The sequence below is a fragment of the Schistocerca gregaria genome, chromosome 4 (assembly GCF_023897955.1).
Source record: "Schistocerca gregaria isolate iqSchGreg1 chromosome 4, iqSchGreg1.2, whole genome shotgun sequence".
NCBI lineage: Eukaryota > Metazoa > Arthropoda > Insecta > Orthoptera > Acrididae > Schistocerca > Schistocerca gregaria.
In genome coordinates this window covers 612,939,827-613,061,722 of record NC_064923.1, presented here as the reverse complement: position 1 = coordinate 613,061,722, position 121,896 = coordinate 612,939,827, and the positions used below count along the sequence as shown (strand labels likewise).

Here is a 121,896-nt window from a genome sequence, read left to right as displayed (position 1 = left end):
TGTAACTTGTAAAACTCATATCAAAAAAGATTGGCTGCAGAATTTACTTTTCTACCTCTTATAATACAAGAAACAGTTGTTACTTTTCTTAAAATCTGTACCACCAATGTGGCCCTTCACTCATTGCTTTTTTACAGATGATTACAAAAAGAAAACAAGACACAAGTAATAATAATAAAATACTACACGATTACTTTATTTTGCCGAACGCAATGAGATTAGCTTAGGAGCTAACAACACTACCGGTATGTAAAAAGACACGTTAAAAAAATAATGTAGAAGACAAATAGCTCATTTCGGCAAGTAAAGATGGACAGTTTTTGACACGTCTGACCATTACGCCTAGTGCTTTAAATAGAATGGAAATACCAGCAACCCGTCGGTAATTTGTTTCACTGTTCTATCCGACTAGTACTTTCCGTCTGTTGTAATGATGATAGTTACAGTCGCTTTCAGGTATCGTATATGATATATCCATGATACTAGTAAACTAGCCTACATTGTGACTAATCATCGAATTACAGGTTGAAGCTTCGTGTGCTACGCGACGGCGCAGTGAACGAGAATCATGTGTACCGTTGCCATGGCAGTGCGATTGTAAACAGGTGGGTGTCTCTCACTTCAAGTACGTGAATGCATTTAATCAGCAGAATACACTTTTATTTTGAACGACGTTGTGTATCCAACAGGTAACTGCCTTTTGAACACTACCTAGGAAGTAAGGCGACTCGAACTAATTAGGCTTTTTAAAATAAAAAAAAACTTGGATCCAGTTTGTGTTTGTAGGGATAGCCACTATTCTATATTGGTGTTCCATCAAATGTCAATTTCCCGTGATGTATTGTGTGAAGTACAAGTCCACAATTCTCACAATAATCGTATTGACAGAAATTTTACATTTCCTATTTCGATTTATTGGGACGATATGTCGTAGTCGTTGTAATTGGGATAATGTACTGCAACTGTTTGCTAGCTACGGCGTTATGGTCCCAACTTCTTACAGGGTTCCACAAACCATGCTTACTTATTTCGTGTTCCATAACTCCAAGTTGTGAACCGATCACAGAATATAGAACGAGGCATTTTTTTAGAAATTCCACGTATCCCATGATGAACACTGGCGTGGGCAAACAGTTGCACTACTCTAGCCCAATGACAACGACTACATCACGTGTCAACAAATCGAATAAGGAAATTCAAAAATTCGTCAGCTTCGTTACTGATGCAATGCTTTCTGTTATATGCTATTAAAAAAGTCATTTTGAATTTTGATTACCTGAGATGTAAAATTATAAACAATGTTGTAAAAAATTATAACCAACGTATTCTTCCTTTAACAAATAATGTTATTACTTGAAATCAGAGTATTTTGTTTGTGGTTACGCCAGTACGACTTTGCAAAGTAGACTGTTCCCCGTACGCTTTAGAACTTGTTCTGAAAATAAATACTATCAGCTATTTGATGCGTATAACAATTATCAGCTTCTGTTGAAATCCTTCCCAACCCTTGAACTTAACTTTTCTGATGACGTAGTAGGAATGTGTAGTTCATAAACGAACTAGTTAAAATGCAGAATTGCGGTAAAGGAACTGTTCGGACCGATTCTTCTTTTAGTGAACTATTGTTCTTCTCGCCCCCCTACGTGTTGGAAGTTTGAACGAATTTCCCTCACTGATACTGAATACGCCCCACACGCAAGACCTAAGCGTCCGTCGTTCTCAACTCCCAATGGTGAACTGGGCGAACTGCGTCGGATCGGAAGACCGAAATCGTTCCTTTAGTTCACTTGGTTCCTTCATTCCACAGTATCTGTATCCAAATGTTTCTTAACCATCTTAAGAATTAATTTTTGCTAACCATGGAGAGCTGCATCAAACCAGTCTCAGGACTGAAGACCACAACAACAACAACAACAACTGTTAAACAGGACCGAGTTTTTTTTTCTTTTTCCAGACATATTTTTCTGATAATAAAAAGAAATAGGAAGCAGACAGCAGCATGAGAATACTTTAATCTTTAGTGCTTCGCACTGCCCAGGTTAACAAACAAAGACTGGGACACAGGGTTAAAACTGTAAGCTCTCAGCACATTCTGACAAAAACACTACATAAAAACATCGTTGAAATATGCACACTTGTTTTTTGCTAAAGGTCATTCAATTTTTGCGGGCAATAAAATTTTGCTTCCTTATTTATTAATGTTTTTCTAAGTGCTCTGTTTTTTGGTACTTCATCATTTAAATGGATTTATGTAGTTCATTTGAACCAATTCATCGAAGTTTTTCAATAAGAAGAGCTATTTCAAAAGGAATAGTTCCGTAACAAGAACCACTTTGCCCATTTCTAGAATTTGGCTATTTCGATAACTGAAGTTGGTGGCGCGGGCTAGGCATTTATTTGATTGTTGTAACGCGTTGTTACGTCAGTTAAGTCTGGGGCCCAACAAAGAGAACGTCACAGTTGACTTGGTGCGTTCAGTGTTTATCATTGTTACAATGATTTTACTCTGTATCAGGCCTCAGCTGATCGATAACCTGCCCCATCTGCGAGAAATTTTGTGCCTTTTCGCAAGCCAGTAAGAGATCACTTGTGAAAACCACAACGTGATCACAAATCTATTTTTTTTTAATTACATCACACTCCCTTGTAACTGTTCATGCATTTATTCGGCTATTACCATTTCGGTATTTTTGTAGTTTGGAACCATATCATTGAAATAACTTAAAAATAGCGTACTCGATTGCCAGTGTTCTCCTGTTGGTAATAATATAGTCGTTGCTTGTCATTAATAACAAAAGTAGATTTTTTTTATTGACATGTCGGTATGAGCGAACATCCAAAACGTTACCATCGAATTTAACAAGTACCTTACGGTACAGCATTATTCATGTTCACTACCAGAACCCTGTATGAAAGATAACTCCACAGCGTAACGTGTTAGATTGTGATAACGCTGCCCAGTAGTCGTGGATTTTCTCCTTCAAATGAGTACCGTTTTCGTAACATTGTGCAAATTGAAGGTGGCGGGGGTAGGAAGGAAAGAAAGGGAAGAAACTATTGATGTCAGCTGCATTTGGACTATATGTGGAATCAATGGTGATGAGTGAAAGTGTGTGCCGGACAGGTATCTGAATCTGGGGTCTCCTGTGTACTAGGCAGTTGGGTTAAGCCCTGTGCAATCTGTTCACAGTGCATAATGCAAATGTACGGACTATCTCGGTTCACTCACAAGGGATCCCACATTCCCACCAAGCACCACCTGTCATATCCACAACCCCACTCATGTCCTGCATACTTATTAATTCTATATACCCACTGGAGGTCAAACAGTATTGTGCATCTGCACTAAAGGTTGTGGATTCATTGCCCATTGATGTGAGTCAGTTATATGAATGCATGTTATCTGCCCGAAAGTACAGACATCTTGCATTCATATAATTGATTTGCCTCGATGAATCCACAACTTTCAGTGCAGATGCACAATATTGTTCGACCTCCTGCAGAAATTTAGAATTAATGAGCTCGGAGGACATAGACGGAACTGCGGATAAATGGCGCTAGGTGGGAATGTGGCTCGTGTGGGAAATGTACTGAGATAGTCTGTGTATGTGAATTACACACAGTGCCTGGCTGTTTCAGTGGTTAATGCAACTGCCTAGTAAGCAGGAGATCCTGGGTTTGAATCCTGCTGCAGAACATATTTTCACTTATTGCTGCTGATTCCTCATAAAGTCCTGATGCAGCTGACATCAGTAGTTCCTTCCCTTTCCTTTGGTTTCTCCATGTTGCTCCTTCAATTTACATAAAATATATGTCAGGTGCAGGTTCCACATGGTGTCTGTTCTTTCAGACATGTCCAGAAGAACAGACATTATACATTCATATAATAAATCTCAATAGATTAACATTGTAGCAAAACTTAATGGAATTCAGATCAAAATTTGCCAGAATTCATATTTCTCTGCTAAGATATGCAACATCTACTGCCACAGCTGTGTAATTTAAATAAGTTTTTATCTTTAGATGTACAGTACTGGTGGGTCAATCCAAATGAAGTGGTCCAATAAAAATTAAGTTGGTTGCTTGACGATTTTTAAATATTTTCATTATCTTATATGTGATTACACTATAATTGAGAAGTTCAAAACAGGTTTTTAAAATAATTTATCTTACATCTTTATGATTGTTGTTAGAAAAGTGTCCTCTACAAATGGTCTATTACACACAATACCCTAAACTCAAAAATAACCTCCAAAGTTTGCTATCCAAATTTTCAAAAATCCGCTCTTTTTATGCCCAAAAATAACTAACAAGGAGTGATTTATGAGAGTCTATTTTTGTCCTATAGTTAGATATCATGCACTACTAGCCTCATATAGAGCAAGAACACTTACAAATGTTTTTTTAACTTTTTATGAATTTTTGAAATTTGAAAATTTTCATTTTTTGTAAAGTTTGGGGTTAGTCAACTGAGATGAGACTGAATATAAAAATATGATTTTTGCACAGTTTGTACACCTATGTGGTAGAAATGTACTGTAAAAATTTCAACACTGATATCTGACTGTGAACAAAGATATGAATCTTTGAAAATGAGGAGATAATTCACATTACCGGTACTCTACAACTGATCTTATGACTGTTGCCAATTCACATGTGTGATATTGTCAGAATATAATCAGTTATTATTGAATTAAGGTACTGAATTGTATACTAAAAGTGTAAACATCACTGAAATTAACATTTATAGTATTTTGACATACTTAAAATAAATATTTTTAATTAACGTCCTTCGAGATGTGACTGTTCCTAAAAATGGTGGTGAATGTTAAGAACACTTATTTCTTCAGACAGCTTCTGTGATATAGCTAGAATAAGACCTCCCAGCTGCTGTGGTAAGTTCAAGCACTGAAAGTTTACTTAAAACGTTATTCATTGGTATCCAAACTTTGTCACTAGTAGATTTCTTGAATGATGTTCTTAGCCCCACAGAGTGGTAAAAATGCACAAAGACATCATTTTCCAAACTTATTCTTTCAACCTCTGCAAGCCACCACTGTCTGTCATACACACATGCCACTACGTCATTCAGTGTTAAAGACAGAAATGTAATTTTACTGACACAATGATCCTCATAAATTTTGGTTTCTGATGTTACATAGCATCAAACTAAGTTTTATGCAGTGCCAAGGAATTTGTGGAAATGCCTTGTTCCTTTCATTGCTATACAGTTTTCAAATCTGGTTTGAAGTGTTGTTTTCGTATACAGAACCACTTCTTCTTTCTTGATCAGAAAGTAGGTAATGCCTTTAATATCATCTTTGCAAAAGACATACATTTCCTGTACTGTGAGAATGTGGTCTGTGGTTGGCCTTTGTAGACTGGCTTTACTTACGTCACATTTTGTTGTACCTCCTACTCCATCACATGCATTTTTACCATGGCAAGATGCAAAAAAGTGCCATTCAGTCTCCAGCCCAAAGTCTACTTTGTGGTTGAACAGATTTGAAAAATTCTTTTTATTCCTAATACTGACTACTTCTTCCATCTGAAAAGTATATCAACTTCTCAACCTTGGGAAATTTTCTTTTGTGTAATTTATTACATACTTTTGAAACACGTTTACAGCCAAACTGTTGTGCTTCAAGTAGTCTCATTTTTAAAGTAGAGAATAAATGGATGCACTTTTGCCTGGTCATTGACCCAATGGTACCCTTGTATTGCATCCTGAATCACAAATGTACAATTTACTGCAAAATCAGCTAGCACCATGCATTCAGTTTCATGAAGAGTGCTTTTTTGTCCTTCAGAAACTTACTTTGGATTTTAGAAACATAGTGGTGACATTTGAGTTTTTGTAAGACATCAATTAAAGATTCCAAGTACTCTTCCTGAGATTTGACCACTGTTATCATTTCTGCCCTGCCAGTTGTGACCCACTGTTTGAAGGTAATATTGTCTGGCATTTCCTCATCATATTCATGAAACAATTCAGTAACGGTTTCCTTACCAGAGCATTTAGTACACAAACTCATCATGAAGTCATAACTGTTAGTATCACAGACCGTTAAATCTCGTAACTCTACCAATTTTGCACTCACAATCATGTTTGACATTTTGATGTTATAAACAACTTAAGATAACTGAGTTTTGCACCCGCAATCATCAGTTTGACATTTTGATGATATAAACAAACACATACGAAGTGTGTCCCTGAGGATCCAGCCAAAATACACCACTTATGGTGGAGGTCACAAAATTTTGACCTTCCAATTTTGCATTCAGGATGAGAATTTTTGAAAGCTACATAAAGTTCATTTAAATTTGACAGCACTAGTTGTTATTGCTTTGTTACTTTAACTCCATTTGTAACAAATCTTCACTGTCTTTACAACTTGGGCACATTGTACTGTTTTCATCATCTTCAAAAAACTGATGGATCTTTTTAATTGTTTCTTCACTTATACCTACTTCTTTGTACTTTCCCAAAAGTGAAAGAATGCTTTGCTCTTTCACTAATTTTTGGGTCAATTTAACCAAACGATGAGAAACATTGAATTTATGAACTATTTTTTCTCTTGAACATGAGCCAGGAAGCATACTTAAAATTTTAGCTTTTTCCTCTTTATATGTCACTGAACAATTAATTTTTAATTTCTCTATTAAGCTCAAATATTCAGTGTCAGATGGTGCTGGTTGTAGGTTTTCTTCTTCTTTAGAGATAATGTTGGTATCTGTATTATTACAGAATGATTCCAAGTCTTTTCTAATTTTGTCTGAAATTTGTTGTACCTTATTTTCAATAGCTGCTTTTCTTTTTCTGCTACTTAATTTTATTATTTTCGAAGCGGGAGACACATCTAACTTAGAACAAGCAAAATCCAATATGCTAACAGCTTCCTCATTAGCAATATAAATGTCATTAACAAGGTTACATGATTCTGGTTCTGGGTTCACAACAAATGTTTTTGAGAACTACTTGGGCACAGGGAATTTTCAGAAATCATATTACATTTCACTTCAGACATAACAAGGACAAATGTTCAAGTTTTATTTCCCTCAAATCTTTACTAATAGGCTTTTTATGAACTTTTTTGTATTTATTTTTTATTTTATTTTATTTTACTTTATTTTATTTTATTTTACTTTATTTTTTTATTTTATTTACTTATTTATTTATTTATTTATTTATTTATTTGCATGGAGGCACCAACTGGTGTCTTTTGCAAACATCATAGCATTTTTTTACAAGCTTAGTACAGTCATATGTACATATATGATTACATACACATGATACAAATGTACCATTGTACCTAATAAGGCACAATATTGGGTGTTACATCTTACCTATTTTACACAACTATATATCGGTAATCTGTTATACCATATTTGACCACTAATGCATGGACTATGGTCTGTTGTTTTTAATTTTGTTCTTTGTCTGTAGTAGCAGTCCTTATTTCTTGTATTATAGGCATACACATCAGAGCACTTTGTTGCTTTGTTTTGATGTGTCACAAAAAATAGAATTAATTTGTAAAGATACAGTGAGTAGACTGTGAGGTATTTATGATGAACAAAGATTTCCCTGCATGAATCTCTATACCCTAATCCATGGATAATTCTGATTGCTCTTTTCTGTAGGGTTAATATTCTGTTCATATTTATGTTGACAGCACAACCCCATATCTCTATCCCGTAATTAATCTGTGCAAAAATGGTTCCATAATAAATTGGTTTTTAATGTCTGATGTGGAACTACTTTTGATAACTGGCTGATTACATGTAATGAACTGCTGATTTTATTGGATAAAAATTTGATATCGTTTACCCATCTTAGATTTTCATGTAGGTGAATACCTAGAAATCTGCAGCCTTCTGTGTCCACTACTTCAATTCCACCTATGTTACTGATAGAGGTTTGATGTGAGCTTGTAAGTTTAAATGGCAATAACTGAGATTTACTGATATTAACTTTCAAACCTTGATCTTGGAAATAAGTAGTTATTTGACGTAGTCCCTCAGTTGCTACCAACATTAACTCATCATTTTGTTTACCAAGAAATAACAGTGAGGTATCGTCTGCATAGGTTACCAATTGGGAGTTGAAAGGTTGCTCTATATCATTTATGTACACTAGGAAAGGAAAGGGCCCAAAATTGAGCCCTGGGGTACACCTTGTGTGACTGTCTCATATTTGGACTGGAAATTAATGATCTGATTACTGATTTTGTAAGTCAGCTTTGAACACTGCTTGCGGTTAAATAAATATGTAGCCAGCAATTGCATGGATGCAGCATTTACATTGTATGACTCAAGTTTACTTAAAAGTAACTCATGGTTTACCAAATCAAAGGCTTTAGTAAGGTCTAGAAATATGCCAGCTGTTTGCATTCATTGATCAAGAGCACCATATGTTTTGTGAAGAAATTCCGTAATTGCTGTGATAGTACTATGATCTTTTCGGAATCCATGTTGTATTTTTGTTAGGAACTTATTTTTCAAGAAATAGTCACTAAGTTGTGTCAGCAGCACAACTTAAAATACTTTACTGAAAAAAGATATAAATGATATGGGCCTGAAATTTGAAACCTCTTCCTTGGATCTTTTTTTTTATGCACTGGTTTAACTGTGCTCCATTTCAATACATTTGGAAATGTATGTTCTCTGATACTGCAGTTAACCAGGGTGGGTGATTATTTTAACTAATTCCTTATTACATTTTTTAATCACAATACTACTCAAACTGTCCCATCCAGATGAGAACTTATTCTTTAGGTTATTTATTATCCTGCCTATTTCTTTTTCACTTACTTGTTTGAATTCAAAAGGTGGCTCTTCAAAGGGGCAGAGCTTTACCTCAGTGCTCACAACTGTGTTATTAACTGGACTAACAGTTGCAGATATAAAGTATTTATTGAAAACATTGAAGACTTTATTAGGGTCTTTAATTGTGTTTCCTTCATGTCTTATATTTACAATTTCAGTTTCTGGCTTCGGTGTGGCTTTGCGAAATTGATTTACAATTCTGCATGAGGTCTTGGCTATATTGTCTGATTGAGCTATTTCACTGCTGTATATCTGTTTTCTTAGATTTGAAAGCTCTTTCTTAAAGATTTTCTTGGCTTCGTTGTACTTGGCCTTAAAAACCTGCAGGTTGTTGGCTTGTGTAACACATCCAGGTCCTGGATGTTTTGCCTGAGTTTTATCATATTTGCTGGAAGTATTAGTCTGTTGGTTTTTGCCCTTTGGTTATGGGTGAACACTCTTTGTATTTTCTTAACAGGGCAGCATCTGTCAAAGTGTCTTAGCATAGCATCATAGAATTTGGCCCGTTTGTTTTCAGATCCTTCAGTCTGGTAAACCAGATCCCAGTCCTCTATAGCTAATTTATTTCTTAGGGCAAGGATGGTAGCCACTCTTAGGATTCTTTTATTTTCGATAACTTTTGTCGTGTTTGGGATGCTTGTGTTTACATACTCTACAAGCTGGCATTTGTGGTCAGAGTAGTGAAAATCCATATTCCAGCACCCAACACTGTCTTTAATATGTTTACATAGTATAACGTAATCAATTCTGCTAGATGTGGACTTTGTTACCCTGGTATCACTATTTACTACATTTATTATGAGATTATATGAGTTAATAGTATCTATTAACCTCATATGACACAAATTGGAAGATTTTGCCTCATTATTCAGATCACCAAGTATAGTTAGGTCACTGGGACCACAACGTCCCACTACTCTACTAAATATGTCTTTGAAGCTAACCACACCAGCCTTTGGTGGATGATAAATACCCGTAACTTTATGTTTTCTCATAACCTCTCTACACTCTTTGGTGTGGACTTCAATGCCTGTCACTTCAATCAAGCCTTCTTTTTTGTACTGGTCTAGATAGTTTATTTTCTTGTACTTGAGATTCTCACTAATGTATACTGCCACACCACCACCCTTATGTTGCTGTCTACAATAACTATTTGCTAAGGAGTAGCCCTGTAGCTTACAGTAAATAATTTCATCAGATTTTAATCCATGCTCAGTTAACACTACTATATGAGGTGACTGTTCATTTACAAAAACCTGTAATATATTAAGCTTATTTCTAAGGTACTGTATGTTTATGTGCATGAGCCTTAGTGGTATTTTTAACTGGTAACTCTGGTTATCTTCCTTTAAAATGCACTGAGTTGGTTCACTTACATAACTTCTGGATCCAGGCATTAAAAGTGTTCCTGTTCTTTGACGATCTTCCATTTCTCGATCTACTACTGAACCTGGCTTCTGTCTGTCTAGTTGTCAAGGTAGTTGTCGAGGTGCCTTCTTGCTCCGTACAGTCCGAGGAGTTGCTGAACTGCCTGGTGTTGCAGTAACTGGAGTTGTATACTCCACCACCTTTGATTGAGTAAGTGATGCTGAAGAGTCTGCAGTTGATGCCACAGCTTCTGTTGTTTTAACTTCTGGCTTGGCAAGTTGTTTTTACCCAGTCCTGGGAATTTGTTAGTTGCTTTACTTTCCCACAAAAACATGTCACTTTGAACTCTGGGTTTTATTGGTCTTGAGGATCTTCTAGGAGCACAATGTGTTTCTGGACTTTTGAATATCCTGTTGCTGCAAACTGATCTTCCTACTCCATTGTTCGTTACTGTCCTCTTGACAACATTGTGGTTGATTTCTGGTACTGTAATTTTTTCTTGCTGTGGTATTATTTGCTCAGTTCCATTGGATCCTTCCACTCAAGTGATATTGCAGGCTTAAGTTGATTTTTTGGAGAGATGACTGCAAGTAAAGTTCTGGCCATTTCTTTCTTGCCATTAGCATTTAGGTGTAGTCCTTGAGAAGTGTACCAGTCTCTGTTCTCAGGGACTTTTATAAACTGAGTGTTTTGGAAATATTTTGGCTATTTTCCTATTTGTTCGCCAGGTTTCATCATTCACACAAGACCAGTTTTCAAGATCATATCTATGAGGTATCCCTACTATGATTACATTTGTGTGCTGAAGCTTAATTAATGCTGATGTTATAGCGTTTAATGCCTTGTCTGCTTCGTTTTTGGCTACATCATTTGTGCCGCCCCAGTTTATAACTGTGTTATTGAAGTGGATCACAGCACTTTCTTCCAAAAATGTGGTTGTACTTCAGAATATATTTTTTTCTCATGATACTCAAACACTGATGTTGCAGAAGAACTCACTCGAAATTTAAACAAAGTTTGTCTAACTTCATCAAAGTCATTGACATTTTTCAAGTTTTTTGAAACTGAACAGTAAACTGTTTTGTGACACACTTCATTTACTATCTGCCCAACAGAGTACTGTTCATCCATGTTACTGCATTCCAGTTAATTTCTCAAAATTAATTAAAAATTACACACAGAACAAAGCACATAACACACTCAATGAAATATATACATCCACAAACTGAGTAAGAAATGGGCTACAGTAGTATGAAAGCAGTATTAAGTATTCAGTGAAGTTATATGCTTGGTAAAAAGAAGAAGATTTGGTGTAGATGACCTGTAGAAGTCTAGGTCATTAGAGATGGGCTGTAAGGTTGTATTACAGAAGGAAATTGTATGTATCTTTTTCATTGCACCTTTTTTTTAGGATTTACCTGATAAATTGAAAGGAGTTATGGCAAACCTTAATTTGAATGGTAGGCAGGGATTTTAATTCCTCGTTCTTTGGAATGTGAACTTGGTGTCATAATAACATTATCTCCTCGTTAACTTAAATTGCCCAAAAAATTAAATTAAATCCTGTGTATCATGTCTATAATATCATTAAAACAATAATAATACTGTAACAGCAGAATCAGGTCTGCATTACAAGTCAGAATACTGATTAATGTGATTAACAGTAAAAGGACAATACAAATTAAATATGAAGGCAGAAAAAATACAAACTTGGTTTTTTGGAATAAACCACAGAAACCAATGAAAGTGGTAAATTTCCTGTCTTATTTATTTATTTATTCGTCTTTAGACCATTTTGTGCAACAGTATTGGACAAGTCAGAAATATTACAGAAATAATATATACATATAAAATAATTAACAGAGTATGGTATGATAATATGAAGATACGGGAGAAGTCGAGCATGGCTTAGTTGAAGGAACCATCCCAGCGTTCACCTTAGCAACTTGGGGAATCCACGGAAAACCCTAGTCAAGGTCAAGCATACGGGGAATAAATCTCAGTCTTCCTGAATGTGAAACCAGTACATTAAGATTGGAGTATGCACTTTGCTCAGTACATAAGTGGAAGGGGTATTCCAAGTACATCATCTATACTGTGAGTGCAATATGTACAATAAGTAAATCAGTGATCAAGAAATTATTAAAATAAAAACACTACTGAAAAAGTGAAAACATTTGAGCATATTTCATGACACTGCTGAAATGTATACTTTGCATAATAAGTAAATCATTGACTTAGTTAAATCATGACACTTTGATATAAAACACCGCTCGAAAAATAAAATGCATGAACACATTATATAGCATTGCTGAAAATTGTAATGCATGCACTAGCATTACATCATGTCTCAGAGGTGGAGTATTTCACTGAATTTGAGGGAAGAAATGAAATAGCATATGTTGACAGAGTACAAAGAATTCAACAATAAATGAGGGTCTAGTAATCCTGTAAGCTAAAATCTTAGACTTGATGTTAGACATCTGAGGAGTTTCTGAATGTTTGTGTTTCAGTGTTTTGTAGAATTCAGTTAGAATACAGTTATACTATGCTGTCCTTCTCCCATGCAGTGTATCGTGGTAGATATAGCCATTTGTATTTTATTTTCATTTAATGGTCATTTAAGCAGTCTACCTATTAATGCCTGACAAAAATGTTTTTTTGTGTTGTAGCATCAAGAAGTAGCTGGAATAATGGAATCAGTAGTTATGAGCTTTTGGATGGTCCTCAAAATGTGCTTCTGCTGACTGCTCGTAAGTAATAGTTGCAAAACCTTAACGATATTATTGCATTCATGTTCTACGATAAGTTTAACGTTTTTGTGTAATTTATTCAATTCATGTATTAAATTTGGAACATTTTGGTTAGTGCAACATAAGAGTAAAATATCATCCACGTGTTCTTTGTGGTGAAACATTACTGAGAACATGTTAGTGCGTAGCAGGAGAGTGGAACCTCCACACATGTGTGTGAGTGATGCATTGCTGATCACTGGAACATATCATACATTGCATAGTTTGCATCTGAAAGCTTCTGGTAAGAAGCTACTTACACAGCTGATTGTCAGAAATATTCAATCTGATCAAAGCAGTGTCCATCGTAGCTGTGTGATTTAGAACATGTTGACAAGTCTTTTTTGGGGATAAATTTGTCTAAAAGACAGGACTGCAGAATAAATATAGTTACTGTTGATACAGCTGCTACTAAAATTAAATATTGCAACTTCAATAAAGTAAAGGATATTACAGGAAAAGCATTCAGAGACTTCCACCAAAACATCAGAAACCTAACAAATAAAAACTCAAACATTGGAAAATCCAGGATGGAATGTAACAATATTATGAGAAGAAAAGTTGCTGCTCACCGTATAGTGGAGATGCTGAGTCACAGATAGGCAAAACAAATAGATTTTCACACTTAAAGCTTTAGGCCAATGGCCTTTGTCAACAATAGACACAAATATGCCGCCCCCCCCCCCCCCCCCCCACACACACACACGCAGATGCCACTCACACACACGACTGCAGTCTCAGGCAACTGAAACCACACCGAGAGCAGCAACACCAGTGCATGATGGGAGTGTTGACTGGGTGGGGGAAAAGAGGAGGCTGGGAGGGGGAAGGGGGAGGGATAGTATGGTGGGGATGGCGGACAGTGAAGTGCTGCAGGATGGGTGGCAGGTAGGTGAGTACTGGGGAGGGGGAGGGAGAAGTAGAAGAAAAGAAGAGAAATAAATAAAAAATGAAATAAAATAAATAAAAAAACGCTGGGTGTGATGGTGGAATTATGGCTATGTAGTGGTGGAATGGGAGCAGGGAAGGGGCTGGATGGGTGAGGATAGCAAGTAATGAAGGTTGAAGGTTGAGGCTGGGAGGGTTACGGAAACTAGGATGTATTGCAGGGAAAGTTCCCACCTGTGCAATTCAGAAACGCTGATGTTGGTGAGAAGGATCTATATGGCACAGAATTTGAAGCAGTCATTGAAATGAAGGATATCATGTTTGGCAGCGTATTCAGCAACAGGGTGGTCCACTTGTTTCGTGGCCACAGTTTGTTGGTGGCTGTTCATGCGGACAGACAGCTTGTTGGTTGTCATGCCTGCATAGAATGCGGCACAGTGGTTGCAGCTTAGCTTAGAGACCACATGACTGGTTTCATAGGTAGTTGTGCCTTTGACAGGATAGGTGATATTAGTGACTGGATTGGAGTAGGTGGTGATGGGAGGATGTATGGGACAGGTCTTGCATCTATGTCTGCTACAGGGGTATGAGCCATGAGGTAAGGGACTGGGAGTAGGGGTTGTGTAGGGATGGACGAGTATATTGTGTAGGTTCGGTAGACAATGGAATACCATTGTGGGAGGGGTGGGAAGGATAGTTAGCAGGAAATTTCTCATTTCAGGGAAAAACGAGAAGCAATCGAAACCCTGGTGGAGAATGTAATTCAGTTGCTCCAGTCCTGGATGGTACTGAGTTACAAGGGGAATGATCCTCTGTGGCTGGACGGTGGGGCTTTAGGAGGTGGTGAGAGACAGGAATGATAAGGCACGGGAGATTTGTTTTTGCACATGGCTGGGAGGATATTTATGGTCAGTGAAGGCTTCAGTGAGACCCTTGGTATATTTTCAGATGGACTGCTCATCAATGCAGATGCGACAACCATGCGTGGCTAGGCTGTACAGAAGGGACTTCTTGGTATGGAATGGGTGGCAGCTGTCAAAGAGGAGGTATTGCTGGTGGTTAGTAGGTTTCATATGGATGGAGGTAATGATGAAGCTATCTTTGAGGTGGAGGTCAACATCTAGGAAGGTGGGTTGTTGGCTTCAGTAGGACCAGGTGAAGCAAATGGGGGAGAAGTTATCAGGTTCTGGAGGAATGTGGATAAGGTGTTTTCAGCCTTGATCCAGATTGCAAATTTGTGATCAACGAATCTGAACCACAAGAGGGGCTTAGGATTCTGAGTGTTTAGGAAGGATTCCTCTAGATGGCCCATGAAAAGGTTGGCATAGGATTGTGCAATACTGGTGCCCATATTCGTACCCCAGATTTGTTTGTAGGTAATGCCTTCAAAGAAGAAGTAATTGTGGGTGAGGATATAGTTGGTCATGGTGAGTAGGAAGGAGGTTGTTGTTTTGGAATCCGTAAGGCATTGGGAAAGGTAGTGTTCAATAGCGGTAAGGCCTTGGGCCTTAGGGAGTTTAGTGTACATGGAGGTGGCATCAATAGTGGTGAGCAGGGCACCGTGTGGTAAAGCAACAGCAATTGTGGAGAGCTGGTGGAGGAAATAGTTGATATCTTTTATATAGAAGGATAGGTTCCGGGTAATAGGTTGAAGGTATCAGTCTATGAGAGCAAAGATTTTCCCAGTGGGGGCACAGTAACCAGCCACAATGGGGCATCCTGGGTGGTTAGGTTTATGGACTTTAGGAACCATGTAGAAGGTAGGAGTGTGGGGAGTTTTAGGGGTGAGTAGACTGATGGACTCCAGGGAGAGGTTCTGGGATGGGCCTAAGGATTTGATTAGTGACTGGAGATCCTGATGAATTACTGGAACGGGATCACTGTGGCAAAGTTTGTAGGTGGAAGTACTTGACAGCTAGTGGAGTCGTTCTGCTAGGTAATCCTTGTGGTTCAGAACAACAGTGGTGTTGCCTTTGTCCACAGGTAGGTTTATAATGTCGGGATCAGCTTTTAGATGATGGACTGCAGTTCTTTCTGCGGATGTGAGGATAGTCTGTATGTTGAGGGATTTGGGGAATGATGGTGAGGCAAAGTTTGTGGGTGGATCATGGTTGGGTGGCGGAGTGAAATAAGTTAGGCAAGGTTCAGTATTGGTCTTTGGTTGCATCTGATTGGTCAAGTTGGTGGCGAAAAAGTGTTTCCACTGTAGGAACTGGTAGAAGAAGAGAAGGTTTTTAACATTCCTCCATAACCTCAAAAACTTCTCCACCATTTGATTTACCTGGTCCTACTGAACCCAACAGGCCACCTTCCTAGATGTTGATCTCCACCTTCATTAGTACCTCCGTCCATATCAAACCTACTAACCACCAGCAATACCTCCACTCTGACAGCTGCCACCCATTCCATACCAAGAAGCCCCTTCCATACAGCCTAGCCACCTGTGGTTGTCGCAGCTGCAGTGATGAGCAGTCCATCTCGAAATATACTGAGGATCTCACTGAAGCCTTCACTGACCGTAATTATCCTCAAAACCTTGTACAAAAACAAATCTCTCTTGCCTTATCTTTCCAGTCTCCCACCACCTCCCAAATTCCCACTGTCGAGCCACAGAGGAGCATTCCCCTTGTAACTCAGTACCATCCAGGACTGGAGCAACTGAATTACATACTCTGCCAGGGTTTTGATTACCTTTCATCTTGCCTTGAAATGAGAAATGTCCTGCTCACTATCCTTCCACCCCCTCCCACAGTGGTGTTCCACTGTCCACCGAACGTACACAATATACTCATCCATCCTTACACATCACCTGCTCTCAATCCCTTACTCATGGCTCATACCTCTGTAATAGACATAAACGCAAGACCTGTCCCATACATCCTCCCACCACCATGTACTCCAGTCCGATCACTAACATAACCTACCCTATCAATGGCAGGACTACCTGTGAAACCAGTCATGTGGTGTATAAGCTAAGCTGCAACCACTGTGCTGCATTCTATGTAGGCATGACAACCAACAAGCTGTCTGTCTGCATGAATGGCCAACAAACTGTGGCCATGAAACAAGTGGACCACCCTGTTGCTGAACAGACTGCCAAACATAATATCCTTCATTTCAATGACTACTTCACAGCCTGTGCCATATGGATCCTCCCCACCAACATCAGCTCTTCTGAATTGCACAGGTGGGAACTTTCCCTGCAATACATCCTACGTTTTCGTAACCCTCCAGGCCTCAACCTTCGTTAGTCGCTGTCCTCACCCATCCAGCCCCTTCTCTGTTCCTATTCCAGCACTACATAGCCATCATTCCACCATCATACCCTGCGTTTTCTTATTTTTTTAATTTTATTTTTTATTTATTTCTCTCTATTTCTCTCCATTTCCACTACTCCCCCTCCCCCTCCCCACATCTCACCTGCCCACCGCCCAACTTGCAGCACTTCACTGTCCGCCATCCCCACCATACTATCCCTCGCCCTCCCCATCCCAGCCTCCTCCTTTCCCCCACCCAGTTGCCACTCCCATCACGCAATGGTGTTGCTGCTTGTAGTGAGGTTTCAGTTGCCTGAGACTGCAGTCATGTGTGTGAGTTGCATTTGCGTGAGCGTGTGTGTGCTTATCTGTATTTTGTTGATAAAGGCCATTGGCCTAAAGCTTTAAGTGTGTAAATCTTTTTGTTGTGCCTATCTGTGACTTGGCATCTCTGCTATATGGTGAGTAGCAACTTTCCTTATCATCATATTGTAACAAATGAAAAAGGAGAAATTCTCATTTCTGTTCCAGAAAATGAAAAGATGATGGAATTTCAGCAGACTTGTTTTGCTTATTAGAAAACCACATGTAAATCACTGAAAACGATCAGATTCATTATGGTGGATACATGCTGCTACCATACTACTGCAGAACTCATGAAAAGTAAGGGGGAGTGGCTATACATGCAAAAAATTGAGTGTCCCAGGCCCTGCATGTTAATGAACATGGTGTTGAACAGCGTTTTGAGTGTTGTAATACAATAGTTGACCTGGAAACATACAGTCATATAGTACTGACGGCTTACCAACAACAATAACTACCAGTGTTTTGTGAATTTGACAGAAACTGCCAAAGTAAAAAATACACATTAAATTTCTCAAAATGCAGCACATGTAATGGAAAAAAAACCATGCTTCTAAAGAAAAGAGACCGAAACTATCATACAAGTGAAGTAAACTATAAATGCATTTATAGTCTCAGGTACTTTTTCCTAAGTCTGCTATTGTTAACAATGGCTCCCACTATTCTTGGAAATAATATTTGCTTCACAAATAAATGTAGCTTACCTTGTACTTGGTAAACATGAAATATTTCTAATAAATAATTTCTCACAAATCCGAACATATTCAGAACTAAACCAAATAAGCATCGTAGCCAACTAAGTGAAAACATTAAATTATTAGAATGTTGTCAGTCAATGACAAAAATCGTTCATAGATAACATCAGTGGCAATTTTCTACTATTGAGGCTTAACTAAACCACCTACTCCAAATATTTGACAAAGTCAGAAATACAAGTCGGTTATTGCAAAGAGGGTCATATATCTAGACATGTGATACAAATCAACCACACATTGTACATTCATGTTGACATAACCTCAACAAAATTTGCAGATTAAGCCTAACATAGATCTCTTGCTATGCTACAAGCGAGTCTCATACCGCATTTAGTTTTCTTGGCTTTCATGAGAAAACTAGTGACTTCTAAGATAACATAGACCTCAGGTTACGGCACAGATCAGACTGTCACAACAGATAACGTTCCTGCAGTCAGATCAGATTTGTTGGCTTCACCAACTCACAACTAAACTATTCCATTCCAACCTAAGCTAGACCTCAAGCTACACTACAGATCAGTCTCTCACTGCAGACACATTTATGCTTTCAGATTCGTTTGCTTCACCAACTTACAACCAATCTAACTTGTCTTAGATCTTGGGCTACACTACAGATCAGTCTGACACCACAGATACCTTCTCATCTGTGAGATTCATTGGCTTCACCAGCTCACAAGCAGACTGTTGCATTACAACCATACCGAGACCTTGGGCTACACTACAGATCGATCTGTCACCACATTAACTTTTTCTGTCAGCCTCATTGCCTTTGCCAACTCACAACTAACTGTTCCATTCCAACCAAATCTAGATCTTGCACTAAGTTACTGTTCAGCCTGTTTCCAATTATATCTTTTGTGCTGTCAGATTCATTGTCTTTGCCAACACACAACTGCCCTGTTGCATTCCAACCTAACCTAGAACTCATGTTACGCTACAGATCAGTGTGTCACCACAGACACCATTTCCACTGTAAGATTCGTTGACTTCACCAAATCACATCCAAATATAGGCCTCAAGGTAAACCAATCCATCATTGTAACATTAAGCTCTTCTCTTGAGTCACAAAGTAAATAAACACTCTCTCAGAAATTCAGAACTTCTTCCATAATTTGAGAAAATACATCTTTCTTTTCACACTACCTCCTCAACGTGTACTCAATTGCTTTCTACAAAGTTGCTAACACCAGTGTCAAAGTCAGGCTCCTGCTCTTGGCTGATATACAATTACTAGTACAATGGCCATGTTTAAGTGTTTATCTTTTCCTGTGTTTTCCTCGTAGAATATTTATTAAATTTCATGTGTGTTTCTCTGTTTAGGAGGTTTAATCTAATGGTTTTGTAAATGTAAATTCATTCAGTCTATAGCACAATAATTACTCACTGAACAGTCAGTTACATGACTCACTAACGCATCAGCACCAATTGGCAACACATCAGGAGGGTAGCAAGTTGCATCTCTAGAATTGTCTGCTTTTGTAGTTCACTTCTTCAGTTACATCTTGCTAGGAGGGCTAGGGTGTGTGAATACTGTGTGCAGATCTAGGAGGAGCTGGCCACAGTTTGCGAAAAGCTGAATCTGCTTTTGGCTCTCACTGCAGACCTTCAGGCTGCTGCCTCAGAGTGCTGTGGTGGTGCAGAATGTGGCACATCACACAGGACACCTCAGGTGTCACTTGCTTTGCCCACTGGCTCTACTTTTGAAGCACCTCCTTGTGCCCCAAACACCTTGGAGCTGCCTTCACAGCAGGGTGAGTGGCGGCTGGGATGCGTTCGCATCGCTTGAGGCAGAGGGCCAATGTGGAGACTGGCTGCTTAGGCTCAGCTATTCACCCTGTGAAGGGACAGGTGGCTGCTCATTCAGCATGGACTGAGAAGGCACATTTGGGGGAGGGGTCTACTAGTTATCGGGCGTTCCAGTGTTAGGCACGTTGTGGAGACCCATAGGCAGATAGCATTCAGGTTTGGAAAGGAAGCCAATGTGCAGTTGGTATGTCTGCCAGGGTTCCTCTTAATAGATGTGGAGGTGGCCTTACCTATGGCTATCAAGCATGCAGGAGGCAGTCATCTGCATTTGTGACTCATGTTGTCACCAACAGAACCTGTCACATGGGTTCTGAGGCAATCTTCAATTTGTACTGGCAGCTGGCGGAGGCAATGAAGACTGCTGGCCTCAATTGGGTGCAAGCAGAACTCGCAATTTGCAGCATTGTTCCCAGCGTTGATCGGGATCCTATGATCTGGAGCCAAGTGGAGGGTCTCAATCAAAGGCTTCATCGACTCTGTGACGGTCTCGGCTGCAGATTTCTAGACCTGTGTTTTCACATGGGGATTTGTAAGACTCCCCTTGATAGGTCAGGGGTGCTCTACACAAAGGAAGCACCTACTCAGGTAGCAAAGTATTTGTGGAGCGCACATGAGGTTTTTTTTAGACTAGAAAGTAGTTTGACATGCTCTGATGAACACTTGCCAGTCAGTATGCAGCGAGGGAAATCAAATGGTGATCACAATTTTATCAGTAAACTGACAAAGTATTTGTAATAAAGTTCCCGAATTTACTGTCCTCCATGAAAGTTATCGTGCTCAAATCATTCTTGGGACCAAGAGCTGGCTGAACCCAAAGTGGAAAGCTCTGAGATATTTAGTGAGTCATGGAAAGTATATCATAAAGACAGATTAGAAGCCATAGGAGGGGGAGTGTTCATTTAATTGACAAAAATATTGCCTATGTTGAGGTCGAAGTTGAGTGTGACAGTCTAGTCATCGGTCCGCATACAGCAGGTGTACGTGAAACCTAGTTAATTGTTGAATGTTTTTACTGGCTAAGTGATTCTGCTATGACAGCTCTATAGTCATTCAAAAGAAAGTCTATGGTCAGTAGTGCGTAAATACCCAGATCATGTGATACTTGTTGGACGCGACTTTAATCTGTAGAGTATAAACTTGGATGTCTATGGATTCATTGCAGGGGGTACAGACACACATTCATGTGAAATACTTTTGAACACATTTTCTGAAAACTATCTTGAGTAGCTAGCTCAGCAGCTTACACACAATGGAAATATCTCAGACCTCATAGCTACAAACAGGCCTGCCTTATCGATAATGTCAGTGTATAAACGAGTATTATTGATCATATTGTCATTATAGCAACTATGATTACTAAAGTTAATAAATCAGTCAAGAAGCCAGGAAAGTGTTTCTGCTAGATAAAACAGATTAAGCAGTTATTAGCTTCTCAATTAGTGAATTGGCATCACTTAGTTCCAGTAAGATGGACGAAAAGGAATTATGGGCAAAGGTTAAGCAGATTGTAAGTTGTGGTCTGGAGAGTTATGTGCTGAGTGAGTGGACAAAGGATGGAAAAGACCCACCATTGTTTAATAATGAAATTTGGTAGATGCTGAAGAAACAGAGGCTGTTGCACTCAAGGCTCAAAACGGAATGTACAAAAGATGACAAGCCAAGGTTAGTGGAGATTTGTACATCTGTGAAAAGGTCTGTGTGTGAAACATACAACAACAAAAATGTTCCAATGTGTGTGAAATATTATGGGACTTAACTGCTAAGGTCATCAGTCCCTAAGCTTACACACTACTTAACCTAAATTATCCTAAGGACAAACACACACAGCCATGCCTGAGGGCGGACTCGAACCTCCGCCAGGACGAGCTGCACAGTCCATGACTGCAGCGCCTTAGACTGCTCGGCTAAAACATACAACAAATAACACCATTACACCTTAACAAAAGATTTGACAGAGAAACGAAGAAAATTCTGGTCTTACATAAAATCACTAAGGCTTACATTCAGCCCTTGCTGACCAGCCTGGTGGCGCAATTGAAGATAGCAAAACAAAATCCGAAGTTTTAAATTTCACATTCAAGAAATCAACATAGGGAAACTGAACAAAAATATCATCATTTGACTATCAGACAGACTCCTGTATGGACAACATAGTAATAAGCATACCTGGCATAGAGAAACAACTGAAAGATTTGATAGCAAATAAATCACTATGTCCAGATGGAATCCCAGTTTGATTTTACAAAGACTGCTCTATGGCACTGATTGTTGCCAGCATCAGGTTCCCTTATCAACAAGGTCGAGGTTACGGGTATGAAAGTAGCTAGGATGATTGCAGGTACTAGTAGATGGAAACAATGGCAGGAGGGTGTCCACAATGAGGAAATCAAAGAAAAACTGGGAATGAACTCTATAGATGTAGCAGTCAGGGCAAACAGGCTTAGATGGTGGGGTCAAGTTACATGCATGGGAGAAGCAAGTTTACCCAAGAGACTCGTGGGTTCAGCAGTAGAGGGTAGGAGGAGTCAGGGCAGACCAAGGAGAAGGTACCTGGATTCGGTTAAGAATGATTTTGAAGTAATAGGTTTAACATCAGAAGAGGCACCAATGTTAGCACTGAATAGGGGAACATGGAGGATTTTGATAAGGGGGCTATGCTCCAGACTGAACGCTGAAAGGCATAATCAGTCTTAAATGATGATGATGATGATGATGCTCTATGGCACTGGCCCCTTACTAGCTTCCATTTGTCATGAATCTCTCACCCAGCCCAAGTCCCAAGTGGCTGGAAAAAAGTGCAGATGGCTCTGGTGTATAAGAAGGGTAAAAGAGCAGATCTGCAAAATTACAGACCAATATCCCTAACTTCTGTTTGCTGCAGAATCCTTGCACATATTCTCATTTTGAGTATAACATACTTTCTTGAGACAAGAAGCTTACACCCATGAATCAGCAAGGTTTTAGAAAGCGTCACTTGTGTGAATCTCAGATTGCCCTTTTCTCACACGATATACTGAGAACTGCGGATCAAGGGCAAGAGGCAATTCCATATTTCTAGATTTCCAGAAAGCATTTGATACAGTGCCCCATTGCAGGTTGTTAATTAAGTTGTGAGCATATGTAATAAGTTCACACATATGTGAGTGGCTCAAAGACTTCTTAAATAATAGAAACCAGTATGTTGCCCCCAACTGCGAGTGTTCATCAGAGACAAGGATATTGTCAGGAGCGCCCAAGGGCAGTGTGATTCAACTGCTGTAGTTCTTTATGTACATAAATGATTTGGCAGACAGGGTGGGCAACAGTCTGCATGCTGATGATGCCATGGTCTATGGTAAGGTGTCGAAGTTGAGTGTCTGTAGGAAGATACAAGACAACTTAGACAAAATTTCCAGTTGATGTGATGAATGGCAGGTAGCCCTAAATGTGGAAAAATTTGAGTTAATGCAGATGAGTAGGAAAATCAAATCTGTGAAGTTCAAATACAGTATTACTAGTATCCTGCTTGACACAGTCGAGACAGTTAAATATCAGGGCATAACATTACAGAGCAATATTTGGTGGAAGGAGCATGTTAGAACTGTGGCAGGGAAGGCAAATGGTTGACTTATGTTTTTTGGGAGAATTCTAGGAAGCAGTGCTTCACCTATAAAGGAGACTACAAATAGGACACTAGTGTGACTTATTCTTGAGTACTGGTCGAGTGTTTGTGATTCGTGCCAGGTCAAATTGAAGGAAGATATTGAAGCAGTTCAGAACCAGAGTGCTAGATTTGTTATCGGTGGGCTCGAACAATGTGTAATTGTTATGGAGTTGCTTTGGAAACTTGACTGAGAATCCCTGGAGGGAAGGCGATGCTCTTTTCGAGGAACGCTGCTGAGAAAATTTAGAGAACCGGCATTTGAAGCTGATTGCCAAACGATTCTACTGCTGCCAACATACATTGTGCATAAGGACCATGAAGATAAGAGAAACTGTGGCTCATAGGAAGGCATGTAGATAGTTGTTTTTCCCTCACTCTATTTGTGAGGGAAACAGGAAAGGAAATGACAAGTAGTGGTACAGGGTACCCTCTACTATGCACTGTATGGTGACTTGTGGAGTATCTGTGTAGATGTAGATGTAGGTACAATTGTCAACATCATCACACAACGCAATGACCACCACATAGTAAACCACTGTTAGACAAAACCAGTGTAGAAATGAAAGTTACAGTAATAGGATATGCGCCAGTACTTACCAATAGCAGATTAGTGTCCCCATTAGGTTGACATCCAAGAAATACTTTAAAACTAAAAATAAAACAAAATTAGTAAAACAAAAATAGTTGCAAAAATTCAAATAAAAAAATATTCACCACCATTTTTAAACAAAAACTCAACTCTCTTTCATTGGCACATACGTCCAACACCTTTAAAAAAAAATCAAACTGCTGTGTTGTCCAAACAAGACACAGCCAGAGCAAAAGCACCACAGGCATAAAGATGCAAGCAGGTTCCAGTGCCATAGAGACTCACCACTTGCATGAGTACCAACAGTGCCACATGTGGCACTGACGAGGAAGTTATCAACTTTGCCTCAGCCAATTGCTGGCTGAGTACAATCTGCCAATGACCAGACGACAACAGACAGAAGCCTACTCAAAAGGTAAAAGAGCAGCTCTTGCTCACTTGGTTATAGATCATTGTTCAGGGCTGACTTATACAGGGAACATCTTGTAGTGAACTCTTAGATATGAACAGACAGTTGCTGTAAATTGCATTTGCTATGTACTATAGTGCTTACCTAATGATTATTTGCACTTAGCCATTGAGGGCCTTTTTTGTGTTATATTGCAAGCAATGTTGCAGACTTCATTATTCATCTAGTAAAAAAGATAAATAAACCTTTTATCTAATTTGTGTGACTCGTTACTAATTTGTTGGGGTGGTGTAGAACCTTCTTTCTCCTATCCTGTTACCTGACCCTGGGGCATATCTGTGTAATAGTGGCAGGGAGAAATTGTTTTAGTGGTGTGCTGCACCAGAAGCTATTTCATGAACTCACAAACTCGGCCTACCGTAACAACAAAGGCGACTCCACAGCAGTAGTGACAAGGCATTTACAAAACTGGCAACGAGGGTTTACAAAACAGACAAGCACCAGTTTTGCGGAATATTATTCTTTTACTCATACTCATCTAAATGGCTCTGTAATGCTGAAGTTCTCCTTTTCCCTCACCCAATAATTCTTTTTATTGCCCCCAGTATCCTTAAATTGTGTCTGTACATGCTCCTGTTTCTTTTGTACCTAAATTCTACCAAGTGATTCACAGCCGAATCCATTTACCCTACTTCATCTAACCCCTTATATCTAGCCCAGTCATCTGACATTATGATTAACCCATCTGCCTTATACCTTTTTTATCAATGTAGAGCAAGCTGTCTTATCTTTAAGTACTTCAAATTATTATTATTTGTTCACTCTGTATCACTCTTTCCAGTCTTTTCATAAGTATTTGAGTAAGTGGCCTATAACAGAATACTGACTCGTTTAACTGACCAGAATATGTTAATCACTTCTCATTTTTACTTTTATACGGGATTCTCCGTACAGCAAGCAATTCTGGAGCTCAGAAATGAAGTACTGACAGCACTAAACAAGAAAAATCACCCAGCTGGTAGATTCAGTAACCTTGCCAGAGTCTTTGAATGTATGGATCACAAATTTCTACTTAGCAAACTAAAGTGTTTTGCCATTAATGGCATCCCTCTTGCAAGGATGGAATATTTGCATCACTGGTGTCCCTGCCAATGTCATTGTCTGATGTACTCATTGCTATCACTGTCTTTTTCTGTCGTCTGTGTTGCCACATATTTATAGCTGTGTCACAGGCACACTCGTTAGCAAACTCACTACCATGCTACTCCGACCATTTTCACTCCTTGTCTGTCATCTCCACTATGGTCTCTGTATTTGCCACTTTAATCACCACTGACATGCCCTGAAATCTTTACCTCTTCTCATGATTTGATTGTTCAACGCCTATATAAGCTTCACATTGTGAACAGAAATGGATTTTCTTACCACCACAAAATAAGTAGTTACTTACACCCACCTCATCACTCCTACAGCCACATATTCTTTTACACCACATTTATTATCCCCACTTGTCCTTTCCACCTTTCTCACGTATCTTGCTGCAATTACAGTTCCTCCAGCCTTTCCCCTAACGTCTTTATGACTGTCATCTCATAGAATTTGGTATATTGCTGGTGGTCTGTGTCTTCCTAACATGATATTTCAACAATGGAATTCAGCATCTTCATCAGATGTTTCCTGAGATAGGTTGCGTTTCTGACCAGGCTCCATATTTGTTCCTGGATGTTGCCTGGTGTTCACTATGCCATCTGTGTCCATTGTGGTTGTTTCTTATGGTGATATCCATCTCCAGGATTTCTCTCTTCTGTCTGCACCATTGCAGCTGTCTTCCATGGCGGCAGCCATCCCATGGTGTTCCATATTAGGTTTACATCCACCAGGCATGTTCCTAGCACTATTGTGACACTGTACATTTTCCTTGCACTGTTTGCGACTGTTGCAGTTTTCTCTCATGGCCATGCCATCCTCCTGGCATTCTGAATTCAGTATGTGTCTACAAGGTGTGCTTTCTGCAGCACCATGCTGCTGTTTGAGTTGCATATTGTGTCCACACATGCTGCAGCAATATCTTGTGGTGGTAGTTGCTCTCCGGTGTTTCGTATTATATGTGCTCCCAGGTTTTGTGCCTGAGGTGTCAGGTGATAGATGTTGTTCCGTATTTTGTTCTTGACCACTGTCCTGAGGAGGGAGTTGCTGCCTGGAGCCCTGTATGAGGTGTGATCCTGTTAATTATACCTCTTGTCATCTGAGGCTCATTACAGGTGTTTCTGTAGTGGTTCCAAAGTTGGATTCCATGCTGTACTGAGCCAGTGTCCTGCTTCTGGTTTATTAGCTTCTCCATCATCTGGATTTCAATAGATTCATTGATGACAGTTGCCCAGAATTTAGGTGTTTGAGCCAGGATCGTGGATTTGTAATAATTCATAGTGGGTCCAAGTTCCAGGCAATATTCTGCTATGCTGATTTAGTGGCCTGTTGTAACCTGGTAAGTGTTTAGTGTTCCTTATGTCTTATGTCCACACTTCTGGATGATTGACCAATGAAGACATGCCAAATTCATGAGGTATATTGTAAATACGAGATTTTCTTAACACTAGATCATCCTAGACCATTCTAAGGAGTGCATTGATCTTGCTGAGTGGGCAGAACACACTTTTAATTTTGTGTTTCCTCAAGATTTTGCTGATCTTAACAGATATATGCCCTTATACAGTAGAAGGGATTCCTTTCTGGTCTCTTCTGCTTGTTCCTCTTCCATTGTATCAAGTCATATTGTAGGATGTATTGCTTTGTGGATGGCCCTTGTTTAGTATCCACTAATTGTCTGGGCTTGAGAGTGTTGTGGCTTGGTGCACAAGTGTTCTGAGCAGCCCTTTCTTCTGCGGTGGGTGGTGGCAACTGTCTGCCTGTGGATATAAGTTGGTGCATGTTAGTTTCCTATATACACTGTGGCCAAATGTGCCATCTGCTTTGCTCTTCACTAGGACATCCAGGAATGGGAGTTGACCATCATTCTCTAGTTAACAGAATCTGGCCTCATAGGGGGCAACAGGTAGCAGTTACCTCCTTGGGAGACAGACACAATGGTCATGGATAAGATAGGGCACATCAACCATTTGAAACCATCAACATAACCTAGCAGAAGACATTGTACACGACACCAGACTGCAACTACCACCACAAGAGATTGCTGCAGCTGGTGCAGATGTAATATGCAACTGCAACAGGTGCCTGATGCTCTGGAAAGTGCACCTCACAGGTGCTTACCAAATCCAGAATGCCAAGAGGATGACATAGCCACAAGAGAAAGCTGAAATGGTCACAAACAGCATAAGGAACACCAACAGTATCACAACTATGGTGTCACCGCCAGACACAACACTTGCTAGGTGGTAGCCTTTAAATCGGCCGCAGTCCAGTAGTATAAGCGGGACCCGCGTGTCGCCACTATCAGTGATTGCAGACCGAGCGATGCCACATGGCAGGTCTAGAGAGATTTCCTAGCACTCACCCCAGTTGTACAGCCAACTTTGCTAGTGATGGTTCACTGCCTACTTACGTTCTCATTTGCCGAGAAGATAGTTTAGCACAGCCTTTAGCTACGTCATTTGCTATGACCTAGCAAGGCCCATTATCAGTTACTACTGATATTGTGAGCTATGTACCGTCAAGAGTGACGTTCGTCATTAATGGATTAAAGTTAAGTATTCCACCAGCTACATCCGTTTTTCTAAATTCTAATTTACTTGTCCTGTTCCAGACCTCACGCTAGCCTGCGTGAGCTAAAACGCATGCCTTTTGGCCTTCTCTAGTAACATGGTGTTGGCTCTCCTGCCAACCACAACAACAACAGTGTTAGGAATGTGCTTGGCAGGTACAGACCTAATACAGACTGTAGGATTCTGAACTAATATTCATTGATGTGATTCCACCCGCTTCAGTGATAGACAGTGATTCTACTGGTGTGACCAGGCCTGCTGGACCCATCACGCGTAAACAGCACACACACAATATGATGATCCAATGGAACAGTAATGGATGTTACTGTCACCTGTGGACAGAAATACAACTGATTTTCTCTTGATCTGCAATCTGTGTTGCTCTCCAAGAAACACATTTCACTGATGACTATTCCCGACATTTTGAGTTTACCATTCAGGCCGCCAGCACTGTACTGCTCTCAAGATGGCATCTAGAGGAATCTGGTTTGCACATATGTTGTCTGTACCATATTGGAAGTAATAGTCGCATGGGTGCAAATGACCCCTGTAGTCAGCATTTGTAATGTTTATTTATCTGCAGGTAGGTCACTTACTTAACTGGAGATGATCACTTTAATTCAACAACTCCCCCCACCCTCTTCCTTTTCTCCTTCTTGGGGTATCAGTGCACAGTTGTGGGGAAGTACTACTTTTTCTGGTAGAGGCTGTCTGATTGACCAGTTTCTTTCTTATCTTGATCTGTGTCTCTTCAATGATCCTACCAAATTATGTGCCACCCATGGCATCTTTTTGGCTATTGATCTTACAGTATCTTCACCCAATCTCACAGATTCACGATAATGGTCACTACATACTGATATTTGTGGCAGTGAACATTTTCCTATGATCCTGGCACTTCCTTCCCTCTGTCTGACAGACCAGTACCATAATAAGCACTGCAAAGAGCCAAGTGGTAGTTTTATACCTCTGTGGTCACCTTCACCCCCCTCTCTGTCAGATTACATTGGCAAAATTGCTGGAGACCAACACCACTGGAGTTGTTGTCTCCCTTTCTACAGGCCCCCTGCACAGCTGGCCAGTGCCATGGTGGACCAACAACATTGTAACAATTATCCAGGATTGCTGAAGAGTCTTGCATCATATCAAGCGACGTCGTTTACTGTCTACCCTCCTCACTTTTAAGCAACTTTCCACTAAGTTGCACTGTCTAATTAAAAGCAGTAAGGAGCAATGTGTGGTTCACGAGAGGAATAATCCACAACCAACCATCTCATTTGGTTAGAAATGGCAATCTGATATGTTTTTTCTAAATGCTAAGACTTCATTTAAGACTTTCCTAGCCTACATAAGGCATATAAAACCACTTTTTGCTGCCACATCTTACTTACCTCCATGACAGGATTTTGAGGCTTCCTACTGATTTTCATTTGCCAGTTCTTATCCCACTGATTGCTCTAGGTAGTTGGCACATCACTCATCTCCATGAGTCTAAGGGAATGGTGTTGCACAGGAATGTGTGCTGAATATCACACTCCTCGTTGCCATCAGAGGCTAGTGATCTATGTATCACTTTCTTTTTGAATACGAGGGACATTTGATCCCGTGACACCAGCCCTTTGGTGGAATTACCTGTTGGAATACAGCTCAAGGTCCTTTGCTGGGATCTCCACGTGACCTGTGACCTATTTAAAATGTGCTCCCCATGTTTCCCTGTTCCTCCTCCGCCCTTCCCCCTTGGTTAGTACCCAGGCCACTAATTAGGACTGATCTATCTATTTCAAACTCCTAAAGTTTTGTCATCCTCGTGACCTTTCAGCATCTATTCCTTTCAGTTATTCAGTAGTATCAGGATGCTATTGTCATTTACACTGATGGCTCTAAAACCATGGATGGCACTGCATATGCTTTTACATCTGCTGCTGGTCAGGAATGGCATTTGTTGCTAGGAACATTTAGTGTTTTTATGGTGGAGCTGACAGTCATTAACAGAGCCCTATTTTTTATCAAGTCTGTCTCCATAGCTCAGTGGTCACCATAGATGGCTGCCATGTGGAAGACCCAGGTTTGAGTCCCTCTACTGCCAAGGATTTTTCCTTGGTGGGAGGACCGGTATGTGGTGCAATCAACCTTGCGAGACAAATTGTGGAGCTACTTGACCAAATAATAGTGGCTCCAGAGTCTGGAAGGTCTGCAAAATGTCTGGCAGAGCTTTGCAAGACAAAGGATGACACAGAAGGTGGTAAACATCCTTAGGGCCTTCATGACCTGACGAGGAGATGTCTTTTCTTTTCTTTCTTTCTTTCTTTCTTTTTTTTCCCCCAGAAAAACAATATTTATAATGACTCAATCAACAGTCCCCAGACCACTGATGGATGTAACTCTTGTCACCCAGTGATATCTGCTATGATATCTGCTACTCATGACCTTCTCTCTGTCCATAGTTGGAGCGTCTGCTCAATTGTCTGCCTTTGAGTCCCAAGTCATATTGGTATCATAGGTAACGAACTGGTCAACCATCTGGCTAGAGAAACAATTACCTGCACCATGTTTGCTCTACTAATGTCAGTCATGGATTTGTGGATGCAAAAAGATATTGGTTCGATCAGAGGTGAAACAAAATCTGTTACACTACCACCCCTCTAATAAACTCTGCACTATCAAGGTGACTACTGCTACATGGTGCTTCTCCTCCCATTCCTCCTGGAAAGAATCCACCATCCTATTTTCATCCACATTGGTCATACCACACTAAGCCATAGTTTTATTTTATGTAACAAGTCTCCTCCACATTGCAGTTGCAGAGCCTAACCGACAGTAGCTCTTGTCCCGGTGGAATGACCTTTCCTTATGGCCCTCCACACTAAGCATGGTTCTCCAAATTTTTTGCTCTAATATTGGTGGAGGACTCATGGACAGTTGAACTGGTTCTTTGTTTTCTCCATGAAAGTGGTTTTTATTCTTAGTGCAAGGAGAGGGCAGTTGAGGTTGGAGCTTCTCCCACAGCTTGTAGGGCCTGGGGTCATTCAGCTCCTATTAGCACTTGAAAATGATTTTACTGTAGACTGAAACTACCCACTGATAACTAAGCAAATCAATTACTATTGTATTTGTTTGGAAGTTCAGATAACAATTTTTTCTGAACTACAAGAGACATTTGTTGTTTGAAATTATTGTAACAAGTTATATTTTTGGGACTTACACCTACTGTATTCAGGATAAGACAAAATTGAGAAAAGAACTGTAAACCACATCAATTGCTAAAGAAGTAGCAAAAACTGAAATTAGTGTCAGTTCATGACACCCTTCATCTAATTGCATACTGAATATTATTTAATGACAGAGGAAAGAAAAACTGTTTTGTTATCTATTCCATGCAAATAACAGTGTATAAAAGCACTCTGTCTTCAGTCCACAAATGGCCCATTGGGACCATCCGACTGCTGTGTCATTCTCAGCTGAGGGTGCGAATAGGGAGGGTTTGTGGTCTGCACACTGCTGTCCCAGTTGTTATGATGGTTTTATATGACTGGAGCCGCTACTGTTCAGTTGAGTAGCTCCTCAATTGGCAACACGAGGCTGAGTGCACCCTGGAAAACGGCAACAACACATGGCGGCCCAGATGGTCACCCATCCAAATGCCGGCCATAGCCGACAGCACTTAACTTCGGTGATATGAAAGGAATGAGTGTATCCACTGTGGCAAGACTGTTAGCAAATAACAGTGTATACCATTTTCCATAATGTCCTGAATCTCTTTTTCTAGTAAGTTAAAGCACCACAAAAAATAAATAAATATTATTTATTGTTATAATGTTCCAAGTGCTAGCAAAAAGATCAGCTCAGATACTACTTTAACACTCTGTACTTCATATCATCAAACTCTAACTATTCTACATCATATATGATTCAATATTATTAATCGGTAATTGATAAAGAAGGCATGTATGAATAAATAATAAAAGCTATTATTTTTCTCATTTTCAGTAATGTAACATGCACAATTGACAACAGCAGAGACTTAGATGTAGTCTGAAGAGTTGATTCACCAACATTTCTCAGCATCTGAAAAGATCTAAACATGGTAAGTTCTGAAAAAAGTAATGAAGTCATGTTTAAATACAGAAATGAATGCCATTGGGTGCTTTGTTTCTATTGTTACTTGACTGTAGTATAATTTCTGTAGAGTATTATGTAAAATAAGGGAAAGGTAGCCACTCACCTATAGTGACATGTGGTGCATAGAAACACATGAAAGAAAACATTATTCACACTATCTTTTGAGCTCTTCCTCTTTCTCTAGCAAAAATACACTCATTTACATACACAACCACACAGACAAATACACATTCCATACCCAATGCTATGGGAGTATGTCTTTGTGCTTATAAGTGGTTTTGTATGTAAACAAGTGTATTTTTGCTAGAGAGATACCAAAAGGTCAAAAGCTAGTTCAAGTGTTTTTAAGTGCCACATTTCAGTTTGCTATAAGGTGAGTGGTTGCCTTTGCTTTATTTTACATATCACTCCACCCAGGAATTTCTGTTGTTATTGTAAATTGTGTAATATCTTGTGTATAGAATAATTTTGTCTCTCTCAACATTTATTTACAATGTGTTTCTCACTGATTTTTTGTTGTGAATTCTTTTTACTTCTAGCCTCCAAAAAAGAAAGGTGGAGGTAAAGGTGGCAAGAAAGATGGGGGAGGTTACATTGTGGATGGTGTGTCAACAACTGAGATGACACATGAACAACTACAAGAATTTGCTCAGAGACTGAAGGAAGAAATTGACAGAGAGCGAGAAGAAAGAAATTATTTCCAGCTTGAACGTGATAAGTTACAGACATTTTGGGAGATAACTCGTCAACAGTTAGAAGAAACTCGTGCAGAATTAAGGTATCTAAGCACTGAAGATAAGTAGCTTCCACAGACACTTATTGTTATGTGCAATAACTTATATTTACTTGATTTCAATATCAAAGTAATCATTTGTTATCCATCCTTTCTCAATAGTTTACTATTCTAGATAGACGTTATCCATTTTAGGATGTCATATAGCTTGTCTACTATAATTATTTGTTTGAATGTATAATTATTTGTTTGAATGTGCCTCTGATCTGAAATATGGATTAAAAATCTCTGGTCATTAAATTTCGCAAGGAAGGATTGCAAATAATGAAATTTTACTTATTGCCCATATAAATTACAACAAGAAGCACATGTGATTAACTTTTTAGATCATTTGGGAGTATAGAGGGTGCAAAGTTAAGTATGCAAATCTGCATACCTGACTGGGTACTAACTGGGATGGATATCAAGTCAAACTGAACTTGTATAACAGATATGGGTACATCCATGTTGCTTCAACTCAGTATGAGAGGCCATCAGTTGTAGTGGTTGGTGAGTATAGGTATGCCAGTCTACCTGCAATCATGACAAGATGTGTTCAGTATATGAGAAATATGGAAAACATGCTGTATAGGGCAAAATTCAGATGCCTTCTGTATCCAAATAGGGCACAACATCATGGGTGATACATAGTCTTGCGTTGTATTGTTAAAAGATAACACCGTAGAGACCTTGAAGGTAGGACACAGCCACTGGCCTTAACATGTCACAAATGTAATGAGTACCATCCAAATTATCAGCTTTGTGAACGAGAGGAGACTGTGTTATGTAACCAATGGCAAACCACTCCATCAAGCTGTATCAGTGCTGGGCTATACGTACCAATGACATCAACTTCTTGTAGAATCTCAGAATATATTTTGAGCTGAAACATAATGAGATACCTTGAACAGAGTGACCTCGTCCATGCCAACCGGCATGGATTCTGAAAACATTGATCATGTGAAACCCAATTCACACTTTTCTCACATGACATACTGGCAGCTTTGGATCAAGGTAGTTGGGTAGCCACAGTATTTCTTGACTTTTGAAAAGCATTTGACCAAGTACCACAGCTACAGTTATTGTGAAAAGTACGATCATATGGGATGTTAAGTGAAATTTGTGACTGGATTGAGGACTTTTTGTTAGGGTGGACACAGCATGTTATCTTGGGTAGAGAGTCATCGTCAAATGTAGAAGTAACTTCGGGTATGCTCCAGGGAAGTGTGTTGGGACCATTGCTGTTCATATTGTATATTAATGAGCTTGCACACAATATTAATAGAACTCTCACTCACTGGTCATACCGGACTCAAGAGTCCATTACCGCAGCAGCATATTTTCGCCATCTGTCCCTGTCTTGGGCTGTTTCCTTCCATTCACCTTCAACACCTAGGCTCCTCAAATCAGCCTTCATATTGTCCTCCCATGTACGCCTCGGTCTCCCCACAGGATGTTTTCCCTCTAAGTGCCCTACCAGTGCTCTGCGTGCTGCCTTGCCTCATCCATTCGTGCTATGTGACCCGCCCATTGTAGCCTATGTGATTTAATAATACTAATTATGTCAGGGTTTGAATAGAGTTCGTGAACCTCTTTGTTATGCAGTTTTTGCCACTCTCCGCTAATGTCATTCTTTAGCCTTCATATTGTCCTCCCATCTACGCCTTGGTCTACCCACAGGATGTTTTCCCTCTAAGTGCCCTACCAGTGCTCTGCGTGCTGCCTTGCCTCATCGATTCTTGCTATGTAGCCGACGTGATTTAATAATACTGATTATGTCAGGGCTTGAATAGAGTTTGTGAACCTGTTTGTTATGCAGTTTTTGCCACTCTTCGCTAATGTCATCCTTTTTTGCTCTGAAAATTTTCCTCAAAATTTTGTTTTCAAATACTTGAAACAGCTTTTCATTTTGCACAGTGAGAGACCAAGTCTCACACCCATACGGCATAACTGGTAGAATAATAGTTTTGTATATTCTAATCTTTAATTTCGAAGGCAATGTCTATGATGAGAGTAATCTGTCCAGTGAGAAGTAGCATGCATTTCCCACTCGTAATCTCTTCTTCAGTTCGGATTCAGTCTCATTTCTCGAAGTGATGTCCACGCCTAGATACTTAAATGTGTTCACTTTTTCAAACTGCATGTCTCCAACTCTTAACATTTCCTGATCTACTGCTGTTGGCACTCTAGTAGTAACCAGGTATTTAGTTTTGTCTTCACTTATCCATAGACCTACATATTCACTAGCCTTGATTGACACATTTGCATTTGCTGTTACAGATTGTTTCCTATCGCTAATGATGTTTAGATCATCTGCATACCCTAATATCTTAATATTTCCATTTAACTCCACATCCTCTGAATTATCTGCTGCCATTCATACAATATATTCTAGGACTAAATTAAAAAGTAGCAGAGACAGGGCATCTCCCTACTTAAGTCCGTTCTTTATTACAAATTCTTCTGACTCCAATTTCCCCACACACACTTGAAGAGTGGCAGGAGTAGATTCTGATCCCAATTTTTAAGAAGGGCAACAAAATGAATTGTAGTAATTATAGAGGGATATTGCTATTACCAGTATGTTCCAAAATTTTCTCGAATATTCTGCTAAGCAGGCTTACACTATATGCAGATGAAATTGTGGGGGATTACCAAGCTGGCTTTTAGAGGAACATATCAACTATAGACCAAACATTCAACCTGTGTCAAATTTTGAAAAGAAATGGGAATACAATAAACCAGTTCATAATTTTTCATAGATTTTACAAAAGTATATGATTCAGTATTGCAATCAAATATTAATAGAAACCACATGTTTTTTGTGGACAATGCAGTTACTTATAATGACGTCCTGCCTGAAAGAACCTGCACAAATATTCAGTTAGAATTTGATAAGATTTTAAAGTGGTCCAAAGATTGGCAACGTGCTTTAAATGTTTAAAACTGTGCACTTCACACAATGAACAAATATAGTATCCTGTGACTATAATATCAGAGAGTCACTGTTGGAATCAGACTAATCATAGAAATACCTGGGTGTAACACTTTGAAAGGAAATGAAATGGAATGATCACATAGGCTCAGTTGTGGGTAAAGCAGGTGGTAGAGTTCGCTTTATTGGTAGAACACTGAGGAAGTGCAGTCAATCTGCAAGGGAGATTGCTTACAAATCACTCATGCAAAGGGTTCTAAAATATTGCTGAAGTGTGTGGGACTCACATGAAATAGGACTAACAGGGGATATTGAATGCATACAGAGAAGGGCAGCACAAATGGTCACAGAATTATTTGATCCATTGGAAAGTATCACAGAGATACTGGTGGACTCTAAACAATTACTCTAGGAACATACTGCAACCCCCTACTTATCACTCGCATAGCAATCTTGAGGAGAAGATTAGAATAGTTACAGCACACAGATGCATTCAAACAATAATTCTTCACATGCTAGAGTGAGTAGAACGAAAAGAAACCCTAATAACTCGTACAATGGGTCTTACCCCTGTCACGCACATCACGGTGGTTTGAGAGTATAGACATAGATGTAGATACAAACTGGCAATGTCTGCTCTTTGGATCCTCCACATATGGGTATGTCCATTGTTATGCTGTACACAGAATTGAGATGTGTCTGAAAAGAGGATGTACTGCCACTCCAGTATCCAGCATTGTAGTTGGATGCAACACTGTTGGCATGCCTCTCTCTGTTGCCACATCAAGAAAGGCTTCAACATTGGTCCCTGTGCTGACATTCAGTAGTGCTCCAGATGTCATTGCACATCCATACATCTGTATGAATACTTTTCTTATCTTGTTGCAAACATGCCATTTCCAGCCTCAAGGTACATGGTGGCATCTTTTGCATGATGTTGAGCATGTCCCTTCTGAAACCATTGATTCCATTTTCTCTTGAAAGTCGTGGTATAGTGACCAATGCTAGCAGCAATATCTCTGAACTATAAAACGTTGTCTTGATAGGTCATGATCCTGCTCCTATTGAATTCCAACACATGCTGTTCTTACAAGGGGCATAACATGACTCACAAACAAATTACATCCAAATGTGATTTCTGAATTAGAAACCCTTTGCTTTCCACACATACAGATTGTGGATACTGTTGCTTGTATGCATTGCATGCAGCCACACTGAAAAGGTATGCATTTACATATCTAAGCTTGTAGTACACCTCATGCCAGTTTGACATTTGGTGCATGGCACCTTTGTGATGTTGCAACTTTATTGGCCAGCAGTGTAATTCACAAAAATAACAGGGGTGGAAAAACAAAATCTACATTATGTGCAGAATCCCCATTTTTGCTGATGACACTAAGTACTTTGTACATGAAAAGTAGTTGAAATGTCTTCTGGATACCCCCTTATGCTACACAATTTTTGTTGTTTTTAATGTGATGAACTGACACTATAGTAAACATCTCTGGCATGTTACTGTAGAATTTGTCACAAATGCACATTAAATGCAGATCCTTGCGTTTCACATTTGTATTTACGTGTATAAGCTGTTGTATTGTATTTTCTTCATGTCAGAGTGAAATCACAGGTTTTAGGTAAATTTGTTTCTAAAAGCTGGATCTTAAAATTTTATGTAAAATTTAAATGTGCATATGTGCATTTTGTGGTCATTGAACCAGAAAATAAAATAAATAACTTATTAAAGTATTCAGAGAATAGGATGCACATTTTCTTAGCTGGATGTAGGAAACAAGTTTTACTTTGTACCAGAGTGATTTGCTAATGTGATTTTGTCAGTAATCAAGCTAACATCTAAATTTGAATCATTGTTTTAAGAATATGCATGTTCTTTCTTTATTCTGCTAGGTGTATCTTGTCCATCTGCTTTATATGATTAGAGAGTTAGGTGTTAAACTTGTGTCAACATGCAGTTCATTCAGTGACAGGCAAAGGTCATTATAACATTGGCTGAAGCTTCAGTGCTTGTCTCTTGTACTTTTCACATGTAAAGCACTTATCTTTAAAGATACCAGCAATTATTATCTTTATCAAATGTGCCTCAGGAATCTTGGTTAATGTTGCTCAACTTAATTACTTGTTTAAGTTAGTCCCTGTAACATATTGCAAGTGTGCCATGAAATCTGTAATCACAGCACAGTTGATTTTAACACAGGTAGCAAAGAAGCCTGGTTGCACTCTCAACCATGTTAGCTAATATTTAACAATAGTGGTTTCATAGCTGTTAATTTGAGCTCTTTCTGCAACTTGCATATTAGTGATGTTTTCCTTCCACTTGATCAAGTTTCAGCTGGTGGTAGCTCTCAAGCTTTTTGATATCTTGGGAGGGCTGTCTTTCACATTTGTGTAATGATGATGACATAAGAACAACCCTGCACATCATGATTTCTGAGTATATAATCTGTTCCTTATTCCAGAGGAGCCAGTACTTCAGTTCACAAAACAAAGCATGAGCTATGCAAATCCTTTTCTCCACTTCTGGTTCACTGTATCATACGAGACACTTAGGTAGAGAAATTAGCCACTTATTCCAGAGCTGTAGACTGACTGCTCTTGGTGTAGGCTGTGTTAGTAGCATACTTTGTGAATCTTAATGGTGAGCCCACATTGCTCATAAGCATTCTTGTGGTGGTTTACTGCCACTTTTAACTTTTTAAAATTATGGTAAGTATTGCAGAGCTATCTGTGTAATGCAACTCAGTCTTTTTGTGACTCTGATTAGTTTTCTGGAGTGGAGCTAAATAAGCAAAAAGCAATAAGCTCTTGTCAAGGGCACTAAAAAGAAAAAATTAAGCACGGTCAAACATCAGTTCAGGAATGTGAAGATACATTTGTTCGAACCACTGACATGTCATTATTGTCAGTTGAGTTGGTGAAATTGTCCACAATTTTCAGTTTTCTAGATAAGCAGCTTTATTCCTTTATAAATTCTGTGTGTGTTTGCTGTCAGATTGTCTTTAGAGCTATCGAGTCTTCTGTTGCCACTATTAAGCCTTATTATTCTTGTTTCTGTCTGAAATTTGTACAGGTTCTGGATCTTGAAGTAGCTCTCTGTTTCAAAGGGATAAGACCCAAAAGTTATATAGTGTTGTTATCAAATGCCATCTATTTATTTTACTTTATTATCAAAATCAGAGGTTTCCTACATGAGTTTGTGTTAGTGTTTCAATAATGTTCCTTTTCTTTATACACTGATAATGACTCTACTGCTTCCATAAGTAAAATGTTATCCCTTTTCAGTTCATTTTTCCTTCTGACAATGGTACTGGTATGTGGGATATTTGATTTCCCCGTATTTATCATCACATTATATTTGGGGGGCATCCCTGATCCACCACCAGAGCATGTGACCTCTGTAGATTACAGGTGCCCATAAAGATAAATCTTCCTCATCATAGTTTCAGTACAATCAATGAAAAGGATCATTGCTACTCACCATATAGGGGAGATGCTGAGACACACATAGACAAAAAGACTGTCAGAAAATGAGCTTTCAACTAAGAATGCATTTTTAGAAATAGACAACTCTCTCTCTCTCTCTCTCTCTCTCTCTCTCTCTCTCTCTCTCTCTCTCTCAAGCAAATGCAACTCACACACACATGACCATAGTCTCTGGCCACTGAAGCCAGACTGTACGCATCAGTACATGATGGGAGAGGCAAATGGGTGATGGGGGTAAGGAGAAGGCTGGGGCAGGGAGGGGGAGGGATAGCAGGGTAGGGATGGGAGACAGTAAAGTGCTGTGTGTGGGAGCTTACAGGGATGAGGTGAAGAGAGGGAAGGGCAGCTAGGTGGAGTTTGGAGGTTGGATGGAGGGGATGGGGGGCAGTGGAAAAAGGAGAGAAGTAGAAAGACTAAGGATTCATTGGTGGAAAAGTGAAGTGCTTGAATGGGAGCAAGGAAGGGGCTAGATGAGTAGGGATAATGAGGCCAGGAGGGTTACAGCGATGTAGGGTATATTGAAGGGAGAGTTCCTACCTGTGCAATTTAGAAAAGCTGGTGTTGGTGGGAAGGATCCTGCCGGTGAAGCAGTCCCTGAAATGAAGAACATTGTGTTGGGTAGCATGCTCAGCATCAGGGTGTTCCAGCTGTTTCTTGGCCACAGTTTGTCAGTGGCCATTCACGCCGGCAAACAGGTTGTTGGTTGTCGTGCACATGTAGAATGCAACACAGTGGTTGTGTTTTAGCTTGTGAATCACATGACTGGTTTCACAGTTACCCCTGCCTTTGATGGGATAGGTGATGCTAGTGACCAGACTGGAGTAGGTAGTGATGGGAGGGAACAAGACTTGCATCTAGGCCTATTACAGGGATATGAGCCATTAGGCAAGGGGTTGGGAGCAGGGGTTGTGTAGGGATGGATGAGGATAGAGGATATTGTGTAGGTTTGGTGGGCAGTGGAGTACCACTGTGGGAGTGATGGGAAGGATAGGCAGTGTAGGGCATTCCTCATTTCAAAATATGACAAGAGGTAGTTGAAACCCTGGTGAAGAATGTGATTCAGTTGCTCCAGTCCTAGGTGGTACTGAATCATGAGGTGAGTGCCCCTCTGTGACTGGATGTTGGGACTTCTGGAGGTGGTGGTTGGTTGGAGAGATACGGCAAGGGAGATCTGTTTTTCTGCAAGTTGGGAGGGTAATTACAGCCTGTGAAGACCTCAGTAATACCCTTGGTATATTTTGAGAGTGACAAGTTGTCACTACAGATGCAATGGTGGCTAGGCTGTATGGAAGGGAGTTCTTGGTATGGAATGAGTGGAGGGATTTGGGGTGATGTCGAGGCAAGGTTCACGGTTAAGAAATTCTGGAAAATTAACAGTGGATGATTTTAGGGCACTGTTGTGGATCACAGTTGGATAGAGGAGTGAACTGAGTCAGGTAGGGTTCAACATTGGTCTTTGGTTGAGTCTGTTTGGTAGGGTTGGTGGCAAAAAAGTGTTTGCAATGTAGGGACCAGGAGAAGGAAAGAAGGTCTTTAACAAGTCCTGCATGATTGAATTTGGGAGTGAGACAAAAGTTGAGGCTTTTGGAAAGGACTGGTAATTTTGCAGGGCTATCCATCCTGGATTTTCTATTGTTTTATTTTTTCATTACAATCTTCTGGATGTATTCAAGACATTTTTATTTCTGATGGGGCAGTTGAAGTGACCAAATTGCTTTCCATTGTTCCCTTTTCCAGTCATAGTTGAATTAGCATTCCACATAGTTTGCATGAGCCTGTTTATATTGGTTAACAATTTGGAAACGATCGAATAAACACTAATAGAGCATAGGAGTTAGTAAAAAGTGTATGTGTTTCTGTACAGAATCTTCATCACTGTATTCCTGCCCATTTAGAGGACCACAGTAGACTGTAGCACTTGATGTAACATGTCTTGCATTCATAGTAGTTGTATTTACATATTGGGAACAATAAATGGATGAAATGGTCCACCAAGTTATGATATGACATTAAAGTTGTAATGTGGATTGAATGATCAGTGGGAAATTATACTCCTGGAAAAATAGTCTACAACACAAGAATTGCAATACAATATTTTTCTCTGTCACAGTATGTGATTTCTTCATTACCTGTTGAGACAAGATGTCTTTTGCCCCTTTTTTGTGATAAAATACTTCATCTTTCCTCTTTCTTAACATTTACGTTTGTCCTGTATGGCTTAGCACCTTGTGATGGAAGTTCTTCCTTTGCATCATTATTTAATGTTCCCTGATATGTTGATTTTCTGTGTTATGGCTAGAACATCCATGCATCATATCTAACTAAATTTTTATTTTTATTCAGTTTTTATTTTTTTATCTTCAGGTAAAAGTTCATAAGTGATTTGGGTGTCCTGCATTTACATGATCTTGTCTTACTTTTTTTATTGTTACAGTACTGAAAATGATTTGTTATTTTATGAGCTCCTTTTAGGTATTTTAGAACTTTTGAGGTTTTTCAGTTTTGTTTTTCGAAACTAAAGCAAGTTCCCCTATATTTCCAGACTGTTAATTACTAACCTTATTTATGACAAGTAAAAGAAAGTTTACTACTAATAAAATGTGTTTGCTGAGAAAGAGATGTCCTGTTTGGATTAATTTATTTGACTGATTTCATACTGAGAGTTGACTGACTGATTGTAGTGTTCTCCAGCCAAATATTGCCATCTGTTTAGTGCTGTCATTCACTTTAAGTAAGTACTAGTGTCATCCTTTTTCCTGTCTTTTCAGAAATAAGGATCGAGAAATTGAAGAAGCTGAGGAGAAGCATCAGACTGAAATAAAAATTTACAAACAAAAAGTTAAACATCTTCTTTATGAACACCAGAATAATTTGGCAGAATACAAGGTAAGTGGTAAATGTTATCTAAAGTTGACTGTTCACAGAAACGAGCTCTATAATCAGCAGCAGATGTCTCCTTGAACAGAAACAGCCTTGATGGCTTTAAATGATGTGCCAACACGTAACTTGGAAGAAAATTTTTTATTACCATACATTAAAGATCATGAATAACGAGAACACATATAATGCATATTGACTAGTAGCAAGTGTGTCCAGAGCCATTTGTCAGAAACTCCCAAAACTGTTCTGCTGTTCACTACTGTTGTTCTTCCAGCTGAAAATGCCAAATGACTTTACATTTTAAAAGCTTACAGTTGCATTGTACAGTCTTAAAGATCAATAACAGCCCCAGTGTCTTTGTTGATTGAATATCTGTTTAGACAACTTGCTATTACTATGTGAGTCTAGGTATACATCTGGATATGACATTGCTGCGGCTCTGTGCATTGTTGTTGTTGTTCCATGTCAGATTTTCCATTGTTTGGTAAGACTGGGATGAATACATAAGCAAGAAATGCTGTGTAATTGACTAATATGTTGTTTTATTATTACATATTTTTAGTTTACAAGTTTAAAAAAATGAACATAACACAAAGTTCATGATATTCTTTAAAAAACTCATAACCTGACATATGTTGATGTTCAGATTGGTCAAGCTTGACATACTGTTGCCATTTTTTGTCTTTATTCAGCATTATATTCTTCGGCTACAAGCACAAAAAATTTCCGTATGATTTAATTGCATACCAGACTTTTATGGCAATGCAAACTGAAGTTTCTAGAAGGACTTTTTTATTGCTAAATGTATGTGTGTACCTACTTGTCTATGTGTAAATTGTCTAAAAAAGACACTGTGTCTGTTTTTACCAGGGGCTGTGGAATGAATATGAAATTTAAGTTATTTGGTGATGTGACTGTGTATACTAGTATCTAAGATGTGGCAAAGGGTACATTGAGAACATGTAAAAGTTAGAGATGTAACAAATGGTTAAATAAACAATACACTGATCTTGTCAAAAGCTGAGAAGTGATTTCTTCTTTTCTTTCTTAGCCACACTGGAACATCTCCTAAATTCCTGGCCCCTCTGAATCTCAGCTAACTCTGTGATTACATAATCCGTCGCAAAGCACCATTGTGGCCTTTTGACCTTGGCTGCTGATAACAGTACAGCTTACATGGGCCCTTGATCTTCCAGGTCCATGTACGGGATAACAACTCACGCAACATCTGAAATTATTCTAAGTCCATTACCTGCTACTTATGTCATCCAATTGGTGCTCTCCTATGTATAGAAGAAACAACAAACAAAGAGATCTAAAAAATAAACAAATGCATCAGAGTAATGGATTTGCTAAATTACAATTTTTACCTCCATAGGGGCTGAAATAATTACTGAATGAACATTACATAGACCAAAACACAGTAACAAATAACAAATATTGACATGCCTTGGACCTGCAAAACATGAAATAAAACAGATATTAGTAAAATGAACACCTGTGGTTCATGGTATAAATAATAGCAGCCTATGTTATACTCTGATCTCCGCCACCAATTCGTACATAGTGTTCAGTTATTGTATTCCACTGACAAATGAACAGAAAATCACTGATTACTTCATGGGGGTAAAAAAATGTAGCCATAAAAAATTCTATCTAAAGCACATTACTTGCAATACCATAAAAAAACCATCATGCATATTAGATCAGCACTTACTGGACATGATGGCATCACAGTCCAAATGATGAAGCTTATTATTGTCCTGCTACTGACCACCGTAACAAATATTTTCAACCAGACCTTAAGCACAAGTGTTTTCCTGGAGGCCTGGAAAAAGAGACTAGTTAAACCACTACCTTAAAAGAATGTTGCCTCAGAACCCTCTGATTACCGACCTGTTGGCATTGTTACTGCTTTGTTCCAAAATCTTAGAATATATAGTCCATGACCATCGAACAAAGTGCCTAACTACACACAACCTACCAGATGAATACCAATCAGGTTTCTGTAACTATCTTAGCACACCATCTGCCTTAATGAAGGCAACAAATGATCTGAAGCTTGCCATGGATGCACAAAAGGCAAGTATCATGTGTCTCTTAGACTTCAACAGAGCCTTTGACACTGTTGACTTTTAGCATATTACTTGCCACACTTGGTAGCCTAAATTTCTTGTGAAATGTGTTGCATTGATTTCCGTCATACCTGACATCTTATCAGCAATGCATTTCCTCCACCATAAAGTCACAATGGAGGCAAGAGGGTCAGGCATCCTCCCCATAGTTGAATATTAAGTACTATAATCTTTTCATTGTATTTTGTCCTACTGCAAATATCACTTGTCTGCTGATGACCTCCAGTTGCAAAACAAATAAACTTGAGGACAGCTATTGAGAATCTGAGTACCGCCCCGTGTGCCCTATCAAAATGGAAACAGGATATGGGATTAAAGCCCAACCCATCCAAAACCCCCTTGGTACTGGTTGGTCATTCTAGGTTCATTAACCTGAAATATCAGGAATCCCTACCATCTTGCTAAATGGGAAAGTTATCAACTTCTCTCCCTCAGCAAAGTATCTAGGAGTAGTAATAGTTGAAAATCTGAATTGGATTGAGCACGTAACTGCACTGTACAAGAAGCCATCAACATCTTTTGATGCTCTGCAAAAATATAAAAAGTTCTTCCCTCTTGACCTGAGAGAAAACTTGTACAAACAATTTTACTCCCAATTATTGAGTACAGCGATGTTATGCTGCAGGGCCTTTATCAGGAAAGCTCATGGCACCTGGAACTAATTATGAATGTCTGTGTTCATTATATCTGTGATGTTCAACTCTTTGATCATATTTCACCATCATATGAGTAGCTGTCCTGACTGCGGGAGATTTCCATACACTCAGTCTTCTCTACTCTCTTATCAACAGACACTGTCCCTCATATCTCTCATGATTCTTAATGCTCTTCTATTGACAACATGACAGGAACACTCTTTCCCATCATATCAAAATCCTTTTTGTCCCACTCAAAGTCATTCTCAGCAGCAGGAGCCTGACGTTGACATAACCTCACACATTATATTAGAGAACTGAGTAACATGTCCAGCTTCAGAAGACAGTTAAAACATACATGCTAAAGCAACAATAAGGATCACCATTGTCTCTGTACACACTCATTACTCTTCACATCCTTCTTTTGGTCCATATCTTCTTCACTTCCTAGTATTCTTAGATGGTACAGTCACCTTAATTTTCCTTTCCCCAGGACTCGCTGTATCAGAAAACATCTATTTTATACATATACAAATTCTTTTTATATCTGCCACCACCATCATAATCATTATTATTATTATTATTATTATTGTTATTATTATTATTATTATTATTACTACTATTAGTATTATCGAGCGAGGTGGGGCAGTGGTTAGACATTGGACTCGCATTTGGGAGGACGACAGTTCAATCCCGCGTCCAGCCATCCTGATTTAGGTTTTCCATGATTTCCCTCAATCACTCCAGCCAAATGGTGGGATGGTTCCTCTGAAAGGGCATAGCCGACTTCCTTCCCCATCCTTCTCTAATCTGATGAGACCTATGACCTTGCTGTCTGGTGTCCTTCCCCAACCCAACCCAACCCCAACTATTAGTATTAATATTACTATTACTGTTATCTCTGTTAGTGACATCAGCTGCAGGAGTGCAAGTACTGCCTATATTAACTTTATTTGTTCATTTACTCACATTGACACTTCAGACACTAAAATAATTTTAATACTACTTTTAATATTAAAATTGTTATTTCTTAGGTAACTATGATGTGGTGAAAACCTGGTCTGATGTAAGAGAGGGCCTGATGGTCCTAAACAGATTAGATTAAGTAAATAAATAAATAAATTAGAACCTCTCTGATTCCCTGTTGACAGGCAGAGAGCATGGTTTCTCTCAGAATGGCACAAGATGATTATACTGATCAAGAAATGGAGTTATTGGCAGACAAGAAAGACTTGAAGAGCCGTCTGAGGGATCAGGAACTGGCACATCAAGAAGAAATGAGAAATGTCAAACTGGTAGGGGGCTGTTTTGTTCGTATTTTGATATCACTGATTACTTGCTTCAGAGTTATTTGTTAGTGCATTTGTAGATTGTGACCTCAGATTATAATCTGCACATTTTTGTTTCCATTTGCAGGAGCACAGTGAAGCGCTTAGTAAGGCAAGAGAAAAATTTGAGTCAGAAGCTCGAGAAATAGAATCAAAGTATGAAAGAAAACTTGTTACCCAACGGAATGATATATGCATGAAGTATGACATGGAACTCAAAGAGCTGGAAGAAAGAAAAAATAAACACATTACTGAACTTATGAAAAATCATGAGAAAGCATTCTCTGAAATAAAGAGCTATTACAATGATATTACCTTAAATAATTTGACCCTTATAGCAAGCCTTAAGGTATTGCTGTGATTTTATTGTTGTCTTTATAGGACAGAGTCACTAATATTAAGAAATTTTGGAAAAAACACACCATGTTAATTTGTGTATGCATGTGTAATGTACAAAGTATAATTCCATGTAAGTGTGACCAAAATGGAGAATGTGTAACAATTATTGCAGGAACAAATGGAGGAAACAAAGGAACATGAAGACCGTATGGAAAAAGAGCTACGTGAACTTAAAAATGAAAACAAAAGATTAGTGCAACCTTTCGAGGAAGCTCAAGCTACTGTTGCAGATCTGACACGAAAAATGCAGACCTGTGAAAAGGACAAAGAATCCTTAATGGTAAGACGTAGAAAGGATTTAAGATTACTTATAGTATATATTTTTTTAGAACATCTTACTGTAAAATCTGTCTGAAGTGGAATTATTTGGCTTCATTATAATTTTTGGCGTTGCAGAGATTTGAAGCTTACACTGATTTATTCTAAAATATACATTTAACCATGAATGGAATTCTGTTGTGGAGTGCAATACATTGTTTTTGTGGACTTCAGTCGAAAGATGGATATGACGAAACTCTCCAGGTTGCTCTATCCTGTGTAAGCCTCTTCATCTTTAGATGTGCAACCTACATCCATTTGAATCTTCTCATTATATTCCTCTCTTGGTCTCCCGCTACAATTTTTATTCCCTCATTTCCCTCCATTACTAATTTATGATTCCTGATGTCTCAAAATGTGTCCTATCAACTGATCCCTCCCTTTGATCAGATGGTGCAACAAAAGTCATTGCTCCCCAATTTTATTCAGTATCTCCATAGTAGTTAAGTGATCTGCCCACATAATCTTCAGAATTCCATAGCACCACATTTCAAAAGCTTCTCACTCTTGTCTGGCTAATTATTGTCCACATTTCACTTTCATACAAGTCTACATCTAGACAAGTAGCTTCAGAAAAGATATTCTAACACTTAAATTTATCTTAGATGTTAACAAATTTCTCTTTTTCAGAAATTATTTCCTTGTACTATAGCCAGTGTGCATTTTACAAACTCATCACACTGAACATCATCAATTAATTTGCTATCAAAAATGGCAGAACACATCTACTACTTTTAGTGTCTGGCTTCTGTACAAGTTATAAATAACCTTTCACTTTTTGTATTTTGAGACTTTCAGAATACATTTCAACTAAGCTTTAAGTCTATAAATGATAAAACCATAGGTTTGCATATCTTTAGACCATCTTGTAAGGTAAGATGTAGGGTCAATGTTTTATTGCATCTTCCTACATTTCTCCAGAACCCAAACTGATATTTCAGGAGGTAAGCTTTAACCAGTTGTTCCATTCTTCTATCAATAATTCATGTCAGTATTTTGTAACTATGACTTGTTAAACTGGAAGTTTAATATTGACACCTGTCAGCACCTGATTTCTTTGGAATTTGAATTATTACATTCATTTTGATGTCTGAGGGTATTTCACCTGTCTCATATATCTTGCACACCAAATGCAATAGTTTTGTCATGATTGGCTTTTCCACTGATATCAGTAGTTCTGAGGGAATATCATCCACTTCTGTTGCCTTGTTTCAGCGTGTTCTGTCAAATTCTTCCCGCATTATCATATCTCCCATATCATCTTCATCTACTCCCTCTTGTGTAACACAATATCAGAAGTAACACCAACTAAGTTTCATTCTGCTTCCACATGAAGAGATTCACAATAACGCTGACTGAAGGATGGAATGGTACAAAGTCTGAGAATCGCAGAACACATCAATATACAGTCTTATAGGTGAGCATACAATTAGTATGAAAACATACTTGAGGCTGAGGGCCCAGCACACCTGGCATATATTGGGCTGTTGTGCACACAGCACAGAACTTGCTGCACTGCCTGTCCATGTTACAAGGCAACCTCTCGAGGCCAGCTGTGGAGACACTTGTGTCGTGCACTGATGGAATATGCACACTCACACTCCAGGGTTACTACACTCCTTCCCCCTTGGGGAAATGTGTTCACTATGGAGATGTCAATGTCTTCATCAGTAGGTAACAACTATTGGAGAGGGGGCATTCTGGCACTGGAGAATATGGTCTGAAATGGCACAGGTGTGTACAGGCATTGCCACTTCTGTGTGAGAGTCCATAAGGGAGCACTGGTGCTGTATCCATGTCCATGTAGACACTCAGCAATACAAGGCAGATCCCAGCAGGTGGCTGGGCATTGGCTAGAGCAGATGAAGTCGCGTATGAGGCTGGCAACTGTGAAGCAGCTCTGGAGGGCTATGGTTCCCGACTGGAGTGAACCTAATGAGCTCAAGAACCTACCAAGGGCTTCCTTGGGAGAAGATTCAGTGGTGTATTTTTTTTTAAATCTGGGTTTTGAATGTCTGGACCAGCCACTCCACCTCTCCATTGGACTGAGGATGAAAGGGAGGGGCCATAACATACTGGATGGCACTCTTTGTACAAAAATCTTAAAAGTGTTGAGACACAAAGTGTGGGCTTTTGTTCACTAAAGCATATACAACAGTCCTTCTGAGAAAAATATCTTTGAGAGGTCTGTGACCTTAGCTGCTGTAGATGTGGATGGGGAACAAACCAAATCAGGAAATTTTGAGAAAACATCAACTACTAAACGACTACAAGGCAAAAGGGGAAATAGACTGACAAAATCAGCATGAATACCTGCGGAGGTGCACTGGGGGAGGGGCAGAAGGGGGGCTGGCCTTGGCAAAAGAGAGGCCCATGGTGCCTTTTGATGGATGGTGCACTGTGGACAGGCTGTCACAATGTGTGTGATCTGATTATCAGCACCAGGCCATAACACATGGCAGCAGGCCAGCAGTTATGCATGAGAGACACTTCAATGTTCCAGGTGGAGTACTTGCATGACGTCGTGCTGCAGTGTGGATGGGATCACTATCCTGGCTGCCTACTCTTTGTGTGAATTGTTGCTTATTTGTCTCATAACATACATATTTGATTCAGATACAGGATAGATGTCAAAATTGCGGTAAAATTTCACCATGAACACAGAACAGCTGACGTTAACAAACAGCATAATAATAATAATACAATTTTGTTACATATACATACAGTAAAATCTAACACTTAATTACTCCTTGCTCTAATTATCATTTCATCTTCTATGAATTCCTCTACTGAATAGTAGCATTCCTCCCACGGAATCTGCTGTAGTCTTATTTTTAAAATTTCTGGCTTCATAATAAATATGTTTTTGCCCATTAACATGTTATGTATTGTCAACCCCATATACTGTGGAGTCCGTGCATATTATTTCAACTGGTATGTGGGTAGCATAAAATTATTTTTATTTCTCATGTTATATATGTGTTTAAAATGATTCTCCTCAAATAATTTTTGACTGCTATGTAGGAAGATTATAATTTCATAAATGTATATGGAGGGAACAGTTAGGATGTGTAGTTTCCAAAATAATGAGGTGACAAGACTGTTTGCTGTGCAGTATACATGTATCTGACAATCTTCTTTTGCAGTTTCAGTATTTGAGACACACTACTTGAATTTGCCCAGAAAATTGTCCCATATCTAATGACAGATTCAAAATAACTGTGATAAGCAATTTTTGTTTACTCATGTCAGTGGAATTTGCTAGTATTTTCATTGAAAAGGCTAAACTGCATTGTTTATTTTATAGGAAGTCAGTATGTGTATTCCAGCTTAAGTTCTTGTCCACATTGAGTCCCAGGAATTTGACGATGTCAACTTCTTTCATAAGTTGATTGCCATGTTGTATTTTAAGTTTCACACATTTTCAATGTTTGGTTTTGAAAGATGCCATATGGGTTTTTGCAATGTTCACTTTCAACCCATTTAACTGGAACCAGTTTTCCAAGGTATCCAGTGTGCTTACAATGGAGATCAGAATTTTGTCATCTATTAAAACAGAAGTATCATCTGCAAACAGAACTGATGGGGAATTTATATTTATGGATAAGTCATTTATGTCGAATAGGAACAGGATTGGCCTCAAAATTGAGCCTTGAGACATGCCTTGTAATACTGTACTCCTTTTAGAATAACAATTCACTGCATCTGAGATGATAGTTACCCTTTGTTTTCTGTTGTGTAAGTATGATGTTAGTCAATTTAGAGCGTTTTCCTTAATCCCATATTTGTCTAATTTGTAGATAAGCAAGTCATGGTTCACAGTGTCAAATGCTTTTATGAGATCACAGAAGATACATGCAACTTTACTCCTCTGGTCCAGTCATTTTCATAACTTTTCAATAAAATTATTCACTGCACCCAGAGAGTTTTTTCCTGGTTGAAATACAGATTGGTTACTTACAATAATATCATTTTTACAACAATATTTTTGATCTGGTTTGCTACTTTCTCTAACACTTTTGACTGGACTGGAAGAACAGAAATAGGGCGATAGTTTTCCATGTCTTTCCTTGAAACTTTCTTGAACAGAAGTTTGACTTTGGTGTACTTCAAAACATTGGGAAAGCATCCATCTTCAAAAGATTGGTTGAATATTTTAGCTAGGGGAGGTGCTATTATGTTACACACTGCTTTAATCACTTTAGTGCATATCCCATCACACCCAGCAGAGTTTTTATTTTTTAATGATAATATAACATTTTCCACATCCTTTATTGTGACTTTTTAAAAATCTGTAAGATACTAGCTTCTTGGTGGAGTCCAAAGGGGTTTACTTTACTCTGATACTGCGCTACACCAACAACTGACTTTGCCACATTTATGAAGAATTCATTTAAAGACTTTGATATTTGAGCCAGGTTTACAATGAAGCTGTCAAATACTTTAATCAATGACAGTAACACACTATCAAGAACTGGGAAGTGGTTATGGAGAGCACAATAATTATCCAAAGAACCTGATCCTCAGCCTGGTAGTTTATTCAGGCAATCATTGTGGAAAAATTGGGCAACTTGATGTAAGACAGAACCAGCCACGACGGCTACCAGAATCCAAGAACGGGTAATGGGAAAACCATCCATGTTGTCTTTTGCTTTTTGTCTAAATGGAAATACAACAGTTCATGGTGAGCAAATGTTGGATTGGGGTCAATTGGCAATTGAGAAAGAGCATCCGAATTAGTGTATTGGGTTGTGAGTTGGAAATGAACCTCTTAGTTATAGCATTGCAGATAATGGGCTGCTTTGTTCATGAAAGATGTTGAGAGATTGAAAAGAGAAACCAGAGGTTTATAATTCGTGATCAAATGAAATTTAGAATCGTATCAGAACATGAGCTTTTTTGAGCACATACAAAATAGCAAGGGCATCTTTTTCTAGCTGCCAGAAGTGCTGTTGCACCTGATTCAGAGTTTTGAAAGGATGCACACTGCCCCAAGGCTGTACTGGGAGGCACCTGTTGCCAAAACAAGATGTTGATCTGATTGGAAAGCAATCATGTATGGTGCTGAGTGTAATTTGGATCTTTATAGGGTAAAAGAATGCTCTCAGGTGGGCAACCGGTGAAAAGGAACATTTTTATGTAAGATAGCATGAAGTGGATGCTCCAATGTGGCTGCATGAGGGAGAAATTTATAGTAGTACACAACTTTTCCAAGAAAGGCTTGCAATACTTTGACATTTGTAGGACACAGCAAAGCTGTAATTGCATCAACATGCTAGCTTAAAGGCTTACAGCCAGCATACGAGATATTTGATAGATGGCTGAAAAAAATTGTGATTTGTCCAAGATACATTTGAAACCAGTAGCTTGTAGCACCATGAACAAGGCACAAAGGTTCTGCAAACATTCCTCTGTTGGGGGATCTGAGGCCACAGTATCATCCAGATAGTTAATGCACTCCGGCATGGAGGCCGAGGCCGTGAGTTGCTCCAAAATACACTTGAGAATGGGCAAGGGTGCTAGGCACATCAAATTGCAGGTGTTAGTATTGATATAACCTGAAAGGGGTATTCACTTCAAGGACACATTTGAAATCATCATCCTGAGACAGTTTCATGTAAGCTTCTAACAAGACCATTTTCAAAAAATATTCGCCTCTGGAAATCCATACTAAGAATTTATCCTGATGGGGTAAGGGATAGGTATTAATAACAGACTGTGTATTTACAGACATTCTAAAATCACCACAGAGCTGAATGTTGCTGTTAGGTTTTTTGATAATTAAGAATATAATAGACCATTCACTAGAAGAGACAGGTGTGATAATATCCCAATACGTAAGTTAATCTAGTTCCAATTTGACTTGCTGCCGTAATGCTATTGGGGCTGGGTGTGCACGAAAAAATGCAGTTGCGCCATCGGTTTCATTGTGATGTGAGCCTTGAAGTTGGTAACACACCCTGAACCTTCCAAAACCAGGGAGAAGTGTTCTGAGCAGAGTGAATCCAGTTGTTGGAGCAGAACTTGGTTGAATATCATATGCACTTTGTGAGAAATAGAGAACCCAAAAATTTTTAAGGCATGTAACCCAAATAAATTTAAGTGTTGGCGTCATCCACTACTAGAGGGGTCAAAGGCCAAACAAATGCTTTTCACACTATGGAAGTAGAAAACTGTCCCAGAATGGGTATTTGTTGTTTGTTATATTCACCGATCAATTAAAAACACAGGATTATGCCAGTGATCCAAGATCCACATAGATTTGTGAATTTAACAAAGTCACTGGTTCATCCAAGTCGACTTTCTTTTTTGACTTCACACACACAGATTGCCCATGTTGAGCAAAACATTAAGGGCATGATGGAAGAGGAGCACTGTTGCTGCTGCTTTGCACAGAACTACCCTATACAGTGTGGTGGCTGCAGTTGCACAGCCATGACGTTGTCTTCCCCCATGAGCTGACTGACTGTGGCTGAGCAGGTGAGAAAGCAATAGCAGCTACTTCACACCAGGCTACTATCTTTTGTCCCACTGCCATAGACATCTGTGAGAGAAGGATTTTCACATTGTAAAGCTTATTCATGAACTCCCCTACCAAGTGCCAGATGTACTATCGCATCATGAACCATTGAATTTTTGTACAACTGTTGCGTTCACTTTTGATAATGATAGAAATCAATGCAAGCAGCAATAACTTGAGTATGTTTGCGATGAGAATTAGTGGGCAACTGACACATTTCATTAAATGAGAGACTAGCTGACACAAAAGGTGATAAACATCAGGAGAAATCCATGACAAAATAAAGCCTTATACAAGTTGGGGTTGGCAACCCCAGAAGTTTGAAAATGTTATGAAAGACATTTTTCATAAGCATCCCAATCTTTTGCTGAATTATCTTAAGGAGGAAATGGTAGAGGTTGAATCAACAGTGGTGGAACCTGGCGTATCAACAAGGCTGCCAAATTGTTTGGCTGTATATAAAACTGAGAAATAAATGTGCTGAATAGAATACTACACTTATTGCCAAGTATCTTGTAATGCTGTACAGACATAATATCAGAAGTAACACCAACCAAGTTTTATTCTATTACCACATAAAGAGATTCACTACAACACTGAATGAAATATAGAACAGTACAAAGTCTCATAACTATAGAACACATCAATATACAGTCTTGTAGGTGAACATACAATAAGTAAGTAAATGTAAGTAAGGTTGAGAGTTTGGCATTCGTAGCTTATATTGGGCTGTTGTGCACATGCACACTGTTCGCTGCACTGTCTGCCCATGTTGCAAAGGTGACCTCTCTGGGCCATCCATGGAGGCACTTGTATTGCACACTATTTGATTACATGTGCTCATGCTACAGGGTTAGAACATCCTCTTCCTTGTCTATAATATTGTCTTCAAGTTAATTTTACTTGTATAGTCCCTCTATTTTGCTTCCACATTTCAGGTTTCCTTTCTTTGCTTAGTAATGGTTTTCAATCTGAGTTCTTGATGTTCACAATCTCCTTTTATTTTGTCAAAAGGTCTCCTTAATTTTCAAATAAGTGGTATCTATTTTACCCCTAGCTATACATGCTTCTATGATCTCCTAAGGTATGGCTACCTATATCGTGGAGGTATGCAACCTAGCCATCTCAGCAAGGTCTGTGATTTATTACAAAAATACTTTTGCATAATCTTAGTTTTTGTGAAAACTATTAAAACTGAAATACTGAAATTAGCTCACGAGAATTTTTGAAAAAACATAGAGTAACAGAGAATAAAAACACTGTACAGTGTATATGGGAACATAGAAACAACATGGAAAGCATGTTTTTGATGGAGGGGGCTTACATCCCTTGTTGTTTTGTATGGCACTATCACATCACAGGCCTTCATTGCTGTTTTAAACACCTTTTTGCTTCCCACTGTTGAAGAACAATTCAGGATTGGTGATTGCATCTTTCAACACACTTGAGTACGTGTTCATAAAGCACAGCCTGTGACAGAGTGGTTACATGACAATAACATCCCTGTAAAGGACTGTCCTGCACAGAGTCCTGATCTGAATCCTATAGAACAACTTTGCGATTTTTAGAAATGCTGACTTCATGCCAGGCCTCACCGACCGACATCGATACCTGTCCTCAGTGCAGCACTCCATGAAGAATGGGCCATCATTCCCCAAGAAACCTTCCAGCACTGCGAGAGTAAAAGCTGTCATCAAAGCTAAGGGTAGTCCAACACCATATTGAATTCCACCATTGCCAATGGAGGGTGCGATGAACTTGTAACTCATTTTCAGCTAGGTGTCTCAATACTTTTGATCACATAATGTATGTAGCACAGCAGTGGTAACAGGAAAGGGGATAGGCAGTAGATGGTGGAGGACAGGACTGGCAAAGATTGAGACCAGGAGAGGAGTGGGGTTGCAGGGCGAGGTTAATATGAACAAATGATATGTTACAGTTGGAGTTCCTACCTGTGCAATGCAGTAAAGCTCATGTTGGTGGGAATAATCCAGATGGCACGAGCTGTGAGGCAGGCGTTAAAGTGGAGCACTTCTTGTTGGGTGGCATCTTCAGCAACTGGGTGGTTCAACTCTCTCTTGTACACAGTTTGGTAGTGTCAATTCACGCAAACAGACAGTTTGTTACTAGTCATGCCCACATAGAATGCGATGTAGTGGTTGCAGCTAAGTCGGTATATCATATGGCTGGTTTCAAAGGTGGCCTGCTTTTAATGGACTAGTAGCTGCCACTGACAGGACTGAGTAGATGTGGTAGTGGGAGGATGTATGTGACAGGTCTTGTACCTGATCCTATTACAGGGATATGAGGGAAGCGCAAGACATTGCGAGCAGATGTGAAAAGGGATGAAAAGGATATTTCGTAGATTTGATAGATGACAGAATGCCAATGAGGGAGGGGTGGGGAGGAAATTTCTCGTTTCAGTGCAAGAGGAAAGATAGTTGAAACCCTGGCGAAGAATGTGATTCAGTTGCCTCAGTTCTGGGAGGCACTGTGTCAAGAGAGGAGTTCTCTCTTATGGGCAAACAGTGAGATGTGAGAGATGGTAGCTGAGTGGTGAGACAACATATGGTAGATCCGTTTCTGGAAAAGGTTGGGAAAGTAATTTCAGTCTGTGAAGACCTAGGTGAAACCTGTGGAATATTTGGAGAAAGATTGCTTATCACTACAGATTGACGATAACAGGTGGCTGGACTTTATAGAAGGGAAAAGGGATTTCTTTGTTTGGAACAGGCTGCAGCTGTTGAAATGGAGTTGTTGTTGGCAGTTGATAAGTTTGATGTGAATGCACTTGAGATGGAGGTTGACATAAAGGAAGTGGCTTGTTGATCTGACAAGAACCAGATGAAGTGAATGGGGGAGTTGCTGAGATTCTGGAGGAATGTGGATTGCATGTCCTCAGCCTCAGTCTAGACCATAAAGATGTCATCAGTGAATCTGTCACAGGTGAGAAGTTCAGGATTCACTGTGGTTAGGAAGAATTCTGCTATGTAACCCATGAACAGGTTAGTAGGTTAGCATAGGGTGGTGCCGATGTGTGCCTACTGTAGCATGGATTTGTTTACAGATGACTTCAAAGAAGTAGTAATTATGGGTGAGGATATAATTGGACCAGGAAGGAGGCTGTAGGTCTGGAGACAGTTGGATGTTGTTTTACTTTTAGTTTTATCACCTTAAAGGTACTTTATAGACTTTCTCATCTTTTTTTTAATTTTTTTTTATTTTTTATTTTTTTTATTTTTTAAGTGGTCAGCCAGAGAGAGAGAGAGAGAGAGAGTTCATTAGTAGTGGAAAGATCATAAACATTGGGGATCTTAATGTTGAGGGCAGTGGCAAGCAGGGTGCCAAGTGGAAAAAGAGCAGGAATTGTGGAGAGTTGGTATCTTTATGGGATATAAACAAAGGTGTTTGTCCACAAGAGTAGAGACTCATTGGTAGCATCGTAGGTGGTTCAGTTTATGCCTCCCTATAATGGGTTAGGAAATACCAGAGGTAGCACTGGAGTAAGTGGTAGTGGGAGGATATGTTGGAGAGGTCATGCATCTGTGTCTGTTGCAGGGGTAAGAGACATGAGGGTAGGATTCCTCAGCCCAACGAGCTACCTACCTCAACGTAGCCAGAAACTCAAGGATAGCTAGGTCATTCCTTTGTCCACATCAGATCTACAAACCAACAACAACAGCTGCTATCAGTTCCACACCATAAAGTCCCTTCCATACAGCCTAGCCACACATTGTCATCACATCTGTTGTGGTGAACAGTCCCTCTACAAATATGCCAAGGGTTTCATGAGGCCTTCAGAGACCAAACGTTCTCTCCCAGTCTTGTCCAGAAACAGATCTCCTATGCCTTGTCTCACCAGTCACCTATCATCCCTCACATATCCACTGCCCTGCCACAAAGACTCTCCTCTCAGGACTCAGTAACAACCAGGACTGGAGCAACTGAATCACATTCTCCAACAGGGTTTGACTGTCTTTCATCCTATCCTGAAATCAAAAATATACTCACCAGCCTCCCACAGTGCTATTCTGCCACCCACTCAACCTGAACAATATCATTGTATGTCCATATTCCACCCCTGCTCCCAACCTCTTGCCTCATTGCCCATATTCCTGTAATAGATATAGATGCAAGACTTATCCCATATATCCTCATATTACCACCTACTCCAGTCCTGTCACTGGTATCACCTACTTCATCTAAGGCAGGGCAACCTGTGAAACCTGCCATGTGATCTGTAACCACTGTACCAAATTCTGCTTGGGCATGAATGCTGACAGGCTGCCTATTTGCATGAATTGCTGACTGTGGACAAGAGACAGCTGGACCACCCAGTTGCTGAACATTCTGCCCAATATGGTATGCTTCATTTCAATGACTGCTTCACAGCCTATGCTATATGGAATCTTTCCACTAACACCAGTTTTTCTGAACTGCACAGGTGGGAAATCTCCCTACAGCATATCCTTCATTCCTGTAACCCCCACCCCACAGACCTCCACTTTCACAAGTCCCTGCCCTCCAAATGCCTATTCTCTACCCTGCTCACACTCCAGTACTACACTCACCTTCTGCCCTGAGGATGCACTTACAAAGTCCATTCCTCTTTGCTACTTCTCTCCTCTCTCTGCCCCCTCCCCTTTCTGCCACCCCCCTCCTCCAGCATAGCCTCTTGGTGTTGTACTCAGCAGTCCTATCTTGTCTCCATCACATCTCTGCACACTCCTAAAGACAACACTAGCATATTTCACCACTGCTATCCCGTTATCCCTCCATCTCCCTGCCACATGGCTCTTCCTTACATTTGGTACACACCCCAGCTAGATTGCTGCTCATGTCAGATGCAGTTGCAGTCAGGTCTTAGCACCCAGGGACAGTGGTCACGTATGTGTGAGTTTTTGTTATGTGAATGTGTGGGAGTTTTCTATGTCTGATGAAGGATTTTGTTCGAAAGCGGAAATATTTCTAGCATTCTTTTTCATTGTGCCTGTCAGGGACTCAGTGCCCCGTCTGTGTGGTGAGGAGGAATCTGTCCTTTCCATACTGCTGTTATTCCATCCTAGATTTCCCAGTGTTTGCATGGGAAATAATGTGCACATAGAATAAGAAAAGTTTCTTTTTACAGTCTGGTGTCACCCTATTGTTTACAGTGATAACTACTTTTATTCAGTATCGGAACATATTTAGATCATAGAAACTAGTAATTTTCAACTGCTGTGTGCATTATCACAATTAAGGCGGTGTCTCATGGATGCTGAAAATGACTGGATGCTCTGCAACTACTATATTCTGTAGATGTTCTGAAATTGTGTGAAACTGGTTACCATTGTAAATAGTGGACAATATCACACTGTAATAAATGATTTTTTCATAATTCTGTTGCTTTTTATTTCTCATCTTGACAGTATGTCAAGTTTTTATGAAATGAAAACAGGCTTTTCACATCTGTACCATGCAGAAACAGTTTCATCCCTGACTGACAACAGCCAGGCCTTCTACTTCTTGCAGTAATCTCACAGGTGTAAGTGGAACAGCAACACTCATTTAAAGGAATGGAAATTCCACTCAAGTAAAACTTAATAGATCCAACATTTAAATTTGACTGTGTATTAGTAACAAAACAAATTTTGTGAAAGTTTATTGTTTCCATTTAAAATATTTGGTAAATGCTTCTGTGATGTTGATGACATTTGGTTTGTGGAGTGCTCAACTGCTTGGTCATCAGCACCCGTACAAACTCCCAAGTTTTTCACAGTCCTATCTAGCCACTGTCACAAATGATGAGGATGATGATGAAATGATGTGGACAACACAAACACCCAGTCCCCGGGCCTAGAAAATCCCCAAACCAGCCGGGAATTGAACTTGGGACCCCACGATCCATAGGTAGCAACACTAGTTACTAGACCACAAGCTGCGGAAAAATAAATAAATAAATATGCTTCTTTGGTGATATGGAAGGATTCAGGATACTGTGAGAAATAATATCCTCCATGTCTTGAAGATCATTCAAATGATTATGATGATGTTCCCAAGGTACCATGAAATATATTTATTTTCAAGTATTGCACATTTTCATCATGCTTCTCACTTGTTTCCTTGGCAGGTTTGCTGACTTCATCTCACATGGGGAGATAATCTTCAAAATGAATAAAATCATCAATAAATGAATGATTCCACTTTTATATTAATCAGATCTTCAAGAGTTATTTTTATCTTTCCAGTTTCTTTTTGGAAATTGGTATTGTGCTTATATTGATAAGATAGTGTTAGCAAAAAACTGAAACCTTATAATTTGTGCTTTCATATTTCTGTAAGCTGTATTTAGTCATTGCACTATGAATGTCCCCAATAATCTTTCTTTTTTCTGGGACTTTCTGTAAACTGGCTAAGAACTTTACTCAAGATTGGTTTGCACGAAGTCAACTGAAATTTATCCTTCCTAATTAGCACATTTCAAATAGACAGTGTGTCATTTCATATTTTCTGAACATGTTTATTTCCTTATTCAATAAGCAATTTTGAAGTGAACATTCTAAGTCTCCATTAAGAGTTTTTGCATCATTCTCTTCAATGTTTTTCAGATTTCTTTTTCTTTCAACCCGCCCACAGTTTTGATAGCAAATTCCTATTCCATATGATATATTTCATTAAAATGATATGTAATAGAATGCTTGTTTCTCAAGCAAGCTATTGTACAGAGTGTTTATAAATGAATATTGAGGTTTTAATGCTTTATAATATTTATTATATTAAACTTAAAGTTATAAATGATATCTCAAATGAATGAGCAACTCAAACAGTTTCACCAAGAACCTTATAAATGTTCAGTGTGAGCACCATTTGTCACATGGCACACATCAAGTCTATAGCCAAGTTCTTCCCAAATGTTGATAAGTGTGTCTTCAGTGATTGTAGCAACAACTGCTTCAATCCAGTTGCTTAATTCAGTGATGTCTGCTGGCAGTGGAGGTAAGTACACACTATCCTTGATGAAGCCCCAAAGGAAAAAATCGTATGGCATTAGGTCAGATGTATGTGGAGGTCATGCAAAGCAAGTCCTGTCATTGGGCCCCTTGTGGCCTATCCAGCACTTGGGTACAGTGAAGTTCAACCAATCGCGTACTTCGCTATGCCAGTGCTCACATTAAACATTTATAAGGTTCTTGGTAAAACTGTTTGAGTTACTTTTTCATTTGACATGTCATTTATAACTGGAAGTTTAATGTAGTAAGTATTATAAAGCGTTAAAACCCCGATATTCATTTATAAACTCCCTGTATAATTTGCACTGCGCTATGAATAGTAGGGCCTTCCGTTTCTGTTGATCAGTATGAATTGCAGTCTGAATTATTCACATTCAAGATCTATAAAGAGGGTGATTTATTTTCCTTTGCTTTCATGGTTTCAGTACTGGTACTGTTATACTGAAAATTCCTTTATATTTCTGTATAAGACCTGTCAAGGGAGTTTCGCAATGGAAAATGAACGTCTTGTAGAGTTATTTTGGACAAATTTGTGCATACTACTTGCTGAATTTTTGGCAAAATTTGCTGTGTGAATGAAGTGATCTCATGAAATTTTAAAATTACCAAAAACTGGTCTCCCTAGGATCATCTGGTGATTTCTTAGTGTCATGTCAACTACGTGTAACTGAAACAAACAATTACCTACTGGGCAGTGTCAGACATGTGGAAGAGACCCTTCATCTTAGAGAATGATGTGTCACTCACATTAGGCTGATGACAAGTGCAGTTCTACTTTCTGGAGCGATTGTGTGGCCTTACTTAAGCTGTTGACTAAGCAGCCTTGCCCACTCATATGCAGCAGAAGATGAAATTGATGTGAAGACCACAGCCACAAAATCTACTATGGATGCTATGCAAATAACACATTTTTGTAGTATGTAACATGTAAATGAGACAATGAGACAAAAATTTTCACAGGAACAAGAGAAATCTTTATATTTTCCCAAAGCAGTCCAAAAATGTAGAACGCTGATTTTCAGTCTTGGCTGGAGAAGCTCACTTGCTTGACATTTTTGTGGCGACAGGTGTTACCTTAGCTTTTCCACGGGTTATTGAAGCATAACACATGTATTTTTCTCACGTTTCTATTGTTTGGATAATTATTATTATTATTTTATTTTATTTGTACTGACAACAAGCCCATAACAGCAAGTAGATTGATTACCTGGAGTGTTGGGTAAAGCAAGCAAGCAAGCATGCAGTTGTAATGCTATGTCATTTGCATGTTAATGAATTGTTCCATCGCTTACATTTATTGTTCTAGAATTGAAAGAAGTATGAAATGCCTTCACATGTGCTTCTTTATCAACAATTTATAGACTAAAAGTTGAATCACCCTGGTAGGGCCTGTTTTGAAAATCATCATGGCCATCAGAAGGTGAAGGGTGTTGCCCACATCTGACATGACCTACAAGAATATGTGGATGTCAGTCACGTATGACTGGCACAGCAGGCGAAAGATTTAAGGAACCAGAATCTAGGAAAGAAGTTCTCCTTGTGTGTTTTCTTTCCTTACATGCTGTTCTGTACTGAATCATCAGATATATGAAAATTAGATGAAACGACATTTAAATTTGTCATGTTCTTACATTTTAGTAGCATCTGCTTTTTAGTTGATTTGGGAGTAACCTTATGCCGATAAAAATAGTCCCATGATATACACTGAAGAGCCAAAGAAACTGGAACACCTGCCTAATATTGAATAGGTCACTGTGAGCATGCAGAAGTGTTGCAACATGATGTGGCATTGACCCAGTTAATGTCTGAAGTAATGCTGGAGGGAACTTAAACTGTGAATCCTGCAGTGGCTTTCCATAAATCCATAAGAGTATGATGGGGTGGAGATCTCTTCGAAACAGCACTTTGCAAGGCATCCAAATGTGCTCAATAACAGTGATATCTGTGGAGTTTGATGACCAATGTAAGTGTATAAACTTAGAAGAGAATTCCTGGGGCTACTCTGTAGCAACTCTGGATGTGAGGGGTGTTGCATTGTCCTGCTGGAATTGCCTTAGTCCATTGGAATGAACAATGGAGAAGAATGGATGCAGGTAATCAGACAGGATGCTTACTGCGTGTCACCTATCATTCATATCTAGATGTATTAGTGACCCCATATCACTGCAGCTGCACATGCCCCACACCATTACAGAGCTTCCACCAGCTTGAACAGTCCCCTGATGACATGCAGGATTCATGGATTCATGAGGTTGTATCCGTACCCATACACGTCCATCCGCTCGATACCATTTGCAACAAGACTCGTCCAACAAGGCAATAAGTTCTCAGTCATCAGCAGTCCAATTTCGGTATTGACAGGCCCAGGCGAGGAATATAGCTTTGTGTCGTGCAATGATCGAGGGTACACAAGTGAGCCTTCAGCTCTGAAAGCCCATATCGATGAGGCTTCATTGAATGGTTCACATGCTGACACTTGTTGATGGCCAGCATTGTAATCTGAAGAAATTTGCAGAAAGGTTACACTTCTGTCACATTGAATGATTCTCTTCAGACAGCATTGGTCCGGTTCTTGCAGGATCTTTTTCCAGCCATATCGATGTCAGAGATTTGATGTTTTACTCGATGATATTCACAGTACACTCATGAAATGGTCACATGGGAAAATCACCATTTCATCATCACCTCAGAGTCTCTGTGTCCCGTCTCTCATGCACCAACTATAACATGATGTTCAAACTCACTTAAATCTTGATAGCCTGCCATTGTAGCAGCAGTAACTGATCGAACAACTGTGTCAGACACTTGTTGTCTTATATAGGCATTGCCAACCACAGCACAATATTCTGCCTGTTTACATATCTGTATTGCATGTCTATACCAGTTTTTTTCCTCCCCCCATGAACCATGGACCTTGCCGTTGGTGAGGAGGCTTGCGTGCCTCAGCGATACAGATAGCCATACCGTAGGTGCAACCACAATGGAGGGGTATCTGTTGAGAGGCCAGGCAAACGTGTGGTTCCTGAAGAGGGGCAACAGCCTTTTCAGTAGTTGCAAGGGCAACAGTCTGGATGATTGACTGACCTGGCCTTGTAACAATAACCAAAACGGCCTTGCTGTGCTGGTACTGTGAACGGCAAAAGCAAGGGGAAACTACGGCCGTAATTTTTCCCGAGGGCATGCAGCTTTACTGTATGATTAAATGATGATGGCGTCCTCATGGGTAAAATAGTCCGCAGGTGAAATAGTCCCCCATTCGGATCTCCGGGTGGGGACTACTCAAGAGGATGTCGCTATCAGGAGAAAGAAAACTGGCCTTCTACAGATCGGAGCGTGGAATGTCAGATCCCTTAATCGGGCAGGTAGGTTAGAAAATTTAAAAAGGGAAATGGATAGGTTAAAGTTAGATATAGTGGGAATCAGTGAAGTTCGGTGGAAGGAGGAACAAGACTTCTGGTCAGGTAACTAAAGGGTTATAATCACAAAATCAAATAGGGGTAATGTAGGAGTAGGTTTAATAATGAATAGGAAAATAGGAATGCGGGTAAGCTACTGCAAACAGCATAGTGAATGCATTATTGTGGCCAAGATAGATACGAAGCCCACACCTACTACAATAGTACAAGTTTATATGCCAACTAGCTCTGCAGATGACGAAGAAATTGAAGAAATGTATGATGAAATAAAGAAATTATTGAAATAGTGAAGGGTGACAAAAATTTAATAGTCATGGGTGACTGAAATTCGAGTGTAGGAAAAGGGAGAGAAGGGAACGTAGTAGGTGAATATGGATTGGGACTAAGAAATGAAAGAGGAAGCCACCTGGTAGAATTTTGCACAGAGCACAACTTAATCATAGCTAACACTTGGTTTAAGAATCATGAAAGAAGGTTGTATACATGGAAGAACCCTGGAGATGCTAAAAGGTATCAGATAGATTATATAATGGTAAGAGGGAGATTTAGGAACCAAGTTTTAAATTGTAAGACATATCCAGGGGCAGATGTGGACTCTGACCACAATCTATTGGTTATGAACTGTAGATTAAAACTGAAGAAACTGCAAAAAGGTGGGAATTTAAGGAGATGGGACCTGGATAAACTGAAAGAACAAGAGGTTGTACAGAGTTTCGGGGAGAGCATAAGGGTACAATTGACAGGAATGGGGGAAAGAAATACAGTAGAAGAAGAATGGGTAGCTTTGAAGGATGAAGTAGTGAAGGCAGCGGAGGATCAAGTAGGTAAAAAGACGAGGGCTAGTAGAAATCCTTGGCTAACAGAAGAAATATTAAATTTAATTGATGAAAGGAGAAAATATAAAAATGCAGTAAATGAAGCAGGCAAAAAGGAATACAAACGTCTCAAAAATGAGATCGACAGGAAGTGCAAAATGGCTAAGCAGGGATGGCTAGAGGAAAAATGTAAGGATGATCTCACTAGGGGTAAGATAGATACTGCCTACAGGAAAATTAAAGAGACCTTTGGAGATAAGAGAACCACTTTTATGAACATAAAGAGCTCAGATGGAAACCCAGTTCTAAGCAAAGAAGGGAAAGCAGGAAGGTGGAAGGAGTATATAGAGGGTCTATACAAGGGCTATGTACGCGAGGACAATATAATGGCAATGGAGGAGGATGTGGATGAGGATGAGATGGGAGATGCGATACTGCATGAAGAGTTTGACAGAGCATTGAAAGACATGAGGAGGTATTGAATAGGATTGGAGAGAAGAGAAGTTTGTGGCACAACTTGATGAGAAGAAGGGATCAGTTGGTAGGACATGTTCTGAGGCATCAAGGGATCACCAATTTAGTATTGGAGGGCAGTGTGGAGGGTAAAAATCATAGAGGGAGACCAAGAGATGAATACACTAAGCAGATTCAGAAGGATGTAGGTAGCAGTAGGTACTGGGAGATGAAGAGGCTTGCACAGGATAGAGTGGCATGGAAAGCTGCATCAAGCCAGTCTCAGGACTGAAGACCACAACAACAACCAGTTTGTTTTGGCACTTGTTATTAAAATTACTTTTCTCATTTTTGTTTGGAGAAAACAGCTTGTAATTATGGAGTAAGAATGTAAAATTTTGTATTGATGTCAAGTTGACAGTTCATCACTGTCACCTGTGATTTAGGTTCTCATGTATAGCTCCTGGCAGTTATTACATTGTGATTATTGCATTACTGGTAATAGTTGTAAGTGCAGTCTCAGTATACATTTCAGTGTAATATCCAGCATATCACTGGAACTGTTGTCCATATTTATATGCAGTTCCTAGCACTCTTTGAAATGAGTGATGAACACAAAATGAACTGCCCGACACAGTGTGTTATTGTGATACTCGGAGAATCACTCAGGAGGGGGGAAGAGGATCATGTGCCCATGTTTGTTACTGACATTTCACCTCTGGTCACACTTTATTCAGAATAGAGTGTTTCTGATAATAGGTTACTTGCATAGCTAATACTCAGAAGCAGTTAATCTAGTCAAAACATTGTCCAAACACTGATAGTAATTCGCAGTATTTTCACTTAATCTTTTTGGGATTTAGTGATACTGAAGAACAAGACTTGCAGTGTGGTGGTGGTGGTTAGTGTTTAAGGTCCCGTCGACAATGAGGTCATTAGAGACGGAGCGCAAGCTCAGGTTAGGGAAGGATTGGGAAGAAAATCGGCCGTGCCCTTGCAAAGGAACCATCCCATCATTTGCCTGAAACGATTTAGGGAAATCACGGAAAACCTAAATCAGGATGGCTGGAGACGAGATTGAACCGTCGTCCTCCCGAATACGAGTCCAGTGTGCTAACCACTGCGCCACCTCACTCGGTCAGACTTGCAGTGTAAATAATGCTTTTGCAACCAGGGAAAAAGCACAGGTGTATCCATTTAGTACATTCCATTTAAAACATTAAGCAAATGCAGTTTGAACATCAATGCACGGAAGTGACTAAACAGATGAAAATCAGTAGATATGCTACTCTACTCAGAACATAAACTGAAAAATCAGGGAAAGTGAATAGATACATACAGAATAATGTGAGTTAAAATATTATTGAAGAGGAAACAAAATTAACTAGCAGTAGTAAAGGGTTTGCCTGATAACGATGGTCAAATACTAGCAATATAAAATCCAGAGCAATTAGACTTAGATAATAAAGAATATAATGTGTAACTGCATCATTACTGATGACTCAGAATGCTAAGAGCAAACTTATGGGAAGATGTGAAACATAGCTCCTTCTTGAATACTCAGGACTGTGATTCTGCTTTTGACAACATGGATTGTAACAGTCTTCTGACTGCACTTTCACAGCTAATCAGAATTAAAATATGATAAATTTTACTATTATTCAGATAATGTTCCACCATTCTTTCCATGTAGATCTTGTATGTAGTTATAGTTTGAATCGAGATGTAAATGGTGAATGGTATCAATACTGCCAAGTTTGTAATCAGTTTTGGTTCAAAATTTTACTGATATTAGAATTTATTTATGTCCTTCACTGTTTACCTGAAGGTTACCTGTGTTCTGGCCAGCTGCGTGGAGTTAATGGTCCTCCGTCTGTCCCCACCCAAGAGGGGTACTTTCTTTAGGGGCTTGTGAGCTACAAGCTTGCACAGCACTTCACCGCTGAAAATAAATCATAAAAAAATTTCTTGCACTTTATGCAGCATTGTAAGATCCCATATGACACCTTGGTTCCAGATAAGCCATTTTTTTTTTTGTCAACAAGAAGAAAGAAGCAGCTCAACTCTGATGAGTACGGTTTATTTGGGCCAAGTAGACAATAATAATTGTAAGACAAAAATTGTAGCTGACTATATGCTGTATTATAGACAATAAACTTGAACTTGAATCTATAAATTGTTATATTTATAATAATTATGACCGTGAACCCAAAACAATACTACACTTTGATCTTGCCAAAAGCTGAGAGGTGGTTTTTCTTGGTGTTGCAGCTCTCAGGGGTACTCCGGGATGTATACAGTGTCTCTGGGAACCGCTGTGAGTGTTAACAGTGTGAAATAGTGTTGGAAAAGTGCATTTGTTTATTGACCTAAGCTTGGACATTCTAGGGACTTTGTCTTGCCCACTGGGCATTCCAGCAAAGAAAAGAAGGAAAAAGAAGGACAGTTAAGATTTAACATTTTGTTGACAACATCATTAACCCTGGAGTGGGTGCACCTATGTATAAAATGTGCCAACCACAAATAATATTGTCTTGTGCCATTCTATCACTGTTTTACCATTGTAGTTCCATACATATTACTTAATCATTTCTACAGCTAACAAAGCGGTAAGTTATGTTGTCATATGTCCAAATGAGCAGCAGTAATGTAAAATATACAGTGACTTATACAAGAAAAAAAATCACGAACAGTTCAAGAAAATGACTCAAATTCTGAGCTAGCAGCACAATTCCTCAATGAAGCAGTTGTCTATAAGATAATTAATAATCAAAAGAGTTTTTGACAGGGGTTTGATGCAAATATGCTGTTCAACTCTCTAAAATGGTCATTAGTGTGGGGTAACACTTGTACTTGGCAACGTAATAATACAATGAAAATGTATTTTATTAGTGTTTAATTAAACAGTGATTTAGCTCATATAATACTAGTTTATTTTATTGTAATTTAATTTAACTAAGATTAACTGATTTTGCTCATATATGTTTACCTTGGTAACATAAAGACAGTTTCTCTTTACATGTGTGCAAAGTGTGCTGCACGCGCGCTCTTGTCACGAAAATCGTCATGCCTGCTGGAGGGCTAAAGAAGAAACATAAGCTCTGATTGTATAAGAAAGCTAAAGGAAACCTGCTGTGTTTCTTTCAAAGAAATCATGCCAGCATTCACTATTAAGTTATTTGAAAAACCTAAATTATATATCTGACAGGAATTTGTACCATGATTTCCCAAATGCAAGTCTGATTTCTTAAGCATTGTGCCATCTCACTCAGTTTAAATTGTACATATCTATTGAGAAACTGTGATATCACAAGTTTGAAATTAACTTAAAGCAGCAAGAGAGAGCATTATTTAATTTAGAGGTAAGATTGTAACCAAGAGCTGAAAACTGTACTGCCCATGGTGATTATAAGTCTTTTCCCCTGTCATTAAGAAATCAAAAAGCTTGCACTATGCATGAAATATCAAACAATCCCAAATAATCCATATGTTTTGGAGCCTTAATAAATGTAAAATGAACAGTGACAGAAATAGGATCGTGAAGTGACAGCTGTGGAAGAATTGGTGACACTTTGGAATCAGGGGTTTATTTCCCAACCGTGGCAGCAAGCATGGAAACTAATAATTAACAATAATGTGTAGATGCATTTAGATATTTTACTCCTATGGGCACCTTGTGCAGTATTAGCAGACATTTGTTTCAAACACACAACTGTTTAAGAGATTCAGAAAGAAATAGTTAAACTGCTACGGTATATGGTGGAAATCCTTCTGTATGTGATGGTATTTCTAGTAGAGTATTAAAATCATCATCCAACATACTCATTAAGATTTCTTTGTAATCAACTGTTGATGCAAGAGTCATCTGAAAGACTGAAATATACAGTAGTAACACACTTTATTAAAAGAAGATGCAATTTTTAATTACAGGCCCATTTTACTCCTGAGCCTTTTGAGAAGGAAATTGTAAAGGTAGCATACAGCCACTTTCATTTCTGGTGAACATGTGCCATCCAATGTCACATTCTGGGTTCTGTTATTTATATATGCTTCAAGCAAGTTGTATATACTTGTAGATCCTGCGTACGATTGTATCTTCATTAGTAGTAGATGATGTACAGTTTCAAACACATTTCATAATTCAAATGTTTGCAAGATTTTTTTCTGAATCATGCAGATTTTTTGGGAGAAACTTGTTTTCCTCAAAGAACATCACCATGTTATGCATTGAATGTGCTCTTGGATTCAGGAACATATGGACATCTGGTCCATAATTCTGTGTATCAGATCTTTAACCCATTTTTGTAAATAGGATTGACCTGTACTCCTTTCCAGCCACACTGGCCTATTCACAATGCTAGAGGTTCACTGTACACAAGAGCTAGGGGGCTATTTCAGCTACATATTCAATGTGAAATCAAACTGGGATTCCATGAGGTTCTGATGTCTTATTCATATTAAATAGAGTTAATTGGTTTTTATTTCAAAGGCACTTAAATCAATATCTTTTATTTGTAAATCAATATGGTGACCAAACATGTGTACAGTACTGTTCTACTCAAACTTAATTACATGGAAAAGCATAAACACATGAGAGGCAGAGTAAATACAACAGACAACACACTTAAGTGACCAATAAAGACTTGTGCTCCAGCCCATGTTGTCATTAGTACTAACAGGGGGTGCAGCCATCAGGCTGCTCGCAACTGCTGTTGTACTGGCATGCCAGGTAGCCTCTATTGGCCAAATCAAGCACAAACTTTGTGCACATGCTATGAAGCGGAGCACATATAGATTTGTTTGTTGCAGCAGGTAATATCGTCACTGGCAAATATATTTTTAAATGTGAAATTTAATATTTCTGCTTGCTGTCTGTCACTCTTCTGTTTCAACACCAGACAGACCTGCAAAAGATTAAATGGAAAGTCTGGATCAGTTCATTGATCCTGTGTATGACCAGAATTTCCTAGGATTTTCTGTTAAATCTATCATGAGGTTCTGACTGTGAGATGATGCTGCTTGAGCTATGTTCAGTGTGGCTATAGAGGGAGATAGTTCCACAAAACTAATTCACAAGAAAGGAAACAGACTATACATAAAACCTTTTTTCTTATCAGCTCCCTTTCCATAAGATACAAAATATTCAAAAGGAGGCTACTTAGAAAAGCACTCATGTGACCCATTCTAGAATACTGCTGAAGTGTATGGAATCGATATGATATAGAACAAGTGAGGATAGTCCCTTTCATTGTGTGATCTGTGTGACCTGCTCATCTTCATCCTAACTGTTACTGTGTAACAATTATTGGTGTATTCATGTAAATATTAATGAAATAGATGTGAAAAAAAGCTTTGTTTCATGGTTGGGAAAGCCCCTTTTTTTTCCAAAGGTTTTATGGTAGTTATATTAAGTTCATCTTTTATGTTTTCAAACACAATAAGAGTAGAGCTGGGTTATGATTCCTATTTGTAAATAAGAGACTTGGGGAAACCAACCACCTTACCACCTTGTTTTACTTTTTGTCACTGCTTCTTCGCAATTTGGCCTTCTTTATACTTGCAGCAGTTCATACTACCTTTTCAAGTGATTGTTAATTTAATGAACTTCATAAGGTTATGTAGTGGAGTGTCCCACAGTCAGTTATTTGATCTTTCATTGCTGTATAAATTGCACTGTGTTACTTGTGCTGTGTGCAGTTCTTTGGAGTAATCCTCCCCTCTTGGTAGTAAATCCATTTCTAAGATGTGTATTTTGAAGTCTTGCTAACCACTAAATAACTACAGGTGTTTTCCTAGATTTAGAACTCTGTGGTGTATTTTAAATACAAGGGTAAATCTTTCTGCTACTTTTGTATTGCCAGTTAGTGATTTTGTCATATTAACTTACTTATGTTGTTCTTGTCTAATTTGCAAATTGTCATGTCAGTGTGAAACATCTTTGGCAACATGTGGGCAGGCATTATCATGCAGCAGAATTTTGGACTTGATGGAATGCTTCAGTTTTTGCAAAGTTAATTGTGGGACCATGTTCAAGAAAGTCAATGAGCAGTAGGCCCTCATGGTCAAAGGAAGAGATCATCAAGACTTTACTTTGTATCACTTTCTATTGTTTCACACAAAATTTGGTACTATCTACATATTAGTAATTAGCTTCAAACAAGTGTCTGTCTTTTTTAATTTAGACATTAAACATGTATTTTACTATTTTAATACACATTTTTTCTCTATTTTATGGATACATTATTGCAGTTTCCTCATCGTAAATTAAGACACAGTCTTCAATCAGCAGACATTACTGCTGCAACTCATTGTGAAATGAGAAAAAACTGTTTTTAAGTAGTGTGAAAGCAAAAACATAAAAAATGTTCCATTATCATTATAATTTCATGTGTACCATGCTGGTGTTAGTTAATCATGATTCAGCTTAGTGTAGTTAAAATCTTATCCAAAAAGAAAAAACGTATTTTCTAATATTTCAGATTTGCAAAGCACGTTTAAAAATGTGCCTTAAGGAGTTAGAAGATCTCAAGTGGGAGAATGAAGTACTCAAGCTTCGATTTGATAAGGTTAGTATTATTTCAGTATATCAAATGTCTCTTACCTACGGTAAAGTGCAGGCTGATTGTATGTTCTACTTTTTTATTGTCACTTTCACATAATGATGTTTCTTAGAAACAATAACATATAAAAACAAATCTGTGCCACAAATGTTGTTGTTGTTGTTGTTTTTGTGGTCTTCAGTCCTGAGACTGGTTTGATGCAGCTCTCCATGCTACTCTATCCTGCGCAAGCTTCGTCATCTCACAGTACCTACTGCAACCTACATCCTTCTGAATCTGCTTAGTGTATTCATCTCTTGGTCTCCCTCTACGATTTTTACCCTCCACGCTACCCTCCAATACTAAATTGGTGATCCCTTGATGCCTCAGAACATGCCCTACCAACCGATCCCTTCTTCTAGTCAAGTTGTGCCACAAACTTCTCTTCTCCCCAATCCTATTCAATACTTCCTCATTAGTTATGTGATCTACCCATCTAATCTTCAGCATTCTTCTGTAGCACCACATTTTGAAAGCTTCTATTCTCTTCTTGTCCAAACTATTTATCGTCCATGTTTCACTTCCATACATGGCTACACTCCATACAGATACTTTCAGACAAGACTTCCTAACACTTAAATCTATACTCGATGTTAACAAATTTCTCTTCTTCAGAAATGCTTTACTTGCCACTGCCAGTCTACATTTTATATCCTCTCTACTTCGACCATCATCAGTTATTTTGTTCCCCAAATAGCAAAACTCCTTTACTACTTTAAGTGTCTCATTTCGTAATCTAATTCCCTCAGCATCACCCGACTTAATTCGACTACATTCCATTATCCTCATTTTGCTTTTGTCGATGTTCATCTTATATACTCCTCTCAAGACACTGTCCATTCCATTAAACTGCTCTTCCCAATCCTTTGCTGTCTCTGACAGAATTACAATGTCATCGGCGAACCTCAAAGTTTTTATTTCTTCTCCATGGATTTTAATAACTACTCCGAATTTTTCTTTTGTTTCCTTTACTGCTTGCTCAATATACAGATTGAATAACATCGGGGACAGGCTACAACCCTGTCTCACTCCCTTCCCAACCGCTGCTTCCCTTTCATGCCCCTCGAGTCTTATCACTGCCATCTTGTTTCTGTACAAATTGTAAACAGCCTTTCGCTCCCTGTATTTTACCCCTGCCACCTTTAGAATTTGAAAGAGAGTATTCCAGTCAACATTGTCAAAAGCTTTCTCTAAGTCTACAAATGCTAGAAATGTAGGTTTGCCTTTCCTTAATCTTTCTTCTAAGATAAGTTGAAAGGTCAGTATTGCCTCACGTGTTCCAGTATTTCTATGGAATCCAAACCGATCTTCCCCGAGGTTGGCTTCTATTAGTTTTTCCATTCGCCTGTAAAGAATTCGTGTTAGTATTTTGCACCTGTGGCTTATTAAACTGATAGTTCGGTAATTTTCACATCTGTCAACACCTGCTTTCATTGGGATTGGAATTATTATATTCTTCTTGAAGTCTGAGGGTGTTTCGCCCATTTCATACATCTTGCTCACCAGATGGTAGAGTTTTGTCAGGACTGGCTCTCCCAAGGCCGTCAGTAGTTCCAATGGAATGTTGTCTACTCCGGGGGCCTTGTTTTGACTCAGGTATTTCAGTGTTCTGTCAAACTCTTCACGCAGTATCGTATCTCCCATTTCATCTTCATCTTCATCCTCTTCCGTTTCCATAATATTGTCCTGAAGTTCATCGCCCTTGTATAGACCCTTTATATACTCCTTCCACCTTCCCGCTTTTGGGGGACTGATGACCTTAGCTGTTTAGTCCCCCTTAAACATCCCAACAACAACAAAAACTTCCTGCTTTCCCTTCTTTGCTTAGAACTGGGTTTCCATCTGAGCTCTTTATGTTCATACAAGTGGTTCTCTTATCTCCAAAGGTCTCTTTAATTTTCCTGTAGGCAGTATCTATCTTACCCCTAGTGAGATCATCCTTACATTTGTCCTCTAGCCATCCCTGCTTAGCCATTTTGCGCTTCCTGTCGATCTCATTTTTGAGACGTTTGTATTCCTTTTTGCATGCTTCATTTACTGCATTTTTATATTTTCTCCTTTCATCAATTAAATTCAATATTTCTTCTGTTAGCCAAGGATTTCTACTAGCCCTCGTCTTTTTACCTACTTGATCCTCTGCTGCGTTCACTATTTCATCCCTCAAAGCTACCCATTCTTCTTCTACTGTATTTTTTCCCCCATTCCTGTCAATTGTTCCCTTATGCTCTCCCCGAAACTCTGTACAATCTCTTGTTCTTTCAGTTTATCCAGGTCCCATCTCCTTAAATTCCCACCTTTTTGCAGTTTCTTCAGTTTTAACCTACAGGTCATAACCAATAGATTGTGGTCAGAGTCCACATCTGCCCCTGGAAACGTCTTACAATTTAAAACCTGGTTCCTAAATCTCTGTCTTACCATTATATAATTTATCTGATACCTTTTAGTATCTCCAGGGTTCTTCCATGTATACAACCTTCTTTCATGATTCTTAAACCAAGTGTTAGCTATGATTAAGTTATGCTCTGTGCAAAATTCTACCAGGCGGCTTCCTCTTTCATTTCTAAGCCCCAATCCATATTCACCTACTATGTTTCCTTCTCTCCCTTTTCCTACACTCGAATTCCAGTCACCCATGACTATTAAATTTTTGTCACCCTTCACTATCTCAATAATTTCTTTATTTCATCATACATTTCTTCAATTTCTTCGTCATCTGCAGAGCTAGTTGGCATATAAACTTGTACTACTGTATTAGGTGTGGGCTTCGTATCTATCTTGGCCACAATAATGCGTTCACTATGCTGTTTGTAGTAGCTTACCTGCATACCTATTTTCCTATTCATTATTAAACCTACTCCTGCATTACCCCTATTTGATTTTGTGTTTATAACCCTGTAGTCACCTGACCAGAAGTCTTGTTCCTCCTGCCACCAAACTTCACTAATTTCCACTATGTCTAACTTTAACCTATCCATTTCCCTTTTTAAATTTTCTAACCTACCTGCCCGATTAAGGGATCTGACATTCCACGCTCCGATCCGTAGAAGGCCAGTTTTCTTTCTCCTGATAACGACATCCTCTTGAGTAGTCCCCGCCCGGAGATCCGAATGGGGGACTATTTTACCTCTGGAATATTTTGCCCAAGAGGACGCCATCATAATTTAATCATACAGTAAAGCTGTATTACGGCTGTAGTTTCCCCTTGCTTTCAGCTGTTCGCAGTACCAGCACAGCAAGGCCGTTTTGGTTATTGTTACAAGGACAGATCAGTCAATCATCCAGACTGTTGCCCTTGCAACTACTGAAAAGACTGTTGCCCCTCTTCAGGAACCACTCGTTTGCCTGGCCTCTCAACAGATACCCCTCTGTTGTGGTTGTACCTACGGTTCGGCTATCTGTATCACTGAGGCACGCAAGCCTCCCCACCAACGGCAAGGTCCATGGTTCATGGGGAGGTACCACAAATATGGATAAATAATTCAAAAAGCTGATATTGTAATCATATTAAATATCTAACCACATCTAAAATGCAATAATGAAAGAAGATACACACATTGAAAGGAGTAAATGTAACAATTCACTGAAGCACTCAGGTGTCAAGTAATGGACCACACAAAACAACCCCTGCCTGCACTAGAGTGCTCTTCCATTGCTGCCTCTCCTTCCTCCAGGAATCTCCTTCCATTCCTTTTACTCCTCCCTTTCCTCATATTTTCCTTCCTCCTCCTCTCGCCCACTCCATCAGGGACATCGATTACCTCATTCAGGCTATAGCACAGCAAAAATATAGCCCTGAATGTGTATTTACTAATTTGTTACCTCCAAAGAAAGGCATTATCTGACAGCTTAGCTTTGAGTTGAGTGTTCTTTTCTGTCTCTCAACTATATCTTCAGAGGTTATCTATGCTCCTTGAATGGCTTATATTATGTCCAGGGATTTTGAATGTTGTATTGATGTTGCCATTGTGTGGTCCACATGACCTATTCACCTTCATCCTAACTGTTACTGTGCAGCAATTATTGGTGTACTCATGTAAATATTAATGAAGCGGATGTAGAAAAATAACAACTTAATTTTATAGTTTCTTTATGTCTTTCATCCATTGTTACTGTCTAAAAAATGGAGAATAAAGGTAATCACTCACCATTTAACAAAAATTCTGAGCAATTGACAGGGATTTGAATAACACTGAAAATGTGATTCTTGAAGTTTTCCCGGCGGACATAATGTTCCATCATCTTTCTGGCGTGCACTCGGGATAGCGACAATTCTTCTTGCAATATTTTGACTAGAAACCTCCTAGCCATCTTGAAGGCGAGTCGGAGACTGGGTTCATAGCATTTTCGGGTGCCTATTTATATGGAGAGTCATGTGATACAAAGCTGCTGAGGATAGAAAGCACATGCGTCAAAGATATCAAAGGCACCACTACTGCGCTAGTCATAGATAAGATGTATATAGCAAAGATAAACATATATACATATATCTTTGCCATATAGACTGCACGAGCCATGTAGTTTGTCACTCCAAATTCTTCTTCTATTTTCTGACAGCTCCAACTCATAGGTAAGACAGACAAAATCATCATCTTTTCACTTCTTTTTGTTGTTTGAGCATACTTTTCTTTTAACTGTTGAATAATCTCCGATTCATCTTTGGAATGTTCAATAATAACTTCTTCAGGGCTCGATTCTGGTAGTAAGTTCTTTTCTAAGCTAGACTTTATTTTATCAAGTTTTTTCTTTGTATAGGTAGACACAGCAAACTTTTCTGCTTTAGTGGTGACTCACCAATGAGTTACAGTGGCTTGTTCAAATAGGCCTAGTCTACAGAAGATTGAGGAACAATAAAAGAATCGTTTACGTTTTTGCTACTGCAATGTAAAACTACTTCTTCTGTTTTGTGTTTGTCACTAACCTTTTTCCTACACGCATCACATATTTTCATGCCACTAATGATTCCTAAGTCTAGAGAGTACATCCAGTCTGTTACATTTCTTAGTGATTGTACACAGACTCTCTTATGTTGTTCTTCTTTAAAAGGGTTACAACATTTAGCAGCAATAATTGCCCAATTCTTCTGAGATGCCATTTCTGTAAGGTAACAAATTCTACTATCAAAAAGTATATATATATAAACTTAAATAACTAAAGTTCTATTTTTTCGAACATTCTTTAAAAATAAATATAGTAAATATTCGTATTTTATGATGTTTGATATATTACCACATTCATGTTATGGCGCACACTAAGACTACACCGCTATATACTAGATCACTTGGACAACTTAACACTAAAACACAGTACAATATAGACCACTCATAAGTTTTTCTGCTATGATTATTACATACACATTTTAATGTAGGGTCAAGGCCCCACTTATGGCCACATTAATGACTTGTTTTTAGGTTTCATCATGTTTAACTTCTAGAAAATGAAAATATAATACTTAATCTTACCTCTCAATAAATTAAGTTTCTTCTGATGCTTTGTACAACAAGCAGAATACAAAAAAACAGATTGTGTGTCACTTAAAGAAAAACACTACATAACTCAGCTTCTAAAACTCAACTTCTGCAACACAGATCTTTTCATTAAATGGTGACTTCAAACAAGACCAAACAAAGAAATGTTTCTATAGACAATTGAATAGCACATTTCATATTGCTTATTATTATTTCTGGTAGGACTGGCTGGTATTCCAAAGGAGCTTAAAATTTCACCTGTTACATCAGGGTGACCATAAGTGGGGTAGTGGCAAAAACTAGAGCCTTGACCCTATATGAAAATCTCATGTTTTTTTATAATGAAAAGTGAATGTCATACAAAACTGTAAGATTCTTAAGTTGTTATTTTTTTATATATTTTACTCTCAGATTAAAATATCATTTAATGAATTAACAAATAATAAGAGGGTAATGTTGCATAAAAAGGCTAACATAATAATTTAAGTGTGTTAGAATTACATAAGCCTAACTTAGTATTCATAGCCTTAAAATAGTATGCTTTTCACCTCACTAGTGTGTATTGCGGTAGTAAAATATTATTTTATACAAGAACCCATTAAGATCCCGTCTTGAAATTTTGCATGCATGTAGTCAGTTAGACTGACAACACATACAATAAATATATATATATATATATATATATATATATATATATATATATATATATATATATATAAGAGCACGTATTTTGGAGATTTCAAAATCATGTTACATATCGGTGCAAGTTTGAGCTCTCTAGGTTGTATAGTTTTTGAGCTTCAGCATTTTAAAACAATCATTGAGTGATCTAAAACCAAAGGTCAGAAAAATTTGAAATTTCAAATTCAAACTAGTGTTAGTGGGTACATTACCTGAAAAAAAAAAAAATCATCCAAATCTGAGATATCAAGGTTCAGACTGTTAGTTGATTTGAGATAGAATGACCCAACAAATTTTCATTTGGTTTAGGAAATGCTGTGACATGCCAATCTCACCAGAAAATAATTCCTTGAAAGGACTAACCAGCTCTTATACTAAGAGAATGGGAACCTGGCACCCAGAGCAACACATTCCTGCTGTTACCTCCTTCCATTTGCGTGCTCCGTAAAATCTGCAATCCTTGTTCATACAGCCCCTTTTGATGGATCCATAATTAGTGTCATTTAAAGTCAGTTCATAATAGGAAGCACTTTAAAAAAAATCCCCAGATTCTCATAGCAAATATTTTCTGACGTTCCACTTATCACTGAGCGACAGCAAGTTGGGGCATGTCTTCCTCTTTGACTGTTTCAGAGGCATGCACAGAAGCCATGTGTGTCGCATTCTCCTGATGCCTCAGAAGCATGCTGAGAGGATATGCATGCTGCTGTATACTGTCATTGAGCATATGATTGCTCTGGTGTCTCAGCTGCATGCTGAGATGAAATGCGTTCAGTGTTCTGCTGATGTCAAGCATCAGCCTGTGTTGGGGTTTCAGCCGCTTGAGCATTTGCCTGACCACAGCGTGCTCAATTCTCCACTGTTCAGCATGAACTAGTGAATTTGTCTAGATATCTTCATAGCTTGAGCTCACTGTGGGCTCTGAGAAAGATTCCACTTACATTTGCCTCTCATTAGAAATTTAAACAGTAGTACCTAAACTGAGGAACTGAGTCATAAGATATCTGACCTAAACAACCAAACCTAATAACTATAACACCAAAAACAATCAATTTGTGACAAAATAATTTAATTGAATAGATAAAAAATCTACTTACCAAGCTGTGGCAGAACATGCACATAAAAGAAGGTTGTAATTATGCAAGCCTTTAGAACCAATGGCTCCCTCTTCAGGCACAAGGATTGAAGGAGTAGGAAGAGGGGTGAAGGATAAGGACTGGAGAGGTCTAGGAAAAGGGGTAGATTTTGTGAAAGTCACCCAGAACTACAGGTCAGGCGAGACACAGCACATGGAATGAGAAGGAAAGACTGATTGCTGGAGACTGCACTGGGTGAAATTTGAGAACCTGCGGGCATAAAATTGGAAGACAAGGCTATATGCAAAACAAAGTTGACTGCTTAAACTTCGCATGAGTTAATAATTGTGAAAAGCTAAGTGCATTGTACATAACAGAGGTGGAAGGGGGTGGTGAAAAATAGACGGTTAAGACAATGAAAGATATAGAAAACTAAAACGGAGTGAAGAAAAGAATAGTTGCTGTGAATAAATGCCAAAATGGAAGAAATTAACATAAATTAAGGCCAGGTGAGTGGTGACAACCAAGGAAATGTTGTAGCACTAGTTCCCACCAACAAAATTCTGAGAAACTGGTGTCTGGGGGATGACTCCAGATGGCGCCTGTGGTGAAACAGGCACTGAGGTCCTGACTGGCATGTTGTAAAGGATGCTCTGCGACAGGATATTGTGTCCAGAATGAGATTTTCACTCGCAGTGGAGTGTGCGCTGATATGAAACTTCCTGGCAGAGTAAAACTGTGTGCCAGACCGAGACTCGAACTCGGGACCTTGGCCTTTCGTGGGCAAGTGCTCTACCAACTGAGCTACCCAAGCACGACTCACGCCCCGTCCTCAGAGCTTTACTTCTGCCAGTACCTTGCCTCCTACCTTCCAAACTTTACAGAAGCTCTCCTGCAAACCTTGCAAAACTAGCACTCCTGAAAGAAAGGATATTGCGGAGACATGGCTTAGCCATAGTCTGGGGGATGTTTCTCATTCTGCCACCGATCAGTGCAAGTGATATGTATGGCACTTGAAGCACCAGCCCTTGGACAGATTATCCATCACTGTGGTTCACATATGGTAAAAGCAATTTCATGACTCTGGTTGAATATGAGACTCCACCAAATATATGTATGACCAAATATGCACTTGTTGTTGCAGTAACAGACAGCTGTTAGTGAGGTTAATAACATTATCACAAATTTTCCTTCCTTTGGAAAGTACAGTTTGCTAAAAGGTGGCTTTCCCTCTCTCAGACGCAAAGCTTAGGGCAATTATTACCCAGGGAGGAAATTGGCAGTGGAAACAGTCACTGTTTCTGTGACACCTGCTGACTTGGCTGGACAAGATGTCTCAGACCTGCTGCTATGGTCCATATGGATGTCTTGCTTACCGGAGATGTATTACATACTGCTTGCAGTGATAGAAAGGCAAACTTGAGCAAGCTGGCAGAGATGGTGGACATAGAAACTGAGTACACCACTCCACAGGTGTTATCTGTATGGAAACCAGATGGCAATTGTAAGAATGGAAGGGCATGAAACGGAAGTAGTGGTTGATTAGGGAGTGAGACATCGTTGTAGCATGTCCCCAATGTTATTTAATATGTTCATTGAGCAAGCAGTAATGGAAACAAAAGAAAAATTTGGAGTAGGAATTAAAGTCCAAAGAAGAAATAAAACCTTCAAGGTTTACCAATGACATTTTAATTCTGTTGGAGACAGCAAACGACTTGGAAGAGCGGATGAACATAATAGACAATGTCTTGAAAGGAGGATATGAGATGAATATCAACAACAGAAAATCAAGGACAATGGAATGTAGTCAAATTAAATCAGATGATGCTGAAGAAATCAGATTAGAAAATGAGACTCTTAAAGTAGTAGATGAGTTTTGTTATTTGGGCAGCAAAATAACTGATAATGGTTGAAATAGAGAAGATATTAAATACAGACTGGCAGTGACAAGAAAAGCGTTTCTGAAGAAGACAAATTTGTTAACATCAAGTATAGATTTAAGCATCAGGAAGCCCTTGCTGAAAGTACAAGGTCTTTTCAAAAAATTCCAAAAAATTCGTAATTTGGCACCAATGGTATTTTGCAGTGAAATGCAGTTGGCATCCCTGCACACACCTGTGTTTAATGTGTAGCTGCTGGAAGTTTCATTGTTGTGTGTCTGATAGTTATTTTTCAGTGTTGTATTGAGTAGAACATTGTGTCACACAGTTTGCGAATTTCTAGATGACAGGTTAGAGGAGCAATGTGTCTGCAGTAAATTTTGTGTGAAGATCGAGAAAACCTTTACAGAGACACGCCAAACAATGCAGAAAGCCTGCAGTGATGAAGCCATACTTAGTGTTATGAATGGTTCACATGGTTTAAAAATTGCCTGACGGAAGTTAAAGATGACCCTTGTTCAGGGTGCCCCTTGACATCTACAAACAGCATTCATGTCAGGAATTGTCAACAAAATTGTTTGTGCCAATCGAAGACTGACTTTTGGAGTGATTGCAGAAGAATGTAACGTTTCAGTTGAACCATGTCACAAAATCCAACACAGCATCTTGGAATGCATCATGTTGCCACCATGGCTCATGAGTCGAGACCAGAAAGGCTTTCACCTCACAGTCTGTGAAGATCTATTGCATTGCACAAATGAGAATGAGATGTTCCTTAAGAGAACCATAACTGGTGAATAGACGTGGGTCTACAGTTATGATATTGAGATTAAAGTTCAATCTTCACAGTGGGTCGGGAAAGTTTCACCAAGACCAAAAATAGTTCATTAGATCAAGTCAAATATCAAATCCAGGCTGATAGTTTTTTTTGACTTTGAAGGATGAGTTCATTATGAATTCCTGCCTTAGGGACAAACCGTTAATTAATGGTTCTATATGAATGTGTTGCGATGCCTGCAGGAAAATGTGAGAAGGAACCAGCCTGAAAGTTGTGAGACATCTCACGGCTTTTGCATCATGATAGTGTATCCGCACATTCATCCCTGTTGGCGCATGACTATTACACAGAAAACGAAATCATTGTGCTGTCTCATCCTCTGTACACACCAGACTTGGCCGCTGTGGATTTTTTTATTTTTTATTTCCAAAGTTTAAAACTACATTGAAAGGTGGAAGATTTGCAACAATAGATGAGACAAAAGAAAATTCATAGATGATGCTTCATGCAATCCAGCAAGAGGTGTACTAAGACTGCTCCTGGAAGTGGAAACAGTGTTGGGAGCCATCTATCTATTGTGGAGGAGAGTATTTCGAAGGAGACCATGTACAGAAAATAAAAGGTAGTGTAGAAAAATTTCGTGGACAGAATTCCAGAATTTTTTGAACAGATCTCAGATTTGTATGGACTGTAGCCACATATGGAAGTGGTACATTGATGATACACAGTTTAGCTAAGAAGAGAGTAGAAGCTATTGAAATGTAGTGCTGCAGATGAGTGCTGAAAATGAGATGGGTAGGTGAACTAATGAGAAGGGCTAAAGAGAATTGAGGAGAAAAGAAATTTGTGGCACAACCTGACTAGAACAAGGCATTGGTTGGTAGAACACATTCTGTGTCATCAAGGGATGACCAGTTTAGTACTGGAGGGAAGTGTGGGGGAGGGGGGGGTAAAAATTAAAGGGAGACCAAGAGATGAATACAGTAAGCAGATTCAGAAGGATGTAGGTTGCAGAAGTTACTTGGAGAGGCTTGCACAGGATAGAGTAGCATTGAGAGCTGCAGCAAACCAGTCATCAGACTGAAGACAACAACAAACAACAACAGGTACAGCATCTAAGAGATTATACCATATTGCTGTACTGAGTGAAAGGACGTAAACAATCCCACCTGCATGCCAGTACACTGAGGGACATTTTTATGCAAAGCAGGCAAAACTGAACTTGTTCATGTGCTGGTGTCAGCTCAGTGTTTAATTCAGCTGGATTCTTAGGGACTTTACACATGGATCCTCATCCAGTGCCTGCTCATTGATCTCTACTTTTTGATTTGTGTAAAGCTGCTTAATATAGGTCTTCGTAAGTTTAAGAGTTAAACTGTATGCTGTGTACCAGCTGTAAGCTTCTTCCATCAGTCTTCTGGCTGTAACTGGACTTTTTATTAGCATACTGCTGTGACTGGCAAGTACCACATTTCTGAAGAGACCTCCAAAGTGCTAGTAAAATTGAGTGTGGGCCAACCAACAAACCTTGCATATGTAATGTTACATTACTCCAAATTTAGTCTTATTCTTCTTGTATCAATTGTTAACCTGACCCTTTGTTTTCTGTTGTTAAGATAAAATTCCATCCACACGATGGGAAAGTCTTTAACACCCTACTGCTTGTTTCCATAGTAGAATTATTGTGATTTACTGAATCAACTAAGGTGGCTCTTGACATTTTGAGGATTTTATGATGTTATGTCATCAATAAACTGAAAATCAGACAACGAGTAATTATTATTTAACATATCACTGCAGCTGAAAGAATGCAATAAAAAAAAAAAAAAAAAAAAAAAAAAAAAAAAAAAAAAAAAAAAAAACATGTTGACACAGATATTGGTTAAAAATGTGTCAGACTGGTGATGCTAATGTTGCCAGCATCAAATTATTTCAGATGAATACACTGAGGCAAGAAGTTTACCACATATTGTGCATTAAGTTTCTCCCCATCCCCATCCCCTTCCCCTATATCCCCCCTCAGAACTTACAACCTTACATTGCCCTCTTCAGTTGAGGCAGGTTTCTTATAACAGAGAAGTTAAAGACATAATTGTAAGTATCAACTGAACCACACATAATAATGACATGTCTATTAACTCCAATTAAAATTTTACATTTTGTTAATTGAAACTGAAGACCAATTTTCTGCATGAGTCTGTGCATGGCAGTAAAAATGGAAATGCATTATAGAATGCTGGTTTTTATGAATGCAAATCACATTTGTAATATGTTGATTGAACCAAGCTGACATAAGGGTGGAAGTGCTAAAAATATATTAAAATTTAGCATTAATGTCTTAAACTTAAAATTCAGTGGAATGTTACTGTTAAATACATCTGACAGTAGCAATTTACTTGGGAAATACATATCCAAAATCAAATTTTGTCAGGGCCAAAAAGGGGAGAGACGGGACCCTCCCCATATTGTCAACATATTTGCCAATGGTGGTGATCCACTGAAGTGCCACACACCGTTGGGTGGCTTGCGGATTATAAATGTAGATGTAGATGTAGAATGATTCCTAGCTGAGCATAATGTGATGTCATTTATCAGCAGTCCATGCTTCCCAGTCAAGACACTGCTCCAGGCACAAATATTTGTGTTGGTGTGTGAACAGGTACGTGTGCATTGGATGGTAATTCCGTAGTTTGCCTGCTGCTAGTCCCTGACCAGTGATGCAGAATGACACCAAATGTTGCATGGAGTCTTTACTTTCACTCAGATGGAAGGAACAGATGTGCTTGGAGCATGATATTGATATCTGTCCTTGTGGTGGTCAGATGTGGTCAACTGGAACCATGACAATGAGTATTCCTGCCCTCACATCCGCAAGCTGTCCACAATGAGGCCTCCTTCAAACTCTGTCAAATGCTGATAACCCTGTCTCACAGGAGTATACAACATCTCTGTATCGTCCACAGTCATCACTCAACATCTGATACTGTTCACCTTTTGTACCTTACCAGAGCGTGTAACAACTCTAAATATGATCAACAATTATACAAAACCCAAAGCAATTAAAGATTTTGGCTGCTAGTAGTCATTGATTTGTATCAGTGGGGCAAGCTGAAAATTTGTACCAGATCAGGATTGGAAGCCGGGTCTCCTTACTAGGTAGATGCACTGACCACTACACCATCTGGACACATTGGTCACTCCAACTGCATGAACTATGCTAGCACACCTGCTGTCAAATCCAAATTCTCAAATTACACCACACAATTGATGTAGTGCCCCTGCTAGGGTACCTGTGCAGTTGCGATGACCACTGTGCCTGGATGGCGTAGTGGTCAGCGTACGTGCCCATTGAGCAGGAGACCTGAGTTTGAATTCTGGCCCAGCACAAGTTTTCAGCTTGCACCATTGATATAAATCAGTTCCCACTGGCAGCTGAAGTCTTTAATTCCTTTGTGTTTTGATTCATAGTTTTTGTAGGATCAAAAAGGTGTCTATTCTTTTCAACATCTCTGAAAGAACAGATACCACACATGTATAACATTAATTCACTCTGGCAGTTTTTGTACCTGTCATAGAGATTTGCAAATCTAATCATTCAGATACCTGCCAATGTTGTGTACGTGTACAGAGTTATATTCATCTCTGACCAAGGACACAATGTAATCATCGCCAACAATTGGCTTAAGAATCATAAAACAAAGCCGTGTACGTGGAAGAGACCTGGAGAAACCAGAATGTTTCAGATTGATTATACACACATCAAAAAAGTTTTGCACCACTCCAGTTCTCAGAACTCCTGAATATATACGTTGACTATGGATATTGTATCACAGACACAGTCCCTTTGACTGTTCAGAAATGTCACTAAACCCGCTCAAAGATGTAAACAACCATGTATGAGCAGCGCCTATTAGACATGAACCCTATCGAAAATGCCTGGGATAGATTGAAAAGGGCTGTTTATAGTCGACGTGACCCACCAACCATTCTGAGGGATCTACTCTGAATCGCCATTGAGGAATGGGGCAATCTTGTGGATAGTATGTCACAACGAATATAGGCATGCATCAATGCAAGAGGAAGTGCTATTGGGTATTAGAGGTATTGGCGTGTTACAGCAAACTGGACCACTACCTCTGAAGGTCTCGCTGTATGGTGATACAAAATGCAATGAGTGGTTTTCATGAGCAGTAAAAATGGCGGAAATGATGTTTATGTTGATCTCTATTCCAATTCCGGAACTCTCGGAACTGAGGTGATGCAAAACTTTTTTTGATGTGTGTATAATGGCAAGACAGAGATTTTGAAACAAGATGATAAATTGTAAGAGATTTTCAGGTGCCAGTGTGGACTCTTACTACAGTGTATTGGTTATGAACTGTAGATTAAAAACGAAGAAATTACAGAAAGATAGGAAATTAGGGAGTGGGACCTGGATAAGTTGAAAGAACGAGACAGTTTCAAAAAGGTAGAAAATTAAGGAGGTGGGACTTAGATAAATTGAAAGAATGAGCGAGTTTCGAAGGGAGCATTAGACAACAACTGGCTGAAACAGGGGAAAGGCATATTGTGGAAGACGAATGGGTAGCTTTGAGCAATGAGATAGTGAGAGCAGCAGACGAACAGATAGGAAAAGAAAACAAGGCCTAATAGAAATCCTTGGATATTGTGGGAGATGCTGAATTTAACTCACGAGAGGAGAAAATATAGAAAAGCAGCAAATGAAGCAGGCAAAAGGTGATAAAAACGTCTAAAACGATATTGACAGGAAATGCAAAATGGCTAGGCTGAAATGGAGTGAGGGCAAATGTAAGAATTCTAATAATATTTCACTAAGGGGTGGATAGATACCACCACAGGAAAATTAAAGACGCTTTTGGAGAAAAGAGAAGCAGCTGTATAAGTATCAACAGCTCAGCTGGAAAACCGATGCTAAGGAAAGAAGGGGAAGCTGAAAGACAGAAGGAATATATAGAGAGTCTATACACGGGAGACAAACTTGAAGGCAGCATTATAGAAAGGGAAGAGGATGTGGATGCAGATGAGATTGGAATATGATGCTGTGAAAAAATTTTGACAGAGCACTCAAAAACCAAGTTGAAACAAGACCCTGGGGCAGACGATTTTCTTTCAGAACTACTGATAGCCTTTAGAGAACCGGTCATAGCAAAACTATTCCATCTCGGGTGCAGGATGTACGAAACAGGCGAAATACTCTCAGATATCGAGAAGAATGCCGTAATTCCAGTTTCGAAAAAAACAGATAGTGGCAGGTGTATATATTATCAAAATATAAGTTTAATAAGTCATGGTTGCAAAATATTGACTCGAATTCCTTACAGAAGAATGGAAAACTGGTAGAAGCTGACCTCAGGGAAGGCAAGTTTGGATTCTGGATAAACACAGGAACACACAAGGCAGTACTGACCCAACGACTTCTCTTAGAAGATAGAGCAAGGAATAGAAAACCTACATTTACAGCGTTTGTAGACTTAGAGAAAGTTTTTGACAATGTGGACAGGAGTACTCTCTTTGAAATACTGAAGGTAGCAAGAGTAAAATATGCTGAGGTGACAAAAGTCATGTGATAGCGATGTGAACGTATACAGGTGACAGTAGTATCACGTATGCAAGGTGTAAAAGGACAGTGCATTGGCAGAGGAGTCACTTGTATTCAGATGATTTATGTGGAAAGGTTTCCAATGTGATTATGACTGCACTGTAGAAATTAACAGACTTTGAATGTAGAATGGTAGTTGGAGCAAGGCGCATGGGACATCGTATTTCACAAATCATTAGGAAATTCAGTATTCCGAGATCTACCATACAGTGTCAAGAGTGTGCCGAAATATGGATTTCAGACATAACCTCTCACCATGAACAATGCAGTGGTCAACGGTCTTCACTTAACAACCAATAGCAGTGGCGTTTGCATAGAGCTGTTAGTGCTAACAGACAAGCAATATTGCGGGATATAACCACATATTCAATGTGGGACATATGATGGACATATCCATTAGGACAGTATGGCGAAATTTATCGTTAATGGGCTATGGTAGCAGTCAACCAACGTGAGTGCCTTTGTTAACAGCATGACCTCCCTTGCAGTGCCTCTCCTGGGGTCATGACTATATTGGTTGGACCTAGACTCCTGGAAAATTATAGCCTGGTCGGATGAGTTCCAATTTCAGTTGGTAAGAAGTGATGCTAGAGTTCAAGTGTAGTGGACACTGCATGAAGCCAAGGACCCAAGTTGTCAACAAGGCACTGTGCAAGCTGATGTTGGCATCTAAATGGCATGAGCTGTGTTCATACGGAAAAGACTGGGTGCTCTTGTCCAACGACCAAATGAGAACATTAGCAGCCATTCATGAACTGCATGTTTCTGAACAATGATGGAATCATTGGATGGCAGTGATCGATCTCACTGGGCCACAGTTGTTCGTGATTGGTTTGAAGAACATTCTGGACAATTCAAGTGAATGATTTGACTTCCCAAATCACCCAATAGGAACACCATCAGATATTTATGAGGCATAAAATGCACAAAATCCTGCGTCAGCAAACACTTTCACCGTAATGAAGGACTATTGAGACAGCATGGCTCAGTATTTCTGTAGGGAACCTGCAACGACCTGTTGAGTCCATGCCATGTCCAACTGCTGCACTACGCCAGGCAGGAGGAGGTCTGACATGATGTTAGGAGGTCTTCTATGACTTTTGTCTCCACAGTGGACAGGGAATGGAAGGCTATTTACAACTGTACAAAGACCAGACAGCAGTTATAAGTTAGAGGATCATCAGTGGGAAGTACTGATTGAGAACAGAGTGAGACAGGGCTGTAGCCTGTCCCTGATGTTATTCAATCTGTACACTGAGCAAGCAGTGTAGGAAACGAAAGAAAATTTGGAATAGGTTTGTGGTGAAGAAATAAAAAATTTGAGGTTTGCCGATCACACTGCAATTCTGTCAGAGACAGCAAGGACTTGGAAGAGCCGTTGAATAGAATAGACAGTGTCTTGAAAGGAGGATATATGTTGAACATTAACAAAAGCAAAACAAGGACAATAGAATGTAGTCGAATTAAATCAAGTGATGCTGAAGAAATTAGATTAGGAAACGAGACATTAAAAGTATTATGTATGTTTTGATATTTGGACAGCAAAATAACTGTTGAGGGCTAAAGCAGAGAGGGTTTAAAACTTAGAATTTCAATGGGAAGAACATTGTTTCTGAAGAAGAGAAATTTGTTAATACCGAATATAGGCTTAAGCTTTAGGAAGTATTTTCTGAAGGTATTTGGAGTGTACCCATCTATGGAAGTGAAACATGGAGGATGGACAGCTTATACAAGAACAGAACAGCGGCTTTTGAAATGTGGTGCTACAGACAAATGCTGCAGATTATATGGGTAGATATATAACTAATGAGTAGGTCCAAACAGAACTGGGGAGAGAAGAAATTTGTGGCACAACCTGACTAGAAGAAGGGATTGGTTGGTAGGGCACATTCTGTGGTATCAAGGGAGGCATGTGAGGTCAAAATCGTAGAGGGAGACTAAGAATGAATGCAGTAAGCAGAATCAGAAGGACGTAGGTTGCAGTAATTATTTAGAAATGAAGTGGCTTGTACAGGATAGAGTAGCGTGGAGAGCTGCATGAAACCAATCTTTGGACTGAAGACGTCGACTACAACAATTTAAAATGAGTGATTATACTAATTCTGGTTCATCAGTGAGTTTGGGTATGGCTGTTACAACACCAGAAAGGATTGACGACCCTTATTACCATAAGTCAGTTCTGCTTTGGCAGATCAAAGAGCATGGAGATGGATAGCCAGATGTGCGAGAGAAAGACAGGGCATATTCCCCTGCGTCGCTCCTCTCCCCTCAGGTGGCCTAAATTCTGGTTTATTTACGCATGTAGGTGACTTCGTCTATAATTACTTTAAAGTCGTTGAAATGTTCTTTGATGTAGACATATCCTTCAAAATTCCACGATGATTCAGCAGTAATCCGCTGAACACTTGTTGAGTGATAAAGAGATTCTTATGCCACGAGTTGCTGATGTACACAAACCTGTAGACTGTGAAGCCCTCTAGTGCATGCGCATATAGTTGTGACTGAAACTGTAATGGGCGCTGCGAATAAATCTGTGAGCTGAAGGTACTGTGCCGAATTCCTTAAAATACAAGCAAGAAGCAACACTTTAGTGCTAAGAACCGGGAACATATGAAGAGATTAAATGCTTCTACACATACAAGAGGATTCAGTGCCGTCAGAGATGATTTTGAGCAGCTTAAATCTCAAAATACGATCACGGCCGCCACGTTCAGTACACACAGATAAATCGCGGCATTGCTGTGCTACATGCACATGGACATTACTGACTGTTTCCGTTTGTATATCGTGTTACCTGGTGCGTGCTTGATGATGGTAAGGCTATATTGTGCATTTGGCGTAATATTTACACATTACAAAGAGGACTTCTAAAGTATTGGTAGACTGCAGCGCCATCTCTTAGCAAGAACGAGCACTTCTAAGGGTTGCAGTCGGTGAATACTGCACAGCAATGCCATCTTTTAGCGATAGTGGATATCCCATTATGGGGCGACTTACACAGACGCTCTTCTGCCCTAACTGTGACGCAAGTGGACCATTTTACATTCTAACATCACTCATTTTGTAAGCCAGATAAATGCGTTCGATGTTTCTACACCACTTCTGGACACTGTCAAGTGCGCTTTCAGAAAACCTTAGAAGAGCTGGTCACACTTAGTGACTCGATACAGGATATGCTGGATGACACGGAATATGAGGTCAACAGTGAAGCTTGTGAAAACTACACTGACAAATGCCAATGCACCATCTAAATGGTGAAAGGTACTTTAGGAGGAGCACATTCAGGGGATAGAAATACAACTGATATGCATTTTCCACCCTCAGCAGCATGCCAGCACGCCTATGTGGACATCAAGTTGCCTCCTGTCGTACTGAATCCCTTCTCAGGTGACATAGAAGCATGAACACGATTCTGGGAGCAGTTCACAGCTTCCTTAGGTGAAAATTCAATGTTGTCGCCTGTGAATAAGCACTTAGTCCTCTGTGAATATTCATATGGAGAACCCAAAGATTTGGTCGATGGGATTACTGTTACAACTGACACATATGAGCAAACAAAGCAAATTCTGAAATCCAAGATTGGGATGAGAACAGGATTAAACAAAGCCACATCGATTTCTTGGAAAACCTTAATTCTTTTACTTCCAGCAGTCCAGAGCCTCTCAACACCACCTATACGTAGTGCCATAAGCAGATTCAAGCATGAAGAGCACTAGGAGAGGATGTGAATTCTTATGGGAGAGTGCTTGTCCCCAAACTTTTACATGCATTCCTGGAAGAAATTTGCAGAAACTGTCTTATCCACGAAGGCAAAACACCGAAGAAGGGAATCTCTCACAACCCATGGAGTTTCTCAATGATGAGGTGGAGGGAGCCTTCACCACGTGCAGAATATGTGTAGATTCTGTCACACAAGAGAATTATGTTCACTCAGCATCAGCCTTTCATGTGGAAGTTAACAAGAAAGGGAGCAAACTTATAGACTAGAATAATCGCTCTGAAGAAAAAAAACAGTTATTTCTTTTGCCTTAGACGTGGCCACAACTAAGCTCAGTGCTTTAAACAGGGGAATGCATCCTGTGCAAAATGTAAGGGTGAGCACCACATTTCCATCTGCAATAGCAACCTGATGACAGAAAACAAGATTAAAACGATGACCTCCAGTTTCTCATACTTACAAATTGCTCTTGTCAGTATCAAAGAACCAGCCACTAGGAACAAATTGACAAATGCCATCTTAGACACAGGGAGTCAGTCAAGTTTTATACATCATTCACTTATCAACTTAATGTCACTGCAACCACAACTCTGGAGATAATGGCATTTGACCCATCCTCCAAATCATACCTGTCAAGGAGGAAGGTTAATTTCGATATTATGGGTTATTCTACCAACACCCATGTATCAGTTGAAGCTTTTGAAACCAACAACAGTTCTCACATCTGCCGTCAGTACCAGAAGATGCAGGAGACATGGTCTTGATGGAGAGGATGTATTTTTCTCCAACAACCACACTACTGCTGAAGCATGTCTGTGTTCCTTACAAAATAAGTTGCGAGGGAATGAAATACTGAAGCTCATTTATCACAGGAGCATGTCAAATACAGAAGGAGGTGTCAGGCAGAAGTTGCACCTGAGGACTACACAGTTGTCTGTTTTACCTGCCACACCACATTGTGAAGAAATGTAGCAGTGGAAGCATCAAATATGTGATTGTGTTCAGTGTATTATCACATGAACCAGACTCTCCATCTTTGAATGACACTCTCAAAACAGGACCAGATTTACTGCCAGACTTACTTGCTACCTTGTTAAAATTGTGCAGACTTCCGATGGGGATAGTCTGTGACGTGGACCAAGCCTTTTTACGATAGGTCTTGAATGAACGAGACAGAGATCTCAATGGGTGCTTTTGGTATCTTGTTGAACAAACTGAGAACGGTGTCTATACTATGACAGGCAATGTGATAACATATCATTTCAAATATTTACCATTTGGACTTGCACCAAGGCCATGTCTTTTGTCAGCTGCTTAAGGAAGCTAGTAGCACTAAATAGTGACAAATATCCATGAGTGTCAGCACTAATTGACAATTACATTTTCACAGACGATTCTGTAGTTAGTGAGATAGACAGTGAGGACACAGCAACTGTCTACCAGGAACGAATTATACTCGTCCAGCAAATAAGTCATCCACTTTCCAAATGGGCAACTAATTTGAAGGACCTGAAGGCAATATTGCATGACAAGAGTCTCAGAACCAAGACCAAAACATAAATCTGAGAATCAATTCGAATACAGAAAATAACTCCATTCCACTGACTACTAGAGGGTAGCAGGAGATATGAAAGACAAACTGGCAACCAAGAGAAATGTTATTCGAGCAGCTGCTGAATTCTGTGACACTTTTGGTCTGTTAACACCCTTTGGGGTCATTGCTGAAGTCATCTTCCAAGACATGTGGCTGAGATGTCTTGCATAACAGGACGTTTTGCCCTCAGATATTGCATGTAGTTGGCACTCTTGTGTCTCAAAGCTTGATTACTTGTCATTGTTGCACATTACCAGGGGACAGGTGTGACAGACAAAAGTGGTTCTGCAGAAGTGCATGTGTTCTGCGATGCATCAGAAAGAGTCACAGCTGCTGTTCTGTAAATATGGACAGCCACTGAAGTTGGTTACGCAGCACATATTTTTTGCAGCAAGAATATCTTGATACCGACCAAGAAAGTAATCTTATCTAGGTTTTAATTGCTTGCCACATTGGTTGGCACATGACGCCTTTGCTACTTTTTCCAGGAAACAGGATTTGATGGCAATAAGTCAGCTCGGAGTGGATACGAATTTATCCAAACAAATGGAAAACCTTCATTTGCGTTTGGGTGAGAGAAATACTGGCGTACACTGCACCGAGCGAATCGAGGAATCGTCCTGGAGGTCAAAATACTGCAGATCATATCACATGGGGACTGGAGGCAGACATGTTACTAGCACTTGACGTGTTGTCCACCATGGTTTTCAGAAGACGCAGGCATGGTCACTGAACATCTGGCCCCACCTAAATTAATGCCAGAAGCCAAAATCTGTACAAATGTCACTGTGATTACCATTACCGAACCCCTCCCAACATTCAAAATTTAGTTCCTACTGGCGAATACTTCACATAACTGCCCTTGTATTTCAATTTATTGAGAGTACAAAGTACAAGTTTAGAGACACTGATAGTTTGAGAGCTTTGGAATTACACAATGCCTGAACATATTGGATCAGTGTTCAAGAGGAGCTATTCACTACCAAATTCTCAGCATTGTGTAAGGGAGAACCCGGAGCATCAAGAATAGCTCGATACAGTCCTTTTCTGTTGGATGATGCGATTTGGCTCAATGGCACGTTACAATGCACTGCAATGTCCAATTCAGAGAAACATCCAATTATTCTGGACGGAAGTCATCAGTTCACAGAACTTCTCAGCGAACACATGCATGTAAGGCTGCACCATCTCAGAGTATGCATCATACTACAAGAACTAGGCGAAGCATTTTAGATTTTTTGAGGACAATAATCTGTTCAGAGAGTTCTCCACTTTTGCCTGCCCTGTGCTAGACAATCCACAGTCATTGATAGGAAGAAATGGAAGCTCCATAGCCACTAAGCAGAGTTCAACCTGCAAGACCATTTGAAGTAACTGGAACTGATTTTTCTGGATGATTATATGTTAAAATTTGTCATCACCTCAAGAAGTAATACATGGTCTTGTTCATATATGCCACAACGTATGCAATTCACATTGATATTGTCACCGATACATTTATAACGGCCATGCAATGCTTTGCAGGATGTAGAAGCTTGTCACGCACTGTATACTCAGACAATGCTACAGTATTCCATACAACCAACACTGAACTGTCTGAGCTCTTCAAAATGTCCAGCTTGCTGACATGGTACCACTGTGCCACCATGGACTCACCTGGAACTACATACCCCCACAGGCAGCTTGTTGGGGAGGTTGGTGGGAATGCATGATAGGCTCCATCACACGTTGCTGGAGGGAGGTGCTGGATCGCTCTCAAGTTGGTGAAGAGAGCTAGAACATCATTTTTATAGGACTAGAAGATAAACTCAAGACCCTTCACTCAAGGAGCGAGGGATACAGCATTGGCACCAACTCACTTTCTAAATAGTGGAAAACTAGTAACCATTCCATGTGCACCAGAACCAGCAGCTGGAGTGGATTTTGCCATGCAGTTCTGACTAAGACAAAAGGTCAACGAGGACATTTGGCGCAGGTGGTAAAATGAATACCTCCTCCTGCTAGGACGCTACCATAAGGTGGAAGGATATCCCTCAAGAAGAACAATGAGAGTTCGAGGACCTGCCACCATGGTTCTTGTGGAAGAAAGCAGTGGTGGAAGAGGTGCAGCCCAGCTGAAATGACAAAAAGATGACAAAATAAGACGCATCATTCTCTGGCAACCGGATGGCACAAAGATCTGTCGACCAGTGCAGCTGCTCATCCCTCTCGAGATAGACCAGGGTAGGGAGGATGTTGGGGAATAAGAGACACTTATGGCATCTGTTGGTGTTGTATTCAGAATTGTATACTGTGCTGCCCTCTGTAGACTGAAACTGTAATGGACGCTGTGAATACATCTGTGAGCTGAAGGTACTGTGTTGATTTCCTTTCAAATACTAGTAAGTAGCAACAATAATTTCCTTGGCATTGTTTTCCTCATTTTTGTGCACCTCGAAATTTAAATGTTTTCTCCAAAACTGATCAGTATTGGATTTTTACAGCTTTACCTACCATTCTTGGCAGTTACACCAGTAAACAAACCAACATACATTATATCTCATTGCGAAATTATAAAATATTCAGTATATTGCCCAACATTTAACCATTTTTGCTTATTGTTTTTACGACAGCTGCAACACGAAAGAGATGAAATACACCATCGCTTCGTCACTGCGATAATGGAACTGCAACAGAAAACTGGCTTAAAGAATGTTTTACTGGAGAAGAAATTGTCGGCGATTACTGGCATGCTGGAGCAGAAGGAAGCTGAGTTAGGCGAGATTCTGTCAGCTGCAAATCTGGATCCTACCACTGTCGGCGCCATCAACAAGAAATTCGAGGTGAGCTGACGTTACATATCTATCATCAAAAATTTGAACTGTGGCCCATATCAGAACTGGAGCCTCCCCCACAGCCAGTGCTGTACCAATATTTCGAAAAATGGGAGAGAGGCAATATCAGATTGAAAATGTATTTAAAGAAGTAAAACATTTCCGACGAAAGCAGTCCAGCAAGCTGTTCCAACGCCCACTCTGCTACAGAATGAGGTTTTCATTATTGTGGTTTGTTCTCCAGTCAGAAGATCGATTTGATCATGCGTCTTTATCTCCGCTTACCTATTACAACCTACATACATTGGAACCTGTTTACTGTAGTTAAAAAAAATGACTTTTGTCTCTCACTACGAGTTCCCTCCACTCCCACCTCCACCACTTCCCCCTCACCCATATACTTTTCCTTCATTACCTAAGAGACGATTCATTGATGCTACAAGATGTGCACTACCAACCGATCCCTTCTTTTAGTTAAGTTGTTCCATAATTTTTTTTTCTCTCCAGTTCGATTCAGTATCTCTTTTCGAATTTCACGTAGTATCTTACTTCCCCCTAAATATCACAATAACTATGACCATTAATGAAATGATGAGCATGCCATCATGAACCTGACATATAAAGCAATAAGTAAATTATAAGCTATTTACCGAATACTTTTCTGTAAAATCGTTTGGGAAAGATTGCAGGTCGTGCTCCTCAAATCTGTCATTGCCGACTGGCCGAAAGGTTTGACACTGTCAGTCTCCTCTTCCGAACAAACGAATGAACTCGCCCATTGCTTTGGACGGAAATTGGTCACTGCGCTTTGGCCATCGTATCCTGCATGGGCTCTACATCTTGTACCTCTCTCAACGCTATACATACACTCTAGTCTTCTTATGACCTCTGTTTCTTGTATTGATGCATTACATGGTAGATCCTCTACTACAAGTCGTCTCGAAATTCGTTTTTTGTGACTTTGTTCCTTAACACAGCGTGACTTTTGTACTTTCACAGAACATCTAAGGACTCACAGATAATGCTGAAATGAGTCTGAAAGCTAGGTATCTTATGTACCTTATTCATGCGACCAATATTTACGGAGCTACAAGCCTAACTCCTTTTCTATAACACAGAAACGTAAAGTCGTAAGAGTATGAAAGCAGCTTATGCATACGTAAAATGATCACATGATAAAGATTTCATGGTGCTACTTTGTCTAAACAGATCTCACTGGTCGCAAAAGACACTAAAAGTTGCCGTCGTTAACCAAGCAAAGATTGTTATTTAAGAAACTGGGCACTTGGTCCGGGCTTGATTAACAACGTTGAGAGAATTTCGCATACTTTTCCCTGTATATGAGCTTCGCTCGTGCTATTCTGTAGAAAAATGGTGTGGCAAGCATAATAATCTTTGCTGAGAATCATGAAGCAAGCTCATTATGCAGGAATTATGAAACTAGGAGAGCATAAACATAGACCTCATGTGCGATTTGGCAGAGTGCAACGACGAAGCAGCGCGTCTTCTCGACAGAAAGGTTCCTAAGTAGGAAGTTCCTGAAAGCAAATACACTTTTTTCCTGTCGAGAGATGCTTCAGAGAGACGGGATCCGCGATACTACATAACGGAGGGATGCCTGACAGACTTAATGTGAGGAAAGAAGGGATGTGCTACGTTTGGCAGATGAAGATCCACAGACGAGTGCTAAAAACATATAAAATACTATAGTGAAGTCGAAGTTTTTTTGTTCGGCTTACTCTTGAGGATACTCGGTACCATCCGTATCGTGCTCAGCTTGTTCAAAAATATCTATCTCTGGACTGTCAAAAGCGCATTGTCTCTGGCAGATGGATACTATAGTTATGCATTAATAATTATTCATTCCTGGTTATTCACTAATGAAGCAACTGTCAAACGCGACTGTGTTTTCAATACACATAATGCTCATATCTGGTTGAATGTAAACTCCTATTTCACAGCGGAACTAAACCATCAAGTAGAATTTTCAATGAATACCTGGCGCGACATTAAATTACGAGCCCAGCTATCTGGCGCAGACTATTTAAGATTACCGGAAGAGTTGGAAAACGTCCAGTTGACTGTTAAAAGTTTCCTATTTTCTGCGGCCAGCGACGATAAAATGAACACACTAACCGCCGGAGTAACTACAGGTATATCGAAGTCGATTCGAGTAGACAGCGTTTTGCCCCACAACCGCTGATACCGCTGTATGCCGAAGCCACGTTGTGTGAGATAGCTACGGCCAGACTTTTACTGCAGTTGTCCGTTTCGTTGAGTTTTACGTATGCTGAATTGTCTTTGATGATATATTTGTGTATCTGTCGTGGTAGTCGATTTGGACTGTCCTTGATATCTCCCGATGACGACAATTCACACAAATGTTTGTGAGTATATGTGCAGAAACAAACAAGTGACACACCAAACTGGGATTACTTTTGACCGTAACTGGATTCGTGGTGTTGAACCTATGACATTGCTCCCACAGTATGCAGACCTAAAATTTGATTGGGCCATTTGAAAAATGTTGTGTACAAGCAGAGCCCACTGAAATGCACCAAAGGATGTACTGTAAATTTGCATTAGTTCAGAAAAGTATATAGGTACTCCAACGCGTGTGGACTTCATGGGAGTTAGTTTTCAGGCTGGAGGGGAACTGTTTCATTATGATTACTTTGTCAGAAGACTATGGTTTTGGTGATATACATTTATGAGTTTAATTTTGATTCTTGTTATCTGTTATCCAAGACGACAGTTATTTTTGGTTGTATTGTGTGTCTGACAAGTAATCTGGTGAGGAAGTGAACGAACCACATCTTGACGATGCAGTTTAATTTCCTATAATTGTTATTACATAAGATTACACAAACAAACACGTGTTATTTATGACATTGAACAACAATATTAATTTTTTTTGTCACTTCCTCTTCGAGCCACATATCTGCATTTACCACAAGTGCCCCTCGTGTTGTGTTCGCGAACCAAAAAGTTTCGCGTATGGCTGCTAATTCGACACCAGCGTGTAACTGTCAAATTATCTTGAATACAGTCTAGTCTGACAGTAAAAAGGAAAGAAATAACATGGAAGATATATTTCTGGTTTTTCGTCTTCGTTCAGGATTCCATTTTTGACGTTTTGCACAATAAATTTAGCTGGAGAAGCAGTTTCGTACGGGCTAAGAGAGAGAGCTAGAATGGGAAGAGACATTTGGAATCACCTGTCACCTCAGAGCCGGCCTCGGTGGCCGAGCGGTTCTAGGCGCTTCAGTCCGGAACCGCGCGACTGCTACGGTCATAGGTTCGAATCCTGCCTCGGCCATGAATATGTGAGATGTCCTTAGGTTAGTTAGGTTTAAGAAGTTCTACGTTCTAGGGAACTGATGACCCCAGATGTTAAGTCCCATAGTGCTAAGAGCCATTTGAACCATTTGTGACATGAAGGTGATCGACAAGAAAGGAAAAAGTAACTGGGATTTCAAGGTGTCGTGAGAGGAGGGCTCAGTACAGCATGGAGAAAAACTAACAGCTAATAAAATCAGAGCAGGACGTCTAGTCGAGTAAAATTTACCAGATCAACGTAGGTCTGAAATGATCAGTTGTGGAGCTACTTTCGTAAAATGACAGCGAAAAAGCGCCGAGCGTACTGAAATCTGTTCGGTAAGCGAACGTGTCTGGATGTGTCCAGCAGTGCTGTTATCTCCGATTAACTAGATAGTGCAGCTGTGTTGTGCTGTTGCCGTTGTGCTCCACTGCCGTTGTTTCCGCGTACTTGATTTAATAATCAAGCTTAACCCAGCAAACATCTCAAAAAGTCACAACTAACGTAACCAGCCATGGGTGGGAATTTTAAGGTTTCCTTGCTTTGGCAGTTCAACTGAAATTGTTATTTTCTGCTGATTTAAGTAGTAGCTCCGTTCTTTATTATTATAGGTATTAGTTGGGAAAAAATATTCAATGGACAAACTTTCGCGCATTCATCGCGTATTGATTATAATTTTAAGCCCCCAAACCTACTCTGACATTATTATCAGGTTGTTTTTCTTCACCCTGTATGCTGTGACGAATGTGGTCGTGAAATTTGTTAATAATAATTTATGAACGAACATTATTATTAAAAATTACATGGAGAAAGGGGAAATCTTAAATTAAGAGACTTGTCATTGTGTATATGATAAAAAAGTGATGAACTTATAAAACTATGAAAGAATTACTGTTCGGATTGTCATTTGGAGGCAGCCGAGAATTTGCAAACTTTTCCGAGCAATCACTGGCTTCGATGCAGTTCGCCCACTGAATAGGCAGTCGAGGCATGGCAGTTTGAGTTGAGATGGCACTCAAAAATATTGCTCTGTAGACGAGATACCATCGCGTCTCAATGCTGCGGGTCTTAATGAATCCATCAGTAATTATGTATTATTAATAATTTGTGCCGCAGAAAAGACCATGGAGACACTGTTGTGGAAAATCCCAAAGTATTTGTAATTTTGTGGTTCAGAAGAATAGTTAACAGAATTACCCTAAATTTCTGAAATGGCTGTCTGTTTTGAAAATTTGTTAATGTACGAGACGCAGCAGGAAGACTAGCCACCTGCTACATCTTATAAATGCTCTGCCAGCTGCAAAGACTTAAAGGAGATTAAATTCTTCATTTGTGTAGCCACGGTGTGCCTGTTTGCCTTGCAATTATTAGAGGTGTTTGAAATCCGTCATTTTAACTATTAAAATGCGTATTTTTCCGTAAGCATTTTATTTTATATATTTAAACTATCATCTGGAATAAAATATACTTATTATTTTTTTATTTCTAGATCTAAAAACTGAGGCTAGCAAAAAACATTAAAGTGTAGTTTTTAGTTAGAGGAATTGTGTCTGGTTTGCACTTACGTCTGCGATGTTTTTGGCATAATTTCGATGTCGGGTCGCAGCACTACACATTTCTCGACGTAAAACACGACAGAATAATGCACCATTTGTTCAGTACCTGCTCGCGGGTAAAATGCACAGGCATGTCCATATCCACCTTCAACCTCCTATGAGATTCCCGCAGGTGGGTACCACAGCAGCATAAGTGTAAAGTACGGGCACATGAATTTGTTTGCCTATTGGGACAGCTGCTCTGGGAAGTTCGTAAATTGCTCAGTGCAATATTTGGGCGCCCAATATAAGCTACTGGCCATTAAAATTGCTACACCGAGAAGAAATGCAGAGGATAAACGGGTATTCGTTGGACAAATATATTATACTAGAACTGACATCTGATTACATTTTCTCGCAATTTGAGTGCATAGATCCTGCGAAATCAGTATCCAGAACAACCACTTCTGGCCATAATAACGGCTTTGATACGTCTGGACATTGAGTCAAACAGAGCTTGGATGACGTGTACAGGTGCAGCTGCCCATGCAGCTTCAACACGATTCCACAGTTCATCAGGAGTTGTGACTGGCGTATTGTGACGAGCCATTTGCTCGGCCACCATTGACCAGACGTTTTCAATTGGCGAGAGATCTGGAGAATGTGCTGGCCAGGGCAACAGCCGAACATTTTCTGTATCCAGAAAGACCCGTACAGGACCTGCAACATGCGGTCGTGCATTATCCTGCTGAAATGTAGGGTTTCGCAAGGACTGAATGAAGGGTAGAGCCACGGGCCGTAACACATCTGAAATGTAACGTGCTCTGTTCAAAGTGCTGTCAGTGCGAACAAGATGTGACCGAGACGTGTAACCAATGGCACCCCATACCATCACACCAGGTGATACGCCAGTACGGCGTTGACGAATACACGCTTCTAATATGCGTTCACCGCGATGTCGCCAAACACGGATGCGACCGTCATGATGCTGTAAACAGAACCTGGATTCATCCGAAAAAATGACGTTTCGCCATTCGTGCACCCAGGTTCGTGGTTGAGTACACCATCGCAGGCGCTCCTGTCTGTGATGCAGCGTCAAGGGTAACCGTAGCCATGGTCTCCGAGCTGAAAGTCCATGCTGCTGCAAACGTCGTCGAACTGTTCGTGCAGATGGTTGTAGTCTTGCAAACGACCCCATCTGTTGACTCAGGGATCGAGACGTGGCTGCACGATCCGTTACAGCCATGCGGATAAGATGCCTGTCATCTCGACTGCTAGTGATACGAGGCTGTTGGGATCCAGCATCGCGTTCCGTATTACCCTCCTGAACCCACCGATTCCATATTCTGCTAATACGATAAACCGCAATCGCGATAGGCTACAGTCCGACCTTTATCGTAGTCGGAAACGTGATGGTATGCATTTCTCCTCCTTACACGAGGCATCACATCAACGTTTCACTAGGCAACGCCGGTCAACTGCTGTTTGTGTATGAGAAATCGGCTGGAAACTTTCCACATGTCAGCACGTTGTAGGTGTCGCCACCGGCGCCAACCTTGTGTGAATGCTCTGGAAAGCTAAACATTTGCATATCACAGCATCTACTTCCTGTCGGTTAAATTTGGCGTCTGTAGCACGTCATCTTCGTGGTGTAGCAATTTCAATGGCCAGTAGTGTAGTTTTGATACAGCGCTGCGAACAGTTATCTAAGCCGTGCTCATTTCCGTGACGCAGTGCTGATTATCAGGATTGTGCGTTAAGGAGCTGCAATTTGCAACCGACTACAATTCTCAGCTCCGGCCCTAGTCCTTGTAGCGTGTTTGTTACCCACCACCAGATTAAGTCGATACAAGGCGCCTGCAGTAGACGACTGGCCATCAGAATTACTGAGGTCCCCGGGAGAGCCAGCCATGATGAAACTATTCTACCTGGCGAGCAAGATATATGAACAGACGACACACCCTCACACTTCAGTAGGAATGTAATAATTCGAAGTTTAAAGAATACACATGCTGACAGAAGAGGATAGTAGTGAACTGTCAGTTTAATAAATCATCGTTAAAACATTGTGACGAATTATGTACAGAAGAATGGAAACCCGATTAAAAGCCAACTTGGGGAAGATCATTTTGGATCCCAAAGAATTGCAGGAACACAGGGAAATACTAAGACTTATCTTAGAAGGGGGGTTGAAGGAAGGCAAATGTACGTTTATAGCATTTGTCGACTTAGAGGGAGCTTTTGATAATGTTGATTAGAATACACTCCTTGAAATTCTAAAGCTAGCTGGTATAAAGTACAGGGAGTGAAACGTTATTTACAACTTTTACAGAATTAGAGTGCAGTTATAACAGCTGAGAACTTGAAAGGGAAGCAGTATTTGATAAAAGAGTGAGGCAGGGTTGTTGCCTGTACCCAATGTTATACAATCCGTACATTGAGTAAGTAGCAAAGAAAAGCAAGAAGAAAATTGGGAAGGGTGTTAAAGTTCACAGAGAAGAAATAAATACATTGGTGCTTGCTAATGATATTGTAATTCTAGCAGAGACTGCAAATGACTTGAAAGTTTGCTTAAACGGGAATGATAATATTTTGAGAAGTATACAAGTAAAACAAGGGTACTGATAATGTAATTTGGTCGAATTAAATCAGGTATTATTGGATGATACACTAATTGTAGTACACGAGCTTCGGTATTTGGGCAGTAAAATAATTGACGATAGCCCGAGTAGAGAAGATATGAACTTAACACTACCTTACATCAGTGTGATAGTAATCTTCGTTTTGTTAAATTAACTTGGCTAAGATGTATAAGAAAAAGTGAGAACTAATAATCAATACCGAAAATAGTATTTAATAAATATAATTATGAATGCTCAGTGTTAAATCAAGAAAACTCTATATTTCCGATGGATCGCTGTTTCGTTGCTATCTCAGTTCTACACATCCGTCATTCCTCACCTTGCACATTTGCACTCATGTATGGCCAGTATAAGTTCTGGCGGCATCCTAGTCAGGCGCCACTCTCAACTCTTTCATTTGCCATAGGGGCAGAGCACTGTCCGTCCAACATACCAGCGAGTTCTGATACATTTGTTGACGAGTGAGCAGTAATTGTGCTGTCCCACTTTTTATATAATGAAGTGGTGTCTTTGTGCAGGAGCTGCTGAAGCGGAAGAACACTAAGATCCAAGACCTGCAGTACGAGCTGTCGCGGGTGTGCAAGGCACACGATGACTTGCTGGAGACATACGAGGGCAAACTGCGCAAGTACGGCATCCCGACGGAGGAGCTGGGCTTCACGCCGCTGCGCGCCACCCGCCAGCGTCACCAGGTCGCCGCCTGACGTGGAGACGCTCTCCCTCTATGGAGCCTATCTCTGTTTACCTTACCTCTCGTTAACCTATGCAACATGAATAAATAACTGTTATCAGTTTCAGTTACTGCTTCTTCATTAAAAATACGAGTGAATTTTTTTAAACCGATGATCGGTTACGAAATGGAAACCACAGTAAAAATCAAAGATGGTTTACTTGTAACTACACCTTCAAGTTGCTTCTCTACACAGTCACCGCTCAAACTTAGATATCTGTCGTAGCGGAGTTCCAACTCTCTAATCCTCTCATCATAGGAGGCAGGCCTTTGATTTCCGCGTATTCCCTGTGCTGGCCTGCATTTCGTTGTCTGTGCCAAAATGATGTCTTAATAGCCAACAGTTCATGTGAGCGAAGAGATTAAAACCACTCCGACCGAAGTCTGGGATGAAACACTGCCCATCGGAATTGCTGCAGGATCGTCTTCGTTGCACCTGCAGTGTGCGGCCAAGAACTGTCGTGAAGAAACAAATGCGTGACTGTTACGTTATGTGGGTTGCATGAAATCAGGCAAAAACCCCTCAACAGGCACTTCACACTTGGCATTCGTTGTAGGCATTTTTACGTGCTCATTGTGCATTCAGGTGTGTCTTGATGCAATAGAAGGGCATGCTAGGGACACTGTGCAACACATCTGCTCCCAGCTTCGCCAGATTTTCACTGTGATTTTAATTTCACGACATATCAGAGGGTGAAAAAAAAGTGGCCTGTCATAATAAATGAAAATGCTGCGAGAAGAATTTTTATAGAGAAAAGGTGCCAACCAGACCTCCTGTGTGCTATATGTCTAATACCCTGCTTTTTATTATGCTATATACATGAGCTTAATCGAAGCAACAATTACTTCTTTCCTGTGCAGAGCACCGAGTTTCTGTTTAGGCAGAAACTGTCATTTATTAAGACTGCTTACGCATTCTTTTCCATCATTGTTACTAATTTGCAGATAATGTTTAGCTTTTGGGCTGTACAACAAAAAGATATAGCGACAAGATACTCTTGTTTCTGTGGTTTGATGCGATTTACGTTTCAGCCTAGATGCCTGTAATCTGTAATGGATTTTCCTTTTTTTTTTATATAAGATTACGTCAGGGGTTCAGGTAATATAACTGAGAGGGTGCTGCGATGGTAAAGTACGAGGGTAAACCCAAAAGTAAGGTCTCCTTTTTTTATAAGTACATAGACCTGTTTATTTTTTACAATGGCTTACATCAGTTTACATCTCTACAATGGCTTACATCAGTTTACATCTTGAACATTTGGCTATTTCTCAACATAATCACCATTTCTGTCGATGTATTTTTGTAGACGCTGTGGCAGTTTTTGTATACCCATGTCACACCAGCTCGCCGCCATGCTGTTCAGAAAGTTATGAACCTCTTCTTTCACCTCGTCGTCGGAGCTGAATCGCTTTAACCTAGGGAACAAGTGATAGTCACTGGGCGCCAAGTCAGGACTGTAGGGTGTGTAGGTGATTATGTTCCACTGAAATTGATGCAGGAGAGCAACGGTTTGCCGAGCGATGTGTGGGCGAGCGTTGTCATGGAGAATGTGTATGCCCTTGCTCAACATTCCTCTTCTCCGATTCTGAATTGCCCGTTTGAGTTTTTTCAGAGTCTCACAGTACCTGACAGCGTTAATTGTGGTCCCAGCAATTCAGCTTTGACGACGAGGTGAAAGAAGAGGTTCATAACTTCCTGAACAGCATGGCGGTGAGATGGTATGACATGGGCATACAAAAACTGCCACAGCGTCTACAAAAATGCAGCGACAGAAATGGTGATTATGTCGAAACATAAACTCACCCACTTAAATCCTTGCTCTCCTTCTGCTTCGTCTTCTTCTATAAAAGTTAAGTGCTTCTTTTCCCATTTCTCCCTTTTGTATCAACAGTGTCCTCATCAAAATTTACTAGCACTTTCACTTTTTTCAGCCAATCTATGTCCAAAGTAAATGACGTTCAGACCTTGCACTACTACAAATGTTGCCGTTGGTTCATATTTGTCTCCCTCTCCTATGAAGGTAACGAACATTTGCTCTTTAATAGGTTCTGCTCTTTAATAGGTTTGCTCTTGGCACCTACAGCATTCACAACTCTCACACCATTCACTGGAATAATCCGAAAGCTGACATTTGCATTCAGTATTTGCTCATATAGCTTCTGGTATGCTATTAGGGGATCAACATTAAATGCACACATTTTGATTTTAACGATAGATAATACGGGTTCTTTGGACATTTGCCCAATTTGTTCATTTAGGTCTCCTCTCAGATCTCACCATCGTTGTGTTTGATAAGAATAATGTTGGTCCTAGAAGGTCTAACTCCTGACGGGACTGTATCTGAAGTGCAGTTTAGTTTCCTGTACTCCGTACTTCTTTGATTCATATTTCATTATCCATTTGTCTATCTTCTTTTCTTCCACAATTTTCCTGAATCATCTTCTCTCCAGTGAAACTGTCTGCCATTACTTCAGTTCCTATATCCATAACCGCCACCCCTTCCTCTGTAATTTGAAGGGCTTTTAAATTGATTTCATTGATAATTATTTCTCCCTTGGTTTATCCCACTCATTTGATTATTTTCCTGCATGAAAATGGATTTTAATGGCTCCAATACATCAGGTAATGTAGTCTGTCTTTAATGAAGCTCCCAGATAGGTTTTCTTGCATCCTTCAACTCAGCCTTCTCTTTGTTTCAGTTATCATTGTATTGTCATTCAATGGTTTCTTCAAGGTCTCATTTAATTCACATAAATGTTCAGATGCCCCTCCATGTGTTAAGAGATTTATGATGTAATAAACCTTCGAGCATCTCACATTATGAGTCTTGGACCAGTAATTCTGCTGGAATTCTCCCTCAAATTGGTTATAGTTACTTACTTCTTCTTTCTCCTTCTCCATTCTGTATACTGCAAACCGAATTTCATCTGCATCTCTAAATTGTAGTGGGAAAATCCCTCTCATTCATTTAATAAATACCCTCAAGTGTGATGTTCCCTTTTGTTTATATTTCTGTCGTAATTTAGTTTGGGTATTCCTGTTACCAATGTTCAGTAAAGTAATAATATTACAAACCCCCACTGTTAAATTTGTATTTGCTAATCTTCCTATCAATCTCTTCAATTTTACTGTCTAGATGGCGTATGCCATCGTGCAACTGCTTAATATCATCTCCAAAATTCTGATTGTCATCTTGTCTCTCAGCTTCCATTGCCCTTTTTAAATTTACTGTCAGACCCTTTTGTCTCTTTCCTAGACCAGCAATAACTATATTACATTGTTGTTGCATCTTCTTAACTTCTTTGATCTCTTGATTATAATGTGTCTCTACTTCTTGGATCTTGCCCTCCAATTCAGTTTTAACTTACTCAATGTCTTCCTCAGCCTTTCCTGTTGTCTCTTCTCCCATCTTGCTCATGCTTTTGCAGAGTTGTTCTGTGTTCTGCTGCAATTTGCCATCTTTTTCATTGAGGTCTCTCTCCATTTCTTCTTTAAACTACTGTAACTTTTTCTTTAGATATCCTTGCTCTTGTAACATCTTCCCTATACTCCCTTTGGTTTCTTTATATTCTTTTAATATTTCTTCATTTTTCTGGTTCATTATATCTAAACTCTGTTTGGATTTTACATGATCTTTCTTCATCTGTTTGTGCCCTCTTCTTTTGCTTTTGATATTTCTTGCATTATCTTTGCTTTCACTGCAGTGTTATCTGTGAGTGCCCCAATCAATGTAAGGTTTGTCTCCCACTGGTTTAATTGGTGTCTCAGGATATCTGGTAGAATGACCATCCACAACTACTGGACAATCCACAACTACTAATTCCTGAATCATTCTTGTCTTCATGTACTACTGCCTCTCTACTGGATAATATGTCTTCAACCTGTTTCTTTGTCTCAGAAGACATCGTGATTAAATATAACCTACTAACCCACTGGCAGTTGCTATTAAAGAACTATTGGTAACCTAAGCTCTTCCAAATTGACAAAACAACCACCAACATTAAATACCTACATAGATAGGAATGATCATCAAAATAAAATAAGACAAATGAGAGCTCAAACAGAAAGGTTTAGGTGTTCGTTTTTCCCGCGCGCTGTTCGGGAGTGGAATGGTAGAGAGATAATATGGTAGTGGTTCGATGAACCCTCCGCCAAGCACTTAAATGTGAATTGCAGAGTAATCATGTAGATGTATATGAATCAAAATAAAGCACTAGACATTCACAATTTTGCATACAACATTGAAATAAGATACCCATCGTAACGTCTTAATAAACGTACAAAACTGTAATGTACATTTACTGCTATAGCACGTCTGAACTGCAGCTGCCAGCTATCGTTACATTGCTGTAAACATGCATATAGCAACATACAATACTTCAAAGCAAAATTCTGAAAACGCTGTTTGCAAATTCCTGTATTAGTGTAAAATATAATACAAAAGATCACTAACATACCCTAAAGATAGCGCAAGGCGGGATTACTATGGCACCAGCAGATCGTCTTTATTCACCCGTTGATGCTGGTACAAATCCGATGTTTGACATCTGGTGCGCTTTGTTTACAACTTGCTGGTTGTGCCGCTAGCTGACTGCTGTCACGCCATGCGCAACAGCTGCTGCTATGTCCTCTATTGACACGCTGTCCACCAAATGGAGTAGCGGTCGCCGTCATACATAGGTCTGCATCCAGGTGACATCGCTGAAAGTCTTCATGTTTTGCCACTAGATGTCGAGACTGGTACTGGAGGCTGGTGCAGTCAACGTTCAGTGTGATTTTTCTACGCTGTCTGACCTCATAGTGTGTTCTGCTGTAATGACATGTGAAATCACCTTCTACCACAACTATTTGATTTGGCAAATTTATGGGTCTGTGTGATGCCATTCAAAAATTGCGTTTCTGCCAGCACTTGTGTATACACTCCAGTTTATGGATCCACTTAAAATCACGAGATTTTAGCCATTCAGAAAGCAATTTCAGAAATAGTATCACATAAAATACTTCTTTAAGCAGTTTGTGACAAAATATTCGCCCCTTCTATAAGCGACACTGTCTACAGGTGTCTTCATTTTGCGCTTGAATTTCAGAGTTTTACATGCTGTTTCCGTGTTTACACTTTGAGATACAGCTCTTCGACACTCATTATGCTGTTTAATGAGGTGAAAACAAGTTTGTTCACAATGTAATGTATTATTGCATTGTACACTGATCAGCTAGAACATTACGACCAGGCAATAGCAGCGTGACCTGGCAAGGAATGACTGCTAATCAGACGCATGCTCGGTGCATGTAGTATCTGTGAACGTACTGTTTGTGTGTGGACTGGGGAAGGCGCGCGATCTATCTGACTTTAACCGAGGACAGATTGTGATGACCCAGAAACTTGGCATGAACATTTTGGAAACTGCATGACTTGTCAGATGTTCAAAGAGTGCTGTGGTGAGTGAATTCAATATTTGGCAAACCAAGTCCAGACGTCATGGGGTTGCGTGGCCACCCCTCATTACACATGTCTAATGGTATAGGTTGTGCACACTGGTAAAACAGGACAGGCAGTGAACTGTGGCGGAACTAGGATCAGACTTTAATGCCGGCCAGAGTTCAAAAATGGCTCTGAACACTATGGGACTTAACATCTGAGGTCATCAGTCCCCTAGACCTTAGAACTACTTAATCCTAACTAATATAAGGACATCACACACATCCATGCCCGAGGCAGGATTCGAACCTGCGACCGTAGCGGTCGCGTGGTTCCAGACTGAAGCGCCTAGAACCACTCGGCCACACCGGCCGGCCCGGCCAGAGTACAAGTGTGTCTGAACACAAAATGCACCTAACACTCCTAACGATGGACCTCTGCAGCCGAAGATCCATGCAGGTGCCAATGTTAACACAACGACATTGACAGCTATGACTGAAATGTTCATATAATCACTGGCACTGGACATTGGCGCAGTGTCAGAGCATTGCATGGTCTGTTGACTCCTGATACCTTTTTCATGATGCTGATGGGAGGGACAAGGTATACAGCAATAACCCCTAAACCTTTGCTGAGATGAAAACAGCCATTCAGGAGGTCTTCGACAGCATCGATGTTCTAACACTTCAGCGGATCATGCAGAATTTCGCTATTCGTTTGCGCCACATCATCGCCAATGATGGCAGGCATATCGAACATGTCATATCCTAAATCCGAATACCTGTAGTGACGTTTACATGTTGAATAAAGTGCGTGCACGCCATAGTTTGTAACTAATGTAAGTTTTTTCATATAGTTAAATAATTATCACCCTATAACAGCTATCAGTTACCAAAAATCATACCTTTTACAGTGAACCTAAATGAAACATTACTGTGCTGAATTATTTGTGTGGCTGCTAGGGTGACAGGTTCGAATTCTGCCTCGGGCATGGATGTGAGCGATGTCCTTAGGTTAGTTAGGTTTAAGTAGTTCTATGTTCTAGGGGACGGATGACCTCAGATGTTTAAGTCCCATAGTGCTCTGAACCATTTGAACCAATTATTACTGTTTATTCACAGCTTGCAGCTGTTATACATGACGAAGATGAATCTCGGCAGCTAGATTATGTATTGTGGCCTGTAGTCTATTCTTCAATCGAAGATCGCAATTGTCCTCTCATGATAAGCCAAGATGAAACACTCCCAACTAATATGACGACATTTGTTATTATCTGAAGTAGCAGCCTAGGTCTAATTTTGATGCGACTATGACCTAATAGGTAAGTACTAAACGAATTTAACTGCTTCGAGAGTTGTTTCTAACCAGCATGTAGCTACTTAACAGTGTTCACACGGTTATACAAGGTTTTGCAATGATCATTGCCAAGTGTCTTAAACTATTTGATTGAGGTATTCTGATTAAAGACAATTTTGAGGGAGACACTACTTTCGTCTCACACTTCCAGTTGTGCTTAATCTCATCACAGGCTTGAATTTTTGGTATTGCATCACATGCTATATCAATGGTGAACACACACACACACACACACACACACACACACACACACACACACACACAATCCTCACTGCATCCAATATGTGGCCGGCGTGGTTGACGCGAAATATTCGGCACACGGTAAAACTTTTAAAACGCACTTGTCACGAATGTAATCTGTCACGATTCGGTATTATGCTGAGGGACGACCCGCGGTTGGTGACTCAATCAGCAGGTTCGACACAACGTGTAGCCGTGGCTCTGCCCGCATTCGACGGACTCCAGACTCGGGGCCTCCCCTGACATTTTACTCGCTTAGCGCTAGCGGCGCGTAACAATACATTTTGCCTGCCATCGTCTTGGCTGAGCAAAAGATTTGTTAATCGTTGGTTAAGGGATCGCAGATTTCTTACATACACACGGTTTCAGCATAGATGTGTATAATCTGTTATGAATTTTTCGTCTTGTAGATGTAAGATTACGTCAGGCACTTCAGGTAAAGTAACTCAGATGCTACTGCGATTGTAAGGTACGTTTTACCGTACTTCACTTGGGTGAATGGAATCACCTACCTGCGAGAAGCTGCGGACCAGAATATGCTTCACCACTGTGCTCTCTCGCAGAATGGGCGCTTCCACCACACCACAGAAAACAGAAGTAGTAGCAGGAACTAGCAAACGCCATAGTCAGCACTTTGCAGCCAACCAGGAATAAATAATGCTGCGTCAATTGAACACTATATTTATTAAAGCTATTTCAATCATCGTAAATTACATTTCCTCTACTATTTTCCCAGAGGGTTGCTTCTATTTTAATCTACTATTAAACACACTAAAACGGCTGGGGCCACGAACTTCTCGTGAATAGAGGAGACCAATGCAAATGGAAGAAGACAAACGACGCATAGCGTCTCACCAGTGTTGTGAAGTATCAGAATCAAACTTACCCTGCGTCTGTCGGCCGCTTCTCCGCGAGAGCAGGTGTCTTGCGTGAACGGTCTCGTCTCTAGACCAGCTCGCCAACCAATGACTGTGCTGAACAATCGCGAGCTGGTAACTCACACTACTTGTATTTTTCCTTTCAATTCGATTTATAACCTACTGCAGCTTGGAAGAAATCTCTAACCTATTCAGGTGACTTAGTTGTAGACAGGCTCTTTTACTACTTGTCTTCAATTAAAGTAACACTCCTGTTTTAATAAACAGGACAAACGAATTAGATGCTGGGTTGTGATTCGTGGATCCACTTTTTTTGGCGGAATTGGTGTTTTTCGGGCGCGCAAAGTCGGCAGCATCGTTGACTTCCACCCCAGAGCGAACAAGGGTTTTGCTATCGGTAGCTTGCTGGCTGCTGCCGGTGGGCAGCATTCCCGCCCCACCACGTACAGAAATCTATTCTGGATTAAAAAATTATTGTACTTGCCTGGTCGACATTTTCCTCTCATGAAATAGCGTGCACACCATGTTAGAGAGTAATGACATCAGCTAACATTCAACTCGTTGTCTCCTTAGCTACGTGTTATCTTTCATTACTGTATGATGAAACGTTCTCGTTCTTGCACTAAAGGTACACGCTTTTTATTTAATAAGAAATCATGTTTTTCTTAAATGTAAATTTAAATTACAACACGATTCCGTTTGATTGAAATATAAAAACAAAAAACTAGCGCAGCGTTTAGTAGCAAGCTGCAAGGTGATCAACGAGATCAGCTCCAAGAGAAGTGCGGCACGTTTGAAATCATCTGTCGTTTCCTTAACCGTTGTAAATGAATTTTAAATCATCGGTCGTTTTGGTAACTACTGTAAATGAAAGAGCTGATTTCCTCCACACTTCTACCAACTTCGTTTCAATTTTTGTTGGCATCGTTGGACCGGCGCTCAGGAGGAGAAGCAAGAGTCATCCCTGTGCGGTCATTCAGATTTATTTATAAATACAGGGATATCTGTAAATCGCTTAGGGAAAATACCAGAATGGAACACTAGAAAAGGACATAACGAAATTTCTTCCCCATCCTTGGTTAGTCAAGGCCTACGTTCAATTTGTAATCACCATGTCGTGTTTATATTTTATCGGAACTTATTTAAGAACAGGGTTGTAAATGAGATTAAATTACTCGTAAATAAAAAGTTGAGCATCTTTTAGAAAATCGAATCAAGACTAAATCATAGGCGAAAGTGCCTACAGATTTTTAAGGCAAAAAATATCCGGTTTAATAAAAAAAAAATTCGTCGTCATACACGACGTGAAGCTAAATCGAAAAACAGAAGCATGTAATATTACAAACTAAGACAACGATTTAGTTCAACAACAGATAATATTTTCAGCTATGCTTAGGTTTACTGACTTGGAAAAGGAATCTTAAAAATGTCAAAATGTCACTGTATGTCCATCTTCATACATATAGTTGCGGGACCTCGACTGTTGAGCATAAAATGTCGAATCAAAACACCTTCAGCCGTCTAAATTTCTAGTTATTTTATTTGAGCAACTAGTTTCACCGCTATATTACGCCATCTTCAGGTCCCCTGACAGAGGAGTAGGAAGAATCCTACCTCTGCTCCAGTCAAAATAGGGGCGATGATTCAGTGACTGGTATCTGCAAATTTCTTACTCACACAGCGATCCCTTCGATCGTCACTGAAAGGATCGCTGTGTCAACAAGAAATTTACAGATACCAGTCACTGAATGTTGGCCCTTATTTTGACAGGATTCTTCCTACATGTCTGTCAGGAGGCCTAAAGGTGGTGTAATGTAGCGGTAAAATAACAACAGGAAATTTAGACGGCTGAAGGTGTACTGACCTGACATTTCTTAAAAATTTGGTGTTTTATCGAAACAGATTATATTAGATGTACTTTCCGTTCCATAGATCCATAGTGAGATATTCAAGGCTGCAGAACATAACCAAAATATTCACTACATCCAGAGATGAGCAAAAACAATGTCATCAGCAGTTGTGGAACGCAGTACAGCAGTGGTTTTGCATGGCATGGATTCGAAAAATCGTCAGCAGGTTTCCAAATGTATGTGACAGCTGATGTCTACACACACGTATAGAAATTACCATAAATTACGGGACGGAGGTTTAAGGACGCGGAGCTGCCATCCAGTAGCGTTCATAATGTGTTCCATCTGATTTAGATCAGTCGGATTTGCTGGCTAAGACATCAACGTCTGTTTGCTATCTTTCCCCTCAAGCTACTGTAGCATGGTTCCCGCCTTGTGACACGAAGAGTTATCCTGCTGGGATATACGAAGACATCAAGCATAAAGGGATGTAGCTGGTCCGCAGTATTGTTCACTTAGTCCACAGTTGTCACGCTGTCTTCAGTTTCCGTCACACGTCCCATAGAACCTGAACTGAATGTCCTCCATAGCTTAATACTATCCCAACCTTCCTGCGTCCGCGGCTCGATGCATGTCTCGAAAAGCCACTCGTCTGGAAGTTGGCGTATCCGGGCACGCCCTTCGACCTGGTGTAATAAGAGACGTGGTTTGTCCTACCCGGCAACACGCTTCTATCGATCCACAATCCAGCCTTTATGATCCCGTGCCCTGTGCAATCGCAATTGACAACATAGGAACACAAAGAGGTCGTTTGCAGCGGAGCTATACTATACCGGAGCCTTGCAGTTCGTCGGCCAGATCCACCATAGGTATTCCTGCCTAGCCATTTCTGTAGCGGAAAGACTTGCTTCCGAGTTTCATGTGATTGCAAACCTACTTTCCCTACGCATGAACCAGTATTACAAGTAAAGTTTCAACATTTTCATGCTTTACAGTATGTTAATATTGTAATTACATCAACAGATTAATTAAAATTGCATCAGTTATCATAAATAATGAATAAAATATTCACATGGATGTTACATCAAAGAGCATGGTTGTACAGCAGTCACATTAAGTAAAAACAGAGAATGAAGTTAGATACAACAACTATAGTTAATATCGGTAATAGTGTCGTCATATGTGCCACAGCTCGCAACTTATCCCGCTTTACTGGGCGGACAAACCTCCGACATCCACGTTCTATGATGAGGCGTAGACGTCCAACTCCTTGTCGCCTATTTGCGTTTCATTTTCCATAGATGATAGCGCCAGTAGCGATTGTGGTCGCCGTTTCCGAGGTCCTTGTTGTCACGCGCCTGGCCGTAACAAATCTCCCTTTATCATATTGGTAGATTTCCCCATTTGCGGCTCGTATCGTTACTAGAATGATTCCCCATTCGTCTTTGTTGCGCTTATATTCTTTCCTTAGCGCGTCACGAGCCCTCATCACTAGACGTCATTCAGTCTCGCTGTTGACACAGTCATAATGTTCTCGCTCATCAGTCCACATAACTGGGAAGTAGTAGTTATTACCCCAGCTCCGTGCTCGTACGTAATTCGAATTTAATACTTCTTGCAGCGGAGCTATGTTCAGCAGTGTGCGCTGAACTGTGTGCCCTGAAGAACTTTCGGTGTACCAGCATTGTACTCTTATAACACTGCCGCCTGCTACTAAATTAGCAACACACTGATAATGTTACTGTTCCGAAGGGATACTTATTTGATCGTGGCCGTGCGTAATGGAAATGATCGTACTGTATTTTGTTTATCCAAAGATTGCTATAGAAAGGAAGCAGTAGCAGAACAAACGGAAATCGACCAGGGTTCTATTAGTGATCAAGAAAATTGTAATTACGTAAAAGTAAACAGTCGTCAAGAAGTTAACTATTGGGATTGACATTACTTGACACTGAACTTCTGTTTTGCTGGTAAGATACAAGACAGTTGTGCAGTTTAACAAGTAGTGTACCAGTGATTTGACATGAACTAAACAGGACTAGTATTAACACTTTTAGGCAACAACTGGCTCTCAATAATACTTACTATCTGTACATTACAGTATGAGGGGAAAGATTTATAATGGTGGAGCACAGCTTGCTTGGACGAGGGCTCTTTTGTCAGTTTAATTATAAGAAATTACTACAATTGAAATAATTATGAAGTAATCGTATCTTTTGTATTGATTATTATTTGTATTCTCTAGGAACACTCACCTCTTTATACTATTAAGCGCAGATGGGACATGTGGTACCTGAATATAGTGCAGTTTGAAAGGCTGTAGCTATTTGTTTACTATAGTACACACAAGTTATAAGAATGAAAGTTGTACTTTTTGAGTCCTGTTGAGTCCTGTAATATGAAATTTAAATAAGGCTCAACTATTAGCAAGGAGACCCAGAAACTAGTCTATCATTGGACTCAGGCAGAACATTTTAGTCACAACAGAATATTAGAAACATTGTTAACTATGTAACACATGAAATAATAGACGCTGTTATCTCAAACAGAAGAATCTTTTTAGACTGACTACTTTAAATCATCTGTTAGTAGCTGTACTTCGATGAAACTTTAACTATCCTTTCAAGAAAATTACGTGAAGTATTTCAAGACTTATGCTCACTAAAGAATTGTGTACTTTACTACTCCACAAAGCTTATTATTTTGCTTTTCAGTTCAGTAAAATAAAATGCTGGGAATTATCGTAGCACTTGGGGTAGAATTCTGTCTAGACGAACGACTAAGGATAAAACACGATGGATCAATACAGAAACTTGCGGGACACAAACTTATTATTGAAAAAAGAACAACATAACTAGTCCATGCAGTTTTACAGTACTAAACTGATAATTCGAGATGAAAGTGGTAGCAGTGTTGATCCGTGTTATTCAGAAACGGCGACAAAATAATCCGTGGTTTTTCCCGTGTAACAAGCTTTGAAAATTCTCTTCTTAGTTTCTTTGCTGTACAGAACCAAACAAAGTATGCCATGAATAATAAGCTAAATTACTTCCGCATCCGAGGCTGTGTTATATATTCTTTCGGTTCCTCTCGCCTCTTTCCGTTCACTAGATGCGCACACTTTCACTGCAAGCCACAGACTAAGTCATGCCACACCGGAGCCTTGCAGTTCGACGGCCACATCCACCTTTTGTATTTCCGCCTAGCCAGTTCCGTAGCGGAAAGACTACCACAAACCTACTTTCCCTATGTATTAACCGGTATTACAAGTAAAGTTTCAACATTTTCATGCTTTACAGTAAGTTAATATTAAAATTACATCCATAGATTACATTAGTTATCATAAATAATGAATAAAACATTCACATGGATATTACATCAAACAACATGGTTGTACAGCAGTCACATTAAGTAAAAGCAGACAAAGAAGTTAGATACGAGAATTGTAGTTAATATCGGTAATAGTGTCGTTTTATGTGCCACAGCTCGCAACTTATCCCGCTTTACTGGGCGGCCAAGCCTTCGACATCCACGTTCTATGATGAGGCGTAGACGCCCAACTCCTTGTCCCCTATTTGCGGTTTCACTTTCCATAGATGATAGCGCCAGTAGCGAGCGTGCTCGCCGTTTCCGAGATCCTCGTTGTTAGGCGCCTGGCCGTAATAATCTCCCTTTATAAAGTCGCTCATGTTGGTGGATTTCCCTATTTGCGGCTCGTATCGTTACTGGTATGATTTCCCATCTGTCTTTGTTGCGCTTACATACTTTCCTCAGCGCGCCACGAGCCCGCAACACTAAATGTCATTCAGTCTCGCTGTTGGCACAAATGGTTCAAACGGCTCTGAGTACAATGGGACTTAACATCTGAGGTCATCAGTCCCCAGAACTTAGAGCTACTTAAAACTAACTAACCTAAGGACATCACACACACGACCATGCCCGAGGCAGGATTCGAACCTGCGACCGTAGCGGTCGTGCCACGTGTGCCGCGCCGGCAAGCAAATGCAGTGATCAAATCATGCCCTGTGCTACTAAACATTCGCGTGAGAATTGCCCTTCACGCCAAGCTATTTGCTTTTAATGTAATAAAACCATGCATGAGAAGCGCCTAGACGGAGGGGGTCCGACAGCTGATCAGTTCCAGTCATTCCACCAGGAAGGAGGTACACGCCTCGTGTTGTCTGTAGTTCAACCATGCCTAGACGGTCAATGCCGCGGTTCGATCGCGTCCACATTGTTACTTTGTGCCAGGAAGGGCTCTCAATAAGGGAAGAAGTCTCGGAGTGAACCAAAGCAATGTTGTTCGGACATGGAGCAGGTACGAGGAAACAGGACCTGTCCATGACATGCCTCGCTCAGGCCGCTGCATAGGATGACCGCTACCTACATATTATGGCCCGGAGGAACCCTGACAGCAACGCCACCATGTTGAATCATGCTTTTCGAGCAGCCACAGGACGTCGTGTTACGACTCAAACTGTGCGCATGATACGCAACTTCACTCCGGACGTCCATGGCGAGCTCCATCTTTGCAACTACGACAGCATGCAGTGCGATACAGATGGACCCAACAACATGCCGAATGGACCGCTCAGGATTGGCATCACGTTTTCTTCACCGATGAGTGTCGCATATGCCTTCAACCAGACAGTCGTCGGAGACGTGTTTGGAGGCAACTCGGTCAGGCTGAACGCCTTAGACACACTGTCCAGTGAGTGCAGGTGGATGGAGGTTCCCTGCTGTTTCGGGGTGGCATTATGTGGGGTCGACGTACGCTGCTGGTGGTCATGGAAGGTGCCGTAACGGCTGTGCGACACGTGAATGCCATCCTCCGACCGATAGTGCAACCATATCAGCAGCATATTGGCGAGGCATTCGTCTTCATGGACGACAATTTGAGACCCCATCGTGCACATCTTGTGAATGACTTCCTTCAGGTTAACGACATCGCTCGACTAGAGTGGCCAGCATGTTCTCCAGACATGAACCCTATCGAACATGCCTGGGATAAATTGAAAAGGGCTGTTTATGGACGACGTGACCCACCAACCACTCTGAGGGATCTCCTTTGAGGAGAGGGGCAATCTGGACCAACAGTGCATTGATGAACTTGTGGATAGTATGCCACGACGAATACAAGCATGCATCAATGCAAGAGGACGTGCTATTGGACCACCACCTCTGAAGGTCTCGCTGTATGGTGGTCCAACATGCAACGTGTAGTTTCCATGAGAAAAAAAAGGGGAGGAAGTGATGTTTATGTTGATCTCTATTCCAATTTTCTGTACAGGTTCCGAAACTCTCGGAACCTAGGTGATGCAAAACTTTTTGTGATGTGTGTATTATAAGAGGCGATCTAAAAGTTTTCGGTCGAAGATTGTACAGTCCGCAATCGATACTCCAAACAGGAAAAACGCTGTGGGTATTGACATAATCATCTCACCGATACTCCAGGTTAAAGATAGCGGTTCCGTAATACACAGTGTCCTGCTGCGTGAACTACCTGCTGCACATCCTCGTCCGAATGGAATCGTCGACCCTTCAAGGCCCTTTTTAAGGGACCGAAGGCGTGATAATTGCATGGGGTGACATCTGGACTGTAGGTCGGGTGCTCGAGTGTCACCCATATGAGTTGGTGTAACTTCTGCGATACGGCATTCTGATATGGGGACGATCGTGATCAAGAACTTGGTGCACCATTGTACAACAGTTTTTCGAAAATAGAAACACATGTGAGTTACGTTTGCATGTGTATGTGTTTATTAGTGTGTCTGTCGTCTTTGATGGCTGAAAGCTTATGTTGTGACAGTCTTTTTGTTTTGCCTATCTGCGACTCAGCATCTCCGCTATCTGGTGAGTAGCAACTTTCGTAAAGAAGGTGTGTGATGCAGCCGGGAACTGCCGCTGGGGAGCGCTGCGGTCGCAAATCACGACGAGGAGCACGTTCCATTAGATGTAGCTCAAGTCGTAGCACGCTCTGGCCTGCAACAACCACGACGGACACCGTGGGTCTTACATGTTTCGCGGTGAGACACACGTCTCGGGTGAGAATGGCACACAGCGTCAGGCGTGCGATTCTGTTGTAGCCAGCGGCGGCCACAAGGCATTCAACGTATTAAACAAAGACTTTAAATCACTTTTTTGGGAGCTACACCTCGACCTACCTAAAAGGGAAGAGCCGGGAAGGGGGGGAGGGGGGGGGGGAGGGCGGGGGTTGTAATGTGGCCGTTCAAAGAGAAAGTCATTCAGTTTCCAGTTTCCACCATACCGTGGTTGTTGATAGAAGCTTATCGCTTACGCAGATATAATCCACATATTATAAGGTATCACAACAAAGAATTTCAAAAGAAAAAGAAAACATTTGTTGGAACTTAACGCATTTTTCTGAATGGTTACATAGTGACCAATTCACCCTACCTAAACAAGTATTGTAGCCAGCACCATCGCAACAGGATCCCATGTTTGCTTTTCTGATTTCCGAGCACATTTTCGAGGCGTCTTCATGCCCTATTATCAGAAAGAATACCGGATGGCTGCAGCAGACCGTTTTCAATCCTACTTTTGTATTAGGCCATAAATAACAGAACACAGACGGTTTCCAATATTTACACGACAGGCCTATTTCGACTCATTGCCATTATCAAGTGACTTGCGAAAATAACGTTGGTAAAATTATCTATAAGTAAATCGGGGCTGGCTGTTTTATGCTTACAAGGCATTGGTAATTTACGTTAGTTGGAGGTGATGTCCATATTGCATCTACATAAATTTTTTCTGTCGTGTCTTGGTAAGTATAATACTTTTTGTAGATACAGAACGTAAAAATAAGCTTTTTTCTCAGATATTTGGACACTTAAATTTTGACAGCTTTTTACTACAATGCTATATGTTTACAAAGTATAAATAACTTATCACAGATGCTGTTACATTTCGTTGTTCTTAACATTTCTTTAAATTTTATGTATGGTCTACGCAAGTTTTGTTTACCATATGACTATTTCTTTTTATATTCTATTATGTCAATAAAGTTCTCAAGATAGTGTTTGTGTTTAAAATCTGTCGGTTCATTTACTATTTCGTGTAGATATTTCCTTGTACGAATATGAATTTATAATTCTTCGAGAATATTCATAGTATTTCCTTTCGGTACTTTGTGTACCATTTCCAGCACCCCGTTTACATGGTGCTCCAAAATCGAATTTCGTAAACCGATTTCCCAATACTGCTTCTGGGTGGTCATGTACACATTTCAAAATCGATTCTGGAAATCCGTTTCTAGTTGCTGGTTTTCCAATTTCGCGATCGATTTTCGCTCCCACCGGTTTTGGAAAGTGCTTGGGCTGTCAGGTTTCGTCTTGTTTTTAAAAATTTTCAGATAATGTGGACAGAGTGGCTTTTCGTACAGTGAAGGATGAGTAAATATATTACACTGAAGCTGTTTAAACCTGTCTAATTGAAGAGAAACAGAGCTTGTGCTGACTAAATCAGAAACAGTAACAGCTGTTTTTTAGGTGCCATATTTAACTGGGCTAGCTAATCCGCTACAGACCTTAATATGTAAACATGACAACGAAAACCGGTTTTCGAAATTCGGTTTTCATCTTCAGGAAGATGTGTCGCATCTAAACGTAATGTAAGGCAAGTTCTAGTTTTCTCAGCTTTGTGGTGTTGAGCTTTCAAATGTAAATAGAAGCTTGACGGATTACTATCACTGTTTCTAATGTGCTCTTTAAATCTGGTGTTAAAATATCGGCCGGTTTGGCAAGTGCAGAAATCATTGCAACCGACACAGGTGATTTGCGCATACTGAAGAATGGGATACAACCATGGGGTAAGGAAAGAAGGGAGGTGGCAGTACAGCGTAGACCATAGATAACATAGACGGCGCATGATGTCATTTTGCTGAAACCAACATCAGAGTCACGTCACTCGGTCCAGGAAGCCGAGTATGTCACTACGCAATTATAGTGCACAATTTGTGACATTTTTGTTACAAATCAAATGTTGTACATTTTACTAGAAGAAGAAGTAAAGACTGTGACATATGGTCGGATAAGTCTTGTTTTGTATCC

The 121,896-nt window shown here is 39.9% G+C and overlaps 1 protein-coding gene across 3 annotated transcripts; it reads left to right on the top strand.

Annotated features, from left to right (window-relative positions):
- The first annotated feature begins 381 nt into the window (after positions 1-381).
- On the top strand, positions 382-104,169 carry LOC126267362 (dynein regulatory complex subunit 4-like). Of its 3 annotated transcripts, none has more exons than XM_049972503.1 (11): positions 382-605; positions 12,870-12,950; positions 32,406-32,502; positions 33,077-33,315; positions 42,511-42,628; positions 46,544-46,687; positions 46,809-47,069; positions 47,232-47,399; positions 72,110-72,196; positions 95,654-95,863; positions 103,869-104,148. In XM_049972503.1, exons 3-11 carry the CDS (start codon positions 32,500-32,502, stop codon positions 104,052-104,054), a joined length of 1,416 nt encoding a protein of 471 aa, XP_049828460.1. In that variant the 5' UTR covers positions 382-605; positions 12,870-12,950; positions 32,406-32,499; the 3' UTR covers positions 104,055-104,148. The 3 variants fall into 3 exon arrangements, with proteins under 3 accessions (XP_049828460.1, XP_049828457.1, XP_049828459.1); XM_049972500.1 differs by having other exon boundaries at positions 574-689; positions 103,869-104,169; XM_049972502.1 differs by lacking the exon at positions 12,870-12,950 and having other exon boundaries at positions 574-689; positions 103,869-104,120.
- The last annotated feature ends 17,727 nt before the right edge of the window (positions 104,170-121,896 follow it).

What these genes read in the sequence shown, in the direction of transcription:
- LOC126267362 (XM_049972500.1), top strand. An exon ending in GAAACTCGTGCAGAATTAAG is followed by an intron (nt 33,316 to 42,510) that starts GTATCTAAGCAC and finishes CTGTCTTTTCAG; the next exon opens with AAATAAGGATCGAGAAATTG. An exon ending in AGGACAAAGAATCCTTAATG is followed by an intron (nt 47,400 to 72,109) that starts GTAAGACGTAGA and finishes CTAATATTTCAG; the next exon opens with ATTTGCAAAGCACGTTTAAA.